The sequence below is a fragment of the Myotis nattereri genome (genome assembly GCF_964212035.1).
Source record: "Myotis nattereri genome assembly, chromosome: 11".
In the NCBI taxonomy this organism is placed as follows: Eukaryota; Metazoa; Chordata; class Mammalia; order Chiroptera; family Vespertilionidae; genus Myotis; species Myotis nattereri.
Window position 1 is genome coordinate 11,194,858 of NC_138086.1, and position 107,056 is coordinate 11,301,913.

Below are 107,056 nucleotides of genomic sequence, written 5' to 3' on the forward strand. Positions count from 1 at the left end.
ACAGTGTCCACCACAACACCAATTTATGTGTAACATTTTTCACAGTAAAATTTGTTTAAAAGAAAAGAATGTGGGTAAGGCAGGAAGACCAAGCTATAAAAGGGAAGAATCCCAGACAAGACAGAACAAAGTCAGGAACCTAAGGTGATGACATATGATGAGGAAGAAAATTGAGCTCAGAGTTGGGAGTGTCTGTCCATGGAGTAATACATGGATTTTCTGCCGGTAAAGGTGAAACCAGTGAATAAGATATGATTTGGTGATATAACACAGACTGCTATGATTAACAGACATAGTGGAGTCAGCGTCATGGGGTGGGTTAATCTGACAACTCCCAGGAAGCTAATATTTCAAATTGGGCCTCCACTTTGTCCCCACATAGAGGGACATATTTGGACAAAGGCTTTTATTCTGAGCCTGAGATACCTGTGTTCCTTTGATTATTAATGGAAGGGTTTCCACTAGGGTAGTGAAAGATAACGTCTAGAATTCTAGTCTTAAAATATGCTCAAATGGCCCAGTCAGTGTGGCTCAATGGTTGAGCATTGACCTATGAACCAGGAGGTTTTGGTTCAATTCCTAGTCAGGGCACATGCCCAGGTTGTGGGCTAGATCCCCAGTGGGGGCTGTACAGGAGCCAGCCAGTCAATGATTCTCTCTCATCATTGACATTTTTCTCTCCCCTCTACCTTCTTCTCTGAAATCAATAAAAACATATTTTAAAAATATATGCTCAAATGATAACAGGAGGTCACTTTTTTTTTCTCTCCTGCTGCGAACCCTTTCATCATAATAAATGGTACTATTTACTAGTTCTTCACTATGAACCAACACTGTTTTAAGAGCTTTACATGTATTATTCATTCTTCACAGACGCTCAATGACATGGGTACTATAACAATTTGCAATTTATTGATAAGAAAACTGAGGCACAGAATTAATTCACCTACTCAACGTCCCCAAGCTAGTCATAGGGCCAGCACTGAATCTAAGCAGCTTGACCCCAGAGACTATCTTCTGTCTGAACACTCAGGTGCTCCCCAGAGATGGGAAAGCATGGACCTCACTGATGGGAGGAGCTCTGTGTATTGCACCGGTAGGTATCTGCTAGTAGATACCGGTGGGTCTAGGCAGGGTTGCATCTGGATTTGGCCAAGTTGGGAGGGCTTAGTACTGAGATGCAGACATAGCATCCAGGCATGAGGGCGTGGGGTGACAGACAGCAAGGGCTCTGAGGACCAGAGATAGCCTTCCCATGGCTCTGCCTCTGACTCCACAGCAGCCCCCAGGAGCCCCACCCTGAGCTCCCAAGGTTGATCTATATCACAATAGTTTCCCATGAGCACAAAAGTGAGGAATAATTAGGATCACGATCAAGATCTGAAATGTTTGTCGGCAGGTGGATTTGGAAAGAGTGAGGTGAACAGTATCAGTAGACCAGGAAGGATGTTGAAAAGTGACTCCGTTCCTTGAAGGGGCAGCAGAAGCTAAGTGAAAAAGAAAGAGAAAAGAATTTTTTTCAAAAGCAGAAACTGTCATGACTGGGATGGGAACTTTCAAGGCTATTCCCATAGCAAAGGGATTAAGAGTCGGACCCCTGAGGCAGACTGCCTGGGTTCATGCCTGACTCTACGACGGAATAACCAGGACACAGACAAGGTACTGACACTCTGTGCCTTAAGCACACATACTAGTAAGATGTCACCCACCTCGTGCCCTGCCAGGAAAAGCGTACAGAACCAGGCCTGACCCTGCTTATTCTAAGTAGTTAAGTGCTATTATTATCTCTTCCTGGGTAGCAGGACGTTGTTTGCCTTGACAATTCCATTCCGGCCTTTCTATTTTCCCAGGAAATCAGGGTGTGGTTCTGGGATCAGAAGCATTCAGAGCAACAAAGTGACCAACCATTCCGTCTGAAAGAAAGGCAAGTGTTGGAGCTAATAGGCTGGCTAATTCTATTTAAATTCTAGAATCAGCAACCTAGTTGTAATATCTGGAAACACATGTAAATTTATTTATACTTATTTTTATTTTTTTATTTTTATCCTCATCCAAGGATATTTTTTCCATGGATTTTTAGAAAGAGTGGAATGGAAGGAGGGGGGAGACAGAGAAACATCAATGTGAGAGAGACACATCGATTGGTTGACTCCTGCACTTGCCCTGGACAGGACCAGGGAATGAACCTGCAACCCAGATATGTGCCCTTGACTGAGAATCGAACCCAAGATCCTTTGGTGTATGGGCCAACCCTCTACCACTGAGCCACACTGGCTATGGTGAAATTTTTTTTTTTTTTAAAGAAGACACAATCACACTCTCTGGACTTCCGGTTTCTCATATGTAAAGTGTGCTGGGGACTGTGGGTTCAACTGGGGGCTCCAACTGAGCCCCTCATATTCCTGAGGTGGCCTAAGCCTCCAGGGAAGGATGGAGGAGAAGCTGAGCAGGCAGGTTGCCAACCTCCCTCCAACCACAGAGGCCACACTGCATCTGTTTTATATTATTGTAACTGTAAGAACAAAATACCTGGAGATGAAAATGGAGCAGAATTACAGGCCCTTGACTATAAATGTAATTAAGTTCCTGTAGTAAGAGTCTCAAAACTCCTCTTTTGGTAATTAATGGAACAGCCACTAAAATACTACGCCCTAGCCCAGCCAGTGTTGATCAGTGGTTGAACCAGGAGGTCACGGGCACATGCCTGGGTTGTGGGTTCAATCCCCAGTAGGGGACGTGCAGGAAGCAGCCAATCAATGATTCTTTCTCTTAATTGATGTTTCTATCTCTCTCCCTCTCCTTTTCTCTCTAAAATCAATTTAAAAATATTTTTTAAATGTTATACCCTTTTCTTTAATTCATGACAAACCCAAGTGAGCACAGTTTGGAAAGCAGCAGAGAGGGGAATGAACAAATTGAATTAATTCCTGTGCTGATATCAATGTAGTGCCACAGAAAGAGAGATGCTTTGCAAATTTAAGGCAGTTCAATATTTTTATCTGAATTCCAAGATGGCAGTGGATTAAGTGGAAGCTACACTAACATTCTACAAAGACCAAACTAGAATTACAACTAAAATAGAAAAATCATCCTGAATATCCAACTGAAGACAAGCTGGAGAGAACCCTGGTAGCCAAGGACAGAGAGTGGAGACCACATAGCGACTGACAGGAAGTACGGAGGTGCGAAAGGGCTGGCCAGGCCTGATCCCTGGTGGGAGGCAGCCAATCGATGATTCTCTCTCATCATTGATGTTTTTAACTCTCTCTCTCCCTCTCCCTCCCTCTCTCTGGAATCAATAAAAAAATATATAAATTGTTTAAAATATCTTTTTTATCTTTCTTAGGAATTTAGATAGCTCCATCTCGGAGATGTTCTTTCTCATGGCAGATGTATGTAGTTCAGTGATGGCGAACCTTTTGAGCTTGGCGTGTCAGCATTTTGAAAAACCCTAACTTAACTCTGGTGCCATGTCACATATAGAAATTTTTTGATATTTGCAACCATAGTAAAACAAAGACTTATATTTTTGATATTTATTTTATATATTTAAATGCCATTTAACAAAGAAAAATCAACCAAAAAAGTGAGTTCACGTGTCACCTCTGACACGCATGTCATAGGTTCGCCATCGCTGGTGTAGTTGGTCTAAAAGTCCTGTAACTGCAGAGCCAGCTCAAAACAGTCCTGTGCTGTTTGATAGGGTGCCAACAGCAGCCCAGGACCACGGGGCATGCAGCGGAAGCATGGGCAGATGAGAGAACTTTGACCTCCAGCTGCACCCTGAACCAAAGTCTCATCCCTGCTCACCCCCCAATGGAACTGAAGGAACAGATCATAACCAGAACTTGAGCACTGGGACCTTTACAGAAGCCAAGCGTACATTTTCCAGAAAGATCCAGTCTTGATGTCCCTTTACCATAGATGGCCAAGTTCGGAAGTCCTTCAATTAAAGCCTGCCCCACCAGCACTTCTGCATCCATGTTCCCCCCTCCCCCTTTTTTATAGAATCTGGTATATTTGTTACAGAAAAAGTCACAGCACTTAATAATTGGCATATATTCTTTTTTTCATTTATAATACTTATACTAAGGAAATAGCAAGGCAGAAAAACAAATTTCACCATTAAAAAAATTAAAAACACAACACAATTCAAGAAATCTACTTTAATTTCAATAGAGATTACTTCAGAATGAACAGAATCATTCTCTACTATTTCTCGTTGTGCAGTAAATCAAACAGTGAAACATCTTTCTATATTCCCCACAGACTTTTATGTTTCTTTTATACATATCTAATCTGTTTCCTCAATTGTATATATTCTGCATATAATACTACCTTAGATTTAAGAATACTGACAGAATTAAAACTTTTTCTTGCCTATGAAGAATACAACCACTTCCGAGCATGCCATCGCCTTATATGTTAAACCCAAGTTAATTAGAGAGTCTGGAGAAGAAAGTTTTCATAAGTTATTAATGACCTGATTCTATTTTTTAAAGTTTCAGCAGTTGTGAAAAAAAGAAAATCTTGTTGTCAATTCATGATGTTATGAGAAAAAAAAATAATTCATTCTTCCACAGAAAAAGTGGTTTTAGAGAACAGTTCTGATAGTATTTCAAAGTGTCAAAAGGTCTGATAGGTAGCCTCCTTGTTGGGGGCGGGGGGATGATGACAATAATTTCAATTCCTCTTCTGAATTGCTCAGTAGCCCCAAGTGATTTTTATATCGGGAGGCAGATTACTGGCCACAAGTTCATCAAATTTAGCTCTATCTTGAACAGGCACATTGTAGAACTCAAGAACATCTCTGACCCTGCACATCTCCTGGAGCCTGGAGTTAGGCATGGCATGGCCCAAGTCATCAGCTAAACATGACAAGAAACTGAACTTCAGATGACCATCTTCCAGGGGGATGTCCTCCCAATTGCTAGGAGCAGATGAGCCAAAAAATTCTTCACTGTCAGATTCCAAATGCCTCCGGAGATGTTCAGGTGACATGTATGTTCAGCTTCGTAAGGGTGGACACACCAGGCTAGGTTCTTTCTTCACCTCCCCTACTGTCTCAGCTACCACTGGCTTTTTCTCTTCTCTGGATCAAGACCAAAATTCTCAACGTGGGACCCCTGCAATTATCCACGTGAGAACTTTTCTCGAAATGTCGGGCACTGAAGCCGCCACCATCTCTGTGGAGAGCTATGTGACAGAGCTCCATGTTCCCCTTTACCATTTAAAAGCCCATAATATAGTCCAGCAAGTAAGATAGATTTGAGGTACCATTACGTCTCCTATCTTCTCAGTTGGCAACTTTTTGATCAACAAACCTTTCCTTACTCCAAACTGGTTCAAACATTTCGAGTACAAAGCGTCAGGCACAGACTTTGGTTGGGTATCAGACCCACTAGGGTTAACTTATTTATTAGACACTAGAGGCCCGGTGCACGAATTCGTGCACCAGTGGGGTCCCTTGGCCTGGCCTGCAGGATCAGGCCAAAACCGGCTCTCCCACATCCCCCAAGAGGCCCTGTATTGCAAGAAGGCACAGGACAGGCTGATGGACCCCACCAGTGTACAATCAGGGCTGAGGAGGCTTACGGGAGGTTGGCCAGCCAGGGAGGGACTGCGGAAGGGCTCCAGGGCGTGTCTGGACCATCTCGTTCAGTCCTGATTGGCCGGGCCCCAGCAGCAAGCTAACCTACCGATTGACTATCTGCCCCCTGGTCAGTGCATATAATAGCAAGCAGTTGAGTGGCCTTAGCATATCATTAGCATATTACACTTTGATTGGTTGAACAGCCAACCAGATGACTGTACACTTAGCATATTAGGCTTTTATTATATAGGATAATAGATACAGTACATAAGGCCCATGATACAGTTATGCCCCATGGAAGTGTTTTAATTTTTGTTTCTTTTAAAATCAGAAGAAAAAATATTTTTCAAATAATAATAATGAATTCAGTTTGGATTATATTCATCTTTGTACCAAAATAATTGTAAAATATAATTACTTACATTTTTTATGGAGGAAGGAACCCATAAAGGCACCATGCCTGTAGCCCCTTAATACCATAATGAAGCACTGAAGTTTGCAGCTCACAGTACTGAAAGGCCAAAAAGGGTATTGATGTGCAGAGCCCCAACCCAGCTCTGATTCCACTTTAAGCGTCAATCATGTCATCAGATTCCACTTTGTGTTAATCATGTCATCAGCGTTTCCTTTCTGTCCTGATGAATTCCTTGTCTAGCATGTTAGAACTTTCCTATTCAAACTGGGGTGGCAGATCAACAGGAGGAGCATCATCTGGACTAGTTAGGAATGCTAACTCTCAAGCCCCACCCAAGACCTAATGAACCAGAATCTGCATTTTCATAAGGCTGTGAGTAATTAAGCACATTAAAGTTTGTGAAGAGCTGGATGAGATCAAAGGATTTAGATGAGGAGAACTGAGGGCTGTAGAGAGAAAAGGCTGACTGACCTGGGGCAAGATCAATGCCTGAGGGTACTGGGATTTCCTGAAAAAAGAGTATAGCAGCACAGGTAAAGAGATGTAATGCTAAGAGAAGAGTCAGGGAGAAAGCAGGGATGGAATTTAAGAGAGCCCGTCAGAAAGGTTTTGCCTTTATGGTGCTTTCCCCATTGGACTGTGGAAAAGTCTCTTTAAAAAATTATATATATGTATGTATATATATATAGATATATAGATATATACATATAGATATCTATAGATATATATATAGATACACACACACACACACACACACACAATACACTGAGTGGCCAGATTATTATGACCACCTGACGTTTGTAGGCAAATTAACTATAATTTCGCGCTGAAGTTGTTAGAGGGCCAGTCCATTATAAATAGGGAAGCAGGTTGTTTACCACGACAGTAGAAGTGATTTTTTTTTCTGAAGATATGGGTAAACAATGCGATTTAACAGCCTTTGAACGTGGGATATATTTGAATGTGAGTGGCCAGATTATTATGACCACCTGACGTTTGTAAGCAAATTAGCCATACACTGCATCATATGGGATATGGAAGCCAAAGGCCTGTTCAAACACCTTTGCTGTCTGCAGTTACCAAGATAAAACGTCTCCAGTTCGCACAGGAACACAAGGATTGGACAGTCGAGCATTGGAAAAAAGTCATGTGGTCTGATAAGTCACGTTTCCAGTTGCATCATGCAGATGGCAGAGTGAGAATTTGGCCGAAACAGCATGAAAGCATGCACCCCACATGCATGAGTACAACCCTTCAAGCTGGTGGGGGCAGTTTTATGGTTTGGGGCATGTTTTCCTGGCATGATTTGGGCCCTTTAATTCGTGTGGAACAACGTCTGAATAGCATAACATACCTAAGTGTCATTGCTGATCAAGTTCATCCTATCATGTTGATGGCATATCCCAATGGAGTTGGCTTCTTCCAACAAGGCAATGCGCCATGCCATGGTGCTCGTATTGTGCAGGAGTGGTTTCAAGAACATGAGGGTGACTTTACCTTGCTTAGGTGGCCCCTACAATCACCAGATCTCAATCCAATTGAGCATTTGTGGGACGAAGTTAAAAGAGCCATCAGGCAGCTGGTTCCACAACCATCAAATCTCACAGAACTGGACAGTGCTATTCATCAGGCAGGGTGTCAGATTCCTTGCATCACCTTTCAACATCTCGTGGAGTCAATGCCAAGAAGAATCGCCACAGTATTGAAGGCAAAAGGTGGCCCAACAAAGTACTGATGGGGTGGTCATAATAATCTGGCCACTCAGTGTGTGTATACATATATCCCAAGTTGAAAGGCTGTTAAATCGCGTTGTTTACCCATATCTTCAGAAAAAAATCGCTTCTACTGTCGTGGTAAACAACCTGCTTCCCTGTTTATAATGATCTGGCCCTCTAGCAACTTCAGTGTGAAATTATAGCTAATTTGCCTACAAACGTCAGGTGGTCATAATAATCTGGCCACTCAGTGTATATCTATATATATAAAAACCTAAGCGACCGGCCGACTGGCTGACCAGCCAACCAGCCAATAGCTATGACATGCACTGACTACCAGAGGGCAGAGCCTCACCACAGGAGCTACTGAGTGACAGCAACTTTGCAGAGTGCCCTCTTGCACTCTGGGACCCCTCAGGGGATGTCAGACTGCCAGTTTCAGTCTGATCCCCACAGGCCAGGCTGAGGGACCCCACCAGTGTACGAATCCATGCACCAGGCCTCTAGATTAATTGATTTCAGAGAGGAAGAGAGAGAAAGATAGAAACATCAATGATGAGGGGGGATCATCTATTGGCTGCCTCCTGTATGCCCCCACCAGGGGATCGAGCCAAAAACCTGGGCATGTGCCCTGACCAGGAATCAAACCCTGACCTCCTGGTTCATGGGTTGGTGCTCAGCCACTGAGCCAAACTGGCTGGGTTGGAAAAGGCTCTTTAACTTCTGCCTGTGTTGCAAGTCTGAACTCCTGACCATGCTGCACAGTGGCGCTCCAGAGACTGAAGAGCACAGTAGAACCCACAATTACCAGCAAGCACCACCATCTCCTGATCTGGGCCCGGGCAACAGCACCACATCCCCTCAGAGCCTGTGTCCAGAGCTTTGAGGAGGTGACCTGAGCAGCAAAGGGAGCCCTCGTGCACATTGGAGCCAGAATCAACATAGATGAGGAGACACCAAAAAAGCAGCTTCCTTTCAACCATCTTAATAGGGATGTAAGACCAAAATGCCTGCTTTCCTACTGTGTCCTAGATAAAACGGAAGCAGGTGCTAGCTCTCAGGTGATGTCTCATCTAAGTTTTCTTCTCAAAGAGGTGGTTGAACAGTAACTCTAAATTTAAGGAACTCTCCAGTTACCTCCAGCTGAAAGGCAGCCTGTTTGAGCCCTACTCCTCCCCCTTCCGGAAGCTTTCAGGGGCACCACTCACAGCCTTCCTCTCTCCAGCTTCTAACCAGTTGAGAAATGCACAGAAGAAGCCTGACTGTGATAAAAGGACAATTTCTACTTTAATACTAGTGAAGCTGTTGAAAAAATAAAAACAAATTTCCACACCCCTAGGAAAAGCCTGATTGTCTTATATATACTGCAACTCACCTCGGCGACCAATCAAGGTCAGCCCCTTACTCAAAAGTCAGCCAATCACAGACTCACCCCAATAAATATGCCACAGTGACCACCAAAGAGCAGCTTTATTTGAGTAACCAGGCTCCTGCAGAAGATGTATTTACTCCGTAAACTTTCGCAAATCCTCTAGTCCCTGAACTCCATACTTCCCCTATACAACCCTATCGGCAGTTCTATAGGCAGTGCGCTAAGAAAAACTCTGCCTTTTTACTATGGTTATCAATCAATTCGAGTTTGTTGTTTAATTTCAAATACTGAGTGAGGGTCACATCATCCTTTGACACCTTGAACATAAGAATAGGTATGAATATAACATCCTCAGCCAGTTGCAGGTGGAGAAGTTCCATTGGCTAACTACATAAAGTGACCATGGAGAGCCTTAGCACCCTCTTACCAATGTAATACGCAGCAGGAAGGGGAAGAGAGATTATTAGAGGAATCCTGGTTTTCACTGTACAATTGTCTGTGGAGTGGAATGTCCCCTGGATTCTTTCTATCTGGCCAAGCTTATTACAGTATTTACTTCTTGGGGCAATCACCAATGGTCAATGATTCAATCAATCACGGCTAAGTATTGAAGCCTCCATAAGAATCCAAAAGTACTGTACAGGGTTTAGAGAGCTTCCAGGTTGCTAAGTCAGAACACAGCCATGGGCCACTGTGCTGGGCCTCAAACTCCATGGGGACAGAAACTTCTTGGTTTGAGACCTTACCCTATGCATCTCTTCCTCTGGCTAGTGACTCATATCCTTTTATGCTTTGCATTAAACCAGTAATCCAGTGAATAAACTGGTTTTCTGAGTTCCATGAGTTGCTCAAGCCAATTCATTGAACCTGAGGAGAGAGTCACTGGAACCTGTGATTTATAGCCAGTGGGTCAGAAGACTGGTGACAAGTTGGGTTTGTGATTGGCATCTGAAGTGGGGGAGAGGGGTAGTCTTGTGGGACTAAGCCCTTTACCTGTGCAATCTGATGCTATCTCTGGGTTGAATTATGGGACACTCAGCTAGGATTGAAGAATTGCTTGGTGTGGTGTGGGGGAAATCACCCACACATTGGAACTGGTGTCAGAATCATGTTTTTTTATTGATTTTAGAGAGAGAGGAAGGGAAAGGGCGAGAGATAGAAACATCAATGTGAGAGTGCAACATCATTTGATTGCCTCCTGTACCCCCTCTACTGGGGATTGAGTCCAAGACCCAGGCATGTGCCCTGACCAGGAATCAAGCCGGTGACATTTTGGTGCATGGGACAACACTCAGCAAACTGAGTCACACCAGCAAAGTCTATAGAAGTCCTAATTATATAGAATCTCAGCTTTCTCAACGTTCTGTTTACCTCACAATAGGATTTTATATGTGAAGATAAGCACAGTGAAATGCAGTATAATTTTTATGGAATGTAACCTCTGTGACTTATAGGGGTAGAAACACAATCTTTCCTTCCCATCTCAGACCTCAGAAGTTGCCTGTTTGGTGTGCATACAATTTTAACTCACAGTAACTTCTTCTGAGCTAGTCCAGGCTAATCGCTGCCTCGGTCCCCAGGTCAGTCCCCACTGCACACCCAAGTCGCAAGATGCTTCATGTCAGGGGAGCCGTTGCCTTGATTTACAAAGTTTAGTCTGGTATCAGTATGAGTTTCACAACGTTTAATACAGTCTTTCTTATTTTTTCACTAAAATTAGCAAAAATAAATTTTGCTTAGGTAGAAGATTGGAACATTCCAAGGTTTGCATGTCTTAAATTATGTAAGGTTTCAAGTACTTTTCTTTCTTTTGCACTCATTACCACCTCTTCAAGAGAAGTAAAGGTGAAGCCCTCAGAGTTCATTGTAGCTCTACAAAAGGATGGGTAGGGGCCATAGAAGATTAAAATTGATTAAAATATGCCTTGCGATTGTATACATTTCTTTGGGCTATCTTTGTCTCGTATGAGCACTACACTTAATCAGCAGGCTCATCATTCTATTAATTAACAAAATTGTACCAGAAAACAAAAGAATTACTAGATTTACACTTTAAAGAATAGGCCATGGCTGTGACTTAAAAACAAAACAAAATAAAGGGCCTATGTAATTATTTTCCAAAATAAAAATCAGTTTTCACTTATCAATAAAAGGAAAATTTTACATTTTACTATATTAGTCAGGATTCTCCAGTGAAACAGCACCAATAGAAGGTACCATATATATTTTTTAAACTTATTTACTTATTTATATATATAAATGTAGTATACCTATACACACACACAAACACACGCACACACGCACGCACACGTATATAGTGAGAGAAATAAAAATAGGCTTATCCTATATAATAAAAGCCTAATATGCTAAGTGTCCAGTCGTCCAGTTGGCCATTCAACCAATCAAAGCATAATATGCTAGTGATATGCTAAGGTTGCTCAACTGCTCACTATGACATGCACTCACCACCAGGGGGCAGACAGTCAACTGGTAGACCAGTTGCTATGATGTGCACTGAACTACCAGGGGGCAGAGGTTCCGTCCAGTAGGTTAGCTTGCTGCTGGGGTCCAGCCAATTGGAACTGAGCAAGATGAGCCAAACACACCCTGGAGCCCTCCCATGGTCCATCCCCAGCTGACCAAGCTCCCACGTCCCTCCCCGGCCCTGATTGTGCACCAGTGGGGTCCCTCAGCCTGGCCTGCGCCCTCTCACAATCTGGGACCCCTCGAGGGATGTCAGAGAGATGGTTTCAGACCAACGGCAGAACAACCAGCTGCTATGACACACACTGACCACCAGGGGGTAGACGCTCAACTCAGGAGCTTCCCCCTGGTGGTCAGTGCACTCCCACAGGGGAGCACCGCTCAGCCAGAAGCTGGACTCATGGCTGGTGAGCACAGCGGCGGTGGCAGGAGCCTCTCCTGCCTCCGCAGCAGCGCTAAGGATGTCTGACTGACAGCTTAGGCCTGCTCCCTGTGGAGAGCAAGCCTAAGCCATCAGTCGGACATCCCCCGAGAGCTCCCAGGCTGCAAGAGGGTGAAGGCTGGGCTGAGGGCCACCCCCCCCCCCACCGAGTGCACCAATTTTGTGCACTGGTCCTCTAGTGTGGTTATAAAAGCGGAGAAATCCCATGATTTGCCATTTGCAAGCTAGAGAACCAGGAAAGTCAGTGGTGTAATTCATTCCAACTCTTAGGAAGGACAAGGGGCAAGTCTGAATGCCCAAAAATCAGGAGCACCAATGAATGTCCAAGGGCAGAAGAAGATTGATGTATCAGCTCAATTCACCCTTCCCCCACCTTTTCTTTTAGTCAGGCCCACAGGATGGATTGGATGAGGCTCACCTACATTGGCAAGGAAAATATTCTTTACTCAGTCTACTGATTCAAATGTTAATCTCTTCCAGAGAAACTTCACAGACACACTCAGAAATAATATTTTATCAGCTGTCTGGCCAGAGAAAGGCACCTAAGAGTAGAGGTCATATGAAATGAAATCTTTACCCAGCAGAGATGATAGGTACTTCCAATTAGATTCTCTTTCTTGTAAGCTTGAACTGGAGACACAGATACTAGTTAACCAGTGGAATCTTTAGGAAGCAAAATTCTCAGGGACTTGGAGGAGTCCCAACTGAGTGGCACTTACCTTCTTCCAACCACGTCCACTCTGGCTTATCTTTTTGCTTTTTTAGATACAAAAATTGCTGCTTTGTTTTATTTTATGTTTTTAATTAAGATATAATTGGCAGATAACAATATATTAGTTTCAGGTGTACAACATAATGATTCAATATTTGTAGAGAAACTAAGATGGCGGCATAAACACCGGGAAATTGCCGCCTCCCACAACAATTGAAAAATACCGCAAAGGACAGAGCAGACATCATCCAGAACAACAGGAAGCCTGGTTGAGTGTAAATTCTACAACTAGAAGGAAAGAAAAGCACACTGAGAGCCAGAGGAGCTGCGGAGGTGAAGTGCAGAGGTACGGCGGCTCGCGCACGCACGGAAAGGGGGTGGCACCTGAGGACGCGGCTGTTTTTTTGAATCACAAGCTCCCGACTGCTCTGAACTCCAGTTCCGGGAAGTCTCTGGGGACCCAGGACTCATACGGGGAGAAGCTGGACTATCGGGCAGTGGGCGAACTTGAGTGCGGCTTTCCCTCAGAGGTGCTTGCAGTAATTATTGGGTCACTGAGACACGCGACTCCTTAGGAGAATCAGCCATAGCTGCTGGCTCCACCCTTTGATTCCCTGAGACCCCGCCCCACCCAGGCTGCGGCAGAGGCTTTTGCATGTGAATGTACCTAACTGCAGCCAAGCCAGGCAGACCCGGAGCTTCCAAGAGAAGGCCCAAGGCCCCTCAGCAGCTTGCATTACTTCACAGCTGAGCCTCTTCGTGGCTCCTGCTGTGTGGCCTCAGGCAGAGGCTGAATTAGCACCTCCTTAGATCCAGGAGCCACTGTACCCAGTGGTCAGAGGGGGACCATCCAGACTGCAACTCCTCAGATCCATAAGGGACACACTCAGGGAGCAGACTCAGTGAGCACCAAAGCCCCACTGAAGCAAGTCTTGCCCCAGAAGGGTGTCTTCAGCACAGAAGTTCTCCCACTTCAGACACAGCTGATTCTCACAGCCAATTGGCCTGGAGGTCAATTCCTCCCAGTGATCCTACAACAACCAAGGCACCAAGAGTGCACCAAGAGTGTCCACTTCAGGTAACTGGGGAGGCTGAGCCACTGGGCCCTACAGGACACCTGGCGCGCAGGGCCACTCTATCAACACAGGGAAGCAGCCAAAATGCGGAGACAAAGAAACAGGTCACAAATGGCAGAAATGGAGGAAAGCAAACGACTGGATATAGAGTTCAAGGCCACGTTTATAAGGTTTTTCAAGAATTTTATGGAAACCACCGATAAATTTAATGAATCCCTCAATAAGTATAGTGAGACCATGGAGGACATGAAAAAGGACCAACTAGAAATTAAGCATACACTGACTGAAATAAAGAATAATTTACAGAGATCCAACAGCAGACAAGAGGATCCCAAGAATCAAGTCAAAGATTTGAAATACAAAGAAACAAAAAATACCCAACCGGAAAAGAAAAAAGAAAAGAGATTCCAAAAATATGAAGATAGTGTAAGGAACCTCTGGGACAACTTCAAGCGTACCAACATCAGAATTATAGGGGTACCAGAAGGAGAGAGAGGGCAAGATATTGAAAACCTTTTTGAAGAAATAATGACAGAAAACTTCCCCTACCTGGTGAAAGAAATGGACTTACAAGTCCAGGAAGCCCAGAGAACCCCAAACAAAAGGAATCCAAAGAGGACCACACCAAGACACATCATAATTAAAATGCCAAGAGCAAAAGATAAAGAGAGAATCTTAAAAGCAGCAAGAGAAAGACAGTCAGTTACCTACAAGGGAGTACCCATACGACTGTCAGCTGATTTCTCAACAGAAACCATGCAGGCCAGAAGAGAGTGGCAAGAAATATTCAAAGTGATGAATAGCAAGAACCTACAACCAAGATTACTTTATCCAGCAAAGCTATCATTCAGAACTGAAGGTCAGATAAAGAGCTTCACGGATAAGAAAAAGCTAAAGGAGTTCATCACCACCAAACCAGCATTATATGAAATGCTGAAAGGTATTCTTTAAGAAGAGGAAGAAGAAAAAGGAACTCTTACCATTTGCCACAGCATGGATGGAACTGGAGAGCGGATAAATACCACAGGATCTCACTCATTTGTGAAATATAATGAACAACATAAACTGATGAACAAGGACTGATCCAGAGACGGAGAGGCATTGATTGGACTGTCGGGCCTTGGAGGGAAGGTAGGGGAGGGTAGGGGTAAGGGGGAAAGATCAACCAAAGGACTTGCATGCAAGCATATAGGCCTAACCAATGGACACAGACAACGGGGGGGGGGGGTGAGGGCATGACCGGGGGGTTGGGGGGGTAGAGGGTAACGTGGGGACAAGGACACATATGTAATATCTTAATAAAAAATATATTAAAAAAATATTTGTATATATTACAAAATCGTCACCACAGTAAGTGTTAATATCCATCACCCACACATAGCTAAAAAAATATTTTTTCTGTGATGAGAACTTTTAAACTTTACTCTCTTAACAACTTTCAAATATACAAATATATATTATTCACTATAGTCATCATGCTGTAAATTACCTCCCCAGGACTTACTTATTTTATAACTAGAAGTTTGTACCTTTTGACCTCATTGATCCATTTTGCCCACTTTCCATTCCCACCTCTGGCAACCATCACTCTCTCTAAAAATTGATGGAAAAGATATCCTCTGGTGAGGATTAACAACAACAAAAAAGGCAATAAATACACATCTATCAATAATTATTTTATTTTATTTTTAAATATATTTTTATTGATTTCAGAGAAGAAGGGAAAGGGAGAGAGAGATAGAAACATATTGAGGACCATGAAGATATAAACTGCCTCCTACATTTACATTGTCTTCATACTCTAGGGCTGAGCACGGAGGTGAAACTGGCTCAGATTTGTGTCTACCAAATACACACACACACACACACACACACACACACACGTATATAGTGAGAGAAACACTTGTTTGGACCATGTATGGATGGAATTCCTGACCTTTCCTCTATGCCTATGGGCAAGGACCATCAGCTTGGACCATCTGAGGATGTCCATCTCACAGATGGATATTAACAATTACTAGTATTGTGTACTTCAACTAATCCTGAGAGTGGGTGGTTGGCCATTGAGAACCTAGGATGAGAACACACAAAGAAGCCCCCCTCCCCTCTTTAACTCATTCCCATCATGTGTCTCAAACCTAGCCCACATTTTAGTACCTACTGTGGTGGCCCAGTGTTTCCAGGGCTCACTCATTGCCTTGCTACCTGACTTCCCCTGACAGAGCACTTGTAAATTCACACAAATGCTGAAGCTAGATTATAACCCAGAAGCAGTTTAATTTCCCAGAAGCCTTTGTTATCATTGGCAATATTATCCTGTCCTTACACAGTGAAATATGTACTTGGGTACCAAGGTTCTTAATTTCCTTGTACATCCATTTACATGTAAACTGTTGTTGATAAAATAATATATTTTATTGAAGAAATGAGCAGCAGTCTCTGGACAAGATGGCCTCCCACAACCACATCAAAATTTACACCTAAAATGCAGAACTACCATCATTCACAACCAACTAAAATCTAGTTGAAAGAAGTCCTACAGCTAGGGAATTAAAGAAGAACCACATTGAAACTGGTAGGAGGGGCAGAGATGCAGGGTGGAATCATGGAACTGGCCACTTGTGGTGGTTTAAAATCAGGAGGGATATTTTGGCTGTGGAAGTTTCCCTGAGAAGTAAAGAGTCCCTCTCCCACACCAGGCCCCAGTGCTGGAAATAGAAGTCCCCATAACTTTGGGCTGTAAATACCAGTGAAGATTGTGGCTGAGTGGCACAGAGGCTGCAGGAGTTCTAGGCAGTTCCTCTTAAAAGGCTTACGCATGAACTTGCTTAGACTCACTTTCTCTGAGCTCCAGCACCAGGATAGTAGCTTAAACCTGGGACATTCAGGGAAGAATTAAATTATCTGGAATCATGGCAAGAGCTAAAGGAGCAGTTTTCTCCCAGACAGAAGTGCTGGCAGAGGTCAGTGTTCATTTGCTGAGCCCTCTCAGCCACAGAGCTGATAGACTGCATCTTACTGAATCTCCATCAGCCTGGCTCACACTTTTGCACCCCCCTGGTGATTCCCTGAGATCCCACCCCACCCTACTTGAAGGCTCATCCAAGCCATTTCCGGTTGCTTTTCCGTACACCTGGCCTCTCTTGCCTCATGCTTTGGACTTTGCTAAAATCTCTCAAATAAGCATCAGCTGGAATCAGCATGCCCCATAACTCTCAATAAGTGGCCTCAGGCCTGGCACTAGTGGCAGCCCACTCTGGTTCACAGCTTGGCCTCTCCTGGGCACCTCCAAGGTCAACACAAGTAGCTGCCCTTGCATATTGCTTTGTAGCTCATGCTGGGTGGCTCTGGGCAGGGCACAGGCAGAGGCTGACATTGCACCTCCTGGGAGGCCCCAGAACCAGTGCACCTGATGGTCAACTTCCACGATGCCAGATTACAACCCTACAACCCATGAGTGACAGACTCAAGGGGTGGACTCCTTGAGCACCAGAGTCCCCTTGAAGCAAGTCCTGCTCCGTAGGGTCAGCTCCTGCACAGCAGCTCTCAGCTGTAGTTGCACCTGATCCTCACAACTGATTGGCCTGGAGGTCAATCCCTCCCAGTGACACAAACATAAATCAAGGTTTAACTACAGCAGACAGTGCACATAGCTCACACAGGGGGTGCACCTGGAGTGCCCAGCTCCGGTGACTGGGGAGGCTGAGCCACTGGGTCCTACAGGACACCTACTATACAAGGCGACTCTACCAAGTCCAGGAGACAGAGCAGACCTATCTAATACATAGAAACAAACACAAGGAAGCAGCCAAAATGCAGAGACAAAGAAACACATCACAAGTGAAAAAACAGGAGAAATATCCAGACAAAGAAATCAATTTAATGGAAACAAGAAATCTACTGGATACAGAGTTCAAAACAATGGTTATAAGGTTGCTCAAGGATCTTTATGAGAGCTTCAAGGGACTCAATGAGAATTTTAAGGGACTTAGTGAGACTGTCAAGGATCTCAGTGAGAATTTCAAAGACATAAAAAAGGACAAGTCAGAAATTAAGCATAAACTAACTGAAATAAAGAATAATTTACAGGGATTCAACAATAGAGTAGAGGGTTCCAAGAATCAAATTAATGATTTGGAATATTGAGGAAGCAAAAAACACCTAAACAAAAGAGGAGAAAAAAAAAGTCCAAAAATATGAAGATAGTTTGAGAAGCCTCTGAGACAACTTCAAGCATACCAACATTCAAATTATGGGGGTGCTGAGAGAGAGAGAACAACATATTGAAAACCTATTTGAAGAAATAATGATAGAAAACTTTCCCTACCCGGTGAAATAAATAGACTTACAAGTCCAGGAAGAGCAGATAGTCCCAAGCAATAGGAACCCAAAGAGGCCCATACCAATACACACCATAATTAAAATGCCAAGGGTTAAAGACAAAGAGAGAATCTTAAAAGCAGCAAGAGAAAAACAGTTAGTTACCTACAAGGGAGCACCCATACTACTGTCAGCTGATTTCTCAGCAGAAACTTTGCAGGCCAGGGGGAGTGGCAAGAAATATTCAAAGTGATAAATAGCAAGGACCTGCAACCAAGATTATTCTACAAGACTATTGTTTAGAATTGAAGGTCAGATAAAGAAATTCATCCAGCCAGCATGGCTCAGTGGTTGAGCATTGACCAAGAACCAGGAGGTCATGGTTCAATTCCCAGTCAGGGCACATGCCTGAGTTGGGGGTTTGATCCCCAGTGTGGGGTGTGCAGGAGGCAGCCAATCAATGATTCTCTCTCATCATTGATGTATCTATCTCTCTATCACTCTTCCTTCCTCTCTGAAATCAACAAAAATATTTTTAATTAAAAAAAAAAAGAGCTTTACACCAATCAGAAAGGATATATGCACCCCTATGTTCATAGGAGCACAATTTACAATACCTAAGATTTGGAAACAGCTTAAGTGCCCATCAGCAGATGAGTGGATTAAAAAACTGTGGTACATCTACATAATGGAATACTACAATGCTATAAAAAAGAAGGAACTTTTACCATTTGCAACAGCATGGATGGAACTGGAGAGCATTATGCTAAGCGAAATAAGCCAGTTGGAGAAAGATAAATATCACATGATCTCACTCATATGTGGGGTATAATGATCAACATAAACTGATGAACAAAAATAGGTCCAGAGACAAGGGGCAGGGTGGGAGGAGTGGGGTTAGAGATCAACTAAGGGACTTGTATGCATGCATATTCGCATAACCAATGGACACAGACACTGGGGCAGTGGGGGCTTGCCCTTGGGGGTGGAACTGGGCAGGGGGTGGAGTCAATTGGGGGAAAAGGAGACATATGTAATATTTTAAACAATTTTTTAAAAATTATTTCAGCCCTGGCCAGTGTGCTCAATGGTTAGGGCATTGGTCTGAGCACCAAAGGTCGTAAGGTTGCAGGTTCGATTCCAGGTCAAGGGCAGGTATCTGCATTTCAGGGTGAGTCCCCAGCAACCAATTGATATGTCTCTCTCACATCGATGTTTCACTCTCTCTCTTTATTCTCCTCTTTTCTCTCTCTAAAATCAATAAACATATTTTTGGGTGAGGATTAAAAATAAATAAATAAATAAATAAATAAACAAACAAACAAACAAACAAATAAATGATTTAACAGGTGTGAATAGGGTCCTTAATTAGTTGATTTTGAATTAATCAAAATAGGTATTATATAGGTGGGACTGAACTGATCAGGTGAGCCTTCTCAAAGAGGGTCTAGAGGTAAAAGATAAGCATCAAGACTCTCTCCTGTTTGCCTTGAAGAAGCAAATCACTGTCGTGTGGAGAGGGTCATGTGGTAGCCAATGGCCCTCAGTCCTCACAGCTGCAAAGAACTGAATTCCGCTGACAACTAGTGAGCTGGTAAGAGGACTCCAAGATAACATGATTGTACCTTCAGCCAACAGGTTGATGGGTTGATGTAAGTCTTGTGAGACCCTGAGCAAAGGAGCTAGCTAAACCAGGCTCAGACTCCAGATCAACAGAAAGAGTAAAATAATAAATGGTTAATGTGTGTTGTTTGAAATACTAAGAAGAAGAAAAAAGCTTCACAAATAAGGAAAAGCTAAAGAAGTTCATTACCACCAAACTATTATTACATGAAATGTCGAAGGGTGTTCTTTAAGAGGAAGAAGAAGCAGTAATATTAGAAGTAGAAGCAGAGCAGAAGCAGAAGCAGAAGCAGAAGCAGCAGAAGAAGAAGAAGAAGAAGAAGAAGAAGAAGAAGAAGAAGAAGAAGAAGAAGGAGAAAAATATGAACAATTAAATGGCAATAAATACATATCTATCAATAATTCATTCTAAAAATCAAAATAAACAAACAAGGAATCTAATGAACAAAATAAACTGATAATAAAATAGAACCAGAGACATGGAAACATAGAACAGACTAATGAATCTCAGAGGGAAGGGGAGAGGGGCGTAGGAAGAGATTAACCAAAGATCTTATATGCATACTAGGGGCCCAGTGCATGAATTCGGGCACCTTGAAAGGAACTGTGGGCTGCGAGGCTGTGGTGGGCACAGGGGAAGGTCTTGGCCCATCCTCTGCGCCCCCACCTCTCCCCTCCTGCCACAGGCCCTGGTCCCCTGTCTGCTGGCAGCCCCACTCCCACCGCCACCGCTCCCACATGCTGATGGTGCTGGCTCCGCTTGCACCCGCTGAGGGCGCAGTGATTGGGGCCAGCGCCAGCAGTGGGTGTGAGCAGGGCTGGTGCCATGAGTGGGTGTGAGCAGCGGCTGCTGCCCTGATCACCCCTTAGGAGCAGGAGGAGGTAGAGAAGCCCTCAGGGGCAATCAGGGCTGGCAGCTGCCACTTGCACCCACTGATAGCACAGAGTGATCAGGGCTGGACTGGCAGCAGGTGCAAGCGCCCAGTGGGACTGTGGTGGACAGGAGCAAAAAGAATTTTCAGTAACCACCAGAGGCTCTCCCCGAGGACAGCGACCAGAGCCCTGCCTTGGTCTGGCGTTCCTGCTCACCTGCTCCATTATCCTACACAGCCGATGCCCACCATGTTCCACACTCTGCCACCTGCTGCCAACACCCGCCATGTTCCATGCGTGCCCCTGGTGGTCAGTGCCCATTATAGCGACCCATTGTTTGGTTGTTTGATTGTTCAACCGTTCAGTCTATTTGCATATTAGGGTTTTATATATATAGACTAGAGGCCCAGTGCACAAAAATTTGTGCACTCGGGGTGGGGGGTGGTCTCTCAGCCCGGCCTATGCCCTCTCGCAGTCTGGGACCCTAGGGGGATGTCCACTTGCCAGCGGGGAGCAGACCTAAGCTGCAGTCGGACATCCTTAGCGCTGCTGAGGAGGCAGGAGAGGCTCCCACCACCACCGCTGTACTGGCAGCCATCAGCCTGGCTTGTGGCTGAGCAGAGCTCCCCCTGTGGGAGCGCACTGACCACCAGAGGGCAGCTCCTGCATTGAGTGTCTGCCCCCTGGTGGTCAGTGTGTGTCATAGTGACCAGTCATTCCCAGTCTTTCTGCTGTTAGGGTCAGTTTGCATATTACCCTTCTACTATATAGAATAGAGGCCTGGTGCACGGGTGGGGGCCAGCTGGTTTGCCCTGAAGGGTGTCCTGGATCAGGGTGGGGGCCCTGCTTGGGTGCCTGGTCAGCCTGGATGAGGGGCTGATGACTGTTTGCAGCTGGTCACACCCCTTCAGGCTGGGGGTCCCCACTGGGGTGCCTGGCCAGTCTGGGTGAGGGGCTGAGGGCCCTTTTCAGGCTGGCCGGCGACTGAAGCTCCCAGCCTGTCCTTTTTTTCTTTTTTGTTTTTTAATTGTGGGATTTATTTACCTTCTATAATTGAAACTTTGTTGCTGTCCTGCTCGCTCCAGCTCTGAGGCCACGGCCTGCTAAAAGCAGGTATCAGGGGTTTGTTTAGCTTCTATAATTGAAACTTTGTTTCTTTCGTAGCTGTTGCTTTCAGAGCTCAGAGCCGGGCCGTGGCAGGTGGGAAATCTTGGCTTCCTCCATCACTGGAGCAAGCAAGCCTCCTGCTCGCTTCAGCTGCATGGCTGCCAGATGCCATCTTGGTTGGTGGTTAATTTGCATATCTCCCTGATTAGCCAATGGGAAGCGTAGAGAAGGTACGATCAATTACCCTTTTTGTCTTTTATTAGATAGGATATGCATTACCTATGGACACAAACAACAGGTTGGTGAAGGTCTGAGACAGGGTGGGAACCAGGTGGAGGGGAACAATGGAGGGAAATTAGGGAACACCTGTAATACTCTCAACAATAAAATGTTTTAAAAAGATAAAAAATATAAACAATAAAATGACAATAAATGCATATCTATCAACAATTGAATCTAGCCCTAGCTAGTTTGGCAGTGGATAGAGTGTCAGCCTGCAGACTGAAGGGTCCTGGGTTTGATTCTGGTCAAGGGCACATGCCCAGGTTGCGGGCTCAATCCTCAGTAGGGGATGTGCAGGAGGCAGCTGATCAATGATTCTCTCTCATCATTGATGTTTCAATCTCTCCCTCTCCCTTCCTCTCTGAAATCAATAAAGATATATTTTTTTAAAAACCTCACACAATTGAATCTAAAAATAAATGAACAAGGAATCTAATGAACAAAATAAACTGATAAAATAGAACCAGAGGCATGCATGAAACATGGAACAGACTGATGAATATCAGAGGGAAGCGGGAAAGAGGACTGGGAAGAGAGTAACCAAATAACTTATATGCATATATGCATTACCTATGGACACAGACAAATAGGGTGTTGAAGGCCTGGGAAGGGGCAGGAACTGGGTGGAGCGGGTAATGAGGGGAAAGGGGGGATAGCTGTAATACTCTCAACAATAAAAGTTTAAAAAAAAGATTATCAGTCCCACATTTCTACTTCCATTCATATAATGATCATTATGTACTAGTATTTATACCGATTTTGTGTGACTCCTTATAATCCTCCCAGAATTCCTAGGTTACATGAATTCTATTATTCTGTGTAACTATATTGTTACCAAACTCAAGGTGTTCACCACTTGGGGTGCCCTATTCACGAACTAGATGTGGTTGTTGCAAGGTAATTTTATTTAAGTTGCTGCAAGTAAAGGAGACAGGAGATTCATATCCAAAGCTTCCCCTGAAGGGAGGCTTAGCCATTGCTTATATACATTATTTTGTTGATTTCTTCTTTGCACTTGGCTAAATTTGGCTAAATTTATCTGGTCAGGCTCATCCTGTTTCCAGCTGCATCTGCAAAATACCATGCTACATTTTTACATTTAGGAAGAATAACATTTAGTAATAACATTTAGAATTGCCCAGACCTTGAGACCTTTGTCCTATCTAACAGTATCAAGAGAGTGGTATTGGGGAAATTTTGAAAGGATTATCAGAATTGTACATAATTGCCAGTTGTATCAGTATGGGAAACCACATGTAAAGTATCAACAAGGTTACAATTATAAACAAAATCTGACTCAAATTATTGCAAAACATTACTAGATTTGGGAAGAGTGCAGCCAGTTAGTCAAGCATCAACATGTGCTGAGAACCCACTGTATACAAATTATTGGTATGAACTGCTGAGGAAACAGAAACCAAAAAGCAGAAGAAAAAAAAGAAGAAAGGAAGTACTGTGATGCAGCATGTTATGGTGAATAGAACTGATAGTTTCAGTTGGTGGAGAGTGCGTAGAATTTAGAGAGAAACAAAGATCTCAAAGTGGAAAGAACATAGGATATAGAATTAGATGCCCGGGTTCCAGTTCCAATTCAGTCACTTTGGCGCTAAGCAACCTTGGACAAATATTTAGTCTTAGTTTTGTCTTCTGTAAAATCCTATATAATAAAAGCCTAATATGCAAATGGACCGAACGGCAGAATGACCAGCCGTTATGACACGCACTGACCACCAGTGGGCAGAGCTGCCCCCAGCTCACAGACCCCAGGCCAGCCAAGGCAGGTGCCGGGGGGGGGGCCCCCAGTTGCCCTGCCGGTCAACCCACAGATTGGCCCTGATCGCCAGCCAGGCCTAGGGACCCTACCCATACATGAATTTTGTGCACTAGGCCTCTAGTGTGTATAATAATGCAGATAAGTACTTCATGAGTTTGCAATGAGAACAATGAAACAATGACATGTAAACTGTAAAAGGGTGGAGTGAAGCCTTAACAGGGGCAGAGCCTGAACAGAAGCCATCCTGGCAGCAAGAAGTCCTCAGTTTGCTGAAGAACCCTCCCATCTGCCTTCAGCCCAGTCATCATCCTCACCTTTTGGAGACTGTCAACATCAGCAGGAGTTCTTTAAGAGAATAAGTTGTAGTTCAAGAAAGGATCTCAGACCATCAAATTGCAGTCTGTTTGAAAGACCATAGGTGGGGCAACTTTGGCTAAGTAGGCTACTGAAGAGACGTCTGGCATATTTTTTTCTATTAAAAGGAACATGGGGCGGGGGGGGATGTCTAATAAAAGATAATCCATTTTTTTTTATTCACACAAGGGTTGCATTTGCAATCAAAGTAAACGCCTCGTGTCTAGGAAAGAAAATATACTAAGTGCTTAGAAGATGAAGGACCAAAGGGTAAGCAGCAGTGAAACGTAGCCATTGTTTCTTGAGGACTTCTGCCTGGAGCTTGCTCCTTCCTTTAAGATAGAGTTCTACTTTTCATGAATACTTCAGCTAATGCAGGGCGCCCCGGCTTGGTAGTTAAGGCCCTCCTCTCACTTGAAGTGAACTGTGTGTGAGAATTGTGCAGAGTCAGCATGGATTCTCCCACCTTAGCTGCTTAATGGATTGAAGGCTAAGGTCAAATTCTTTCCTTTATTTGGAAAGGAAAATATACTATTTCTTGGTTTTAAGGATGTCAGATTCAAAACTATCTACCCTTGAGGCTTCTGACACCGCCCCAGAAACAGCTTCCAACACCCAGTCCTGCGTGACGAGACTTCGTGGAGGGCCTAGTCACACTGGAAGTTTGGTGTTTATTGTCTCTTGAAAATAAAATAGATGCTATTTTTAATGTGGAAGAAAAAATTAGGACCCTTGCTTTTTCCTGCATGTACCAGCAAGCTTGCCCTTCCTGCTCTCTCCTCTAATGGACTATGAGCTCTTCAATAGCATGTTTTCTATTCACTTTCCATTTGCAAGCAACAATGATTCACACTCTATGAATATCCAGCACATTACTTGATAATGGTGCATGTGAAGTTATTTAAACTCTCACATGTGTCATTTATATGCAGCTTTCAGATTCATTTTGTAGACATAATTTTTTTATTTTTATTTTTGTTAATCCTCACTGGAAGGTATTTTCCCATTGATTTTTAGAGAGAGTGGAAGGGATGGGGAGAGATGCAGAGAGAGAAACAACGATGTGAGAGAGACACATCAATTGGTTACCTCCTGCCCACGCCCCAACCAGAGCCTGCAACCGCGGTACATGCCCTGACCAGGATGGAACCCAGGACCCTTCAGTCCATGGGCCAATGCTCTATCCACTGAGCCAGCTGTCAGATTCATTTTGTAGACATATTTCTGATGATGGCATATCACTGCTCAAAAGTTGTCAATTTTCTACTAAACAAAGTCTTTTAAAATGTATATCTATATATCTTCATTGACATATAACATTGCATTATTTTTAGTGTACAACTTGCTACTCAATATGTGGTGTTCAGACCAATAGCATTGGCATCACCTGGTAGTTCGCTATAAATGCAGACCTACTGACTCAGCATAAATCTTAGCCAAGTCATACTAGTATGTACAGTTTTAACTGCATCATAGCTCTCTTGCTAAACTTGAAGCCTCAGAAATAGGGTTGCCAGATTTAGCAAATAAAAATAGTAGTTGTCCAATAAAATTGGAAAACAATGGATAATTTTTTAGTGTAAATATATCTCAAATGCTTCATGGGATATAATTACGCTTAAAATATATATTCATTGTTTGTGTGAAATTCAGGTTTTACTAGGCTGTCTGTATTTAATCTGGCAACTCTATTTAGAAGAATAGGATCCATGTCTAACATAACTTTGTATTCCCCTGCGATAGCACAATGCCTTCCCCAACTGTTCAATGTATGTTTGAAAACAGGTTTCTCTGGTTTTTGCTTAACATTGTATATTCCCAGAGACGAACACATCATCTGGCACACAATAAAGGACCAATAAGTATTTCTTTAATGATAGGCAGGATGAGTGGTGATGGGGAAAAAAGAAAATAAAGAAAAATATTTCTTCAATGAGTAAATGAATATATCTAGACAAGAGCCATCTTCTACGGACTGGGTTGTGTGTGCATTGTAATGAAAGCTGAATATTTTTCTAGTCGTGTTTAAAAAAAACAATGATTAAAAAGCTCCTATTCGTACACTTTTTCAGACTGGCAGAGTCCAGGACTTAATGAGAACATAACCAAAGGCTCAGAATGTACTTGTCGCGGACTGTGTCCATATGGTCCACGGTGGGAGAGCATCCCAGCGTCAGGATGCCCACTCGCCCGCAGCAGGAGCGTTCTGGCAGCTCCTCCCCGCCCCCGCCCCGCGAGGACTCCGCGCACGCGCACCGCGGCGCTCGCCCGACAGGCCTCGGGGAGGCGGGGCTTCCGGGGCGCGTGCGCAGCGGCCTGGGCGGCGGGCCCCTCCCTTGGCGGGGGCGCGCGGCGCGGAGGACCGCACTGAGAGGGGAAGTCAGGTGGCCGCCGCCGCCGCCGCCTCTGCCGCCTCGGTTAGTAGCCCGGAGGAAAATGGCGGATCTGGAGGAGCAGTTGTCTGATGAGGAGAAGGTAAGAGCGGTGCGGGCGGCGGAGCCCGTCGGACCCGGAGCCCGCCGGGCCCGGCCTGTCAGCCCGGAGTCCGGCTGCCGGGGGAGGGCATGGCTGCGCCCTCGCTGCCCTCCCTCCCCCTCTCTGCGCCCCAGTGCCTGCCCCTGTCAGTCACCCGCGGCCTCGGGGCAGGTCTCTGCCGGCCTGTTCGCCCCGCTCCTTATAGGGCGTGCGCCCTGAGCATGGGGGCGGGAGCGCGCGGCGGCGGCGGCGGCGGTGCGGGGCCCCTCTCCCTGGGCCGGGGCCGCGTCGTGGGCGGGGGACTGCCCTGGGTGTGGGTGCCGGCCTGCGGGCGGCCCAAGGGCAGTGCCCCGCCGGCGGCCCGGCCCGAATGTGGCCGGGTGAGGTTTCGGGGGGACTCGTTTAGGAAGCAGACCTCCACTTGCTGCCCTGATCCGCCTTCCCCAAGCGGAACGCGTCCTTCCCTGGTACTCGACGCTTCTCCCCTTTCCCGTGGAAGCCTCTCTTCTCTCCCGCCCCCCGTCTTTTTTTTTTTTTTCCCCCGGTCCTTTTTCGTCTTTAGCTGTAGGCTTCGCAGCTCCCGTGTTCAGCGGGAATTGCCCACAAGAAATAGGACCCTGCCCAGGTAGGCAGCAGCCCCCCGGGGGCTGGTTTGCTGGCGCCCGGTCGTCCTGCCGGGAATGTTTCCGAAGAGGGGAGGTTGTGCAACTCCTGTTACTGCATCTCAAATGCTGTGACAGCCTGGGAACCAGAGGAACGACTTCCGTTCTCGGGCGTCTGTTCGAACCAGGAGAACCGATGATGGAACTAGTCCCCCCTCGCCGCCGTCCCCAGGGTTGTCTGGGGAAGGAAGGAGCGCTGCTGGTTTTGAGCTGTTTCCCGGGAAAGGGCCTCGGTGTGTCCCAGGCTCGGAAGTAACTGACACGGGCACGCCGGCTTCCGTGTTCAGTGTCCACTCTTCACTGAACAGTCTTTTTTATTTTATTTTATTTTATTTTATTTTATTTTATTTTGCGTTCCAAAGCAGTGCCGCCGTGTAGGAAGCAGGAAACACGAACTCGTCGTGGTGTGTTAAGAAGCCCTAGCATAAGCCTAGGGATACTCTCAGGGGGCGCTCTCCTCGCCCACTGTGGTCATGCCCCGTGTTCTCGTATCCAAGTGTAACGTCCCGTCTCCTTCCTCATGTCAGCGTGCACGTCAGCCTCACCTGCAGCTTTGGGAATCTCTTTCCTCTGGGCTTTCGGGTGAAAGCGGTGAACAGCGGGATTCTCCATAACCCAGAGACCCGGCAGGCAGGTGGATAGATCCCTTTATGCGCAGAGTTGCTGCGCAGCTTTCGCAGGTGCTCGTAGTGGTCACTGAAAATGTGTGTGCTCCCACGCACACGCGTTTAACATGAAGTGCAAGTTTGTTGGAGAGATGATCATGGTTTGAGTCCAGGTTTCGTCCGTGGTGATTAGGGAAGTGGCAGGAAATCTAGCTGAGCGTCCTCCGTGTGGGAGTTAATACAGGCCTGACATGTGTTGGAAAAGCCTAAAATAGCCATGCTTTTTCGGTTACATGACAAGATTCCCTATTATCAGGCACTCTCCCGGCACACCCAGAAAGGCGGTGGGGTGCGTCTTATTCTCTAAGCTTGTGCGACCCAGTGTTTTAAGAGTAAATGAATGACTGGAGGGTTGGGTAGGGCCCTGGGAAGGAGGGGAAATGGGACATATTTGTAATACTATCAGCAATGAAAAATATATTTAAAAAAATTAAAAACAATCATTAAGAAAAAGAGTAAATGAATGAAAATTCTAATTTGACGGACTTGGTGTTTTTGTGTGTGTTTTCACATGCATGTTTTTTTCAGTTTTTTTTATTTCAAGAAAAACGATTTTAAATATAATCTTACATGCAATAAACAATCTCTCAAGAAAAACGATTTTAAATATAATAATGTTACATGCAATAAACACCAATTATTCAAGAAAGATGATCAGTCTCTGCGGTCTCCACCTTTGATCCTTGGGTATCAGGGTTCTCTCCTGTGACTTTTCTGTTGATTATTCAGGAAGTCTTTCCGTATTTCAGTTGTAATTCCAGCTTGTTCCCCGTGTTTTTGTTTCTAGTTTTGTAAGAACATTTTGTATATATTTTACATGTAGATTTCATTGCTGTATTTAGTAATTTAAGAAAAATACTGACCAGACTTTTGAATTAAATTCACGTAACTGGTTAAGTGAAATTCTTACACTCTTGTCACTTTAATTATCTAAGTGTTCTTTTAATCTTTTGGGAGGAGGATGTTTAGTATGGAATCATAAATAGAATTTAAAGGTGACATTTTTAAACTAATATTTAAATCATGTTATTTTCTGTCATCTTTTTTGTAATTTTCAAAATATGCTTTTAATACTTTTAAACTCTTGGAATTCCCATTATTGATTACAGATCTAAGGAAGGGAAGTTGTTAAGACTTATATAGTACCACTAGAGCAGTGATGGCGAACCTATGACACACGTGTCAGAGGTGACACGCGAACTCATTTTTTTGGTTGATTTTTCTTTGTTAAATGGCATTTAAATATATAAAATAAATATCAAAAATGTAAGTCTTCGTTTTACTATGGTTGCAAATATCAAAAAATTTCTATATGTGACACGGCACCAGAGTTAAGTTAGGGTTTTTCAAAATGCTGACAGGCCCAGCTCAAAAGGTTCGCCATCACTGCTCTAGAGGCCAGTGCATGAAATGCGTGCACGGGTATGGTCCCTAGGCCTGGCCTGTGATCAGGGCCATCTTTCCCAGCTGCCAGCAGCCGACCTTGCCCCTGCTGCCACCCACCCCCAGTTCCCCGTTCACCATCGGAGCCTGCCAGCCGGCTGGGGAAAAGGGCTGAGAGGTTGGCCAGCAGGCCCTGATGGGGCAATTGAGGCCTGTGGGCTGGGGGCAGCTCCTGCATTGAGCATCTGCCCCCTGGTGGTCAGTGTGCGTCATAGCAACCGGTCATTCTGCTGTTTGGTCGATTTGCATATTAACCTTTTATTATATCAGATACTTGGTATATGCCTTGATATATGCCATCAGTTAGATAATGCATTCATTAATTTGTTGTAAGGTTGAGGTATTTTATTTTTACCATTTCACAGATAAGTAAAATAAGGCTTCAAAGGCTTTAAGTAATTCACCCAAGGACATTTAAGAAGGAAGTGGTAAAGGTGTTATTTAATCTAGAGTTTGTCTGAATCCAAAGTTGATGCTCTTGTGACATTTTGCTCCCTTAAACATTTGATGATAGGGACTCTCTTCTGGGTTTGCCTCTTTGTTTTTAATTTGTTGACAGCTTATTATGAAAAAGGACAAACAATAGTTTTTAACAAAAATTGTAAATACTAAACATTAAATAGTGTTGGATTTTAAATTTAATTTGTGTTGTAATCATTTTAGAACAAAGTTTATTTAACACATTTAAAAGTTTTATATTACTGGTGTAGTTTCACATGTGCTCTATGGTAGGAAGCATTTTAGAAATCTGGAATTAAATCTTAGTTTTTTAAAATCATGTAAAATTGTGTTTTGAGGAAACCTCTATGAAATTAAAAAAATGTATTTTAGCTTCTGCCACTGGGTTAATAAGAAATAAGTTATCTGAAGAAGCACAGTAATGTTCTTTAAAGTTGTTCATTTGCAGTAGTGTGTCCCACAGATTTTTTTGCATAGACTTTTGTTTAAGTCAGAAACAGTTATGTTTGTCATTCCTGGATAAAGTTAAGCATTTTTGTGAATTTGAAATTATACGAAATTGTGACTCAAGTGAGAAGAACCATTCCCAAACTTCTCTTCAAGTGAGAAAATCCAGGAAGTCACTCCAAGCTCCAGAAGAAAGACAGTTATTGGTTGAAAGGAATCTTTTTTATTTTACTTTTTTTCTTAAACCCTCCCATCTTCCTATAATGATTAGTGATTGATTCACTACCATAGTTTCAACTTTTATATCTTTTGTTGCTGTGTCTCAGGTACATAACTCGTCCCTATACTGCTCTCCTGAGCACTAGGCACACATTTTTATCTGCTGTCCTGTTCACAGGAGACAGTTAATGAGATGTGTTTAAATGGAACCTGCTTGAAAGTAAATTCATAAACTCCCCTCTCCTTTTCCTCTACACAAAAGGGGGCAGAAATCTATCTCCTCCTGCTCGTTTCTTTCTTTATTTCTCTATTCCTGTTATTCCAGTCATCCAGGTTTTTAACTTCAGCTATATTTTAACTTTTTATCATTGTGCTCTGAATCAAAATCAGTTTCTAAATCTTGTCATGCCCCTCATCAAAATGTCTTAGACAAGTAATTTATTTCTTGCTTGAAAAATTGATTTATTTATATTAGTTTTTGGTGTATTATCTCTCAGTTGACCAGACTATTAAATTTAACTTGTTATTTATGCTATTAACTATTGTTGTTTAGTAACAAAATTTTATTGTACAGAATGCTAGTTGATTGTACCTGTTCTGTTGAGGAAGAAATAAAGCCAAAGGAGGAAAAGGAGGATTAGGAGAATGTCTTATATCTAGTCTTTCCCTTCTGTTAGTCATTTATTATAAATTTTCTAAGCTAATCCCTCTCATTTCCTGTATCTAAGTAATGTTTTAATATGTCATTTTTCTAATCCCAAACTTTCAGTTGCTGGGTCCTTCATAGATCTCTCAGCCTTAGTTTCTTCTGAAGTTAGCAGAAGCACCTTCTCCATTTAGTTGCTACAAAAATAAATGGTGCCTGGCATATGCTAAACACACAGTAAATTATAGCTCTTTTTCTCTGCTCATGACTTAACCGCTTTGACTGTTGGAACTGTTCCCTGGTCTGTCCCCTCAAGATTTAGCTTAGATCACATGGCAAATGTAATCTCTCTTCTGAAAGCTATAACACATCATTAGTTTTCAACAATAGTTATTTGTTTACTTGTCTTTTCTGTTGGGATTCCTAAGTGCAGAAATAATGTCATCTTTAGCATCTGTCATTAATATTGCATGTGATGAGTAGAGTGGCTCAATGAGTGAATGAACAAAGGAATCATGAATTCAGACAATTAAAAGAAAAAATTTCATGAAAAGTTTAAGTAGCATATAAAGGCAAATTTTTTGAGGATACATTTGGTGTACCTAAGTTTTTTATTTCTAAATAGTGCTATAGATTTTAAAGATTCAGATAGTCAATGAAATTCCTGGTGCACTTTGAGTTAAGGTAGTGATATTGTTTATGGTTCAAATCACTTACACATGCTAAATATTCTTTATAAGCAGTTTATATGCTTTTCCCTAACTATGCAACCATAATTTAGCCTCACAAATTTTATTTGTATGTAAAAACAATATAAGCTGCCTTTATATTCCATCATAATTAATGTATGAGTAGTGTTCTTATTAATAAAAAACTAAACTCAATTAGTAAGCTATTAATGTAGAAAATAGTCATTCCTAATTATATTCTGTTGGTGGATGAATTCTATCATTGCACCAATAAAATGTAAAAATTCCTACAGCAAGCAGAAACTTGGTAGCTGCTGCAACATTATTGGAGTTTTGCAGACTTTGCACATTAAAACAAATTTGTAGTATGTTTTTAGTGCATTTGAAAGCCATTTCTACAGAAAATAATAAGGGTAGTTATATACATAGAACATTGCATTTTATTATGAGAACATAGGATATAAGAACACTAGAGAAGAGAGTGCAGAGTAATTTTTAAGTTTGAAAGCATGATGGGAAAACTTATGGTTTCCTTATCTGACCTACAGTCCTACTTGCCTGAAGCAATAATTTATTGTAAGACATTCATGCATAGAACCCATCTATAGTTATCAAAACAGGAGAATTTTACAAATTTTATTTTGAAGATTAGAAGTACAATTTTTACATTCTTCCACTTACTACAGATATTTACATGTTTTATTGTGAATCTAATGACTCAGAACTTCTTGCACTTTTAGTTCAGAATGTTTCTATTGACAACAAATGAAAATAATTTTTTAAAATATATTTTTGATTCCAGAGCGGAAGGGAGAGGGAAAGAGAGACAGAATCATCAATGATGAGAGAGAATCATTGATCAGCTGCCTCCTGCACACACACACACCACCACCACCACCACCACCACCGCTGCCGCCACCAGGGATCGAGCCCGCAACCTGGGCATGTGCCCCTGATTGCAATCGAACCAAGGACCCCTCAGTCCACAGGCCAACACTCTATCTACTGAGCCAAACCAGCTAAGGCAAAAAAATAATTTTTGAAAATTACCTCCACATTCATTAATTTACTAAATATACCATACTTTATTGATTTTGGTGCTCATAATTTTCCTCTTTTTTTTTTTAAGATCTCAGTTATAAGGCTGCATTGTACACTCAGTGGCTTATGATATTTAATTGGTAGCATTTTCCCTTTTTTAGTAGTACATAAAATTATGCATCTTACATTGATTATGAATCAGGGTAAGCAAGGATATAATGCAATAACAAACAACCTAAAATCTTAGCATGTGGGAGTTGGTGGTGGGAGCTTTGTACATCTCTTCACTCATATTGTGTATGTCTAGTGTAGGTCTGGAGCAGAAGTCACGTAGTTTCAGGCTGTTGGAGAGCTTCAATCTAAACTTAGCCTTTTTTTCCACAGTCCCCAGAGAAGTGGGAAGGAAATGTGTAGTGACTAGCACACTGGTTTTTAAAGCTCATCCCACCCCCATCCCACACACACTTGGATTCACTATACTTCTGCTCAGATTTCAATTAACTGAAGCAAGTTACATCTAAAAGCCTAATTTCAGAAGGATCACAGAAGGAGAAGAGAGTTGTAGTATTTGTGAATAGCAGTAATGACACCATAGATTAAGTTTTAGATTCAGTGAAGGTTGGTGATTTGATCATCTGTTTGGTAGACACGATGCAAGACTATAGATTCAGAGATGAATTAGACATGTAATAAGTTCATGGGAATTCAGGAGACAGAAAAATTGCTTCTGCCTAGGAGGATGGTAGGTATCAATTGAGGTATAAGGTCATGTGAAAGAGCACAACATTGGAAGAAAAATAAGGAAAATGGAGAAAAGTAGGGAATATAAGCTATGTCTCAGGTACTTTGCAAATAAAAGATGTAGAGGTGAATTATGCTGTTAAACAGCACAGGGTTTCTCAGCCTCAGCACTGTTGGCATTTGGGACCAAGATAACTCTTTTTTGGGGCTGTCCTGTGCATTTTAGGATGTTTAATAGCATCCTTGGTCCATGTGATGCCAGTAGCACCCCTGTAGTCATAACAATAAAAAGTATCTCCTATGGGACAAAATTGCCCCTGTCTGAGAACCACAGGTCTAGGACAGATTGGGGCTAGTGAGAACAGTGAGGAAGCTAGGTTAAGTGTTAGGACCCGGCTTAAAGTAGTTTCACATGATGAAAAAAAAAAAAAAAAAGATTACTAACAGATTTCAGAGTTGGAATCAACAGGACTTAGAAAGTCGCCAAAACCGGTTTGGCTCAGTGGATAGAGCGTCGGCTTGCGGACTGAAAGGTCCCAGGTTCGATTCCGGTCAAGGGCATGTACCTGGGTTGCGGGCACATCCCCAGTAGGAGATGTGCAGGAGGCAGCTGATCGATGTTTCTCTCTCATCGATGTTTCTAACTCTCTATCTCTCTCCCTTCCTCTCTGTAAAAAATCAATAAAATATATTTAAAAAAAAAAAAAAAGAAAGTAAATGTAGGGGAAAGGGAAGAATCAGAGATAACAGTTAACATTGAAATCTGGATGACTGGAAAGTGGTACCACCACTCACAACTAGAGAACACAAGAAAGAGGATGCACAGCTGGGATGAGTAATGGTGAATTTGATTTGGGTTATACTGTGTTTGAGATGCGAGCAGGATGTCTACATGAACATGCCTAGAAGATATGGAAATGTAGAAATGGAGCTTGGAAAGTGGTCAGGCCCAGAGACTATATCAATTTGGAAATCTCTTTATAGGTTAAAGTTGTTACAGGAAAGGGGACCTGGCCCTTAGCTGGTCTGCCTAGGTCCAACTGGTAGTATGTGGGTTCCTGGCTTCATGCAGGAAAAAATTTCACAACACCAGGCCAGATGACTATGAGGGAACATTTATTAATGCTAGAAATGTAAAATAAGAAAGGGCTTAGCATAGAAGAAGCAATAGGAGAGCCTAGGCTGGGCTGCCCTAGCTCTCTGGGAAGTCAGAGAAAGGGGGGCCTTGAGATCAGATTCAGGGGTTAGCCTGGGACGAGCTGCTGATGCCCATTGCTCCCCTGGTTGCAAGTCTTGTGGGGTCACTTAGAGTTTAGCAGATGCATACCTGTGGGGGAAGAAGTTGAAGAAGAGGGGAAAGGGAATGGCAGGTGCTACTTCTGAGAGAGAGCACTTGCTGGGTCCTTTGTCTTGAGCCTTTACCTCTCTTTTGCAGGTGGGAATCTTAGGGGGGGTCTCAGGAGAGAGTTTCAGCAGAATATTCATCCGTTTTCTGGGTGTGCTCCTCCAGGGCCATGGTCTCCTCTGATTGATTGGTCAATGGCAAGATAGGGGGTCGTCAGTCATTATAACTGGTCCTGGTGTTGCCCACCTGGTTTTGCTGCTTTTCTGGGTCTGGAGCTGAAATACAATGGAGGCCTAGATATTATTTCTAGGGAGATAGTAACCTTCTACATCTGCTTTAAATTGCTCTGTCATTTTGCTCAGCTGTCTCAGTTTTCCCTATTCCACTTGTCCAGGCTTACTGTCCTTTCTCAAAGCCATGAGATGGGATAAGCTTTTTAGGAGAAAAGGTTTAGACATAGCAAAGTCCAAAGGGCAGAGAGTATATACTTTTGGGTATGCTTTCATTTATGAATAAGAGAAACAAAAAGGGGAGGAGGTGATGGAGGAACCAAGATGGCAGCATAGGTAAACACCTGAACTTGCTGCCTCCCAGGGTCCAACCCCAGCAGGTCCAGGGGTTCCCAAAGGCGTGGACGGAGTTGGCGAAGAAGGAACGACACAGAGGCAGCGTTCAGTTGATCAGCAGCCTAGCCAGGATCTCCAGCCAGGATCTCCAGCGAAGTTCTGGCTAGGATCTCCAGCCAGGTTCTGTGTCCATGTTCTCTTGCTAGGTTCTCCAGTCAGGTTCTGTAGCCATGTTCCCTCGCTAGGTTCTTCAGCCAGGTTCTGTCCAGGTTCTCCAGCCAGGTTCTGTGTCCAGGTTCTAGTCAGGTTCTCTTGCCAATTTCTGTAGTCAGGTTCACTCCAGGATCTTTTGCCATGTTCTCTCCAGCGAAGTTCTTCTGTCTGTAGGTTCTGTGTAGGTTCTGTCTTCTAAGTTCTGTGTGTAGGTTCTGTCTTCGTTCTGTCTCCTCAGTTCTGACTTGTTACATCTGTATTTATACCAGTTGATTCCAATCCTATCAATCTCTATTCCAAAGGTTAGGGCGTTTCTTATCTCCATTCCAGGGAGTAAAGATTATGTAGCTTAAGCATGATTGTTCATAGTTAAAGTGATTAATTACCCGCCTGGCACTTACTTAAGACGTTTTATTCCCTCCCTAACTTCAGGGGAAAATCCCTACCTGGGGAAACAACCTTTCTCAGAGACCTTGGTTAAAACACATAGTGCCAAGAAGGTGAGCAAACATATTAAGAACAGTATGCCATATATGCCAGGTCCCTTGAAACAGCAAGCATGGACCGGTTCCCGGCAGCTGCCTCACACAACCACATCAAAACTACAACTAAAAGACAAAATGGGTATCATCCAGAACCACGGGAAGGCTGGCTGAGTGGAAGTTCTACAACTAGAAGGAAAGAGAAAAGTGCACTGAGACTGGTAAGAGATGTGGAGGTTCAGAAGTGTGGAGGTACAGAGGTGCGTGAAACAGGCTGGCAACTGGGTCTTTTTCAATCAGGAGGGAGATACAAGCCCCCAACTGCTCTGAACTCCAGTTCTGGGCAAGACTCTGGGGACCCAGACTCATACAGGGTCTGTCTGGCATCAGGCTGGAACACAAGGGCAGCTTTCTCTAAGTCTAAGAGGTGCTCTTAGAGATCATTGTTCCTGCACGGGGCCACGGGATGCAGAGACCCAGGAACTTTTCTGGGGCAGGGCTGACGGGCAGCCATTACCTTTTGCTCAGCCCTAGTGATTCCCTGAGACCCAGCCCCACCCAATAACCCCACCCAAGTTGTGTGCAGTGTCTTTTGCTTATGAATGGCCTGGCCTTTTGCAATCTAAAACCCTAACAAACTGCAGCTGGGTCGGAGAGCCCCAGAGCTTCCAAAAGAAGGCCTAAGGCTCCACAGCAGCCTGCATTGCTTCACAGCTGGGCCTCATCTGGGCACTTCCAAACCCCAAACAAAGAAGAGGAATCTGCAGATCTCTCTGTAGCTACTGCTGGGTGGCCTCAGGCAGTGGCTGACTTTGCACCTCCTTGGAGATCCAAGAGTCAGTGTACACAGTGGTCAGAGTGAGACCATACCAGATTACAACTCTTCACATCTGTAAGAGACACACTCAGGGGGCAGACTCAGTGAGAGCCAAAGCCCCACTGAAACAAGTCCTGCCCCATAAGGGTGTCTCCAGCACAGCAGTTCTCCCATTGTAGATACAACTGGTCCTCACAGCCAATTGGCCTGGAGGTCAATTCCTCCCAGTGATACCAACAGCAATCAAAACTTAACTACAACAAGACTGTGCACACAGCCCAAAAAAGGGTACACCAAGAGTGTCCACCTCAGGTAATTGGGGAGGCTGAGCCACTGGGCCCTATAGACACCTAGTGCACAAAGCCACTCTATCAACACAGGGGAACATAAAAAATGCGGAGAAAATGAAACATATCACAAATGAAAGAAATGGAGGAAAGCAAACTATGGAATATAGAGTTCAAAACCACGGTTATAAGACTACTCAAGAATCTTCTAGAAACCTCCGAGAAATTTAGCGAGACCCTGAAGGATATGAAAAAGGACCAATTAGAAATTAAGCATTCACTGACTGAAATAAAGAATAATATACAGAGATCCAACAGCAGACTAGAGGACCCCAAGAATTAAGTCAAAGATTTGAAATATGAAGAAGCAAAAAACACCCAACCGGAAAAACAAAAAGAATCCAAAAATATGAAGATAGTGTAAGGAGCCTTTGGGACAACTTCAAGCATACCAACATCAGAATTATGAGGGTGCCAGAAGAAGAGAGAGAGCAAGATATTGAAAACCTATTTGAAGAAATAATGACAGAAAACTTCCCCTGCCTGTTGAAAGAAATAGACTTACAAGTCCAGGATGCGCAGAGAACCGCAAACAAGAGGAATCCAAAGAGGACCACACCAAGACACATCGTAATTAAAATGCCAAGGGCAAAAGACAGAGAATATTAAAAGCAGAAAGAGAAAAACAGTTAGTTACCTACAAGGGAGTACCCATATGACTGTCAGCTGATTTCTCAACAGAAACTATGCAGGCCAGAAGAGAGAGTGACAAGAAATATTCAAAGTGATGAATAACAAGAACCTACAACCAAGATTACTTTATCCAGCAAAGCTATCATTCAGAATTGAAGGTGAGATAAAGAGCTTCACAGATAAGAAAAAGCTAAAGGAGTTTATCACCACCAAACCGGCATTATATGAAATGCTGAAAGATATTCTTTAAGAAGAGGAAGAAGAAAAAGGTAAAGATAAAAATTATGAACAGCAAATACATATCTATCAACAAGTGAATCTAAAAGTCAAGTGAATAAAAAATCTGATGAACAAAATAAACTGGTGAATATAATAGAATCAGGGGCATAGAAAGGGAGTGGACTGACAATTCTTGAGGGGAAGAGGATGTGGGGGGTGCGGGAAGAGACTGGACAAAAATTGTACACCTATGGATGAGGACAGTGGGGGGGTAAGGGCATGGGGTGGGGTGGGAACCATGTGGAGGGTAGCTATGGGGGGGGGAGAGGAACAACTGTAATAATCTGAACAATAACGTTTTATTTAAAAAAGAAAAGGGGGGGGGTGAGTGTGGAGATGACCCTGGAAGTAGAAGTGAACACCTGGCACAGAGTAGATGCTCATGTCATAGAACTTGAAGAGAATTTCCAGAAGGAGCAGTGCCAGTGTTACAGAGAGATTAAAAAGGAATATAATATTGGGAAAAGACTTTAAGAGAAAGGGCTGACAAATATCTACTACTGTATATCCAGTATTAATCACAATTGTCAGAGTAGCCTCATTATTATCCTCATTTTACAGATGGAAAAACATAAGGCCAGCTATTTGAGTCATATACTAGAAATGGTGGCCTTAAGAGAGCAGTTTTACTAGAGTTTGGAACAAGGAACAGAGAGAAAAGCCAGATTACCAGGGTCTAAAAAGTGCCTATGCTTTCCCTCTTCCAGAAATGTTCTTTCAGTCTTATTTTTTATTATTATTAATATATTATTGATTTTAGAAAGGACGGGAGAGGGAGGGAGAGATAGAAACATCAATGATGAGGAGCTCCAGTGGCGCAACGGTTAGCGCGCGGTACGTATACAGAAACATCCATGATGGAGAGAATCGTTGATCAGCTGCCTCTTGCAGGCCCCCGACTGGGTTTGTGCCCTGACCAGGAATCGATCCTTAAGCTCAGTTCATAGATCAAAGCTTAACTAACTGAGCCATGTTGGCTGGGCTCTTCTTTCAGTCTTGACTGCACTGTAAACTACTCATCCTTCATGACCAGACCCAAAGACTTCCCTCATCTTCTTTTGTATCCTGGCCTGTCTCTAATGCCTCAGCCATTTGTATCTACCTTTGTTAAAACATTTACCAATTTTAATGTGTTTACCTGATGTTCTTATTTCCTGTGTTCTTTAGGGACAGACCTCTGATTTATTCATCTTTGTAATACCAGTAGAATGCCTGGCATATATTAGATTAATGAATTTCGACTCTAGCTGCACATTAAAATCAACTGGAGAGTTTATAAATAAACTAGAGACCTGGTGCATGAAATGCATGCCCGGCTGGTGATCTAAGCATGAGCATCTGGCGTGGAAGGGCAGGTCCCAGCTGACCTCTGGGCCCTGAGCAGCACTGGGCCCCCTTGCCCCCACGTGCCCCCCTTCACCTGAGTCACGGCGCCCAAGTCCTCACGCAGAGATGTGGTTAGTGTGGCTGGACGCGCAGGCCAGGGCACAGTGTGGCCTCTGGGGCACCCAGTGGCACCACATGGAAGCCAGGCAGGCAACGTGCTCTCTCCCAGCCGGCCTCGCAGGGCGGGCTCCTGTGCAAACCCACGGGGAACCTGACCAGCGGCTGCGCTTCAGCTCACCTGGAAGAGGCCATGCAGGTGTAAGGCTGGCTCCTCGCAGGCACCCAGCACTTGAGTGCAGGAGCTTTCCCAGTGCGCGAGCCCTCACGTCCTGGGGAGGGTAGCAGGGGGAGTGAGAGCAAGCTTGGCAGACACCCCGCATTCCCACCGCACCACCATCCCCATCACCCCTACCCCCAGGTAGCAGGTAAGAGGTTGCAGGACCCCCTCCCCCATCCCCCGGCCCAGGTGCCGCGGGAGGTTGGTTGCTGCCACCTACCCCCAGTTTCCCCTCCCAGCCTGGGACCCAGCCCCGATCATCCGATGGGCCTGCCAGCTGCTGGTCGCTGTCTGCAGGCCGATCAGACCCTGCTCGCACCTGCCTTGGCCTGGCAGAAGTCACTGTTTGATTCTGGTCTGGGCACATGCCCAGGTTGTGGGCTCAATCCCCAGTGTGGGGTGTGCAGGAGGCAGCTGTTCAATGATTCTCTCTCAGCATTAATGTTTCTATCTCTCTCTTCCTATCTCTCTCTCTGTAAATCAATAAAATATACCTTAAAAAAAAAAAAAGCCTTCTAAATGACTTGAATGTGCCACCAAGATTGAGTCTCACTGAATTGTGCTCAATAAATGTTGACTGAAGGATAAGAAAGGAAAACAGTAAGTATAAATTATTCTTGAAAAAAATTTGATAATGAAGCAAAATAGGAAAAGTGGGTATATTACTACCATTAAATTTTTCCTGCTGTTTCATTTTAGGGACACTTCTAAGATAGAAAAAATTAGGAGTATTTGTGGGCTGAGAGGAATGTTTCAGAGGAGAGAAAGAAATGGAAAAATGTAAGATAAATAATAGCTTATTTATAATAGTGAATAATACCTTTGGATTCATAGGTTTCTCAGTATTTTAAATAAATGATAAAAACATATTTAAAGAAAAATTGATGTTGAATTCAGTAGATGATCTAGTTTAACATTAAGTGATATGGGCCCTGTTTTTTGGTGGCTTTTTTTTGGGGGGGGGGTAGGGGGTGTAGTTTTTAATTACCATTCAGAATGATAATTAAAATGAAAAAAATTTTTTTTAAAACCTTACCAAAACAGATTACCACTCAAGTTAAAATACATTAGTCTGTAACACAGACATGCAGTAGTGATCATTTGGTCATAAACTATTTAAATATGATAGAGTTTTAAAAAGTGTTTTTCTATTCTTGTAACTCTCAAAAAAGCATAGACAGTTTTTAGGAGTTATAGGTAAACGATGTCAAATAATCTTGTTAAAGTGAAAAAATGCTTAATATCTATTTTTATCTTTACTAACCATCTATAAGGCAGTGACCCTGTGGTATCATACTCCTTGAGAATCAGGTGAACCCTATGGTTCCTTTCCTTAGAAGACCAAGCACCTCAGATTTTGCATATAGTTCCTTATAAGGCAGTGTAATATCTGGCTACCCATCAGAATCACCCTGGGTGGGGGGGATTTCTAAAAGGCAGGTTTCTAGGTCTTAATCCTCTGAAGATTGATTCAGTAGTCTGGAATGGAACATGGCCTCTGTTGTTTTTTTGTTTGTTTTCTTTTTAAAGCTTTCCAGTGAATCCTGATTTGGGAAATCTCTACCCTAATGTCTTCTGCCTTAGTGAAGGAGGAGATAACTATGTGGGATAATGTTCAACATATGGAAATTAGAGGGGTTGTTGGCTAGGTTCTCAGATAAAATATAGGATTCCTGGTCAAATTTGAATTTAAGATGAATTACAAATAATTTTTAGTGTATTTTCTGTGCAGTATACTTTGAGGCTACTGTAGATTGCAGGACTGTTGGATTCCGTATGGCTATTTTTTCATGGTATGTATGTCTGCTTTTTATACTTTCTTTTTTTTAAAATATATTTTATTGATTTTTTTTTTTTTTTTTTTTTTTACAGAGAGGAGGGGAGAGGGATAGAGAGTTAGAAACATCGATGAGAGAGAAACATAGATCAGTTGCCTCCTGCACACTCCCCACTGGGCATGTGCCCGCAACCAAGGTACATGCCCTTGACCGGAATCAAACCTGGGACCCTTGAGTCCGCAGGCTGACGCTCTATCCACTGAACCAAACTGGTTAGGGCTGCTTTTTATACTTTCATCTCCTCCCTTTTTTTCAGTTGCTCAAGGCTTTTTAAAAAGTCTTAAATTTTTGTCAGCTTACTATACTAATAGCTGCTTTGGTGAGGACTCCACTTCCTGCTAAAGAATTAAAGTTTTCTTCATACAGTTTTAAAATCTCCTGGAACTAAAGTTTTACCTTAGTGTTTGTAAAAATCTTGCCAATTTACAGTGTCTATCAAAACAATTCGGGGAATTTATGAACACAGGTAGTTGAAATAACATTAATTTTTCCAACAGTTTTTATAAATTGGTGGCAACAATTAATTGGCTGCCATAGAAAATTCTCCCACCCTGTTGTTCCTTCATGTTGTAGCTGGCAATCATAAAGTTGAAGTAGCACTGCCAGATGCTCACCTTTTCCAGTAACAGACACATCTTAAAGAGGCAACATAGCCTAATCACTTCTACCTGTGCCATTTCACCGTGAAGCTTGGCATTGCTGAGAAAGATGCATTCTGTAGCCCTAATGCAAAGAGTGACAGAATCAAGGATTACAAGGCAGAAAGCTATATGTGGAGTTAATGTGCATCTGGCTTCCTTCCCTCAGAAGTTTTTCAGTCTTACTCAGCAGTGTAGATTTAACCTAAGATTGTACATTTTCAAATTCTGTGGTCCAGGTAACATAGGATAGTAAACACTTGATATGTTGTACTATTCTTTCTGAGGGATCACCCAAGACTGAGAGCAACAATTCAATACCTTACTGATATTTGTCTGGATCATCAATGAATACCATAATAATATCAAGGATTTTGATCATAGCTCAGCCGTGGGCAAACTACGGCCCGCGGGCCGGATCTGGCCCGTTTGAAATGAATAAAACTAAAAAAAAAAAAAGACCGTACCCTTTTATGTAATGATGTTTACTTTGAATTTATATTAGTTCACACAAACACTCCATCCATGCTTTTGTTCCGGCCCTCCGGTCCAGTTTAAGAACCCATTGTGGCCCTCGAGTCAAAAAGTTTGCCCACCCTGTCATAGTTTCTTATACCAAGTGTGCCTTCTCTTCCATTTAAGTCTGTTGCAACACTGAAAGAAAGACATTGGAACTTGAGAAAAACAAGGCCTCCACAGGATTTAGCTCCAAGCAGTCATCTTTCTGGATACTGTGTCTAATATCTTCCCTCAATGTGATAAAAGTTTGCCTTGATTCAACATGACATGCCAATGCCAGCCAACCTGTCAATATTATTTGCTCATCTGGAGGCACTGATTTTTTTCTGTAGGCTCGGGGTACAGGCATGGTCTGTATGAGAGGCATCCTCTCTTTCCTGCAGCACATGAGGAACAATTTGTGGCAGGCAGCATCCCAGCATTAACATAATACTTTTTTTACTGTCTGCAATCTGAGACATCTCTGATCCTAAATGACTGTTTCCTAGCATTTACAAAAAGAAAGTAGTGCTAGTGCTTGGTAGAAAGCAGGAAACAATTTCCTATGGGATTTATCAAAATGAACTTGGTCAATAAGGTGACATTCTTTCCTACAGAAAAGATATGGGGAATTCTTTTTTAGTTTGTGGGTCGACGCTCAACCACTGAGCTATGCCAGCCAGGCAGGGAATTCTTTTTTAAAATAGTGGAATCAACTTCATCTGAAATTGAAAGATTAATATCCTTGTTTTCCCCTTGACTGAATAATTTAATAATTTACAACTGAATTCTGTCCACATTTTTTCTGATATTTGTGGGAATTCTGATCTAAAGTAGGTTGAAAGAATCACAGGCTACCCTGATGTCATTTTTGAGAAAGTCCATTTCACTTCCAGGCCTTCTAATTTGTTCCATCAAAGACCATTTCTCACTACTTAATAAACTAATTTTATCTTCTAATTTTTGAACTGGCAAGGGGTTCTCTATAGGGCAGGGAGTAGAGAAGAGTGGGGAAAGTTTGTCTAAAACTGTGGATGGAATTCATTTTCTTTCACTTTGTTCACATCACAAGATTTTTCCGAGTTATTTTATCATTCAGTAGAGTTGCCAATAAGTCTGGAGGTTTTGAAATGTTTAATCTACATTATCTCATAATTAAAAATCCTAATTATTATTTTCTTCTGAAAAGGTTATTGATGTAAGCTTGTACTTATTTTTTTAAATATTTTTCTTTTAATTTCAGAGAGGGGGAGAGAGATAGAAGCACCAATGATGAGAGAGCATCATTGATCAGCTTGATGAGAGAGCATCATTGATCAACTGCCTCCTATAAGCCCACCACCACCCAGGCGTGTGCCCTGACCAAGAATTGAACTGTGACCTCCTGGTTCATAGGTCGATGCTCAATCACTGAGCAACACCAGCTGGGCTTGTACTTATTCTTAAACAAAAATTCATTTACTAAAAACTTGAGAGCTCTCTTTTCAAAAGGTTTGCTTAGCTTCTGAATTTCAGGACTTGATTTGTAATTTTTTCATTCTTATAAAGGAACTTTGTTTTCCACAGCCTTTGTCAAATAGGTTCAGATTCTTCCCTATTTTAAATGTAATTGTCACCCTCGCCGGTTTGGCTCAGTGGATAGAGCATCTGTCTGCGGTCTGAAGGGCCCCAGGTTCGATTCCAGCCAAGGGCACATGCCTGGGTTGCGGGCTCAATCCCCAGTAGGGGGTGTGCAGGAGGCAGCCAATCAATGATTCCCTCTCATCATTGATGTTTCTATCTCTCTCTCCCTCTCTGAAATCAATAAAAATATATTTAAAAAAATAAAATGTAATTGTCAACTTTTCCTATCCTCCCAATTCATTGGAGAATAGGAAACTAGATAAACACACTTTTGTAAATTTATATCTAAAATAAAAACAAAGATCTATGAAGAACTTTCTCACGCCCTTGTAACATTTACAGTACACACACACATACACACACACACACAACTAGAGGCCCAGTACACGGATTCATGCACCAGTGCAGTCCCTCGGCCTGGCCTGTGCCCTCTTGCAATCCAGGACCCCTCGGGAGTGTCGGAGAGCTGGTTTCGGCCTGATCCCCACAGGCCAGGCCAAGGGACCCCCCACCGGTCCCTTGCCAAATCCATGTACCAGGCCTCTAGTATGCATATAAGATCTTTGGTTAATCTCTTCTCACCCTCCCCCCTTCCCCCTTCCCTCTGAGATTCATCAGTCTGTTCCATGTTTCCATGCCTGTGGTTTCTACTCCTGCGTTGAGTGTCTCCCCCCTCGTGGTCAGTGCATGTCATAGCTACCAGTCGGACGGTTGCTTAGGTTTTTATATATATTTATTTGCTTACTTATCTGAGTTCATTGCTTCCTAATCCCCAATTACATATTTTAAATTCAAGCTCCCCTTTTAAGTAAGTTCTTGTTTTACCTGCCTCCTCTTCACCGTTGGTAAGGGATAGGTTCCTGCCATGGGGGGTTATTGGATGGCTGAACTCAAAACCACCTGACACTGAATAGATGAGATGAACAGCAGTTTATTAGTCACATATGCTTATTAGCCTGGGAGGGGGGACACAGCATGCAATGCAGGGCCACATGGGGATTGTACTCCAGGACAGAGAAGCCATGGGAGGCCAGCTTTGTCATATCAAGAGGCTGGAGTCATCCCTAGATGATGTGATTGGTTTGTTTTCATAATTCTGACGGTTGCTATTCAGGCATAAGCAGGAAGTATGCCTGTTCCCTGTGATAAAGAGGTTTGTCTGGCCGGGGGACCTTATCTGCAGGAGCAGAGTAAGGAGGGGAACTTGCTGTTAGGCCGTTCAAGGTCCTCCCAGTTTTCCCCAGATGCCAACACACAAATAATTTTGGGCCTTTATACCACAGATCTCAATAGTATTCATCCTTTATAAAAAGTATTTGCTAATGATTGCTATGCTAAATAATACATCAAGAGGTTTTTAATAGCATAACTTGATCTTAGAGTTTTCCTTTCTGTATGAACTTTTCTTCTGATAATTTTCAAATTTTAAGATATTTTGCTCCTCTGTAATTTCACCACAGGTAAAAGATGGCCAAATCATATATATATATGTGTGTCATGTATATATATATATATATATGTATATATGTATACACACACACACACACACACAGTAATATGGAAGCCTGAAAGACAAGAGTTCTTGTTTGAGAGATGGAATAAATTAGTGAGGCTCCAAGTACTGTGCTTATGTGGGATGAGAAAAAGAGTAGATAGGTTGTAGGAGCTAGAAAGTGGCAAAAAGAGTAAAAAGGTGTAATAGCTATTATCTGAGTGCTTATCTGTGTTGAGCACTTTCCTAAAGGTCTTATTTACTGCAAATGAGTTTGCTTGTGGTCATACTGGTGGTGGGCAGTGGTGCCATAGTCTGAACCCATAGTCTTATTTAAAAGTTTATGTGGTTTAACAGTTACAGTTTGTAGCTGTCAGATATGGGAAATCCTGACATGTCATGCAGTGAGGGATCATTAGATAAATGATTTTAAGCAGAAAAAAGCAAACATGATCAGAATTTACATTGAAAAATATCAATCCTAGTGGCCAGGTTAGAAAATGAATTTTAGAGAAAGATGTGACTACAGGCAGGGCAGCTATTGTCACAACCTAGGAACAAAGTCACTGAGTCTGAATGGAGTAGAATCAAAGAAAATTGGATTTGCTCAGAAGAGACAGACATCGTTGTTCATGTGACTGACTGGGAGAAGGAATTTTATCAAGAACAGAGGGGAGTGGGTTTGGGTGAGAACTGTCTGAGAGGTGTCTTTGAAGCTTTGTAATGGAGATTTCTAATAGATCAATAATAGTTAGAAAAAATGGATCTTAATCTTGAGAGGGTGCGATAGGAGGTGTGTAGATTGAAAGCTTTTGTTGTGTGGCGATAATAGAAGCAGAAGCAGTGGAGTTAGATGCATTTACCCAGAGATTTCTTTGGTTCCCTTTCCCATGCTGTGTTGGAAAGCAGTTCTGTGAAAAGCCTTGGACTTCTTTATTCAAATTCCCATTCTGGATCTCTATTTTCCCTTTCATAAAGTAAGGGTAATAAACAGCTATCTCAGAGAATAATTGTACATAATATTTTACATAACAGAGGCAAGGGTTTGAGAAAGTTAAGAAATAATATATTTCATTTCCATTAGTTTGCCTATTAAAAATGGAGATTTGTAGAAGTTAAAAAAAAGTTAAGACTTCTATGCAGATTGTCTTGGCTTACTAGTAGATAAAAACCAGATTTTAATTGTACATTGCCACCATGCAGCTTGGAATCTAGCTTTTGCTCCTGCTAAAACTAGTTTTTGAGGTGAGCAGAATCAAGTAGAAAGGGAAGTGATGATTTCCAAGTGAGGGGAAAGGAAGTCAATGTGTGTGAAGTGAATGCACTGCACCAAAAAACTAACATGTAATGTGAAAATGTCTGTGTTTCAGAGCTGTTTTTAAGAATACTGGTTTGGTTCTAGCTGGTTTGACTCAGTGGACAGACTGTCAGCCTGTGGACTGTAGGGTCTGGGTTTGATGCCAATCAAGGGCACGTGCCTGGATTGCAGGCTCGATCCCCCAGTAGGGAGCTTGCAAGAGGCATCTGATCAATGATTTTCTCTCTTCATCAATGTTTTTCTCTCTCTGTGTTCCTCTGTGAAATCAATAAAATTTTATATATATATATATATTTTTTGTTGTTGTTTTTAAGAAAATTTGGTAGAATTTGCCAGTGAAGCTGTTTGGTTCTTAATGTTTTTCTTTTGGAAGGTTCTTAATTACTGATTTAATGTCCTTGTAATTGGACTGTTCAGATTTTCTGTTTCATTATGATTCCGTCCTGGCAGGTTGTTTTAGAAATTGCCAATTTCTTCTAAGTTGTCTGATTTTTTTGGCTTACAATTGGTGATAGTAGTCTGTTATGATCCTTTGTATTTCTGTGGTATCATTTATAACAGTTCCTCTTTCATTTCTGATTTTGTTTATGTGAGTCATCTCTTTTTTTCTTGGTGAGTCTAACTAAAATAAAAAGTCTTGTCAATTTTGTTTATCTTTTCAAAGAAATAGCTCTTAGTTTTATAGATCTTCTCTATTTTATCTGTATCATTTATTTCTGCTCTAATTTTTGTTATTCTTCTTTGTACTAACTAGGCTTTATTTGTTCTTCTGTAATACAAAGTTAGGTTGTATTGACCTTCATATATTTTATCTGCATTCAGCCTATACATTATGATTATAACTAGAGGCCCAGTGCACAAAATTGAGTGCGGGTAGGGTCCCTAGGCTAGCCTGCGATCAGGGCCATCTTCAGCCTGCTCGCCAGTCCCAAATTCCTCCCCACTGCCACTCACCCCAGTTCCCCATGGTTCCCCGTTGGCCATCCAGTTATTGGAGCCTGTGGGATGGGGGGAGGGACCAAGAGGTCTGCCTTCTGCCTGCTCACCAGTCCCCAGTCCTGCCCCGCAGCCACCCTGGTGCCCCCATGGTTCCCTGTTGGCCATCCAGCAATCAGAGCCTGCGGGCTGGGGGGAGGTACCGAGAGGTGGTCAATGTACCTCATAGCGACTGGTCGATCAGTCGTTCCGATCGTTATTCCGTTGGTTGCTGTCCTTTTATCATATAGGATAGTAGTAAATGATTAAAACAATAATAAACTTTAGGTGGTTGGGTAAAGAAGTATCACTATCTTTAAATTTTCTTAAGTCATCTTTAATGGAACTTTAAAATAGTATAATTTTGAATTTTTTGTTTTTGTTTTGATAGAGGCCTATGCTATGGGACATTTATATCTTCATTTCTATTTTAGGTGCGTATAGCAGCAAAATTCATCATTCATGCCCCTCCTGGAGAATTTAATGAGGTGTTTAATGGTAAGTGTTTAATTCATAATACTAAGACTTGATATATCAAGTGCTCTTTTTAAAAAGAGTAAATGACATAACCAAAATAATTAAGCTAAGGGGAATATGTAGAAAACTGTTTTTTCCATTACAGTGAATATTTTTGTCAATCTGAATTTTGTTATGGTTAGAATATAATGTATTTAAGCTACGCATGATAATTATGTTTGAATAAATTAATCCCCTTAAAAGAAAATTTATTTTAAAAGGCAAGGAAATTTTAATTTTAACTATTTTTTGGAATTGGGAAATTAATTTTTGTATTTCTCTTTTAAAAAAATGTTTTTATTGATTTCAGAGAAAGGATGGGAGAGGGAGATAGAAGTATCAGTGATGAGAATCATTGATCAGCTGCCTGCTAGCGATCAAACCTACAATCCTGACCAGGAATTGAACTTTAAGCTCCTGGTTCATGGGTCAGTGCTCAACCACTGAGCCACACTGGCCAGGCCATTTTTTTTTCTTGTAAAGAAGAACATACTGGATTAATATGAGAAACCAAAAAGAGGGGGGAAACATTGTTTCACCATACTTAGAAGATGACAGCACCTGTAAAAATAATTTGTTATTTAAATTATATCTCATAAATTAGTTTACAGTATGCTTTTTATAAACCTCACTTTTTTATAATTATTCATCTGTAAATAAAAAGTTGAAACTATTAAGTTTACAGGAATTCCTGGTTGCTGTAAAAGCTGTCATGATAGTTTCTCTTTAACACTAAGAATCACGTGGTTAAAACAACTGCCAGGAATATGGCCTGTAGTGATCTTTTTATAAAACTTTCCTTAAGCAGTTTTCAGAATAACCTACCACAAACATTTTAAATGAGTTATTTCTACCTCATATATATTTGGCTTTCACCATTTCTTAAAATTAATTTACACAGGACTGTTTTATTTCATTTTTTAAACATTCTACCCCACAGTAAACTATTTAAACGTGTTTATTAAGAAGTTTAATCAGTTGCCCTGGCCGGATTAAGTCAGTGGTGGTCAAGGGGTTCTCTCTGGCCAGACACAGTACTCTGCGCCCCCAGTTCTTGTCTTGCTTGTAGGAATGAATTCAAACAAGAGAAAACAAATGGCAGCTAAAACAGGAGAGGATTTATTTGTAGGAAAGAAATACACTCAGACAGAACCTGAGTGGGCCACTCAACTGCCGAAACTGAACTGAGTGCCCCGATATTTGGGGGTTTACGGGATTTATTACTGCTAGGGGGGAATGCCCCTAGCCAAGCAAGTCACCTACTCTCTCATGTCTCAAAAAATGTGCCTTTAAACCATAAGGCTCCTTCATCTAGGTAATTGGTTCCCAGTGTGGGGCACATGCCCTACAGAGGGGCAATTTGATTTTTAAGGGGGCAATTAGAGAATGAGTTTTTATCAGTGAAGTTTTTGCATTTCTTACGGTTCTAGAGGCCACATAGATGGTATATAAATATATTATGACATATTTATGCATTTCAGTTCTCTATTATGTTTTGAAACTTTACTTGCTATTTTTTCATATCACTTCATATTATTTTTTTAACAATTTCTTAGTGATTTCTTAATTCTTCAACTGTCCTTTTGTTCTTTTATTTTTCTCTCTCATGGATGCCATGTACTTAGGAAGCTTGTTTAGACCAAGCGAATGTCCTTTTAGGCTTCCTCCACGTGAATAGGAGTTCACTTTTTGAATAATAAGAATTATTTGTCACAGGGGGGCATCAGGATTTTAGAGATGCTTAGGTGGGGCATGGCCAAAAAAGGGTTGGGAACCACTGATTTAAGTGCTCTGCTACAAGTTAAGCCACATCCTGGAGGGCTCTGAATCCTTCCTGCTCACCTAGGGGTCTGCCTCCTCCATTGTCTATTTGCAATTTGTCACTTCTAACACTTTCTCTAAGCCCCAGATACCTCTCCAAGACTCTCCCTTTCTGTCTGCCTATTCTTAACAGTTAGAGCTTGTTGTCCCGATAAGCTAAGGTTGTGTTTGATCCCCAACCAATGAATACATAAATAGATGGAACGAGTTGATATTTCTCTGTGTCTTCCTCCTTCCCTCCCTAAAAGTCAATAAATTAAAAAAAAAAATTAAGAAATTTAGTTGGTTGTTCTTATTCATAGTGTAAGACCAATTTTTAACCAGTGTGCTGCAAGAATTTTTAAAACATGCAATACCTATTTAATCAGAGGCACTAGCTGCTTTTCCCTTAGATTGTCAAATTAAAAAATGACAACAGCCAACACAATAGCCATCCAGTGTGAATAAATCAAAATTATACCTATTGTTATTGTCTGATTGGCAAAAAGTATAACATTTTTTGGTGTGCCTCAGGATTTGAATAATTACTTTGTATGTGCCATGAGATTTAAAAAGTTGAAAATCACTGGTGTAACATGTAATGAAATCTCACCTCAGAAAAAATTAAGTTTGAGAGGCAAAAATTGTAGAAAGTTAAAACTACCCTTTAAAATTCCTTAAATCATTTACAAACTATAACAACACTAGAGGCCTGGTGCATGAAAATTCATGCACTGGAGGAGGGTCCCCCAGCCCGGCCTGCCCCCTCTCACAGTCCAGGAGCCCTCAGGGGCAGGAGGTGACCTAGTGATCAGGTGATGGCGACGTCCTATCACACCTCTGCTGCTGCCACTGCCGGCAGCGCAAGCCTCGGCCAGCTCTGGTTACCTGAGCCTCGGGTGGCCCTGGGTGGCTGAGGGACTTAGAGGACTGGAGGACTCCAGAGGCAGGTGTGCTGGCGGGGCTGAGTGCACTGGGTGCCGCCATCTTTGAGGTTGGGGCAGTCAATTCGCATATTCCCTCCTTATCGGCTGTGGACACTTCCATCTTTGAGGGTGGGGCAGTCAATTAGCATATTCCCTCCTTATTGGCCATGGGCACTGCTATCTTTACGACAGCGTGAGGGTCAATTAGCATATTCCCTCTTGATTAGATAGGATATGATTTAATATATGCAGTTACATATAGTAATTCTTATGAATTTAAAAATTTAACCACTGAGCTAAAATTAGAGGAAGATTGGCAAGTCTACATTATAAAAATGAATCTGGAAGTTAAAATAATTCTGCCTTTTAACATAATTATAAAATCTACTAGAGGCTCAGTGCACGGGATTTGTGCACTGGTTGGGGCATGGCCTGTGGGGATCAGCCCACTGTGGGAGCACCACTCATCCCAGTCAGCTGAGCAGTTGTGGATCCAGCCTCTGAGCAGCTGCTCCCTCGTCCAGCATCTTCTGTGGAGCTGGAGCACTCACCTTTCCAGGGGACCCAGTCAAGGCCAGGCCCAGGAATAGTAGCACTGAGAGGCAGCAGAGTAGTCCTGCAGCGGCCACGAACCCGCCTCCCAACCTTCAGGGTCAGCTCTGTGAGCCCAGTTGCAGCTCTGCGTGGCCTGCAGGCCTCCAGAAGAGGCGGCAGGGAGCGAGGAGGAGCCTGGGACAAGGAGGCGATGATTGCAGTCCGAACCCCATTGGCCCAGGGTTCGCAGTGGGAGCGACCATTCATCCCGGTCAGCCGAGCTGCGCTCCCACTGTGGTAGCGCACTGACCACCAGGGGGCAGCTCCTGTATTGAGTGTCTGCCCCCTGGTGGTCTGTGTGTGTCATAGCGACTGGTCCACCAGTCATTTTGGTCGTTGCACTGTTCAGTCGCTGGGTTTTTATTATATAGGATAGTAAGTGAATTTAGAAGTTGAAGAAAATTGAAAAGTATTTCTTCTTCCCTTAGGTTTAATTTCTGTTTTAGTATTCAGCCTCTATAAACTAAATATATGTTAATACATTTGATGGTTGGAGCATTAAAAAAGATAGTTTCCTTTCCTGTGGTCCAGAAGTTGGTAGATCTGGGCTGAGACTCTGAAATAGGTACCTTTTTTTTTTAAGCCATCCATCCACTACCCTATAGTCTCATGTGTAGCTTGGCTTAGAACCACAACCTAATAATCCCTTCTTTAAGAGTAGTATTTTATTCAAATTTTCTATTCCACTTTACTCTCCTTATGATAAAAGCATGGGCTTTTCCCCCCGCCAGAATAAAGCTAAGTTGATCAGATAGATTCTGCTTTTAAATTATTTTCCTATTTAAAACTGGTAAAGAGCCCTGGCTGGGTGGTTCAGTTGGTTGGAGCGTTGTCCCATACACCAAAAGGTTGCAGGTTTGATTCCTGGTCAGGGCACATACCTAGGTTGCAGGTTCCATTCCAGTCGGGTGCTTACAGGAGGCAACTGATTAATGTTTCTCTCTCACATGGTTGTTTCTCTCTCTCTCCCTTTCCTCTCTCTAAAAATCAATAAACAGCCCTAGCCAGTTTGGCTCAGTGGTTTGAGTGTCGGCAAACTGAAGTCCCTGGCTTGATTCTGGTCAAGGACACGTACCTCAGTTGCAGGTTCTATCCCTGACCCTAGTCAGGGTGTGTGTGGGTGTCAACCAATCGATGTGCCTCTCTTACATAGATATTTCTCTCTGTGTGTCTCTCTCCCTCCCTTCCACTCTCTCTGAAAATCAATGAGAAAATATACTTTGGTGAGGACTAACAAGAATAAATAAATAAGTAAATAAATAAATAAATATTTTAAAAAACGTATCTTTGGGTGAAATTTTTTTTTATTATATTTTTATTTCCCTGACCGGTTTGGCTCAGTGGATAGAGCATTGGCCTGCAGACTGAAGGATCCCAGGTTCGATTCCACTCAAGGGCATGTACCTTGGTTGCGGGCATATCCCCAGTAGGGGGTGTGCAGGAGGCAGCTGATAGATGTTCTCTCTCATCAATGTTTCTAACTCTATCTCTCTCCCTTCCTCTCTGTAAAAAAAAATCAATAAAATATATTTTTAAAATATATATATATCTGTATATTTTTATTGATATCAGAGAGGAAGGAGGAGGGAGATACTGATTTTTAGGGAGAGTGGACCCCGAGGGGTCCAGGATTGCGAGAGGGCAGTTCTCTGGTGATGCACCCCAGAATCAGGCTCCCTCTGCTCTGGTTCTGGGGTGCATCACCCTAGAACCGCTGCTGCCAAGTCACTGCAGCTCGGCAGCTCCTGCATTGAGCGTCTGCCCCCTGGTTGTCATTGCGCATCATAGCTACTGGTCTGACAGTCAGACGGTCACTTAGCCTTTCATATATATATACTAGGGGCCTAGTGCATGAATTCATGCACCTTGAAAGGAACTGTGGACAATGAGGCTATGGTAGGCACAGGGGCGGATCTTGACCCATCCTCCATGCCCCTGCTTGGCTCCTCCTGCCTCAGCCCCTAGCCCCCTGTCTGCCAGCTCGCACCTGCTGATGACACCAAGTGATCGGGACCAACGCCAAGCACCGGCAGCAGGTGTGAGCAGCAGCCCTGGCGCCAGCAGCGGTTGCGAGCATGGCCAGCACCAGCAGCAGGTTGGAGTGCTGGGCGAGACCACAGCATGCGGGAGCAAAGAATTTCAGTAACCACCAGAGGTTCGCCCCAGTGACAGCGACTGATGCCCCACCTGGGTCTGGCACCCCTGCTCACCTGCTCCCACATCCTGCTGCGGCCAAACAACCACCATGTTCTACACACGCCCCCGGGTGGTCAGCGCACATCATAGCAACCAGTTGTTTGGTTCTGGTTGTTCTGCCATTCAGTCTATTTGCATATTAGCCTTTTATCATATAGGATAGACGGTGCTTGGATTTTCCAAAAAGAAGTATTATTTTTAATATGTTTTAATGATTAATAGGCTAATGTCTGCATAATCATTGAATATAAAATTAGGACAGAGTTAATCTTTTGTTTAAAGATGCTCTCAAGACAGATATGCCTACTTCTGCACTCTGCTCACAAGCTGTTTCTTGTTTAATCACATTTCTGTAGAGTAAATTCATTTGAAACTCATGATAGTATTGTCTATCAACAGTTCTCAACCTGTGGGTTGCGAACCCTTTGGCGGTCGAAAGACCCTTTCACAGGGGTTGCCTAAGACCATCCTGCATATCAGATATTTACATTACGATTTATAACAGTAGAAATATTACAGTTATGAAGTAGCAACGAAAATAATTTTATGGTTGGGTCACAACATAAGGAACTGTATTTAAAGGGCCAGAAGGTGAGAACCACTAGTAGAGGCATGGTGCTCAGTCCTTTGCAGATCTTACTACACCGTCTTTTTGGTATAGCCTATCTCCACTTTAGTTCTTTGGAGATACATTACTGTCTGCCTTCATTGACTAATAACTTATATTTCTATTTCATTTCCTCTTCTGTTTCCTAACCAATTTTAAAATTAATACCATGATGTGTTTTGTGGTTATTTTGACCTTCAGAGTGATATTTTTTGTTTTTCTGCTTATTTTGGCTTTCAGAGTGACATTTTGATGTTGCTTACATCTTGAGGGGTCACTCTTAATATGTGACCAAAATAACCACATTGCATAAAAATTTCAAACATAGAAAAATAGTAATGTAGAAACATTGTGTTTGTTTTTCAGATGTCCGGTTACTGCTTAATAATGATAATCTTCTCAGGGAAGGAGCAGCCCAGTAAGTATTATCTTCTATATATATAAAAGCTTGAGTCCAAACGACTGGTCGACCGGTCGCTATGACGTGCACTGACCACCAGGAGTCAGACGCTCAACACAGGAGCTGCCCCCTGGTGGTCAGTGCACTCCCACAGCCAACCTCCCGTGGCCGGCCAACCTCCTTTGGTTCTTCCCTCCGGCTGCAGGCCAACCTTTCGTGGTCCCTCCCCCCCGGCCAGCCGGCCCCAATTGCTGGCCAGGCCAAGGGACCCCACTCCTGCATGGATTTGTGCACCGGGCCTCTAGTATATTTTATTAACCTAGTAAAAGTGACTTAGAAAAAATGTTTTAAAAGTGGTTTTTAAACACTAATCACTGAAATAGATATTTACATATCAAGTTCAAGATATATATGTATAATTATATGTATGTACTAGGCTAGAAAAAAATTCTTTTTTATCACAGAGAGACATAAAGACACAATTATAACATGAAATTCTCTATTCATTGTGTATTTGGAAGTGGCTTATATACTCAAAACTATTTTTGTCTTTTGCAAAGTTGGATAAAATTATTTTAGAATCTTCTTTTTAAAATTGTGACTGCTTTCATTTTTATGCAGGTATTACTTTTGTTATACCGGTTATGTTTAACCCTAATAAAGACTTTTGAGCGTTAGGAGATTTTATTCATCCATAAATATCTAACACTAGAGGCCTGATGCACAAAATTCATGCAAGAGTAGGCCTTCCTTCCTCCGGCTGCCGGCATCGGCTTCCCTCTGACACCCGGTACCCGGGCTTCCCCCTGGCCATCAGCAGGTATACAGGACCTGGACTACCCTTACAGCCCCGGCTTCATCCGGAAGGTCGTCTGGAAGGACGTCCGGTCTGATTAGCATATTACGCTTTTATTATTATAGATGGTACCTGACACGTATTTACTTAAAATATTTACTGGATTTGTGAGTGATTCAGATAACTAGCAATTCTAAATCCCATTACATCATCTTTGAACTAATTATCAAAAAAATGACTTGTTATTTCTGTCTTAGGATTTCAAAAAATGATTGACTCTCTTCCCCATAGCCACCTTCTAAAATATGGTTGGAAAACCCATATTTTTGGCTAACCAGCTCCCATTACTCATTTGAAAATAATGAAATTAAACAGATTTTGAGATGCCTTGCAGTTTAGAATCTATCTGTTTACCTACTTTCATCCTACTGTACTGTCCAATGTATGAAATCCTAATGAGGGAAATTTGCTCTAATTCTCTATTTGTAACATTTGAAGGTTTTATCAAGTAAAACTGCCCTTTACAGTTTAATCCTAATGAAGGTAGAGGTTCAACAGACTCCTTGGACCTATCTGATTTTGCTTCTGATTAAATTCCTGGTTTTTTTTTTATAGCCATTTTTATTTTTTATTGTGGGAAAAATATAATATAAAATTTTACCTTTTTTTAATTTTATTTTTCAATTACAGTTTATATTCATTATAATTTTGCTTTAGTTTCAGGTGTACAGCACAATGGTCAAATAATCATATACTGTACTTTAGAAAGTGATCCCCTCAATATTTCAAGTACCCACCTGGCACTGTACATAGTTATTACAATATTATTGACTGTATTCTCTATCTTGTACTTTATATTCTCATGACTTTTTTGTAACTACCAATAATGTTTATCTTTTTAACCACTTTTAGGTGTACAGTTCTCTGGCATTAAGTGCATTCACATTGATTGTTGTCTAATCATTACCACCATCTGTCTCCAGAACATCTTTCATGATCTCAAACCAAAATTCCCTACCAATTAAACAATAATTCCCCATACTTCCCTGCCCCCAGCCTCTGGCAGCCACTGTTCTATTTCCTGTCTCTATGAATTTGACTTCTCTAGGAGCCTCATATAAGTGGAATCAAACAGCATTTGTCCTTTTGTGACTTGTTTATTCTACTTAGCATAATGTCTTTAAGGTGTATCCATGTTGTAGTGTTTGTCAGAATTTCCTTCCTTTTTAATACTGAAACTATATATTACATTTTGTTTATTCATTCATCTGTCAGTGGAAACTTGGGTTGCTTCCACTCCTGTTAATTATTATATTAAAATGCTTTACAGAAAGCAAGTTTACTTTATACCTTTGACTTTATTTTTTTATTTTTTAAATAATTATTTCTTAAAGTATTACAAAGAGTATTACATATGTCTCCTGTTTTCCCCCTCTTGACTTTCCCCCGGCCTCCCCTATCCCCCAGTGTTTTGTGTCAGTTGATCTCTTAACCCCCTCCCCCAAACCCTCCCCAGGCTTCCCACTGTAGTTTGACATTCTGTTCAATGCTGCTCTGCCTCTGCATCTATTTTTGTTCATCAGTTTATATTGGTCTTTATTATCTGTTTCAACCTCACTGGGGCCTTCCCGACCTCACAGGGGCCGTTTCAACCTCACGGGGGCCGTCCTGGCCTCACCGGGGCCGTTTCGGCCTCACCGGGGCCGTTTCAACCTCACCGGGGCCATTTTGACCTCACCGGGGCCATTTCGACCTCACCGGGGCCGTCCTGACCTCACCGGGTCCATTTCGACCTCACCAGGGCCGTCTTGACCTCACCGGGGTTATTCCGACCTCACCGGGGCCGTCCAACCTCACCAGGGCCGTCTGGACCTCACCGGGACAGTGTCAACTACACGGGGGCAGTGTCAACCTCACCGGGGCCTTCCCGACTTCTCCGGGGTTGTCACGACCTCACCGGGGCCGTTTCAATTCACCAGGGCCATCCCAACCTATACCTTTGACTTTAATTATTAGCTTCTGAGTGAATAGCCACTCTCTCTCCTAGTTCTTTAAACTTTAAGTTATGTGTATATTCAAGTAAAATTAATTTTCTCTCTAATACCATATAGCATGTTGACAAAAGTCTTATGAGAGTAAAGAAATGTACAGCATTTTATGAACTTTCAAAGTAAACTTCCTCTGAGCTCTCTATGGTAAATAAATTTGTGCGTTGTTTCAGCTAGGTGCAAAAATTAGTAATTTTTTTTTCCCCAAGTTAAAAAAAATGAGAAACTTAATTTGTTGAAAGACAAGAATTTTTTTTCCCTGGCAAAATATGGGTTAGGGAGGGTCAGAGAAATATTCATTATTTTGTAAGTGGTATGAAATAGTCATATATTTGATTCAAAAATAAAGTATTAAATTTTATTTGTCTTAATGAATTAAGAAAATCAGAAGTGAATAAATACTTCTTTCACTATCCCCTCCCTTCGTGCATTTCTATATTTACCCTCATCTTTGAACATGCAGTGTCGGAAATTTATAACATGATTTAATTCTACTTTGCTATTTTTACATTTATTAATCTCTTGTTAACTCATCAGTGTTGCTTTGGTCAACCACACATTCCTCTCTAGAGGAGACTTAGTAGCTAATACCTGAAAATTCAGTGGATGTCTTGCCATTCAGAGTAATCTGAAAAGCTTCCAAGTAGATTAGATTAGATCTCTCTCATCACCATTTCCTAGTTCTCTGCAGTTCTGGCTGCAGTTGCTTCACTGACCAATTTGTTATACACACTGCTGCCAAATTAATCTTTTTTAGAAGTAGTTCTAGGTTATCCTTTCTCAAAACACTTCTCTGATTATTCTTTGCCTCCCAAATGAAGTAATTATTCCTTCATTCTAGCCTTTCAGTTCAGTAAATATAACCAAACACCTGCTATGTGCTAGGTGTTGAGCTTGGTGCTTTCGGTGATGTTGAACCTAACCTATTGTGTGTTTTGCTCATCTTGGTCCTTGTCATTGAAATACTAGTATTCTCTTTTCTCCCCATCCCTCCAATTTCTTTAAGACCAGAGAACCTACCTCTTATTTCAGAGCTATTTCTCAGTATCACATCCATTATAAAATCACTCCTAATTCTTTTCCCTTCTTACCCTTCTTCAGCAGAATGTAATTTAAATATATATATTCTCCATAATGCTTTACTGGTCATTGTCTTATGTACTTTCTACTCTGTCTTACATTTATTTATTTATTATCTCTCCTATTCACCTGTAAGACCTTTTATTATAGGATCAGTCTAATTGCTCTTTGCTCTCTCACAGCACCTACTTTGTTCCCTGGTATGTTTTATACTAAATATATGCCTGAGTAATTGGATATGTATCTCATAGAGGGATAACCTTTATTTTCAGGGTTTTGAATGAAAAGACTAATTACGTTAACTCATTTAATTTTCCTTTGCTAAACATTGAAAGCTAGATATTCATCAGTTTTAAAAATATAAGATCATGCACTGGCCTGTTCGGCTCAGTGGATAGAGCATCAGCCCGTGGACTGAAAGGTTCTAGTTTCTATTCCAGTTAAGAGCACTTACCTTGGTTGCAGGCTTGATCTCTGGTCCCGGTTGGGCGCCTATGGGAGGTAACCAATCATTGTATCTCACATCTATGTTTCTCTCTCTGTGTTTCTCCCCCTCCCTTCCACTCTCTAAAAAAATCCATGGGAAAAATATCCTTGGATGATGATTAACACACACACACACACACACACACACACACACACACACTAATAAAAGGATAATATGCTAATTAGACCGCATAGACCAGACATCTTCCGGACAAAGCCACAGGGGTCGCGGCTGCAAGGGCTGAGGAGGGCCAGCAGCCATGGTGGCCAAGCAGTAGCAGCAGCAGTGGGGTGATGGGGGCAGTGCCTTCCCCTGTTCAGCCCAGTCGCCTCCCGCAGAGGGAGGTCAGAGGCAGCGGCGGCAGCGGGGTGATGGGGGCAGTGCCTTTCCCTGATCTGCCCAGTTGCGTCCCGTAGAGGCAGCTGGGCAGTAGGATATCCCCTGAGGGCTCCTGGACTGTGAGAGGGGGCAGGCCAGGCTGAGGGACACCCTCCCCCCCCCCCCCGCCCCCCAGTGCACTGGGTCTCTAGTGTGTGTGTGTCTGTCTGTGTGTGTGTGTGTGTGTGTGTGTGTGTGTGTGTGTGTATCAGTAGTGGAGAGTTATAATTTTATTTAACTTGCCATGTGACTTTTGTTGACAGGTGAATTGTCTGACTGTGATTTTTTAAAAGGGTATTAAGTAAGTAATTTTAAGTAATTGGCCTTTTTCTTTTGTAGTGCATTTGCACAGTATAACTTGGACCAGTTCACTCCAGTAAAAATTGAAGGTTATGAAGATCAGGTATGTTTCATATAAACATGGGGTCTGGCTGTTCTTCATTTCATTTACAATGGTTAATATTATCCTGGAAGAATTGTGCAGTGATATAAAAAAAAGTGTTCTAGGATTTTAGAAAATTGCTCTAAATCTACTCTTTTGGTTTTTTATAGCAAAAACTTAATCCAATAGTAATCCAAAATCTAGAATATATATTAGTAAGATCTATATATATAAAAACCAAGTGACCAGAATGACAGCATGACCGGAATGACCTGTTGCTATAACGTGCACTGCGGCGGCCAACCTGCCCGATCATGGCCCCAGTGGGCCTCCCAACCTCCCGCAGCCCCTCCCCCCGGACAGCCCAGCCCCCAATTGCCCCCTGCAGGGGAGGCGGGGCCGGCGGCCAACCTCTCACATTCCCTCCCCCCAATCGGCCCAACCCCAACCGGCCCCCATAGGGGCAGGAGGCTAGACCGCCCCCACCCACCCATGCACGAATTTGTGCACCGGGCCTCTAGTCCTATCTAATAAGGCATGAATATGCTAATTGACCATCACGCCCTCACAAGATGGCGGTGCCAACAGCCAATAAAGAGGGAATATGCTAATTGACTGCCACGCCCTCAAAGATAGTGATGTCCACAGCCACAAGATGTCGGCACCCAGTCAACTCAGCCCCCCAGCCGCCCAGGGCCGGCCCAAGGCACACGCAAGCCTTGGATGGTGGCTGCCAGGCCGCTCAGGTAACCAGGGCCAGCCGAGGCTTGCACTGCCGTCAGTGGCAGCAGCAGAGGTGTCATGGGGGCGTGGCCTTCCCCTGATCGCCGGTTCGCCTCCTGCCCCTGAGGGCTCCCGTACTGTGAGAGGGGGAAGGCTGGGCTGAGAGACCAGCCTTCATGCACTGGGCGTCTAGTTTACACATAATTTGGTTGCTCTAGAATATTCCAGTTTTTCATGTGAGTAGCATTTTGTAAATATTAAATCTTTTTTCTTGAAGTTCAAGTTAGAATTGCTAAGAAAAGACACAAAAGATCACTAGCATTCTTATTTTATATTTTATTGGTTTAGAGTTATTAATAATTGAACCATGATTGTATTAATTCATATTGTGCTTATGTGAAGTACAATTTATATAAAATATTATGAAGAAGGGACTGGAAGGCAACACATAAGAGAGAGTACTAACAATCAGTTGTTGTTTTTGTCTTTTTTAAATCTTTATTATTGAAAGTATTACATATATCCCCTTTTTTACCCCATTGTCCTCTTCTAGTCCCACCCCTTATTCCCACCCCTGGCCTTCAGCACCCTATAGTCTGTATCCATGGGTTATGCATTTATGCATACAAGTTCTTTGGTTGACCTCTTCCCACCCATCCACTCTGCCCCACCTTCCCTCTGAGATTCCACAGTCTGTTTCATGCTTCTGTGTCTCTGGATCTCTTTTTTTCATCAGTTTATTTTGTTTATTAAATTCCACATATGAGTGAGATCATGTGATACTTGTCTTTCTCTGACTGATTTATTTCACTTAGCATAATACTCTCCAGTTCCCTCCATGCTGTCTCAAAGAGGAAGAGATCCTTCTTTTTTACTGCTGCATAGTATCCCATTGTGTAAATGTACCACAGCTTTTTTATCCACTCATCTACTGATGGGCACTTGGGCTCTATCCAGATCTTAGCTATTGTAAATGGTATTGCTATGAACGTAGGGGTGCATACATCCTTTCTTTTTGCTCTTTTTTAAAAAATATTTTTATTGATTTCAGAGACAAAGGGAGAGGGAAAGAGATAGAAGCATCAGTGATGAGAGAGATTTATTGACCGGGTGCCTCCTGCACATCCCACACTGGGGATCGAGCCCACAACCTGGACATGTGCCCTTGACCAGAATCAAACCCAGGACCCTTCAGTTACAGGCTAATGCTCTATCCACTAAGCCAAACTGGCTAGGGCAATACATTCTTTCTGATTGGTGTTTCTGATTTCTTAGGATACATTCCCAGAAGTGGGATCATTGGGTCAAATGGGAGTTCCATTTTTAATTTTTTTGAGGGAACTCCATACTGTTTCCCACATTGACTGGCCCAGTCTACATTCCCACCTGCAGTGTACTAGGATTCCTTTTTTCCTATGTTCCACCAGCACTTATCATTTGTTGATTTATTGATAATAGCCTTTCTGACAGGTGTAAAGTGATACCTCATTGTCTTTTTAATTTGCATTTCTCAGGTGATTAGTGACTTTGAGCATTTTTTCATATGTCTCTTGGCCTTCTGTATGTCCACCTTGGAGAAGTATCATTTAGGTCCTTTGTCCATTTTTTAATTGGATTATTTGTCTTCCTTTTGTTAAGTTGTATGAGTTCCCTCTGTACATTGGAGATTAACCCCTTATTGGATATATCATTGGCAAATATGTTCTCCCATGCAGTGGGTCCCCTTTTCATTTTGTTGATGGTTTCTTTTGCTGTGCAGAAACTTTTTATTTTGATGTAGTCCCATTTGTTTATTTTCTCCTTGGTTTCCTTTGTCCTAAGAGATGTGTCTGCAAACATGTTGATATGAGAGATGTCTGAGATTTTGCTGCCTCTGGTTTCTTCTGATATTTTTATAGTTTCACAACTTACATTTAAGTCTTTTACCTATTTTGAGTTTATTCTTGTGTATGTGTAAGTTGGTGATTTAGTTCCATTTTTTTTGCATTTTCCTGTCTAATTTTTCTAATACCATTTATTGAAGAAACTGTCTTTATTCCAATGTATGCTCTTGCCTCCTTTGTGAAATATTTTTTTAATATATATTTTTTATTGATTAAGATATTACATATGTGTCCTCATCCCCACGTTACCCCCTACCCCCCTTCATTCATGCCCTCACCCCCCCCCCGCCCCCCCGTTGTCCATGTCCATTGGTTAGAGTTAGACCTATATGCTTGCATGTAAGTCCTTTGGTTGATCTTTCCCCCTTACCCCCACCCTCTCCTACCTTCCCTCCAAGGCCCTACAGTCCAATCAATGCCTCTCCCTCTCTGGATCAGTCCTTGTTCATCAGTTTATGTTGTTCATTATATTCTACAAATGAGTGAGATCATGTGGTATTTATCCTTCTCTGACTGGCTTATTTCACTTAGCATAATGTTCTCTAGTTCCATCCATGCTGTGGCCACTGGTAAGAGTTCCTTTTTCTTCTTCCTCTTCTTAAAGAATACCTTTCAGCATTTCATATAATGCTGGCTTGGTGGTGATGAACTCCTTTAGCTTTTCCTTATCTGTGAAGTTCTTTGTCTGACCTTCAATTCTGAATGATAGCTTTGCTGGATAAAGTAATCTTGTTTGTAGGTTCTTGCTATTCATCACTTTGAATATTTCTTGCCATTCTCTTCTGGCCTGCATGGTTTCTGTTGAGAAATCAGCTGACAGTAGTATGGGTACTCCCTTGTAGGTAACTGACTTTTTTACTCTTGCTGCTTTTAAGATTCTCTCTTTGTCTTTTGCTCTTGGCATTTTAATTATGATGTGTCTTGGTGTGGTCCTCTTTGGGTTCCTTTTGTTTGGGGTTCTCTGCGCTTCCTGGACTTGTAAGTCTATTTCTTTGACCAGGTAGGGGAAGTTTTCTGTCATGATTTCTTCCAATAGGTTTTCAATATCTTGCTCTCTCTCATCTTCTGGCACCCCTATAATTCTGATGTTGGTACTCTTGAAGTTGTCCCAAAGGATCCTTACACTGTCTTCATATTTTTGGATTCTTTTTGCTTTTTTCTTTTTCGGTTGGGTATTTTTTGTTTCTTCGTATTTCAAATCTTTGACTTGATTCTTGGGATCCTCTTGCCTGCTGTTGGATCTCTGTATATTATTCTTTATTTCAGTCAGTGTATGCTTAATTTCTAATTGGTCTTTTTTCATATCCTCCAGGGTCTCACTAAATTTATCGGCAATTTCCATAAAATTCTTGAAAAACCTTATAAACATGGTTTTGAACTCTATATCCAGTAGTTTGCTTTCCTCCATTTCTGTCATTTGTGACCTGTTTCTTTGTCTCCGCATTTTTTATGCTTCCCTGTGTTGGTAGAGTGGTTTTGTATGCTAGGTGTCCTATAGGGCCCAGTGGCTCAGCCTCCCCAGTTACCTGAGGTGGACACTCTTGGTGCACCCCCTTGTGGATTTTGTGCACAGTCCTGTTGTAGTTATGCCTTGATTGTTGTAAGATCACTGGGAGGAATTGACCTTCGGGCCAGTTGGCAGTGAGAATCAGCTGTGTCTGCAGTGGGAGCACTTCTGTGCTGAAGACACCCTTCTGGGGCAAGACATGCTTCAGTGGGGCTTTGGTGCTCACTGAGTCTGACCCCTGAGTGTGTCCCTTATGGATCTGAGGAGGTGTAATCTGGATGGTCCCACTCTGACCACTGGGTACACTGGCTCTTGGCTCTAAGGAGGTGCTAATTTAGCCTTTTCCTGAGGTTACCCAGCAGGAGCTACGAAGAGATCTGCAGATTCCCCTTCCTTGTTTGTGGTTTGGAGGTGCCCAGATGAGGCCCAGCTGTGAAGCAATGCAAGCTGCTGTGGGCCCTTGGGCCTTCTCTTGGAAGTTCTGGGTCTGCCTGGCCCAGCTGCAATTTGTTAGGTAATTTTCAGGTTGCAAAAAGCCAGGGCATTCATATGCAAAAGCCTCTGCTGCAGCTTGGGTGGGGAGGGGTCTCAGCGAATCAAAGGGCAGAGCAAGCAGCTATGGTGGATCTTCAGCCCTGCCCTAATGGGCTGAGCGTCTCAGTGTCCCTGTAATTGCTGCAAGCACCTCTGAGGGAAAGCCGCCCTCAAGTTCCGAGTTCTGCCTGCTGCCAGACAGTCCAGTTTCTCCCCCTATGAGCCCTGGGTCCCCAGAGACTTCCCGGAACCGGAGTTCAGAGCAGTCGGGAGCTTGTGACTCCCTCCCGATTCAAAAAGACAGCCGCGTCCTCAGGTACCAGCCCCTTTCCGCGCGTGCGCTCGAGCCTCCGTACTTCTGCACTTTACTTCCGCAGCTCCTCTGAGTCAGTGTGCTTTTCTCTATTCTTCTAGTTGTAGAATTTCCACTCAGCCAGCCTTCCTGTAGTTCTGGATGATGTCCGTTTTGTCTTTTAGTTGTATTTTTGAAGTTGTTGTGGGAGGCAGCAATTTCTGGTCTTTACCTATGCCGCCATCTTGGTTTCTCCTCCTTTGTCAAATATTAATTGAGCATAATGGCTTGGGTTGGTTTCTGGGTTCTGTGTTTTGTTCCATTGACCTATATGCCTGTCCTTGTGCCAGTACCAGGTTGTTTTGTATACACTGGCTTTGTAGTATGACTTGATACCTGGTATTGTAATCCCTCCAACTTTGTTCTACTTAAGATTGTTGCGGCTATTTGGGGTCTTTTTTGGTCTCTTACAAATTTTTGGAGTGTTTGTTCTAGATCTGTGAAATATGCCCTTGGTATTTTAATAGGGATTGCATTGAATCTATAGATTGCTTTGGTTAGTATGAACATTTTAATGATGTTGAGTCTGCCAATCCATAAACATGGTATATTCTTCCACTTGTTCATATCTGCCTCTCTCTCTTTTTTCAATGTCTTGTAGTTTTCTGAGTACAGGTCTTTTACCTCCTTTTTTTGCCATGGTAAATGGGATTGTTTGTTTAGTTTCTCTTGATGAGAGTTCATTATTGGTATATAATGCCATCGATTTCTGGGTGATAATTTTGTATCCTGCTATGTTGCCAAATTCATTTATGAAACCTAGTAATTTTTTTATGGCATCTTTAGAGTTTTCTATGTACAATATCATGTTATCTGCAAATAATGACAGTTTTACTTCCTCCTTTCCAATTTGAATACCTTTTTTTTTTCTTATCTGATTGCTATGGCTAGGACTCCAGTACTGTGTTGAATAAGAGTTGTGAAAGACGGCATTCCTGTCTTGTTCCTGTAGTTCGGGAAATGGTTTTAGTTTTCGCCCATTGAGTATGATGTTGGCTATAGATTTGTCACATGTGGTTTTTATTATGTTGAGGTATGATCCCTCTATTCCCACTTTGCTGAGAGTTTTTATCAGAAAGGGGTGTTGGATTTTCTCAAATGCATTTTTGCATCTCTATCTATGATCGTATGATCATGTTATTTTTGTCTTGCAATCTGTTTATGTGATGTATCACATTTATTGACTTGCAAATATTGTATCAGCCTTGCATCCCTGGAATAAATCACCCTTGGTTATGGGATATGGTCTTTTTAATGTACTGCTGGATTCAATTTGCTAACATTTTGTTGAGGAGTTTACATCTATGTTCATCAGGGATATTGGCCCGTAATTCTCTTTCTTTGTAGTGTCTTTACCTGCTTTTGGAGTTAGGGTAATGCTGGCCTCATAGAGCAGCCGTGGGCAAACTACGGCCCGTGGGCCGGATCCGGCCTGTTTGAAAGGAATAAAACTAAACAAAAAGACCGTACCCTTTTATGTAATGATGTTTACTTTGAATTTATATTAGTTCACACAAACACTCCATCCATGCTTTTTGTTCCGGCCGTCCGGTCCAGTTTAAGAACCCATTGTGGCCCTCGAGTCAAAAAGTTTGCCCACCCTTGTCATAGAGCTTGGAAGTGTTCCTTGATCTTGAATTTTTTGGAATTGTTTGAGGAGGATAGGTGATAGTTCTTTAAATGTTTGGTAAAGTTCCCCTGTGAAGCCATCCAGATCAGGACTTTTGTTTGCTTGAAGTTTTTTGTATTATTATTACTACTTCAGTTTCATCAGTAGTTTATCAGCATATTCAGATTTTCTGATTCTTCCTGCTTGAGTTTTAGAAAATTCTATTTTTCTAGAATTTGTCCATTTTGTCCAGATTGTCCATTTTATTGGAATATAGTTGTTCATAGTGTTTTTTTATAATCCTTTGTATTTCTGTGGGGTGAGTTGTTACTTCACCTCTTTTATTCTGATTTAGTTTATTTGGGTCTCTCTCTTTTTGTTTCTTTATGGGTCTGGCTAGAATCTCTATGTCATTTGTTCCCACTCTGATATTTATTATTTTCTTCCTTCTACTTTGGAATTTTCTTGTTTTTCTCTTTCTAGCTTTTTAAGTTGTAGGGTTAGATAACTTATTATAGGTTTTTCTTCTTTCTGAGGTAGGCCTGTAATGCTATGAACTTCCTCTCAGGACTGCTTTTAGTGTGTCCCATAGATTTTGGGTTGTGTGTTCATTTTCATTTGTTTCCAGGATGTTTTTTATTTATTCTTTGATCTCTTTTGATAACCCATTCATTATTTAATAGCAAGCTATTTAGCTTCTATGTGTTTGAATGTTGTTGTGTGTGTTTATTGTAGTTGATTAACAATTAGTTTGCAATGGCAAATTATATCAGAGCTTTTCTTTCTCATGAGATTTTGGTTTCTTGGGTGTTTTTTTGTTTTGTTTTTTAATTTAATTTAATTTTTCCCATCACCATTTGTTCCCTCTATGCCCTCTTCCAACTCCACACCTCCTCCAACCTCCCTGCAACCCCTGCAGTCACCACACTGTTGTCCATGCCCATGAGTTCTCTTTTTGCTCAATCACTTCCAACACCCATTCTTCCCCCAGCTGTCTGCCTGCTCTCTAGGAGATTTTTTGTGTGTTTTCTTATGTTATACACAGTGCTGTATTGAACACCTTTGTACCTCCAGGCACATTGACTATTATTTTCTCAAGATAAATCACTAAAAGATTTGCTGGGTCTCAGAAACAAGAAAAGTCTTTTAAAAATGTTGGATAGCTCCCAAACTCATTTTATGAACCTAGCATAATTTTAATATTTAAAATTAATAAAGATAAAACAAAAAAGCAAACTTGAGTAATTTCATGTGTGACTATGGATTTAAACGTTTTAAATAGATATTAACAAATAGAATCCAGGAATATATAAAAAGAATTATATGCCAAAATTAAATAAAATTTATTACTGGAATGTGAGGGTGGTTTAATGTAAGGCATTATATTGGTCTCCCCTGTCCTTCCCAATGGTACCAATTTAGCCTGCTGGCTGTCAGTTTGCAATCTCAATTTTATATCTTAAACTTCTTTGCTACATCATAAACTTTGTGAAAATAAAGTCTGTGTACTTGAATTCTTTTTCGCACTCTCTCATTATTTGTTGTTAATTCAGAATTTTCCAGCCCATGGAAGGCACATATTTCTGGAGCCTGCATGGGTTTACAACTCCCAAAAGTGTTTATTACCCTGCCTTGGAGGATGCCTTTATTTTCCCAGAACTGATGTTTGCAGAGTGCATTATAAGGCATAACAATTTGGTTTAAATGTTTTGTATACTAGAGCCACTTTTTACTTCAAACAGATAGTAAAATCCTTCCCCCAAACAGTTTGCTATCTTCCAGTCACTGCACGTATGTTAAAAACAGTTTGTGATTACAGGATTCCTTTGAACAATTACATTTATAATCTCAAAGCCAACAGTTTTGCTTCCTAAACTGTGTGTCCATACTGATCAAATCAACCAGAGACTCCAACCTTTCCAAGTAGTTATGTGGGCTCAGCTTGGGTCTTAAATTAGAAAAGATGATAACCTAAAAGGGAGGAATGGAAACTTCAGCAGCACAATAGCTGCCTCCCCAAAAGACTGAGAAATTATCCAGACCTCACAGGGTATAGAACATCAGACAGATCATTAAGCATCTATAGCAGGGGTGGGCAAACTTTTTTACTCGAGGGTCACAGTGGGTTCTTAAACTGGACCGGAGGGCCGGAACAAAAGCATGGATGGAGTGTTTGTGTGAACTGATATAAATTCAAAGTAAACATCATTACATGAAAGGTTACGGTCTTTTTTTTTAGTTTTATTCATTTCAAACAGGCCGGATCCGGCCCGCGGGCCGTAGTTTTCCCACGGCTGCTCTATGAGGCCAGCATTACCCTAACTCCAAAAGCAGGAGCTGTCCCTTCATAGTCAGTGCACTCCCACAAGGGTCACGCCACTGAGCCAGAAGCTGGGCTCACAGCTGGCGAGCGCAGCGGCGGTGGCGGGAGCCTCTCCCACCTCCACTGCAGTGCTAAGGACCCCTCGGGGGATCCTGGAATGCAAGAAGGCACAGACCAGGCTGAGGGACCTCCACCCCTAGTGCATGAATGTCATGCACTGGGCTCAGTTGCTTGGAGAGTCATCCCATACACCAAAAGGTTGCAGGTTCAAGTCTGGGCACATATCTGGGTTGTGGGTTCAATCCCTGGGAGGCAACAGATCGATGTTTCTCTTTCTCTCCCCCTTTCCCCTTTTCTCTCTCACTAAAAAATCAATAAACATATCCTCAGGTGAAGATTAAAAGAAGCCCTAGCCAGTTTGGCTCAGTAAATAGAGCGCCAGCCTGTGGACCAAAAGTTCCTAGGTTCGATTCCAATCAAGGACATGTACTTTGATTGCAGGATCCTCCCCAGCCCATGCCCTGGTCAGGGCGTGTGCAGGAGGTAACCAATAGGTGTGTTTCTCTTACACAGATATTTCTCTCTGTCTTTTCCTTTCTCTTCCACTCTCTCGAAGAAATCAGTGGAAAAATATATATATACTAGAGGCCCGGTGCATGAAATTCGTGCACAGGGGGCAGGGTGTGTGTCCCTCAGCCCAGCCTGCACCCTCGAGGGATGTCTGACTGCCCATTTAGGCCCGATCCCTAACTGCCCTCCCCTGCTGGCCTGATCGCCCACAACTGCCCTCCCCTGCTGGCCATCTTGTGGCGGCCATCTTTACCACAAGGGGTGGCCATCTTATGTGTTTGGAGTGACGGTCAATTTGCATATTACCTCCTTATTATATAGGATATCCTCAGGTGAAGATTAAAAAACAAAAAGATTAAAAGAAAAATAACTTCTAATGTGTAAAGTGACTAAAATTTTAAAAACATGTTCAAGATAGGGACAGGGAAAACCATCCCTCCTATATAATAAAACCCTAATGTGCAAATCGACCAAATGATGGAATGACCACCAGGGGGCAGACGCTCAACTCAGGAGCTGTCCCTTCATAGTCAGTGCACTCCCACAAGGGGCACGCCACTGAGCCAGAAGCTGGGCTCACAGCTGGCGAGCGCAGCAGCGGTGGCGGGAGCCTCTCCCACCTCCACTGCAGTGCTAAGGACCCCTCGGGGGATCCTGGAATGCAAGAGGGCGCAGACCAGGCTGAGGGACCTCCACCCCTAGTGCATGAATGTCGTGCACTGGGCCTCTAGCCTTAAATAAGACTGGAAACCCAGAAACTATAAAAGAGAAGATGGGCATTTTTGCTGCTAATAATTATTTTAACCGTAGAATGAAACAGATACCTTAAAAAAAGCACATCTATAAATTATTAAGAAAAATATTAAAGGATATTTACTCACAGAAGAGCAAATGGCCCCACTAAATATCAAAAGATGTCTAGGTCTGTCAGGAGTCAAAGAAATAATGAGATATATTTTCTACCCATTGGAATAAAGAACTGTATGCCTATTGATTGTGATAATATGAAGGGAAAAAAAGAACTGTATGCCTGTTGATTGTGATAATATGAAGGGAAACATATCTCATATATTATTCATAAAAATGTGGTTTGTTACAGTTATTAAAAAAAAACAACAACATCTAACTCTATTTCCACTGTTGGGGATCTATCCAAGGGAAATAGAAGCATCTAGTGGAAGTAACAATATCAGTATGTTAAAATATATGTACAGTAATACTTATTTCAGTATTTTTAATGGCCCCTCACTTCCCCCAAAAAAGAAAACAGCCTGGAAATAAAGAGATGGCCATTAATAGTGGAATGGCAGAATAAATTGTTATATCCACATCATGGGATATTATGCAACCATTAAAAAGAATGGTGACGTATAGCAGTTGACTTTGAAGAATTTCCATAAGGTATTGATGTTGAAAAAAGCCAGATGCAGAAAAATGTGTCTGTGCATGCATTTTTATTGTATTCATATAAAACAATGACAAAAAAAAAAACCCCTGTATGCATTTATATGTATACATAGATATGTATACATTTATCTATATACTATATGGCCGAATGAAATTTAGAAGGATACATTCTGTGTTTTCATGATTTACATCAGAGAGATGGGGAAGTCCTGATGTAGATAAGGAGTCAAAAATTGGGAGAATTGCAAGGGAAATTTTTTAAATCAGAAAATGTCTCATTAATGCATATGTAATATAAATGTAGATAAATAAAATACATTTCAAAAAATTTGGAGTCAATTGAAAATAAATGTCAATGACTAGTTTATAGAAACAAAAGGGAGGCACTTCACAGTAGATGAGATTGTGGCCCAACAACAATGTAGGACACACTGAAGAGTTTCACTGGATTAAAAACATTCTTGTAAACATCCTCATCAAAGGTTAATTATTGTCACTTCCTTAGATTTGAGGAACTGGAGAATGATAACAGAAATAGTAAGCTATTCATAGATCTGACTCCAACGGTGTTTTAGAAGAATACATTTTTTTCACTGGGAGCTAGAAGTTATTAAATCAGATCCACTGATCCAAGATGAATCATTGTCTTTATAAAAGTCTACTCATTTGAAGTAGTTGTGCCATGTAGTTAAATCAGTTGTTTGGAATAGATTTATTTTATAGTTTTAAGGGAAAAGCTTAAGTGAATTTATATTAATATATATCAGTATTTAAATGGTATTTTAAAAAATTTATCTTTATTGTTGAAAGTATTACAGATGTCCCCTTTTTTCCCCATTGACCCCTTAAATGCTAAATACTTTTTTCCCAATATTTATTGTATCATTGAAGGTATTGATAACAGAACATGGCGATGTGGGAAATGGAAAGTTTTTGGATCCAAAAAATAGAATCTGTTTCAAATTTGATCACTTAAGAAAGGAAGCAACTGATCCAAGACCGTATGAAGCAGAGAATGCAATTGAATCATGGAGAACTTCCGTAGAAACTGCTCTGCGAGCTTATGTAAAAGAACATTATCCGAATGGGGTCTGCACTGTAAGTCATCAGTGAAAGTCACCTTTTCCTTTCATCTTCTGACAGTGTTTTTATGGTCTCTTTAATTTTATAGTAATTTATAGAACTTGTCATTTTTTTTTTCTTGAAGTAAATATTTTCAAGAATGTTTACTTTTTTTTTTTCCCCCCCCAAGAAATTCTAAATAGTAAATATATTATGATAGCCCAGAGTGGAAAAATGCTGTACCTTGAATTAAATTCAAGTAGGAATTCCCATATATTGATTAGAAGAGCACAATTATGATGAGATTTTTTAACCCTTTGAGTGCCAACCAATATCCTAGGAACTATGCTAAAATTGCCAAGGCATTTTTGCTGATTTTACAGCAGTTTAGGAAAAAAATTATGAATCACAAGTAAATGAAGTTACATATTCAGTATCTTCCACAAAATCATCATCTTCACAGCAAGAATTGACATATTTAGCAATATCATCATCACTAATAAAAGCAGACTTAGAACTGGACACTGCAGCAGGAGCGCAATAGCGCTCCCAGCACTTTTGGCGAAAGACAGGAGGAGCGCAATCATGCTCCCCGGCACTCTAGGGGTTAATCTCATGTTCATGATTCATCTCAATAAGTTTTGATCAATCTTCTTTTTATTAAGCTATGAGATCTTAGAACAAATAAAATTATTTGGAAGTGGAATTACGTCCTCGTGTCTTTTAAAATAAAATTTTTTATGTTTTATAATGTTCTTTCATATGTTTAAGCTATCTTTATATTTTCAGGATGAAATAAGAAAGTAGCAGAGCCTTTTTTTTCTCTCTCTTTTCATAAGATTGTACCCAGATAGGCTTTTTAGTCCCCCACAGTGAGTTTGTGCTGTAATTTCTGTAGCCAAAGTGATCTTTTGAAATGCCAATCAGATCATGAAAATTCCCTATTTAAAATCCTTCATCAATTTTCCATTGCACTTAGGATAGAATCTGGGTTTCTGAACATGGCTTTCAAGGCCCTATGGACCTGGCCTCTGCCTGTCTCTCCAACCTAAGGTGACCATGTATCTTGGTTTATACCTACTGTCCCAACATAATCCTATCTAATAAAGAGGGAATATGCTAATTGCTGCCACGCCCTCAAAGATGGCAGTGCCTACAGCCACAAGATGGCAGGTCCCAGTCCCTGCCTGCCTCCAGAGTACCCAGTCTCCTCAGCCCCCCAGCCACCTAGGGCCGGCCCAAGGCACAGGCAAGCCTCAGATGGCAGCTGCCTAGCCGCCTAGGTCTGCCGGAGGCTCAGGTAACCAGGGCCGGCTAAGGCTTGCGCTGCCAGCAGTGGCAGCAGCAGAGGTGTGATGGGGCATCACCTTTCCCTGATCGCTGGGTCACTTCCCGCCCCTGAGGGCTCCCGGATTGTGAGAGGGGGCAGGCCGGGCTGAGGGACCCCTCCTCCAGTGTATGAATTTTCATGCACCGGGCCTCTAGTTATTAATATTACCAAGAGAACCCTGTTTCACTCTCAGAAGTTTCCTGGTTAAGACAAAAATCCATATGGTCTCTTAAGTTTCTAGCGCTCAATAATTATTTGAGAAATAAAGTCTAACCTAAAATACCTTATACTTTTTTTAACTATAACCTTGTAGATTAGGATTATTTTGGAAGAATAACTCAAAAATAAGGTGGTTAAATTTAATTTGAGAGAGTTGAATTAGAGAGTCCTCACTTGTCCTGGGGGATTGAAAAGCACCATTTAAACATTACTTCTAAAGCAGTAGGCAAGAGGTAAAATAACATCATCATATCATAGGCATTCTCTTAACAATCTTTCTTAGTTATAAGTAAATTTCTCATCTCTTTCCAGATACTTTTTTAAATGACTAAAGAAATTGCAATCCCTGAGATTGTGAAGTAAACAAAGATGATAATCACAATCTAGGTCTAGTTTTTATTTACATGGAAACAGCCATATTGATATCTGTATGTTCATGCTTCTGATACTTGTGTTTGGAATGAAAAATACGGTATATCTAGAATATTTATGACTACTTTACAATCAGTTTTACTCAGTAAATTGCATGTTATTAATTGTGAGTTCTTTTATGATCCACAAAGGCTCTGTGATTAAGTGTTCTTATTTGAGTATTATATGTTCCTGCCAAAGACACAATTTTTAGTATCTTATAGATTTATAAAGTTGAACTTTCTGTGGCCCTAAATTCACTGTTATGTTTGTTTTCTTTGCCATCAAGGTATATGGTAAAAAAATAGATGGACAGCAAACCATTATTGCATGCATAGAAAGCCATCAGTTCCAAGCAAAAAACTTTTGGTAAGTTAAAATTTTGGTGCATTGGAGAATTTCGACATTGTTTATATTCTTTGTAAAAGGTTCTTGCTTTATTGATTGAACCTATACCTTGCTTGTATGATTGACAAAGAGCAATCTCAACATAATATAAAACTTCAGCCTTTTTATGACCCAGAGATTCCACTTCTGAATATATATCTAAAAAACCCAAAACACTAATTTGAAAGAACTTATGCATTCCCTATGTTTATTGCAGCATTATTTACAACAGTTAAGATATGGAGGCAATCCAGGGGCCCTTGAACAGATTATTGGATAAAGAAGTGGTACATATAAATACAATGGAATATACTTGGTCATAAAAAAGAATGAAATCTTCCCATTTGCAACAGCATGGGTGCACGTAGAGGGTATTATGCTCATTGTAACGTCAGAGAAAAACAAATGCCTATGATTTCACTTGTATGTAGAATCTAAAGAACAAAATAAACAAAATTGAAATGGACTCATAGACGCAGAGAGCAAACTGGTGGTTGTCAGAAGGGAGAGGCTTGGAGGACTGGGTGAGAGAGGTAAAGGGGTTAACAAATACAAATTGGTAGTTACATAATAGTCACAGGGTTGTAAGTAAAGCATAGGGAATATAATCAATAGTATTGTGATAACTGTGTATGGTACCAGTTGGGGTACTGGAAATACTGAGAGGAACATTATGTAACGTATATGATTGTCTAACCACTAAGCTATACACCTGAAACCAATACAAAATAAAATTGGGGGAGGGGGGGACCTTCAGCCTTTTGATACAAAAACTAGCAAGCAGCATCCTAAGGGAACTTGTGTGCCTTTGAGCAGACCAGTTGGAGGCCCGTATGCTCATTCTGAGAAGGGGTTGTTTCTGAATGAGACTTATATGAGGGAGGAGGGTAGAGGTAAAGAATTAAGACTTTTTTGTGTGTGTGAACTTTAGGGACTCTGACGTAGATATTTTCATGTGGATTGCCTTGTCCCCAGTTAGCCAATGTGAGGAAGTAATGGCAAATGTTATACAGTGGAGCAAATTACAATCATGCCTTATAATTTTTGTACAAGTCATTTGATTACTTACTATAAAAGTCTAGTCTCCCAAAGCACTGACTTGCCCTATTAATCTTTATCTTTGACAAGTTGGTAGGCCTTTTTATTCTTAAATAATACTTTCTGAGATATCTCCTGTTAAAAAAAATTTTGAAGCTCTTTAAGACTTTATAAATTCAGAATTAAATGAAATCTTTATATCCCCCTTTTTAGTTAATTCATACTATGCTCATCAGAGTAAGTATGATCATAATATCTACCTGTTAAGTGTATTAGTCTTTGATCTGTTAGCCAGGTTGGCTGGTGGTGCTCCTGAAGGTGTTAGTAACCCCTATGGGCCAGTTTGGTCTATATCCCAAACTTGCTCCACTATTTAACCATCTCAGAAATAAATGCAAGGTTACAAAGTTAACCAAGAGCGTTTGAAGGAATGTAAATACATTTTCCCTGAAGGAAAATCAATTTCACATGTAAACAAGCTTCAGTCACTTAAAGATTTCTTCATTTTTATATTTTCAAGGACTTTTAAAAAAATTTGTAACATTTTAAAAATATGTATGGCATGACAACTACTTAAAGGGAAGACCAGGTTTCTTTCCCCTCTAAGTGTATGAGACTGTGATACGACAGGCACCTAAAGCAGAGCTCATTTTTCTTTTCTAGTTTCATCTTGGCCTGTTTCAACAGAATGGGGTTAAGTTTGTTGTAAGATACGTGTAGCCTAATGTTAGCTTTGTGGTCTAACATAAATTGACTGCCACGCCCTCAAAGATGGCAGTGCCTAAGTAGACCAAATCTTTTGTTGCTAAAGTGTTCTGTGATACATGGTTAAGACAATTTTCATCCCCTAGGATCTACCTTTTAAGCCTAACATCCTGCTGCGGTCCAACCCCAGCAGGTCCAGGGGTCCCCAAAGGTGTGGACGGAGTTGGCGAAGAAGGAATGACACAGAGACAGTGTTCAGTTGATCAGCAGCCTAGCCAGGATCTCTAGCCAAGTTCTGGTCAGGATCTCCAGCGAAGTTCTGGTTAGGATCTCCAGCCAGGTTCTGTGTCCATGTTCTCTTGCTAGGTTCTCCAGCCAGGTTCTGTCCAGGTTCTCCAGCCAGGTTCAGTCACCAGGTTCTAGTCAGGTTCTCTTGCCAATTTCTGTAGTCAGGTTCAGTCCAGGATCTTTTGCCATGTTCTCTCACTGGGTTCTGTCTCTAGGTTCTGTGGCCAGTTTCTGTCCAGGATCTTTTGCCATGTTCTCTCCAGCGAAGTTCTTCTGTCTCTAGGTTCTGTGTAGGTTCTGTGTCTGGGTTCTGTGTCCTGTTGTCTTGTTACATCTGTATTTATACCAGTTGATTCCAACCCTATTAATCTCTATTCCAAAGGTTAGGGCGTTTCTTATCTCCATTCCAGGGAGTAAAGATTATGTAGCTTAAGCATGATTGTAAGAATCACGCTTACATGATTCTTGGGGAAACAACCTTTCTCAGAGAGGTAACCTTGGTTAAAACACATAGTGCCAAGAAGGTGAGCAAACATACTAAGAACAGTATGCCATATATGCCAGGTCCCTTGAAACAGCAAGGATGGACCGGCTCCCGGCAACATCCCCTGTAGTTATCAACTGCATGTACAGCCTCTAGAAATTAGTATGAAAAGCTGACCAACTTGAAGGGAGTAATTATCCATAGGGCCTGACTCCAAAGAAAAGGAGTTTAGTGTAGCAGAAGTATAAGCCAACCTAGGCATGTTGTAAAGCCATTTGAAAGTAACTCAAAGCAAGTTTTGTGAATAGAAATATAGTGTTCGAGTCACATTGTGCTTTAAAAGGTTGTGGAGAATAGACAAATTAAAAAGGGGAAAAAAAGATTTCTCCATTTTAGTCTTAAAAACCTGTAGCATTACCCTACCAGTATCCTAAATAAATATATCTGCATAAAATCACTATTAATTTATGCTGTTTGTGTCAGGATATGTTAATAAAATAAGTCTTGTTGAAACTGAACTACTTAAAGATAAATTCTTGCTACTAAGTTTTACCTTAAAGCATATTACCTTAAAGTGTGCTATAGTAAATTTACTAATTAGTTTTCAAAAATACAATTTATTAGAACTCTAGCATATGTAGAATGAAGATAATGTCCTTGAATTTTCTGTTCTCACTATTTTACTTTACATATCTGATCAATTTTTTTTTCCTACACTATCACTAAGAATACTATATCATTGAAGTTAAAAATGATTTCCAATTATGGGAAAAGACAGATTTTATATGATATTCCAAAGTTCTCAACACCACATATCACAAGAATCTCATTAAAATATAAATATTGGTGCAAAGAAATATATTTCAATTCACCTAAAGTAAAAATAGAATAAAAAATCAGAAAATATTAGTCATGATGTTTTGGTTTTGGGTTTTTTATGTGTGTGTTTTTAATGGATGTTTTGTAGATTTCACTAGGGACATTCTCTTCTTGATCTCTACTGTTTCCCTAATGTCTAGCCATATTAGAGAGCTTAATAAATGTTTTTTTGAATGAATACACATTTGTAAGTACAGCATTAATAGAAGAGAGGGGAAGATTATAAAGGCTATGACATAATGACTATTTAGACGATTGATGAAAGGGTACTTTCTACTCAGCATCATTTACTTTTACTATGTAACAATTTCTTTGGAAGGATCTTTTGAAATAGTTCTCAAATTCATACCATTACTTGATTTGGATTTTTTTTTCTGTTCACAGTCAGTCATGATAAGTTAGAAATGTATATGCCTAGAACTCACTAGTGCTTGATATTAATAACTAAATAAAAGGAATAACTTCTTTTGGAATTATGAAATAAAATGAATAGATCTAGGTCAGTGATGGCAAACCTATGACACGTGTGTCAGAGGTGACACGTGAACTCATTTTTTTGGTTGATTTTTCTTTGTTAAATGGCATTTAAATATATAAAATAAATATCAAAAATATAAGTATTTGTTTTACTATGGTTGCGAATATCAAAAAATTTCTATATGTGACACGGCACCAGAGTTAAGTTAGGGTTTTTCAAAATGCTGACACGCCGAGCTCAAAAGGTTCACCATCACTGATCTAGGTTCTTTCCAACTGAGCTTCTATGGATAATTTTGGATGAGTCACTAAAAATCAAGACGTTAAACAATTCTCTTTTATTTTGTACGTGATAAACATTGTTCTAATAATAATACTTTTCAAATGTTAAGAGTTAACTTTAGGTATGAGAGTCATCATTCTACAGATTTTTATGATTGGTTAGACTGCAAGAATATTGAAAAGAACACAAATAATTTTATACCAAGGCCAGTATAGTGATCTATTAGCCCTGTGATTATTTTAGAAATGTATACTGTTCAAAAGAACTAACAGGCCCTGGCTGTTATGACTCATTGGTTAGAGTGTCAGCCTGGGCATCAAAGGATCATAGGTTTGAGCCCAGGGAGGCAACCAATCGATGTGACTGTCTCACATCGATGTTTTTCTCTGTCTCTCCTCCTCCACCTCTTCCTCCCTCCCTTCCATTCTCGCTAAAAATCAATGGAAAAAATATCCTCAGGTGAGGGTTAACAAAAAACAAAACAAAAAAACTGACAGGTACCGATTTGCATATCAGGGTGTCTATAGTGTGCAAAGAGCAAGTAAAGATGGAAAGAAAAGAGAAAAGGAGTTGCTATGGAAAAGGCTCTCCGGGGCGGGAAGGATAAATTTCATTACCTGGAATGGGAGACAAAAATGAATAGCATACCTGTTGCTTGATGTAACTTCACAATTTCCTACCATGATGAATATGTATTAATTTGTATACCGAAAATAATTTCAGGAAGTGGTAGGAGGGATGTGCCTTTGATGTGAAAACTTTAAACCTAAAATTGGAAAGGAGGTGTGGGGGATATCTGATGCTTATAATTCTTTATAGCCCTTTTCTTTCCAGATATCAAAACCTCCTTAAGAATGTTGTCTTACTGCCCTGGCAGGTGTGGCAAAGTTGGTTGGGCATCATCCCGTGCCACGAAAGGTTGCTAGTCAGGGCACACGCCCAAGTTGCAGACTTGATCCCCAGTAGGGGGTGTGCAGGAGACAGTTGATCGATGTATTGCTCTCCCATCGATGTCTCTCTCTTTCTCCCTCTTCCTCTCTCTCTCTTTCTTAAAAAAAAAGGAGAAGAAATCAGTTAAAAAAAAGAATATTGTACTACTATCCATTCTTTTTAAATTATTTGGTACTTTGTATAACTCAGTGGATGTTAAACTGTATTGATTTGCGAAAGCTCCTGATAATATGAACATTTATTTATTCTTAATTAAAACATAAGTGAGTCAATTGAAGAAGCAGCTTAAAATTTTTCTCTAAAAGTAGCTTACATGTTTTAGTTTAATGAATATCTAGCATTCATCCCCCACATTCTCTCATACTATAACATTACATTTTTAAAAAATGGTTTTTAATAGATTTCAGAGAGGAAGGGTGAGAGAGATAGAAACTTCAATGATGAGAGAAAATCATTGATCAGCTGCTCCCTGCATGCCCCAGTACTGGGGATCTAGCCCACAACCCAAGTGTGTGCCCTGGGAATCGAACCGTGACCTCCTAGTTCATAGGTTAGTGCTCAACCACTGAGCCATGCCGGCCAGGCTGTAACATTCAATTTAAATCTGTCACTTAAAATTTATTTTCCCTACCTATTTACAGCTGCTGTTTTTATTTTTAAGGAATGGTCGTTGGAGGTCAGAGTGGAAGTTTACAATCACTCCTTCAACCACTCAAGTGGTTGGCATCTTGAAAATTCAGGTATGAAATAAAAAGAATTTGTTTAGTGATCTCTTAATAGCAAAACAATGATTCATAAGTTTACATTTTTATAATATAAAATAACCATTTCTTCTTCAGATCTTTGTGTTGAGGAAATTGGAAAAACAAGTAGTGCTGATTTCATCTTTTAAATAATGTTGTAATGCATTCTCTATAGTCATCAAGAATCTGCAAGGATAACTGACAGATTCTCAAAACACAGTTAAAATTAGGTGTTATCACTCAGTCTGTTCTTTAAATAATTTGCTCATATAAGCATTTTCTTTTTATTTTGCTGAATTGCTGGACCTTTTGCCATTCCCTAATCTATTTTTCGCACTTGCCATCAAAAGAGATGATTTTTTAAATTTAAATCTGGATATGTTACTTGCTTGCTTACAAACATTTTAGCAGTATACTCTCACCTACTAGATAGTCTAGACATTTTTATGTGGCGTTCAAGGCCCAAAGTTGACTTGTTCCCTACTATATATATCTCTCCAGCCACTCCTCTCCCTCCCTGACTTCGCACACGTTCCATCCAAGCCTTCCTATAGAAAGTACGCTGTTCTCTAAGCTAAGTGTCCTTATCTTCCCTGATTTGTCAGTCATTTTGCTAAACCCAAGTGCAGTGTTATCTTTTTTTCTGAAGTCCTTTTTTTTAATGCTAGAGAGAATCTGGAGTATTACTAATTTACTTTTTACATACCTGCTATGTTGTGTTAAAATCTGAGGTCAGGGTTTTGTTTTGTTTTTAAAAAAAAGCTGTATGTCCCTAGAACCTTCTTAATAGGAGGCACACATAGTAATCACTCAATTAATGTTTTGTGAATAAACTCATGTCTTTGAAATTGAGGAATTAAATGATTGGTAGAAATACACAAAAAAGGAGCAGCGTTGGGGAGGGAGTATTGTGAGCTCACTTTTGGAAATCTTGAGTTTAGCTATCAGAATATTTATGAGGTAAAAATGTCCAGCAGTCAGACCAGTGGAGGGCTTGCCTAAGTGACTGCAGGAACTGCTAACTAGTGTTCTCACTAGACTGAGGGCAGGAGTTCACCAGAGAAGTTTAGGTTACAGCTTAAATTGATAGTCACATACAGTGATGTGATTGTTGAAGCCATGAGGATCATGATGGTTCCTGCCTATAATGTGGTTTCTGCACTTTCTTTTTTTAATAGGTTCATTATTATGAAGATGGTAATGTTCAGCTAGTGAGTCATAAAGACATACAAGATTCCCTAACAGTGTCTGTAAGTAATTAATTCTAAAATAAATGTAAACAACCTAATCCTTCTGTAAAACTAGAACAGTTTTGGAAGTAACATTTAAGCAATATTTCTGCTTCAAATTAAAGTGTTTTCAGGTAGATTCAAGATGGTGAGTAATGGAAATTGGTACCTAACTTTTTTTAGCAGCTTTATTGAGATATAATTCACATGCCATTCACCCTGTTAGAGTGTAAATTTCAGTGTTTTTTAGTATGTTAACAGGATTGTATAATAATCAACACAGTCTAATTTAGAACATTTTTGTCCTCTAAAAATCCAGTACCCGTTATTAATCACTCCCCATTCCTCCCACCCCACCAGCCCTATCAAATCACTCAGGCCTAGATAACCATGAATCCGATTTTCTGACTGTGGATTTGCCTATTCTTAACCTGTCAAATAAATGGAATCTTATAATATGTGATCTTTATGACTGGCTTTTTTCACTTAGCATGTTTTCAGGTTTCATTCATGTTGGAGCAAATATCAGTATTTCGTTCCTTTTCATTGACAAGTAATATTTTATATACCACATTTTATTTATCCTCTTATTAGTTGCTGAACATTTGTGTTGTTTTCTACTTTTTGCTGCTGTGAACTTTCATGTAAAAATTTTTGTGCAGACATTTGTTATAATTTCTCTTTGGTATATATGTGGCAGTGGAATTGCTGGGTCATAGGAGACTAACCTTTTGAAAAACTGCCAGACTGTTTCCAGAGTGGCTGTGTTATTTTACATTTCCATCAGTCGTATATGAGGGTTCCAGTTTTTCCACATCCTCACCAAAATTTATGTCTGTCTTTTTGGTTATAGCCATCCTAGTTGGTATGAAATGGTATCTTGTGGTTTTTATTTACATATACCTGATGGGTAATGATAATGAGCATCTTTTCCCATATTTATTGGTCATTTATGTATTTAAAAGGTCTGCTCAGATCCTTTGCCTATTCTTAATTGGTTATTTGTGTTTTATTGCTGAGTTGTAGGTTATATATTCTGGGTTCAAATCCTGTATCAGAAATATGATTTGCAAATTTTACCTCCCATTCTATATTTTTTCATTTTCTTGATAGTATAATTTGCAGAACAAAGTATTTCATTTTGTTTTGTTAATCCTCACCCAAGGATAAATTTTTCCCATTGATTGTCAGAGAGGGGAGTGAGAGAGGGAAGGAAAAAGAGAGAAACATCCATGTGAGAGAGACACATCGACTGGTTGCCTCCTGCACATGCCCTGGTCCACCCCAGTCAGGGCTAGGGATGGGACCTGCAACTCAGGTGTGTGCCCTTGACCGGGAGTCGAACCCATGACCCGTCACTCCACGGGCCAATGCTCTAACCATGGAGCCACACCAGTCTGGGCAAAACTTCAGTTTTGCTGTAGTCCGTTTGTTTCTTTTGTTGCTTGTGTTTTTGGTCCATAAATAGAAACCATTGCCTAACCCAGCGGTCAACAAACTGCGGCTCGCGAGCCACATGCGGCTCTTTGGCCCCTTGAGTGTGGCTCTTCCACAGAATACCAAACTTCTGCACACGAAGTTTCAATCACACTGTACGTGCATGCCCGCACGTGGTATTTTGTGGAAGAGCCACACTCAAGGGGCCAAAGAGCCGCATGTGGCTGGTGAGCCGCAGTTTGCCGACCACTGGCCTAACCCACAGTCATGAAGATTTTACCTTGAGTGTTTTTTCTATGAATTTTATAGTTTTAGCTTTTAAATTTAAATCTCTGATCCTTTACTTAACCTTTATGTTTGTGTTGTATGCTTTTTTCTCTCTCTATTAGGATTATAATTTAATAAAGTTTTTTGAAGTTCAGCTTTCAAATTCGAGAAACTTTGAACTTGGTTTTATTTCCCTAAAAAGTTTTTTCACATTCTTTCCATTGCATGTGCATCAGTTTCTTTGTGGATTTTCATTGCCCCAAGGATATTAATAATATAACATTACTGTGATATTCTCGCATAGGCATTTGTGTTGTGCTAAGTGGTACTCCTCTTGCAAAATTTGCTAATATCTGGTTCTCCACGAGACATTGTATTCGGTATAGTTCTATATCATGAACAAGCGTAAACAGGGCATTTGGTTATTATCTTCTTTGGGGAGTTTGACATTGGGCAGAGATTCTTCTTATGAAACATTTGTTGCTCTGGCCAGTTTGGCTCAGTGGATGGAGCGTGGGTTCACGGACTGAAGGGTCGGGGGTTGATTCTGGTCAAGGGCACATACCTCTGTTGCAGGCTCAATCCATTGCCCTAGTGGAGGCTCATGTGGAGGCAACCCATTGATGTTTCTCTCTTTCTCTCCCCCTCCCTTCCATTCTCTCCAAAAACCAATGGAAAAATATCCTCGGGTGAGGATTAACAAAAAAGAGAAAGAGACATTTGTCCACAAAAATTATAGACTGTGGAGTTGTGAGAGATGGTTATTACAGTAATTAAACTTAACTACTAATATATCAGTTTGTGCTGAGTTTTTTAGAAATGTGTCTTTCACTTTATCTTACAGGTTTTCATTGTTGTTTTATTGTTTTTAGACAAAAAAAACATACCCATTATAGAACTATAAATATATACTTGCAAATATATAAGTTGATCCTTAATATGGGGACTTTCCTCACAGTTGAAAATCTGCATATAACTTTTGACTCCCCCAAAACTTAATAGTCTACTGTTGACCATAAGCCTTACTGATAACAGTCAATTAATAAATTTTATATATTATATGTATTATATAATATATTCTTACAGTAAAGTAAGCTAGAGAAAAAAATGTTATTAAGAAAATCATGCCAAACCGGTTTGGCTCAGTGGATGGAGCGTCGGCCTGCAGACTGAAAGGTCCCAGGTTCGATTCCGGTCAAGGGCATGTACCTTGGTTGCGGGCACATCCCCAGTAGGGAGTGTGCAGGAGGCAGCTGGTCGATGTTTCTCTCTCATCGATCTTTCTAACTCTCTATCCCTCTCCCTTCCTCTCTGTAAAAATCAATAAAATATATTTAAAAAAAAAAAAAGAAAATCATAAGGAAGAAAAATATATTTACAGTACTGTGTATTTATTGAAAAAAATCCAAATATTAAAAAAGTGGACTCCTACAGTTCAAACCCATGTTGTTCAAGGGTCAACTATAAATGATATAGTAAGGTATTTTGAGAATTTTATATTAACACTGTTTTATACAAACATCTAGATTTCCATTAACATTACTGTTAGCAAAAAAAAACAGAGAAGGCCACGTATTAGAAAGTTTAAAGAATTCCAGAATATATTTCAACAATACAATAAATTTACCAAAACTTTAAAATATGCTCTTCCTAGTTGGTAATATTTTAAGGTATTATTATTATTATTATTATTATTATTATTATTTATAGAATGATATTTAAATATAGTCAATTAGGAATCTGACTTCTTACCTATAAAGATTGTCTAATGGAATGCATGTCAAGTGTTATAATTGCATTTTTCAGCAAAGAGGATTATTAAAATTTCTCCTTCTTTAACCAGTGAAACTCTGAGACCAGCCTCATTCTATGAACTTTTCAACTTTTTTTTTCTAGTTCCCCTTGGACTTAGAATAATTCTCTTACAATATTTTCCCTTTATTACAATTTCTATCAGTTATTTATTAAATTATAACATTTTTAACCATACATATATAGCATACCTATTTTAAAATAATAGTGGTATAGTTTTAAATTAATATTTTATTCACTTTTGGTTTTATTTTTATTCAGAATGAGGTGCAAACAGCAAAAGAATTTATAAAGATTGTAGAAGCTGCAGAAAATGAATACCAGGTATGATCTTCAAAATACTTTTATCTATATTTGCTTATAAATAATACCACTGAAAATTTAATTTTAGTCATAAGCCTGAATTTTTTTCATTGTTTCACTGCAATAAGACGTAGTCTTTTTGTGTGTTTTTGTTTGTTTTTACCGCAAGGGCAAACTTGTGAAAATGTAGGCAAAATTGAGTATTTTTCAAAATATGCCAAGGTTTTAAATGATTGTTTCTGATTGGAAATTTTTATTTAGGAAGTATTTCCGGAAGCATTTGGATTATGTGTCTGCTGAGGTCATATTTCATTTTGTATTCTGCTTTTCACATTGAGCATAAACATTTAATTTGTGGATTGGACAAGTTTTCATTCCTTACAAAGAGTAATTTATGAAATCGTTCTGAGTGAATAATAGTAAAATAGATCCAAATTAGCATGCTCAAGTGTTAACTCATTTATAATTTCACTTCATTTGAATTTAATTATTCAAAATGATAAGCATTTTCTTTTAGCTGCTTTTAAACAGCTATTAAAAACATATTGGGATTTTATTTGACTTTTAAAAGCAATGAAGCAGGCTGCCATAATAAGGGTTTTCCTAAAACACCTATGTGTTTTATAAATTGTTCTGTTCCTTTAATTTCTTTAAACCTTTAACCACTGTTTTTCATAGACTGCCATCAGTGAGAATTATCAGACAATGTCGGACACTACTTTCAAAGCCTTACGTCGACAGTTGCCAGTTACACGCACTAAGATTGATTGGAACAAGATCCTCAGCTACAAGATTGGCAAAGAGATGCAGAATGCATAAGATGAACATTGCATGATTGGATCATTTTAGTGTCTCTGTGTTTTTAAAAAAAATATTGCAAAATTATTCAGAATGATCAAGCTACCCAGTCAGGTGGGCTGTTGCCATTTAAATATCACTGTAATTAGTTTGGTTAGAGCACAAAGCTTAGCTAATCAGCCATTATTTTTAATTTCTTTTGTTCAAAGAGGATTGAAAATAAGTTTAGTTTAAATGTCTTTCACTTTCTGTTATGCCTTTCTTACAATGAAGAGATGATTCCTCTAGTTTAATGTTAAAAGTTTTTGAAGTGTTTCAAAAATATTTTAATTACCATAACCCTAAAATTATTGTCTTTTGGTTTATGAAGTGTGTAACTTTTGATATTTGCCAGTTCTTTTTAAAGGGGTCAATAATGGACTTTATAGTTTAAGGTGGTTGATGGATTTAGCCATATATGCTGCTAAAGAAATTGTCTACCTTTTCCCCCTCACCTCTTCCATTTATGTAAGATTGATATTAGAGGGAAAGCATTTTCTATACCAATTGTGTTTAAAGCTTTCAAGAAGGTTATTTAGCTAGCTTAGTGTTTAACTAAACTTTTTTTAAACAAGGCCAAGGTCTAATGCTGTTTTGAGATTCTAAAATTAAATGAAAAACTTATTTCAGAAATGCATTTAATGCTTTTTTCTTGTGAGTTATGCAAATTAGCTTGAATTCCATATGTTCTTGAGTTATTTTTATCATGAAGCCACAAATGTATTATAACAAGGCAAATTGTAATATATATATAATCCTGAACTATGACCATGTCTCAGTTGATTTTTTTTTTCTTGAATTGAAAAGTACTGAAATTCCATGTGACATTAAGATGAAATTTTTCTTATTTATTTGAGTAGAAAATCACTTACCAGTGAGTCATATTATTTTAAAATACTTTCTTTAAAAATTGTGATTCTTAACTGGTTGTAAATTAGAAAAGCTGGGAGTACATAAGGTATGCAGTTACAGTCTAAATTTTTCCATCTTCCTGTGCATCATACGCATGTTTAAAATATTTTTAAAAATACAATTACTGATGCTACAGGGATTTCAAGCCTGTGGTGAATGTAAGTATTTAATATAGGGAGTGGATTGGATTATGGTTTCATCAATCGAGTACCGCTTATTATACTCCAGTGGGATTCTTTCCTCACATACTTCTGCAAATGTCTGGGCCTGGAAATGTTTTTTTAAAAAATACCACTTTTATTATGCACAATAAAGTATTTCATTAGCTTGAGTTGTATAGATTTTTAAAATTTTCTTAATAAAAGCATATTATTTAATTTATTTTTAAAAATCACTGTTGGGCTTTGGAAAGCATTGAAAATACGAAATTTTGACATTTTTAGTTAAATCGTTTTCTGTAGTTTTAAAATACAACTTTTGTCATACTGGGATTCCTTAAGAAAATGAAATGGCAAATTTAAGACATTTCAGTAGTCTGATGATGATTGTGAAGTAAATACTAGATTAATCTTTGAAGATTTTTTTTAATGATTTTAAAAAATAATTTATTTTATTGCAAGGTAACAGCAAGCATGCAATAGTTATTTTGTTTACAAGAGATACAGCTAAAACCATAAACAACTTTTGCCAGTAAGCTTGAAAATTCAAAAACAGAACCAAATAATACATTTTTAATAAATGTAATGTGCCTCAGAAGAAACACAAATGTAATTTAGCCAACCTGACTCAAGAAGAAACAGAAAACTGAAACAGCCATATAACATTTAAATTAAAGTGGTTTCCCTCCTCCCTACCCCCTGTCTGTAATGGTGAATAAATAATGAAAAGGTTCAAAAGGATTCTGCCAAATAACTAATCCTATCCAAAAAAGAAAAAGAGGAAATCTTTTAAAATTCATTTATGTGGCTAAAATAACCTTGATAACAAAACCAGCGAAGAAAAGTACAGGTCAGTTTTACTTATGAATATATTAACAAAACTAATCCAATAATATTGAGAAATTTGTAATATCACTTGGTTGGATTTTTTCCAGAAATGTAAAAGTGTTTTTAAACTAGAAGGTCTGCTATTATAAATTACTAGAGGCCCAGTGCACAAATTTGTGCACAGGTGGGGTCCAGCTGGCCTGCCCCAATCTGGGCTGATCGGGCCAGACCTGCTGGGGGAGGGGACACAAGAGGTTGGCTGGTTGGCCCTGCCCCCGATCAGGCTGGGGATGGCCAATCAGGGGCAGGGCCAATGGAGGGGAGGGGCCTTGGGCAGTTTGTGGGCCAACCCCACCCCCTGGTCAAACTCCAGGTTGAAGGGACAATTTGCATAAAAGCCTAGGTGGTCCTCCAGCCCTTGCATGATGCCCTCACATCACAAGATGGCCAGCAGGGGAGGTCAGCTGGGGGCGACCAGGTTGGCAGGGGATGGCAGCTGTGGGAGACCAGGCTGGCAAGAGAGGGCAGCTGGGGGCGACCAGGCCAGCAGGGGAGGGCAGTTGGTGGTGACCAGGCCAGCAGGGGAGGGCAGCTGGGGGTGATCTGGCCGGCAGGGGAGGGGAGTTGGGGGCGACTGAGCTGACAGGGGAGGGCAGCTGGGGGCGATCGGGCCAGCAGGGGAGGGCAGTTTGGGGTCTTCGGGCCAGCAGGGGAGCGGTTAGGGGGAGATCAGGCTGGCAGGCAGAAGTGGTTAAGGGAAATCAGGAAGGCAAGCAGTTAGGAGCCAGCAGTCCCGGATTGTGAGAGGGATGTCCAACTGCCTGTGTGATCGGGCCTAACTGGCCGTCGGACATCCCCCGAGGGGTCCCAGATTAGAGAGGGTGCAGGCTGGGCTGAGGGACACACACACACACACACACACACACACACCGGGCCTCTAGTATAGGATAATCTACACATGCAGAGAAAACTAAGTACTAATCACAATTCCTAGTCAGGGGAAGAAGGAGAGCCAGGAAAGAATGAAGGGAAAGGGAGAAGGGGAAAGAGAAGAAGAGAGAAAGGAAATCATGGACCTACATCCCTCATGAACACAGGTGCAAAACTGTCGGGAAAATATTAGCAAATGAAGCACTACAGTAGGTCCTCGGGTTGCTTTGGAAATCTGTTCCTACGGCACGGCGCAATGTACCCGATTTCGCTGTAAGTCGGAACCCACCTACATAAGCACCTAACATCACTCACATGGAGCACATACACAGCAGTAATAAAATGAAACAGTAAAAAAAATTTAAAAGAAAGATAACTCCTGACCTTGTGGTAAATAAATAATAAGAAACAAAGCACATATGTACATATGTTGAAATGATGAAACTTTTTTTTTTATAAATAAATGGGAGATGGTGACGTAACCATGAAATGATGTGTGTCGAGTCCAAGATAACCCGAGGACTACCTGTATATAAAAAAAAGTTTCATTGGGAGAAACCAAGATGATGGCATAGGTAAACACCAGAAATTGCTGCCTCGCCCAACCACTTCAAAAATACAAGTAAAAGACAAAATGGACATCATCCAGAACCACAGGAAGGCTGGCTGAATGGAAAATCTACAACTAGAAGGAAAGAGAAAAGCACACTGAGACTCAGAGGAGGTGCGGAAGTAAAGTGCAGAGGTATGGAGGGGCACATGGAAAGGGCTGGCAACTGAGGACGCTGTTGTCTTTTTCAGTTGGGAGGGAGTCTCAAGCTCCTGACAGCTCTGAACTCCAGTTCCAGGAAGTCTCTGGGGACACAGACTCATACGGGGAGAAACTGGACTGTCTGGCATCGGTCGGAGCTTGAGGGCGGCTTTCTCTCAGAGGTGCTTGCAGCGATTACCGGGACACTAAGACGAGGGCCTCTTAGGGTAGGACTGAGGAGCAGCCATAGCAGCTTGCTCCGCCCTGTTGATCCCCTGAGACCCTGCCCCACCCAAGCTATGCACAGAGGCTTTTGCATATGAAAGGCCCGGCCCTTTGCAATCTGAAAATTACCTAACAAACTGCAGCTGGGTCAGAGAGACCCAGAACTTCCAAAAGAAGGCCCAAGGCCCCACAGCAGCTTGCATTGCTTCACAGCTGGGCCTCATCTGGGCACTTCCAAACCCCAAACAAAGAAGAGGAATCTGCAGATCTCTCCATAGCTCCTACTAGGTAGCTTCAGGCAGAGGCTAAATTAGCACCTCCTTAGAGATCCAAGGGCCAGTGTACCCAGTGGTCAGAGTGGGACCATCCAGATTACAACTCCTCAGATCCATAAGGGACACACTCGGGGCAGACTCAGTGAGTACCAAAGCCCCACTGAAGCAAGTCTTGCCCCAGAAGGGTGTCTCCAGCACAGAAATTCTCCTACTACAGACACAGCTGATTCTCAAAGCCAATTGGCCTGGAGGTCCATTCCTCCCAGTGATACCTACAACAGTCAAGGCTTAACTACAACAAGACTGTGCACAAAGACCACAAAGGGGTGCACTAAGAGTATCCACCTCAGGTAGTTGGGGAGGCTGAACCACTGGGCCCTATAGGACACCTTGCACAGAAAGCCACTCTATCAACACAGGGAACCATAAAAAATGCGGAGACAAAGAAACAGGTCACAAATGACAGAAATGGAGGAAAGCAAACTACTGGATATAGAGTTCAAAACCACGGTTATAAGGTTTTTCAAGAATTTTCTAGAAACCGCCGATAAATTTAATGAGAGCCTCAAGAAATCTAGTGAGACCCTCAAGGTTATGAAAAAGGACCAACTAGAAATTAAGCATACACTGACTGAAATAAAGAATATTATACAGAGTTCCAACAGCAGACTAGAGGATCGCAAGAATCAAGTCAATGATTTGAAATACGAAGAAGCAAAAAACACCCAACTGGAAAAGCAAAAAGAATCCAAAAATATGAAGATAGTGTAAGGAGCCTCTGTGACAACTTCAAGCATACCAACATCTGAATTATGGGAGTGCCAGAAGAAGAGAGAGAGCAAGATATTGAAAACCTATTTGAAGAAATCATGACAGAAAACTTCCCCTACCTGGTCAAAGAAATAGACTTACAAGTCCAGGAAGCCCAGAGAACCCCAAACAAAAGGAATCCAAAGAGGACCACACCAAGACACATCATAATTAAAATGCCAAGAGCAACAGACAAAGAGAGAATCTTAAAAGCAGCAAGAGAAAAAAAGTCAGTTACCTACAAGGGAGTACCCATACGACTGTCAGCTGATTTCTCAACAGAAACTATGCAGGCCAGAAGGGAGTGGCAAGAAATATTCAAAGTGATGAATAGCAAGAACCTACAACCAAGATTACTTTACCCAGCAAAGCTATCATTCAGAATTGAAGGTCAGATAAAGAGTTTCACAGATAAGAAAAAGCTAAAGGAGTTCATCACGACCAAATCAGAATTATATGAAATGCTGAAAGGTATCCTTTAAGAAGAGGAAGAAGAAGAAGAAAAAGGGAAAGATACAAATTATGAACAACAAATATGCATCTATCAACAAGTAAATCTAAAAATCAAGTGAATAAATAATCTGATGAACAGAATAAACTGGTGATTATAATAGAATCAGGGGCATAGAAAGGGAGTGGACTGACTATTCTCAGGGGGGAAAGGGGTGTGGGGGGTGCAGGAAGAGACTGGACAAAAATCGTACACCTATGGATGGGGACAGTGGGGCGGGGGGTGGTAAGGGCAGAGGGTTTGGTGGAAACCGGGTGGAGGGGAGCTATGGGGGGAAAAAAGAGGAACAACTGTAATAATCTGAACAATAAAGATTTAATTTTTTAAAAAAAATTTCATCATGACCAAGTGAAGCATATTTCAGGAATGCAAGGTGATTTAACATTCAAAGCATCAATAAATATAATTTACTATATTAACAATATAAAGATGAAAAGCCACATGATCATATTAATTAGAGAAAAAAGATTGACCAAATTCTCAATTTAGAAATACAAAGAGCATCCATAAAATGCCTAGAATTTCATATTACATTTAGTGATAAAATTACAAACGCTTTCTCATAAAATCAGGAACAAAGCAAGAACATCTCTCACCATTTCTATTCAGCATTATAATGGAGGTCCTAGACAGGACAGTAAGGCAAGAATCAAAGCCTTGTTCACCAGCTTTCTCTGTTGGTTCTTAGGTGGCACAACGTCTCTGGGAAGGTCTGCATGGCGGTTTTGCAAACTCAGAGACCTCTCTGGGCTCCTGGGCCGCAGCTGCTGCTGGAGCCACTAGTGCTGCCACTACTGTTGCCACTGCCACCCTTGGCACTCTCGCACCTTGGCATTCTCACTCACCGCTGGAGCAGGCGAGAGGTGTGGGACTCCCTGGTTGCGTAGGGAAATGGAGGCAGGGCAGGGGCCGCTGACAGCAGCGGGCACTGCAGTGCCAATGAGCCATGTCTGGCTCTGATAGCAGCCCTTGTGCCTCAGCACCTCCTGCCACACCTCTGCACCCGGGCCTTTCCAGCGGCGAACCTAAGACTTAAAGTTTTTTTTAAAATATGTTTTTATCGATTAATTTTTTTGAGAGGGGAATGGAGAGGGAGAGAGAGAGGGAAACATGGATGAGAGAGAGAGGAGCATTGACCAGCTGCCTTCTACACACCCCATACTGGGGAATGAGCCTGCAGTCCGGGCATGTGTTCTGACTAGGAATTAACCAGCCACCGCTTGATGCATGGGTCCACACTCAACCACTGTGCCACGGGCTGGGCATCTATGAATCTTTAATTAGCTCAGCTGTATCAATGGGGCTATTGTGGGTTTGTATCCCCTGAAGGTCGATGGCTTTGACTCTGTCTTATGACCTTGAATGCTTTCTTGAAAATACATGTGCCTATTTTTAAGGTGGTGTGCACGTGAAAGGTAATATGTATCAAAATAATTCAGAACATAGTGTGAAATAATGGTTGTGCAATAGAGTAGTCTTTTATGGTCTAAAATTAGCATTTTATTAAAGTGCAAGAATGGAAATCCAGCATAACCGAAAGCTTCAGGGATGTAGTTTTACTAGGATCCATTATGTCTGTGTGAATAGGCTGAAATGTGGAGAGAAGAGCAAAATCGGGGAGAACAATTAGGAGGCTATTTCAATAATGTAGTCGAGAGAATGCTGGTTTGGCCTGAGGTGATAACTAGGCTGTGACTTCAAAAGACGGTTTGTGGAATGTGAGATAAAAAGAATGCCTCGGATATGGGAGCTGAAAGTTGGGGAAGATTTGGGTGGGAAGGGCTGGTCAGGAGCTGGGTTTTAGGTTTCCATGGGAAATGCCTGTAGCAGTTGCATACTAGAGACTTCGGGTAGAGGAGCGCTCTGAGCCAGAAGAACGGGAAACACTGTGAGAGCCAAAGAAAATGAAGGACGCCTCAAGGCGAGTGATAATGAATTTAAAGTGAGACCAGTGAGTATGGCTCTTCCTTTCTTCTTCTTCAGCCATATACAGTTGTATGGGTGTGGGTATAGAGTGAATAAATTGAATTTAACCAAGGTTGTGGTTTTGCTAAGAAGAGATGACTCACAAGGAAAAGGAAGCAAGGTTATAATACCAGTCTGTGGAATTTAAAGCAGGTAAGCAGGAAAGTGAGGACTTGACGGAGGAGGAAAGGTAGTGGAAATGGTGTCACGATCAATGGATTGTTGGTTTAAGAAATATATAAACCTGTAAAAATATTTAGAAGGTTTTATTTGAGCCAAACTGACAGCTGTTGCTGGGAAGCAAGATCTGAAATGCTCCAGTGAATGAGAGTTTGCAGTTATTTTTATGCATTAGAGATAAAGGGAGGGAATTTAAGGACAAATTACATGTAGGTGGAAGAAAGCAAGGCAGGCTTAGATTACAGGATAGTTAAGATTATGTGCTCTCTTGGGAGCAGTTATTATTTCTAGCATTTCAAAGGTGTGTTAACCTAGATGCACAAGAAAAATGGGCAGGGCTGGCTTAAAAACCTTTCACTAAAGAAGTTATAGGCCCAGGGCGTGACTACCCACCATGGCCTTGCCCAGTTAGGAATTTATGACTTACTACAGAACCCCTTTTTCGTCCATGGCATGTTTAGAGTTGAGATATTGAAAGGAATGATCTAGAAATGTAGGAAGTGGTGGCTAGAGTGTGTGCTTAAAAATGCGATTTTGAGGAGTTCGAGTTATTAGTAATGACAAGTATGGCCAAGGGAGTGACTGGCTGAGGTGCAAAGAGGAGAGGAGTTCAAGCAACTGTAGAGCTAGAGCCTGGGGTTGCTTGAGGACATTGAAATCGAGAATTATGACAGACCTAAGTCTTCAGATATGAATGCTACTTTTGTAGACTATACAAAATGTGTACCTGGGATACAAATTTATAATGCATTTCTGTGAATTAGGTAAATATGTGATACAGGCTTTTCCTTTGTCAGGATTTTGGAAACTAAAGAACAGGAGCATTCAAAGGAAGGTGTACTAGAAGTTCTGGTTCATTACAAATATTCCTGAAAGTGAAGTTCTTAGGGAAGTAATTAGGATAATTCTATAGCATTTGGGTGGTCTTTTCTGTGGTTAAAATCATTTTTTACTTAATAATCACACCATCCTTCGAAAAGACCTTTCATGCTGACAATCAGCTTGTGCCTTTGTCAGCTGAGGGTATAAAATACTAAGTCATATTTTGCCAGCAGTTAACACAAGTATTCTGTGTAATGCACTCATGTTATGAAACATCCAAGAAGAACGTATTTTTGTTCACTTCTTCTCTACGGTAGATTGTTTAAAAGCAGAATCACAATGTACTTGTATTTCTAAATCATAGTACTTTTGGCCTTGAAACTGAAAACTTTTTAAAGGCAAAACTTTTTTGTATAGGAATTTTCAAACTTGACATTCTGAGTATTATCAAAAGCTATTGGCAAATACGCAAAATATTCACCAATTAAAATAACCAGTTAACCTTTTTTTTTCCAAAGATTTTTTATTAATTTTTAGAGAGAGAAAAACATCGATGTGAGAGCAAGACATCGAACTATCCCTACCAGGGATCAAGCCCACAACCCGGGCATGTACTAGTACCTGACCAGGAATCGAACCAGCAACATTTTGGTGCACGAGGTGACGCCCAACCAACTGAGCCACACTGGTCAGGGCACCAGTTAAACTTTTAAGGTCTAATTGGTATTAGACATTAATGTCAGGTCATTTGAGATTAATCACTGTTCAGAGGACTATTCTAGGCATTGTAGAGTCAGAAAAAGATAAAACTTTCTTAAAGTTGTCTGCAAAGTAGTCCTGATACTCTATAGCATTATTTTCCAACGTTTTGCACATCACAACATCTGAAAAATGCCATGTGTAAGGCACTCTGGGAGGAATGGGTGGGGCTGCTTGCCAGATGCCTGCGGGGTAGAGGGAGTCAGTATCTTGGAACACCTTGAGCCTATTTAGGAAGGCACACAACGGATAACACATATAAAATGCGTTAAGATTGTAAGATAAGCCGAAACCGGTTTGGCTCAGTGGATAGAGCATCGGCCTGCGGACTGAAAGGTCCCAGGTTCGATTCCGGTCAAGGGCATGTACCTGGGTTGCGGGCGCATCCCCAATGGGAGATGTGCAGGAGGCAGCTGATCGATGTTTCTCTCATCATCGATGTCTCTAACTCTCTATCTCTCTCCATTCCTCTCTGTAAAAAGTCAATAAAATATATTAAAAGATTCTTAAGGTAACTAACATTATCAGGTAAAAAAAAAAAAAAAAGATTGTAAGATAAACATCAAGCCTAACTTATCTAGCTTAGCTTTTAAAAAAATCTTTGTTGTTGAAAAGTATTACATATGTCCCCTTTTCCCCCATTGACCTCTGACCCCCTCCTTTTTGCCTGTGTCTATAGGTTATGCATATATGCATATGAGTTCATTGGTTGATTCCCCCACCACCTAATGTAGCTTTTAAAGGGATAACAAGCCAAGTAAGTTTTCCTGGAAAGGAGGAGTTAAGCTCTACTTCAGCACACTAATATTTTTGTGAGTAGTATGCATGTATGTAACTGGTAGACAGGAAATGCTATTGTATCTCAATACAGCATCCAAGGTTTCTAGTATGGCTCCCTCTGATACATCACAGACAATAGTATTACTCAGTTGAAAATTAAATCTGACTTTTTTAAAAAACACATTTACATTTTCATAATACAAAATGAAATCAACACACAAAGGATAAGTTAAAGTGTTCTTATAAAAAATGACTAGCCCAGCCGTGGGCAAACTACAGCTCGCGGGCTTCCGGCCCGTTTGAAATGAATAAAACTAAAAAAAAAAAAAAAGACCATACCCTTTTATGTAATGATGTTTACTTTGAATTTATATTAGTTCACACAAACACTCCTTCCATGCTTTTGTTCCGGCCCTCCGGTCCAGTTTAAGAACCCATTGTGGCCCTCGAGTCAAAAAGTTTGCCCACCCCTGGACTAGCACTAGCCGGTTTGGCATCAGCCTGCGAACTGAAAGGTCCCAGGTTCGATTCTGGTCAAGGGCAAGGGCACATGCCTGAGCTGTGGGCTCGATCCCCAGTGGGGGGCTTGCAGGAGCCAGCCGATCGATGATTCTCTCTCATCATGGATGTTTCTATCTCTCTCTCTCTCTCTCCCTCTTCCTTCCTCTCTGAAATCAATACAAATATATTTAGCCGTAACCGGTTTGGCTCAGTGGATAGAGCGTCGGCCTGGGATCTGAAAGGTCCCAGGTTCGATTCCGGTCAAGTACCTTGGTTGTGGGCACATCCCCAGTTGGGGGTGTGCAGAAGGCAGATGATTGATGTTTCTAACTCTCTATCCCTCTCCCTTCCTTTCTGTAAAAAATCAATAAAATATATTTTAAAAATATATATATTTAAAAAGTATGGCTAATATGGCACAATCATTTTTTTATCCCTACTTTTGTTACAATCTAAGAAAAGTATGCTTGTTTTAAACATACAATGTTAGAAACTATATCAATTTCCATTGCAATGTTAGACATAGATTGACCAGTTAACTGCCACACATCCAAAATGGAAACTACCCCCACACGCCACAATACTTTGAATTTAATTTTAAAAACCAATTTGCAATGAATATTATAAATATATTACTCACAGTTCGGGTGTTCTTGAATATTTTCAGCTGAAAATTCTCATGAAAAATGATTTTAAAGTTGGTCAAAGCTGCCACTTAGGGAAAACATTTTTTTTATATAGATGCGCATGGCTTGTGGGGAAGGTCTGCCGCTGTGTCTACAGATGCTTGTGGCATACAGTGGGTTAAAAGTATACATATCACATGTCATTTCAGCTATTCATTCTAAAAAGTCTTCATTTGTTAGCTTGAAGGAAGGAGTCCATGAAGTTAAAGCTCGGTAATAGAATACTTAAGGAAACAAATGTGGTATGTCTAAGAAGATGAGGGGGGTTGGGGTGGGGGAGGGGGGATTTGTAAAATACCCAGCTCATAAACCCAATAAATATCCAAGGAGCTCTCTTATGAAAAGGATACCAACCCAAACCCCTAAAGTCTTTACTAAACAGTAAAAATCACTTCTTTCCTCTTTAAGTTTTATGCTGCTAACTTGCTGACATAGCAGAATCTAAGCACGGATGCAGCTCTCTCCAGACTCCAGACTTCTACCTGAAGACTAGAGCTTGCCTCTCGTTTCCCAAAAGTATCTATAATAATAAAAGCGTAATATGCTAATTAGACCGGACGAAGCTGCGGCAGGGGCCAAGCCCCTTGCACGAATTTCGAGCATCGGGCCTCTAGCACCAAAGAAAAGTATGAAGGCTCTGTAGCTCTCTTGGGAATAAATTAGACACTTGGGCAAGACCAGTGCTTTTAGAATGCACAGGAGAACAGAAGGTCGCTGCTCCAGGACACTGAAAGGCTCTCAACTGAAGAAAAAAGAAAACATTTTTTAAATGCTCACGTGCACTCATTCTCCCCTTACGATGGGGTTTATGGCAGAGAGAGACAAAAGAAATATTATGCCAGAGACTTATGTCAAAAACCTAAGCCAATGTAAATATCCATCAACAGTATCTAACAATGTTAACATTGGATAGCCAGCACCTTTTAAAAAATATTTTTTTAAATGTATTTCAGAGAGGGAGAAAGAGGCAGAAACATCAGTGATGACAGAGAATTGTCGATAGGCTGCCTCTTGCACACACCCCCACCAGGAATCGGGGCCACAGCCGGGCATGTGCCCTGACAGAGAATCGAACCGTGACTTCCTGGTTCATAGGTTGACACTCAAACCACTGAACCACACCAGCCCAGCAGCATTCACCTTTTAAAAACTCATGATCTGGCCCTAGCCGGTTTGGCTCAGTGGGTGGAATGTTGGCCTGCGGACCGAAGGGTCCCAGGTTTGGTTCTGGTCAAGGGTACATACCTGGATTGCAGGCTCCGTCCAATGTGCAGGAGGCAGCCAGTCAATGATTCCCTCTCATCATTGATGTTTCTGTCTCTCTCTTCCTCTCCCTTCCTCTCGGAAATAAATAAAAACATATTTAAAAAAACTCATGATCTGGGGCTTCATGTAACAACATACTATAAATATTGAGAGAGGAAAAACAAGTTGCAGAACCCCAGCCAGATAGCTCAGTTGGTTAGAGCAACGTCCTGACACACCAGCATTGTGGGTTTGATGCCAGTCAGGGCGCATACAAGAATCAGCCATTGATGCATAAATAAGTGGAACAACAAATCAGTGTTTCTTTCTCTCCTCTCCCTCTCTCTCTAAAATCAACAAATAAATAAGGTTAAAAAAGAAAAAGCAAGTTGCAAAAAGGTAAGTACAGTATAATGTTTTGAGTAAATGTTGTAATTTTAATAATAGCAAATGTATAAGCCATGCGATGGAGTTTCTTAAAAATCAGGATAGTATATGTGTGGGGAGGAACACAGAGGAATGGGATTGGGGAACAGTTTAGAGGGATCCAACTGTATCTGTAAGAACGTGTTTCTTGTCCTGCCAGGGTAGTTCAGTTGGCTGGGTGTCATCCTGGTATGCCAAGGTTAGGGTTCATACCAGAATCAACCAATGAATCATGAATAAGTGGAACAACAAATCTCTCTCTCTCTCCCCCCTCTACCTCTCTCCTTTCTCTCTCTTAATAAATAATGTATTTCTTAAAATGGGTGATAGGTTGCCCAGCCGGCGTGGCTCAGTGGTTGAGCATCAACCTATGAACCAGGAGGTCACAGTTCGGTTCCCAGTCAGGGCACACACCCGGGTTATGGGCTGGATTCCCAGTGGGGGATCTGCAGGAGGCAATCAATCAATGATTCTTATTGCTGTTTCTCTCCCTCTCCCTTCCTCTTTGAAATCAACAAAAATATATTTTAAAATATTTATATATACATACATATATATTTTAAAAATACATAAAATGGGTGACGGGTATAGAGGTATTTGTTACAATATTCTGTTTTTCTATGTATGATATATTTTGCAAATTAAGATATACAACTTATGCAAATCATTAGACCCGTATTTTACAGTAAATGTTATCAAACTTTCCATATGCCGTATTTCTGTTATAGAAATTATCCTAGATGGCAGAAAAAGATGGAAATTTATTATATAAAACTAGCATAACCTTAAATAAGAATAGCACCAAAAAAAGGAAAAACTATTGAAAATTCCCAGTAAAGTTAAGAGCAAAAAATTTTAATACAGTAATAACCAAAATATACTACATTATGACCAAGTAGAATTTATCACGGGACTACAATAATTGTTCCTTGTTAGCCAGTTTAATAATGTAGCCCACTATATTAGCATATTAAAGAAGTTCTTGAAGAAATCATGGTAACAATTTTTAAATAATTTTGAGAATATTATATTACCTTTCTAAGACAAAACTCTCTCCTCAGAGTCCATACAATAAATATTAATGTATTCGACTTCATAAAAATCAAGATTTTCTATATGGTTTAAAATGCTTTAAGCAAAGACAAACCACCCACAGGAGAAAAAATGCAACTTATTTGATAAATGGCTCATTTTCCTAATGTCTAACAAGCACCTACAGCACAATAATTTAACCTGAGAAAACTGAAGCAGATCTCATGGCTCCTAAGTCCCTGACATAAATTAGTAACAATCATTTCACAGTACTCCCAGGAGACAAAGACTTCAAAGACCAGGACTTAACAACCAGAAAATTTTTGTCCATTGGGAAAGACATTAATTCAAGACCCTCTCCAACATTGTTGCAAGGGACCTTACCTTATCAGGTGCCTAATGGCGATGGACACCTGCCCGGTCTCTAACACTTGCATCCACCTGCAGTGGCCATCAAAGACTTTTCAAGGGTGAGAAGCTGCAGTCCACGGAGGCAGACACTATCCCAAGATGTCAACAGGGCCAGGATGCTCACAAGTGGCTGCTGCTCAAACCTTATATCACCTAATTGTTCTTGACTGGATGTACATAAGATGGTTTATGTTGTTATTGTCCTCCTTATGGTTCCCCAGCACTCCCTTTATTAGGTATGAAAACTTTAACTTGGGTACCTGCTAATCTTTCCCACCTGCTAGACAATGATATTCTGATGATCAATTATGATAATGAAATAGTGGAGAACCTTAGTGCACCTGGCCAAACATATCATAATGTACAGTGACAGTGGATGAAGAAGAAAAGCATGTCATTGGCTTAATAACAAATTATGATAATACACATAAAGGGTTTTTTGTTGGCTGGGATGCTTATTCCCCTCACATCCTTCCTTGTCCAGTATTGGAAATTTTCTGTTCGTAATGGGTGTTACTGTGGTAGGCAGTTAGACAGACATGAGCAGAGCAAGGACAATGGGCCGAGTGCAAAAAGTCACCAGGGTGGAGAGCCTCAGGTGCCAATCCAGGTACAATAATTGTAGGTGGGACATCCTCCCTCCCCCAAAGGGTGACTTTTCCTTCCCTAGCATATTGCTGTCATTTGTTAATTTGTTGTGATAGTTATTCTGGTAGGTGTGAAGTGGTAACTCATTGTCATTTATTTATTTATTTATTTATTTATTTATTTATTTATTTATTTATTTTTATTGACTTCAGAGAGGGAGAGGGAGAGAGATAGGAACACCAATGATGAGAGAGAATCATTGATTGGCTGCCTCCTGTATGCCCCCCTATTGAGGACTGACCCTGCAACCCAGCCATGTGCCCTTGACTCGAATCAAACCCAGGACCCTTCAGTCCCCAGGCTGATGCTCTACCCACTGAGCCAAACCAGCTGCCCCCACCCCTTTCTTTCCAATCTCTGCATTGTTTCTTCAGTGCTCCTTAGACAGAATATTTCCTAACATTCCTCTTGTTCCTTCAAGCTCACCACGTAGTATTTTACCTGTAAATCCAGTCAGTGGCTGGGAGCAAGGGCACTCAGCCTCCTGTTACACCACAGCCATCTTGCCCCTCCGCCATTGCATTTTTTGTTGCTTGATTTTCTTTTTCTTTCTTTTTTTTTTTTTCAATCAAGAGAGATTTTCTTTTTATATATATATATATATATTTTTATTGATTTTTTACAGAGAGGAAGGGAGAGAGATAGAGAGTTAGAAACATCGATGAGAGAGAAACGTCGATCAGCTGCCTCCTGCACACCTCCCACTGGGGATGTGCCCGCAACCCAGGTACATGCCCCTGACCGGAATCGAACCCGGGACCTCTCAGTCCTCAGGCCGACGCTCTATCCACTGAGCCAAACTGGTCTCGGCTGTTGTTTGATTTTCAAGGAATATTTCATCCCATAGATAACACGTGCTTTTCTACCATGTATTTTCCATGGCTGAAGCTAGAGCGGAACATCCAGTGCGCTGGGTGCATTTTGTTTTTCAGTTTCGTGGTTGGCGTCTTTTGTGGGCAGAAATGTTATCACTATGTGTCTTACTGGGCCTTTCCAAATCCTACCGGAAAGGAAAAGCAGTTTGTGTTTCTGAGCAAGTATTTGAGTGAGGAAATTGCCACCAGAGAAACGGTCCGCGTGGCAGTTGCTGAGAGGAGCCAGCAGATGCCCCTGTTCTCACTTCAGCTAATGACAGCCCCAGACACGTGGGCAGGCTGGAATGAGGTCACCAGGCTATGCGCGACCACAGCTGGGGGGGGGGGGGGGGGCATGGGCTTTTTATGACCGGGCCGTTACTCGGTGGAAGGACACTGCTGATACCAGGAAGGAAACTTTTCATAGTTAGCATCCTAAGAAAGAGTCCTTATGATGTGGAAATATACATATATTTCTCTCTCTTTTTTTTTTAATGTAGAAATATTTAGTAATAAATTAGGGTAGTGCCCACTAACACTTGTAGAAAATTTTCGGTATATTCAAGCCAGTAGCACAGTGTTTTGTAACGATTTTTGAAGTTAGGGAGTCATTTGAAAACCTGAAAAAAGCTAGGATGCATCTTCTCAGAAAAATGCATGTGGGCCTGCACGTTCATGCCTACCAACCTCTCTCAACACACACATACTTCATACAGTTTAAGAGAGTTCATGGCCCCTATAATCTAGTGTCTCCTAATCTGGGTAATACTTAGGCATATTCTTAAATATGTTTTTTAAAATATATTTTTATTTATATCAGAGAGGAAGGGAGAGGGAGAGAGCATCATTGATCGACTGCCTCCTGCACGCCCCACACTGAGGATCCAACCCATAATCCAGGCATGTGCCCTGACTGAGAATCGAACCATGACCTCCTGGTTCAAAGGTGGACGCTCAACCACTGAGCCACATCGGCCAGGCTAGACATACTTTATAGAAAAAATATTGTATAGAACCTGGCTGTTGGGGTTAAATTGTATTGTTGTGTGGGTTTTTTTTTTTTATCAGAATTTATTTATTTTACGAAGTCTTCTCCAACTCCTTCCAGGACCAGACACAGTTTTAGGCACTTGGGAGTGTGCCTGTGAATCTGACAGTGAAAGTGCCCACTTCCAGTGTAACTGGGGATTGTGACCCACTCCACCATTCATTTAACCTTTTCTTTTGTAAATGATGACTGCTGTCTGGTTCCAGCAACAGGCTAAGTTGTTTGGAAAGGGTTTAGCTGTTTTGATATCATGGAGAGATTTTCTTACAGCCCCCAGGAAAGTGACGGGTGTGTTCCGAGAAGGAGAACAGGCCCTACAGATAAGGCAGCCAGAGCCCAGATCAAGGGCAGGGCCTATCTGAAGGGAGACAGTGTTTGGGGCTGATCTTTGCAAGGACAATGAAAGAAGGCAAACCCTGGGAACTAACTGTAGATTTTTTCCCCCCACCCACTAATCTTATATAAACATTTGTTTGAAAGGAAATGGCAGAGCAGTTTTCCAAGGTGCTAATACCTGCTGCTCGCTCAGATTGCCAGCTATCTGATTAATAAACACCCATGAAAAGTCAACTTTGTCTCTGCTTATTGACTTGGCAACTGGCAGTAACGGACTCGTTGTCTGGTTTCACTAGGAGAAGGACAGGCACTGAGCAAGTCAACAAGGAAATGCCAGAGGGCGGTAAGTGTATGAATGAAACAGAACAGGGGAAGGGTCTCTCTGAAGAGGTAACTTGTAAATTAAGAAGTGAGACAGCATAGGACTTAGGCCCAGGAATAGAACATACCAAGTGGGCCAGGAAGCCAAGTTAAGACCAGGTGATCAGGAGGAGCGCAAGCAAAAATGTCACCACCCCTCCACTCCCTACTCAAAAACACAGAGGAAGCAGATTTTAGCTCCTTCTTCCTGCATAAACTACTGACCCTCATGCACAGTTGATCAAGGTTTGACTGTTATAGGACCTTAGGGTGGCGGTAATGATTATTGGTCTGACATCTTGCCCCCACAGCGCAGGCACAACCCCAGTTACCAGGCAACACAGCTGGAAAAGGAAGTCGTCGTCCCCCCCCCCCCCCCCCACCCCGCTGAACTGGAAGTCTGCACGCCTACCTTTTTAAAAAGGCCTGCCGTTTTGCACAAGCCCGCTTTACACTCAGCTTATAAAAGCAGCTGAGCAGAGCCAGTCCTTGAGCCAGTTCATGGGACCTTCCTTTTCTCTGTGCTTTCTCCCTTATGCTCAAATATATATATAACTGGGACGACCAGAACGACCGGTCGCTATGACATGCACTGACCACCAGGGGGCAGACGCTCAATGCAGGAGCTGCCCCCTGGTGGTCAGTGCACTTCCACAGCCAACCTCCACTGGCCTGCCAACCTCCCCTGGTCCCTCCCCACAGCCGGCAGGCCCAGGCTGGGACGGGGAACTGGAGGTGGGTGGCAACCAACATGGCCCCTTTCCCAGGGGGGCTGAGGGCCGACTCCCTCCTCAAGGCTGGCGGCCAACCTCCCATGCACCGTCCGTCCCCCCTGGCCGACAGGCCCCGACCAGCCCACTGCCTGCCCGCCGGGGTGGTGGTGCAGCAGCGAGGGAAGGAGGAGCGGGGGAGGCAGGAACTGTGCAGTGGCGGGGCACCGACAATTGCGGCGTCAGCATCCAGCATTCCTTCCTTCCGTGCCTGGCCCAGCAACCATCGCCTCCTCTCTAGCCTGGCCCTGATCAGCCTGCCCCAATTGGCCCTGATCGCTTACCAGGCCTAGGGAGCCCACCCATGCATGAATTTTGTGCACCAGGCCTCTAATCCACAAATATCAAGTGTTGGTGAGGATGTGGAGAAAAGGGAATCCTTGTGTACTGTTGGTGGGAATGCAAATTAGTGCAACCACTATGGAAAACAGTATGGAGGTTCCTCAAATAATTAAAAATGGAACTGCCTTGACCCAGGGATTCCACTTCTGAGTATATAACGTAAGAAAACCAAAACACTAACTTGAAAGAATATGTGTACCCCTACGTTCACTGTAGCATTACTTCCAATAGCCAAGATATGGAAGCACCCCACGTGCTCATAAATAGAAACATGAATATTAAAGTGGTGGTATATATATATATATATATATATATATATATATATATATACACACACACACACACACACACACACACACAATGAAATATTACTTGGCCATGAAAAATGAAATCTTACCATTTGCGACAATATGGGTAGACCTGAAGGGTATTATGCTCTGCGAAATAAGTCAGAGAAAGACAAATACCATATGATATCGCTTGTATGTAGATTCATAGATACAGAGAACAGACTGATGGTTTTCAGAAAGTCAGGGGACTGGTTAAAAAAGGCGACGGTGAGGCAGGAAAGTTAGAATGGGGAACAATGGCCTCAAGTTCTACCTCTCCCTTTTCCATCTTGGCTGGAACATTGCAGATGTGACTTCCACTGACCACCTAGTCCCCATTTCCCACCCCACCCCCCAACTTCCTATAATTGAGAGGACCAAAAAAGAAAAAGAAATTGCTATCTGGTGAGGAGGTGCTACAGGCTGCCCCTAGACTCCCGCCAAGGTTAGTGGACAGCTCCCTGAGCCAGAGGAAGAGGGCGGTCCCCAACCTCCATTCTTGTCTTCTTGTATAAATGAATTTAAATGAGAGACCCTGGTTGCACTGTGATAAAACCAATTTATTCACTCAAAAATTTTTTGTTGTTGTTAATCCCCACCTGAGGGTATTTTCTCCATTGATTTTTAGAGAGAGTGGAAGGGAGGGGAGAGACAGCGAGAAACATCGATGGGAAAGAGACACATCAATTGGTTGCCTCCCGCACACATACTGATCGGGGATCGAGCTGGGGATTGAGCCTGCAACCGAGGTTTATCCCCTTGATGGAAATCAAACCCGGGACCGTTCAGTCTGTGGGCTGATGCTCCAACCATGGAGCCAAACCGGCTAGGGCTAAAGCCAATTTATTCAAACAATTAAAGCACGTTTATTAAAGAAGCAAGGACAGCAAACCTAAACATCTGGCTTACGAAATGCATGTGGGCTCTCAGCTAACCTGAGGAGCAAGTTGTATGGGGGTTTAAGGAATGATATACCCTCCTGTCTATAGGTTTCAAAATTCCCCTGCTGAATATCTTGGTACAGATTAGTCTCAAGGTTTCTCTTTACTTTGTTGTGGCCTTCTCAGAATTCATGAGAAGCACCTGGCAACTTTATCTTGCCAAGCCTTGAGACTGCTGGCTTCTCTGGTAGGGAGGAAAAAATAAAAATAAAACTGCCCTTTTTCATCCTTTCTCCTTCCCCAAAACAGCTTATTTCTTCGTTTAGACTCCCCTCCTTCTCTCCCTCTTCTCCCCCCATTTCCTGAATTCTCTTATTAGGGGGCTCTTTTAAAATATATATATATATAATTTCAGAGAGGAAGATAGAAACATCAATGATGAGAGAGAACCATCAATTGGCTGCCTCCTGCATGCCCCCCACTGGGGATCGAGCCCGCAACCCTGGCATGTGCCCTTGACCGGAATTGAACCTGGGACCCTTTGGTCCGCAGGCCAACGCGTCATCCACTGAGCCAAACCAGCTAGGGCTAGGGGGCTTTTAACCATTGCTCTCAAGTGCCCTTGGTTTGGGAAAGATAATGGCTTGTTATTTACAAGCCAGTTG

General features: G+C 41.4%; 1 protein-coding gene and 1 pseudogene across 2 annotated transcripts; one reads left to right on the top strand and one right to left on the bottom strand.

The window, feature by feature from the left end:
• Window positions 1–4,704: 4,704 nt before the first annotated feature.
• On the bottom strand, window positions 4,705–5,184 carry LOC308527230 (large ribosomal subunit protein mL50-like; annotated as a pseudogene). The gene has a single exon. The product of its transcript is annotated as a large ribosomal subunit protein mL50-like (transcript).
• Window positions 5,185–26,480: 21,296 nt separating this feature from the next.
• CAPZA2 (capping actin protein of muscle Z-line subunit alpha 2) lies at window positions 26,481–87,859 on the top strand. The gene is made up of 10 exons (XM_081102711.1): window positions 26,481–26,617; window positions 48,791–48,854; window positions 55,362–55,413; window positions 60,524–60,587; window positions 72,366–72,572; window positions 74,786–74,865; window positions 80,650–80,728; window positions 81,910–81,981; window positions 85,738–85,800; window positions 86,458–87,859. The coding sequence occupies exons 1-10, from the start codon at window positions 26,579–26,581 to the stop codon at window positions 86,596–86,598; spliced, it is 861 nt and encodes a 286-aa protein (XP_080958837.1). The 5' UTR covers window positions 26,481–26,578; the 3' UTR covers window positions 86,599–87,859.
• Window positions 87,860–107,056: the final 19,197 nt, after the last annotated feature.

Bases quoted from the DNA above. Each gene is read 5' to 3' on its own strand.
- CAPZA2 (XM_081102711.1), top strand. From the start codon at position 26,579: ATGGCGGATCTGGAGGAGCAGTTGTCTGATGAGGAGAAG. The intron at 55,414-60,523 runs GTAAGTATTATC...TTTCTTTTGTAG, and splicing joins CTCAGGGAAGGAGCAGCCCA to TGCATTTGCACAGTATAACT. The intron at 80,729-81,909 runs GTATGAAATAAA...TTTTTTTAATAG, and splicing joins TTGGCATCTTGAAAATTCAG to GTTCATTATTATGAAGATGG.